Below are 144179 nucleotides of genomic sequence, written 5' to 3' on the forward strand. Positions count from 1 at the left end.
ACTAGACATGCTGCTATCTAGTTATCCAGCAAGTTAAACACTTATTCAAAATAATTCTTCGTGAAGCCGTTTGCTGTTTGAAGCCTTTACTTGAACAAATTTGTGAAACTGTAAACAAAGACAAAGTATGTTTTGTACATAAACTGAGTACTATACATTCGATATTACATAAGATATAAACATATTTACAACAGTAGAATAGACTAATTGTATAACTAACTAACATTTGGACTAGCTTCTGTAACTATCAAATATTAACCTATTATAAACATATTATCATCAAAATACTACTCTGACAATGTTGCTATTATGCTAACAAACAAAGATACTCACAGATATTGCGCTTGGCCTAAAATATGAAATCAGATTACATTGGATTGTGAAACCCTTATGGAATCCTCCATTACTGCCAGGTTCTTCCTGGAATTCTACTTCCTGGGATTCTACTTCCTGGGTTACACAGGAGAAAGGTACGAAGGTCAAATGGCCTCTTACAGGAAGAAAGGAACAAAGGTCAAATGACCTCACACAGGAAGAAAGGAACAAAGGTCAAATGACCTCTGTTTCATACAAACACACTGCTAATACAATAACCACCACCAGAGGGTGCTACTGCATGTAAAAATGTCCAGAATGTCACTGCAATACGATAGCTACCACCAGAGGGTGCTAGCTGCATGTAAAATGTCCACATAATGTCCAGAACACATAGAATTTATTTTTACATTTGTCCCATGCTCTCTCATGTTCAGATCGGAGCATTCTGTCTCTCCCCTTGCACTTTGTGCACAGTAAGTAGAAAACTATAATAACAACAGAAAATGCGGGAAAAACTCAGCAGGTCAGGCAACATCCGTGGAGAGAAATTTGAGTTGACGTTTTGGGTCAAACCCTTCTTCAAAACTGGAAAGAAAAGAAATTAGATCGAAGGCAGGGCTGCAATCAGACAAAAGAAGTGAAGGAAACAAAAGAGCTAGACGAGATGGTAATAGGCTGAGATTAGGTGTAAAGTGTACTGGCAGGGCAGGAGATAGCTGCCAGGTGTGAGAGAGAAACAAAAGGAAAGGGGGGGGGGAAAGGAGTGGAAAAATTACAAGAAAAAATGTGTAATAGGGGCCAGGTTATGATCTGAAATTGTTGAACTCGATATTGAGTCCGGAAGGCTGCAGAGTGCCTAATCGGAAGCTGTTCTGTCTCCTGAGGGCACCCTTCAGGTAAGTATACCTCGGTCAGGTTCAGGATCACTGAGGCCACCGCATAGTGTACCCCCTAATACTAACCCATTCCCTGGTGGTGGTAGGACACCTCTTTACTATGGTCCGTGACGTCGTGGTCACGGACAGGGGCTTTTGGGTGCATGCCACGAGTTCGGTGGCATTGACTGGGATCGGGGAGTGTGGGACCGTGCACGCATGCAGGCTAGAATCCCACCCCATCCCCTCCCCGGCATCTTGCCATTGTCTGGAGAAGATGATGGATATGCCTGTGGGGCAGACTTTCTCTGACACCCACATACTATACCGAGCTGGCAGACCACTAAAATGTGGGAAGCCATTCTGATCCACGAAGGGACATCTATATTTTCAAAAGTATCCCACCAGAGTGGAACTATGATGTCCAAGATCTTGGCCCCTATCTCAACTGCCTTCTGTTCTAGTGTGTAGAAATGTTTTTGTGATATGACCACTGCTTTTAATAAGGCAGTAAGATGTTCGGGTAGAGGGGGAACTTCATAGCTGAAATGTGCGACATAGTTTTGCAGGTTGGTGATGTTTTCAGTTACAGTGAGGTGAACAGTGGAGGGTTCAGGAATGGGGACAATCCGTTCCTGGGCCACTTGAACTTCTGTCTCGGGTTTAAAGCAGAAACTGCTGTCACTCACCAGACACCAGATATGCTGTCCATGCTGGTAGTGGGCCGCTCTTGTGGTGACACAATATGTCCCACCCCCTATGAATGCTACCTGTGGGGGAACATGGCCTTGTGCCATTACCTCCATGGTACAGTGAATAGGTTGTGTGCCAGCAGCTTTAAACCCGCACTGTGGTCTAGAATAGGCATTCAAGTGCTGGGGACACAGTATTATGTGTGCACCCTGGCTCCGGCACCTGGAGAGGTCTGTACCTGTCATAGCGTGCTCCCACTATTTGACATAAGGTGGGTGTAATGATCAATAACATGTCATTCTATAGTGGACACTAGGTGGAGCCGTAGAGCTGTGTAGAGCTGTATATAGCTGTATGTATAAGACTACACTACCCAGCTGTATGTATATTAAGACTACATTATCCATGAGGCAATAGGCTACCCACAAGGCAGCAGCCAAGATGGAAGCCTCTACAAATACTGTGCCTAGTCCACATGTACTCAATAAAGTAACCAGCAAAAGCTAGCTGTGTTCACAATAAGAATGTCTATTTATTAATGAACATAAGATGGTACCAGGATGGTGAAGATCTGCTGAAAATTGTGAAAAGCGACATGGAGAATTTGAAGCCACCAGAGCGTTTGAAACTCACAGGAAACATCGACTACAATTGGCAGACTCTTAGACAACAATTCAAACTCTACATTGCAGCCATTGGATTCGGTACGAAGCCAGATGCAAGGAAGATAGCATTGCTGCTTACGGTTGCAGGCCCACAGGCGATAGAGGTATTTAATACATTTGTATTGAATCCAGAGGAGAACAGAGAAAAATTAGAAGATGTGCTAAAAAAATTTGATGCACATTGCTCTCCCAAAAAGAATGAGATCTATGAAAGATACATGTTCTGTTCAAGGACACAGCAGCAAAATGAGACTTTTGATAGCTTTATAACTGATCTGAAACTGAAAGCACAGACATGTAATTTCTCTGAGCTCAAAGCATCCATGATTCATGACCAGATTGTGTTTGGTATTCATGATAAAAAAAGTCAGGGAACGTCTGTTGAGAGAAACCGAACTAAATTTGGAAAATGCGGTGAAAATATGCCAAGCCAGCGAGCTAGCTCGAAAGCACGCGAAGACTTTCAGTGAAATCAATAATGATGCGATTGTAATGAGTGATAATGCTGCTGTCGGTGCTGTGTCCTATAAGGGGAAGAAACGTGTGCAGAACAGAAATGAAAAGCAATCGGAGGATGACATTTTTAATTGTAAACGCTGTGGTTACAAACACCAGTTAAGACAATGCCCAGCGTTTGGAAAAATGTGCACAAAGTGTAATGGAAAGAATCACTTTGCCAAACAATGCTTTTCAAAAGTAAAAACTAAGAAAGGGCAACGAGTTAATGTAATTGAGGACACTGATTTAAGTGAGACATTTTTTGCAGGAATGGTGTCATGTGACAATATCAAAAAGGATACAAAAAATGTGCAGCCCTCAGAAATGGACAATGCTGAACATAAAGTTAATGCAGTAAAAGAGGACAAATGGATGATCCCACTGCAGGTAAATGGAGCATTAGTTACCTTGAAACTAGACACTGGGGCAAAAGCAAACTTAATCAGTATGAGTGACATTAACAATATGAAAGAAAAGCCCAAAATACAGAAAAAGTCAGTACTACTGAAGGACTATAATGGACAGAAAATAGATAGCTTAGGTGTATGCAGACTTAAAGTGACAGTCAAAGACAAAGTGCATCATCTCATGTTTTCTGTTGTGGCTGAAAGACTTGATTCACTACTGGGTGACAAAGCTTGTGAGGACTTAGAACTGGTCAAGAGAGTCTACCGTATAAACTGTGTCATAAGCAGACCAGATGACTCAGTGGATTCTGTAGTGAATAATTTCCAGGATGTGTTCAAAGGATTTGGAGTTCTACCATTCACTTACAAGATCCAGCTAAAGGAGGATGCTCAGCCAGTGGTACATGCTCCACGAAGAGTTCCAGCACCCCTGCGTGACCGGCTCAAGAATGAACTGGACAGAATGACCACTCTAGGAGTCATCAGGAAAGTCAAAGAGCCAACAGACTGGGTTAACTCCATGGTATGTGTAAAGAAAAAGAACAATGATCTAAGAATATGCATGGATCCAAAGGACTTAAATGCAAACATAAAACGTGAACACTACCAGATTCCCAAGCGAGAAGAAATCACCAGTGAAATGTCAGGTGCCAGATACTTTACAAAGCTCGATGCCTCACAAGGATTTTGGCAACTAAAACTGGATGAAGAGAGCACCAAATACTGTACCTTCAACACACCATTTGGCAGGTATTGTTTCCTCAGAATGCCTTTTGGGATAATATCTGCATCTGAAATCTTTCATAGAGTGATGGAACACATAATTGAAGGTCTGGAAGGAGTTCGGGTCTATGTTGATGACATCATCATCTGGGGCTCCACACTGAAAGAACACAATGAGAGACTGACTAAAGTGCTACAGAGCATACGCTGGAATGGACTGAAGCTCAACAAAGCCAAGTGTCAGTTTGGCGTCCAGGAAGTCACTTTCCTAGGAGATAATCTATCTGGTAAAGGAATAGAGCCAGATATGGAAAAAGTAAACGCCATACTCAAAATGCCCCGACCCACTGACAAAAAAGGAGTGCTACGCATCATGGGGATGATAAACTTCATTGGAAAGTTCATTCCTAACTTGTCAGCCAAGACAGCCTGTCTGCGAGACCTGCTACATAAAACAAATGAGTTCGCATGGACAGAAAGACATGAACAAGAGTGGATAAACCTCAAAACAGTGCTGACAACCACACCTGTACTCACCTTCTTTGACCCAACAAAAAGAATCAAAGTGTCAACGGATGGATCAAAAGATGGCCTAGGTGCGGTCTTGCTACAAGCAGAGGGTGAAGATTGGAAGCCTGTTGCCTATGCCTCTAGGTCTATGACTGATACTGAGTGTCGATACGCCCAGATTGAAAAGGAATGTCTAGGCTTGGTAGTTGGACTAGAAAAGTTTCATGGCTACATATATGGACTTCCCACCTTCACAGTTGAGACAGACCACAGCCCTTTGGTTGCCATCATAAAAAAAAACCTGAATGAGATGTCTCCAAGGATTCAACGACTCATGATGAAGCTGCAAAGATATGATTTTGAACTGATCTACACACCAGGCAAATACATAGTGTTAGCAGATGCACTATCCCGAGCACCCACAATGAGTCATGTGAGCTCTACTGAAGAAGACGTGGATGCTCATGTGAGTATGGTCACTGCTGCGCTGCCCATGTCAGACACAAAATCAAAGCAAATAGCAGAAGAAACAGTAAAAGATACAGTATTACAAACAGTAATGGAGAACATTCATCATGGTTGGCCAAAAGGTTCCTGTCCAAAATATTTTCACATAAGGTCAGAATTGAGTGTCGCAAGTGGACTATTACTAAAACAGAATAGAATAGTCATTCCACAGGCTCTACGTCAAGACATGCTCAAAAGGATTCATGAGGGACACCTCGGAATTGAAAAATGCAAAAGGAGGGCGAGAGACACTGTTTATTGGCCTGGCATAAATAAGGACATTGAGAACATGATAGGCAAATGTGAGACATGTCAGAAACACCAAAACAAACAAGCAAAGGAACCAATGATAGTAGCTGACATACCAACAGCACCATGGCAAAAGGTTGGTATGGACCTTTTTCATTTAAATGGTAAAGACTATCTAATAGTGATTGACTACTATTCTAACTATCCTGAGATGGCGCTGCTCTCAAGCATCACAGCAAGCAGTGTCATAATGCATGTGAAATCCATCTTCGCCAGACATGGAATTCCTAGGATTGCCATTAGCGACAATGGTCCGTGCTTCAACTGTAAGGAGTGGCAACAGTTTGCAGCACATTATGACTTTCAGCACATCACATCCAGTCCTTTGTATGCTCAGTCAAATGGTAAGGCAGAGAAAGGTGTTCAAGTTCTCAAGCAGCTACTGAAGAAAGCGACAGAAAGCAAGTCTGATCCTTATCTCGCCCCGCTGAGCTACCGAGCCTCACCTTTAGACTGTGGTTCTTCACCTGCTGAACTACTAATGGGTCGCAAGTTGCGCACCATGCTACCCTGCTGTGCAAAAGAACAGCAAAGTGAAGAACTGAGACAGAGACTTCAACTGTTAAAGCTGAAACAGAAATCATACTATGACAAGTCATAGAAACATAGAAACATAGAAGATAGGAGCAGGAGTAGGCCATTCGGCCCTTCGAGCCTGCTCCGCCATTCAACGAGATCATGGCTGATCATCCAAACCCTAGCACCCGGTCCCTACACCGACAGCCATCCCACCCAAGCCCTATCCCCGTAACCCCATGTATTTAATCCCCCCTCTAGCTGTGTCCAAAACTCTAAAACCATTGACAAGGGATGATGTTGTCAGGATTGAGGATCCAGATGCATGGAACAGGAAAGCTACAGTTCTTGAGGAAGCAGGACCAAGGTCATACACTGTTAGAACTGAGGAAGGACAGATTCTCAGGAGGAACCGCCGTTCCCTCCTAAAAACACAAGAGACTATTCAAGACCAGATTGATGACAATGCCGCAACTGCATCTTGTCATTCACCGCCAGAACAATCTCATGAAGACACATCAGACTTACCCGTGTTGAGAAGATCCACACGTGAAGTAAAAAAGCCTGATAGACTTAATCTTAAAGTACAATGTAAAGCTTTGAAAATGTGTTGACTGCTTTGAAAATGTTTATGTTTATAGAGCACTAACAAAAGTGTTACTGATATTATCTTTATTGTTTTCTTGAAAGTTGATTGATATTGATTTTGTTAAACCTCAAAGAAAGGGGGATGTAATGATCAATAACATGTCATTCTATAGTGGACACTAGGTGGAGCCGTAGAGCTGTGTAGAGCTGTATATACCTGTATGTATAAGACTACACTACCCAGCTGTATGTATATTAAGACAACATTACCCATGAGGCAATAGGCTATCCACAAGGCAGCAGTCAAGATGGAAGCCTCTACAGATACTGTACCTAGTCCACATGTGCTCAATAAAGTAAGTAGCAAAAGCTAGCTGTGTTCATAATAAGAATGTCTATTTATTAATGAACATAAGAGTGGGGACGCTGCAAAATGGATGTGTGCACTCACTTGAATGATTCCAATGTTCTCCACCCTGTATACCAGTGCGGGTTGGGCCATCCCACCCATTACCGGCATCCTCACTACTTTCCCCATGATAGTGTGATTGGAACGTCCACAGTCCACTGGGACAGGGTAGGCTTCAGAGGCTAGGCGGAGCTGACACGGGCTCAGCGAATTACTAAACAGGTGGAGGGCTGCGAGGTGCTTATTGCTAATCCAGGAGGGGACTAAACCTTGTTTTAAATCCTCCAGGATGCTACGGCCCTCGCCTAGCAACCATGCCCCATATAGTACGCACAGCTCATTCTGTGCAGCCTGATCCAAAGCATTCCTGTCCTCCCGTATGAGTGCATTTACTGTTTTGGCGTGTCTCTCCAGCTCAGCAATGATCTCTTTTAAATGGACCATCATAGCTTGGTCCTCGTCTAGCTCTGAGCCTACCACTGTGTTCTCCTCTGTTAGGATTTTTCTTAATTGGGTCTTTAAACCATTTATCTGTGTTTGTAGTTCTATATCATCCAGGCTATTTATTACCGAGGATCCTGTATTATGGGTTGTGAAAATATAATTCCAGGTTCCCCTCCTTTGTCTCCCCACGCCCATAGTATGCTCGGGGTATTGTCTGTACAGCTTCACTTTGTCTACATTGGCAAAGTTGAATTCATAAAACCTCCTAAACATTTCCTTCAGCAGGGCCTGGTATAGCTGTTCTGTCTCCTGAGGGCACCCTTCAGGTAAGTATACCTCGGTCAGGTTCAGGATCACTGAGGCCACCGCATAGTGTACCCCCTAATACTAACCCATTCCCTGGCCCCTTGGTGGTGGTAGGACACCTCTTTACTATGGTCCGTGACGTCGTGGTCACAGACAGGGGCTTTCGGGTGCGTGCCACGAGTTCGGTGGCATTGACTGGGATCGGGGAGTGTGGGACCGCGCACGCATGCAGGCTAGAATCCCACCCCATCCCCTCCCCGGCATCTTGCCATTGTCTGGAGAAGATGATGGATATGCCTGTGGGGCAGACTTTCTCTGGCCCCCACATACAAATATAGATTCCCTGTTCCGACTCCCACCACTTATCCCAACACACACTCACTTCCCCTCGGGTCCCTGTGATCGTACGGTGGGTGTCGTTCCCCAATCGTTCCCAGTCGACTGTACAGTCCCCTATGTCCCTGCTCAGCTTTCTGAGCAACCACCACCTATCTAGGGGAATCTGTCCTTTACATATAAGACACACACGTTTCCCCTCAGTGACACTGACCCTTGTAGCAACGACCTGTACCCTGGGGCACGGGATGGAGGCCTCCCCGTATGTGAACCCGGTCTGGCTGGAGTATTGTGTAGAGTTAGACCCCAGACGCCCTGGCCACCTTCCCTCATGGAAGTAAATGGGGAACAAAGAAATGGTGGACCAATTAAATGCATATTTTGGTTCTGTCTTCACAAAGGAGGACACAAATAACCTCCCAGGAATGTCGGGGAAAATAGGGTCTGATGAAAGGGAGGAACTGAAAGAAATCAGTATTTGTAGGGAAATGGTGTTAGGGAAATTGATGGGATTGAAGGCCAATAAATCCCCAGGGCCTGATAATCTACATCCTAGGGTACTTAAGGAAGTGGCCCTAGAAATAGTAGATGCATTGCTGATCATCTTCCAACATTCGATGGAATCTGGAACAGTACCCATGGATTGGAGGGTAGCTAATGTTACTCCACTATTCAAAAAAGGTGGTAGAGAGAAAACGGGGAATTACAGACTGGTAAGCCTGATATCGATAGTGGGAAAATGCTAGAGTCCATTATAAAAGATATAATAGCAGAGCACTTGGAAAACAGTGACAGGATCGGACAAAGTCAGCATGGATTTACAAAAGGTAAATCGTGCTTGACTAATGTACTGGAATTTTTTGAGGATGTAGCTAGTAAAATAGATAAGGGAGAACCAGTGGATGTGGTGTATTTGGACTTTCAGAAAGCTTTCGATAAGATCCCACATAAGAGATTAGCATGTAAAACTAAGGCACATGGGAATGGGGGCAAGGTATTGACTTGGATAGAGAACTGGTTGGCAGATAGAAAGCAAAGAGTTGGAATAAACGGGTCTTTTTCTGAGTGGCAGGCAGTGACTAGTGGGGTACCGCAGGGATCGGTCCTTGGACCCCAGCTATTCACAATATATATTAATGATCTAGACAAGGGAACTAGATGTAATATCTCCAAATTTGCAGACGACACAAAGCTGGGTGGGCGTGTGTGCTGTGAGGAGGATGCCGCGAAACTACAGGATGATTTGGACAGGTTGGGTGATTGGGCAGAAGCATGGCAGATGCAATATAACGTGGATAAATGTGAGGTTATCCACTTTGGTGTCAAAAACAGGAAGGCAGATTATTATCTGAATGGCAATAGGTTGGGAGAAGGGGAAGTGTAACGAGACCTGGGTGTCCTTGTGCACCAGTCGCTGAGGGTAAGCATGCAGGTGCAGCAGGCGGTTAAGAAGGCAAATGGTATGTTGGCATTCATAGCGAGAAGGTTTGAGTACAAGAACAAGGATGTCTTGCTGCAGTTGTACAGGGCCTTGGTGAGACCACACCTTGAGTATTGTGTGCAGTTTTGGTCACCTTATCTGAGGAAGGATATTCTTGCCATGGAAGGAGTTCAGCGAAGATTCACCAGACTGATACCTGAGATGGCAGGAATGACGTATGAGGAGAGATTGGATCGATTGGGCTTGTACTCGCTGGAGTTTAGAAGAATGAGAGGGGATCTCATTGAAACTTATAAAATTCTGACAGGACTGGACAGACTAGATGCAGGGAGGATGTTCCCGATGGTCGGGGAATCCAGAACCAGGGGTCACAGACTAAGGATAAGGGGTAGGCCTTTTAGTACAGAAATGAGGTGGAATTTCTTCACCCATAGCGTGGTGAACCTGTGGAATTCTCTACCACAGAAGGCAGTAGAGGCCAATTCATTAAATATATTTAAGCAGGAGTTGGATATATTTCTTAAGGCTAAAGGGATCAAGGAGTATGGGGAGAAAGCAGGGACCGGGTACTGAACTTGGATGATCAGCCATGATCGCATTGAATGGCGGAGCAGGCTAGAGGGGCCGAATAGCCTACGCCTGCTCCTATCTTCTATGTGTCTATGAGCTCCTCCACATCCCGCTCGCCACCCCCAGCAGTAACGACTGGTGCTCTCTCTCTCTCTCTCTCGAGCTCCCATAGATGTGGGAGTGCTCCACGTCACCTCGGTCACCGATGCTCACCCCTACCAGGGCGAGCAGGAGCAGAAACCTCCTCGTGCCGATTTCCTCTCTGTAGGGACACATAAAACAGATAGCCTTGTCCCGAGAAGGTTCTCTGGCTTGATACAGTTATCGAGTTTTGAAAACTTAAACCTTTCATGACTAAATTAAAATAATAATAATCCTAAATCTACCAAGTGTAAAACACACTTAAAAATTTACCAGAAAGCTATATACATCCGCCGCCCGTCTCCGGATGGCCAGGCTAATTCCTGTTTGGTCTCCGTCTTCTGTGGCTTCTGGGCAGCTTGTACGCCTGGGCGTAAGGTGGCCTGTGCCACCAGACCCGGAGAGTCCTCCTTAAAAGACCTGGGAGTTTCCCTGAATCCCAGTTAGTCGGGGGAGTGTGCCCTCCTGTGCTGCAGCACACTATCCACTTCGGTGTGGCTGCTGGCTCCCTGTCCTGTCCTGTGGGTTCCGTGCAGCCTGATGCCGCAGGCTGGGGACCCTTGTCTCTCTCTCTGCCCAACGCTACCTCTCCTGTGAGTCCCTCACCGTTGGAGGCGGCAGGCTGGGGATCCCTATTTTTAGGCTGATCCCTTACCTTGGGCATTCCCTTTTGGGTTGTGGCCCTCCCGGGGCTAGACCGTTTAAACTGGTACACAGGTGACCATGGTGGTTTAGGCTGTGGTTTGCGAGGAGACCTCCTTAAGGCTCTGGCTACTGGGGGCGCATCCCAAATAATTGGTGGGGGGGGCCCTCCAGCAACACAAGCCACTGCCCCCTCCGGTGCGGTCTGTGAGTCTGCCACAGCTGCAGGCTGATGATCTCTATTTTTAAAATGGTTCACCCTTTCTGGCTGTTCCCCTTTCTCGGTTTTAAACAGTTTACACTGGTTAATGTGGAACCACTTTGTGCGGCGGGGCATCTTTATGGCATAGACCATGGGGCTGGCCTTGTCTACAATGCTGTACGGCCCCATGTACAATGGTTCAAAACTCCCTAACCGGGCAAAGTTCTTCACCATGACCTGATCCCCTATCTCCCACTCGTGGTGCCTGCGGGGTTCTAGCAGCAGTCGGTTACTCCGGTGCTGTTTTCCCATGTTGCTAGCAGCCTGCCAGTGAATCTGTTTAAGGTGTCCAATCAGATTCCTGATGAAGCTGTCCCAGTTCACCTCTCTGAGCTGGCCTTCCGTGAGCACCGGGGCTAGCACATGGGTGGGAGTCCGCATAACCCTACCAGTCATCAGTTCGTGTGGGGAATACCCCGTGCTTTTTGACTGGCTGGCTCGGATCCCCATTAGGACCAACGGTAAGATTTCTACCCACTTCTTGGGTGAGTCTCCCGTCTCCTTACGCAGCCTTTCTTTGATAGTGCAGTTTAAATGCTCCATATGACCCAATGACTGTGGGTTGTAGGCGACGTGCCATTTCCCTTCAATGCCGAGTACCATGAGGGTCTCTTGCATGGCCTGCCCGATAAAGTGACTCCCTTGGTCGGACTCCACATACTGTGGCAGTCCCCATCATGAGAACACTTCCCTGACCAGGACCTTAGCTGTACCAATGCGGTAGCTGTTCGGCAGGGAAAAGCTTCCACCCACTTTGAAAACACATCCACCAGGACTAGGCAGTACTTGTAGCCTCCCTGGGCGGTAGGTAGGGGCCTGATGTAATCGATCTGGATTTCCTCTCTGTCCTTTACATGTAAGACACATATGTTTCCCCTCAGTGACGCTGATCCTTGTAGCAACGATCTTTACCCTGGGGCACGGGATGGAGGCCTTGCCGTATGTGAACCCAGTCTGGCTGGAGTATTGGGTTGAGTTAGACCCCAGCCACCTTCCCTCATGGAAGTAAATGGCGAGCTCCTCCACATCCCGCTCGCACCGGGGCTAGCACATGGGTGGGGGTCCGCATAACCCTACCAGTCATGAGCTCGTGTGGGGAATACCCCGTGCTTTTTGACTGGTTGGCTCGGATCCCCATTAGGACTAATGGTAAGACTTCTACCCACTTCTTGGGTGAGTCTCCCGTCTCTTTACGCAGCCTTTCTTTGATAGTGCAGTTTAAACGCTCCACAGGACCCGATGACTGTGGGTTGTAGGCGACGTGCCATTTCTCTTCAATGCCGAGTACCATGAGGGTCTCTTGCATGGCCTGCTCCACAGGACCCGATGACTGCGGGTTGTAGGCGACGTGCCATTTCCCCTTGATGCCGAGTACCATAAGGGTCTCTTGTATGGTCCCTCTACCCTCCTGATGTGTCCCAAAGATACCTTCCTTTTCTGGGGGTCAGGGTTATTGGCAGCACACACCAGACAGTCGGCACAAAACTCGCAGACCTGTTCCCTCAGTCCCGGCCACCATCCTGCCTGTTCCACCCGCTGCCAGGTGGTCTCAGGCCCGGGATGCCCCGCTCCTGGACCCTCATGGGCCAGTTGGAGGAATTCCCTTTGGTGCTACTGAGGCACTACCCACTGCTCCCCCCTGAACAGCATGCCTTCCTTGACGGTGATGGTTGCTGTACCGTACGGGCCCTCTACCTTCTCCCCTTTTGTGAGCGCGTTCAGGACGGCTCTGAGGACGGGATCTCGTACCTGGGCCTGCTTTAGATCCGGGACCAAAGCTACCCCCTGTGTGCCTCCCTTGTCCCGGATTGCAGCTGCTGAACCTGTTTGGTAGGGGTCCCAAAACATTCCTTCCCTGGCCCCCTGCTTGGCCACCTCATTGGTCTTTTGGTTGCCCTCCCGCATGGTATGGAGGGATCCTAAATCTATTGCCAAAGGTTTGGACATTTCCCCAGCCTGCTCGTTCCCTGTGAATCCCATTAGGCTAAATGGGACCTTGTTAGACCTGAGTGAATTGGTCGGGTCTTCCGAATGGACCACCATGCTGGAAGCTCCAGTGTCCACCAAATATCTCCCCTGCACCATCTCCACCCCCATCTTAACACAGGGCCTGCCCCCCTCATCATATTCAAGGGGACACAAGTCGACAGGCTGCGCTGGTTCTAGTCATAGGTCTGGGTTGTATGGGGCAGATGGGGTTAAAGCACCAGTGGCGGTGGCTACCTTCCCTGGGCCAGTTAATAAAACTCGGATCACAGCTGCTATTGAATCAAGAGTGGGGGGAGAGCTCGGTGTCTCTGTTTTTGGGGCAGAAGCTGGGAGTTCTTTCCTATGTTATCCTTCCATTGATTCCTACAGTCCCTTCTCCAATGCCCATTCTTCCTGCACCCGAAGCAGTTACGCTTCGTATCGGAAGGGTTACCCCCTTCCTGGTGCCACTCTTTCTTACTCTGGCTAGGTTTTATTTCATATACTTCTCCTTTTGGTGGGTGCTCTTCTATCCCCCTACCGTTCCGGTAAGCCAGGGTCAGTTGTCTGACCACTGTCTCCTCGGTGACCCGGGGGTCTTTCGGGTCAAACCAAAGCTCAGCCTTAGCTCTGATCCGCGGCAAGCTGTTTGCCACCAGGCTTCGGAGCCAGTGGGCCAGCTCGTTCTGGTTCAGGTGAGCCTGGTTGAGAACTCCATTACAGGCACTCCTGTACACAGGCCACAGCCTGTCTGCGAAAGCCTGTGGGGTCTCCCCTGCTAGCTGTGTTGTCCTCTCCACCCGGGAGAAAGGACTACCATCGTTCATACCCATGGCCTCCAGAACTTCCTCCCAGATGGCAGTGTACCCGCCCTGCCCTTTCTTGCTCTCTGCAGAGAGGGACTGGTACAACTTGCCATCCAGAGAGAACAAGAGCATTTTGGCCATCTCACAGTCATCACACTTGTTAATGCCTGCTGCCTGTTCCACTTCCATGAAGTGGGCCGAGGGGTCTCCCTTTTGGGTGAGTTTATTCAGGTGGGTTATCATAACCCTAAGCTGTTGGGTACCATGGGGAGCCACGAATTGGCTTTCAAGGGGTCCTTGACCCCCACCACCGCCAGGCGGGCCAAACTTCTGCTGCCGAGCCGGGCACATCGGCCCCGGCTCCGACCTTTCCTGCATTGGCTCGCCCACCTCTCCCTGCTGCCAAACCGAGTTAAAACCCGACGCCACAGGTGGTGGTGGTGTGCTCCCTTCCCTGCCCTCTCTACAGATTGCCTGTCCTTCCTGCTGCCCAACCGAGTCATTCCCCGGCGCCACAGGTGGCATCTGAACAGTTTCCCCTTCTACTTCCAGGCCCACCCGGGCCGCACCCGGGCTCACTAGGCATACCATGTGTGGTAAACCACTGTTAACTCTGTACAGGTCCGGGCATGTCTCCGCCCCTGGCTCCACCCCTAAGCCCGGGTATAAAGGTGACTCACCACCCTTCCCCCGGGAGCTCTTAGGATGGATCCACTAGCAGAGGCATGCTCCAGTTCTTAGTCAATAAAAGCCTACTTCGTATAAGTTCAACTCGTAGTCTTTGGTGTTGTTGATAGTGCATCAATTTTATTGACTAAATTTTCGACATGGAGCAAATCTTGAAGCCGGAACGTTTAGACCTGGATCCTCAAGCAGCAGATGCAGCCAATAACTTTGAACACTGGCTGAGCTGTTTCGAAGCCTTCCTGGAGGCCTCCAGCACTACCGTCACTACAGATGACGCGAAACGGCTTGTCTTGAACTCACGGGTGAGCCACCGAGTCTACTCGATCATCCGAGATGCCACAACTTACGCAGCCGCCATCGCGACGCTAAAGGAACAATATGTGAGGCCTGTTAACAAGGTCTACGCCAGACACCTCCTGGCTACCCGAAAACAGCGCCCCGGGGAATCGGGCGCCGAATATTTACTGGCACTGAGAGTCCTCGGCCGGGCCTGTAATTGCAAAGCGGTGACGGCCAAGGAATGCACGGAAGACCTGATCCGAGACGCTTACGTAGCCGGCATCAGGTCCAACTATACTCGGCAGAGGCTGCTGGAACAGAGGGGGCTCGACCTGCAGAAGACGGTGGCCCTCGCTAACTCGTTAGACATGGTCCTCCAGAACATGGACGCCTACCCCCCTGACCGGATGGCCACGTGGATGTCACGGGAGCAGCCATCTTGGGACCCGGTAAGGCCACAAGCCGCCAGCAGCCCAACTACAGCTGCAATGACCAGAGGCCAGAAATGCTACTTCTGCGGCCAGGCCAAGCACCCCAGACAGCAATGCCCAGCAAAGGATGCGACCTGCTCCAAATGCGGCAAGAAAGGCCACTACGTGAGAGTGTGCAGGGCGAAATCGACCCCCAATTCCAGCAGCGCCGCGTGTGAACCGTGCAGGCCGCCATTTTGGACCCCACCAACCACGTGTGAGCCGTGCGGGCCACCATTTTGGGCACCACCAGCCGCGGGGGAGCCGCCATCTTGGACACCATTTCGAGACCAGGCCCCCGGCGCGGGCGAATACTACAGCGACCCACCAACCTCGACGATGGCCTCCATCACCCTGGACCAATCTAGGCCCCATCAACTAGCCAGGTCCATGATGAATGTAAAGGTAAATGGCCATGCCACAAATTGCCTTTTCGACTGCGGAAGCACGGAGAGCTTCATCCACCCCGACACGGTGCGACGCTACTCCCTATCGGTTATGCCAACACGCCACCAGGTCTTTATGGCCTCAAAGTCCCATACGGCGGACGTCAGCGGCTACTGTGTAGCGACTCTGACAGTGAACGGCGTGGAGTACAGAGATTTTAAATTCCTCGTCCTGCCACAGCTCTGCGCTCCCGTACTGCTAGGATTAGACTTCCAGTGCCATCTGGAGAGCGTCACGATGGCATATGGTGGGCCCCTGCCCCCACTTACAGTCTGCAGCTGGCAGAATTTAAACACGGCGCCGCGCAAAGCATGCAGCCTGTCCACCCTGAAGGTCAAACCCCCCCGTTGTTCGCTAACCTCGCCAAAGACTGCAAGCCAATTGCTTCTAAAAGCAGGTGGTACAGTGCCGGGGATAGGAGCTTTATTAAATCAGAAGTAGAAAGACTCCTGAGGGAAGGGATTATCGAGGGCAGCACCAGCCCATGGTGAGCCCAAGTGGTGGTCGTGAAGACCGGCGAAAAACAGCGCCTGGTTATTGATTACAGCCAGACGATCAATCGATACACGCAATTAGACGCATACCCACTTCCCCGCATATCTGACATGGTCAACCAGATAGCACAATACCGGGTATTCTCGACGATTGATCTGAAGTCGGCATACCACCAGCTCCCCATCAGGCCTGAGGACCGCCAGTACACGGCCTTCGAGGCCGACGGTCGCCTCTACCACTTCCTCCGAGTCCCCTTCGGCGTCACCAACGGGGTCTCGGTCTTCCAAAGGGAGATGGACCGGATGGTTGACCAGAACGCGCTGCAGGCCACCTTCCCCTATCTAGACAACGTCACCATCTGTGGCCATGACCGGCATGACCACGACGCCAACCTAGAAAAATTCCTCCGTATGGCCCAATGGCTGAATTTGACATACAACAGAAAAAAATGTATGTTCCGCACCACGCGCCTCGCTATTCTTGGCTGCATGGTGGAAAACGGAGTCATCGGCCCCGACCCCGACCGAATGCGCCCCCTCCTGGAACTACCCCTCCCCACTGCCTAAAAGCCCTGAAGAGATGCCTAGGGTTCTTCTCTTACTACGCCCAGTGGGTGCCCAACTATGCGGACAAAGCCCGGCCCCTCATCAAGTCAACCTCCTTCCCCCTGACGGCAGAGGCCCGTGCGGCCTTCACCCTCATAAAAGAGGACATTGCGAAGGCCACAATGCACGCAGTGGATGAGTCCATCCCTTTCCAAGTGGAGAGCGATGCATCCGACTTCGCCCTAGCCGCAACCCTTAACCAGGCGGGGAGACCCATGGCCTTCTTTTCACGGACCCTCCAGGGCCCCGAAATTCGACACTCCTCAGTCGAGAAGGAGGCCCAGGCGATAGTGGAGGCTGTACGGCACTGGAGGCATTACCTGGCTGGCAAACGTTTCACCCTGCTCACTGACCAACGGTCAGTAGCATTTATGTTTAACAACAGACAAAGGGGGAAAATCAAAAATGATAAGATATTGCGGTGGAGGATCGAGTTATCCACCTACAACTACGATATCTTATACCGGCCCGGGAAACTTAATGAGCCCCCAGATGCCCTATCCCGTGGGACATGTGCCAACGCACAAGTCGATAGGCTACGGACCCTCCACAATGATCTCTGCCACCCGGGGGTCACCAGGTTCTTCCATTTTATTAAAGCTCGCAACCTGCCTTACTCCATCGAGGAGGTCAGGACCATGACCAGGAACTGCCAGGTCTGCGCCGAATGCAAACCGCATTTTTATAGGCCAGACAGGGCACACCTGATTAAAGCCACCCGCCCCTTCGAACGTCTCAGCGTCGATTTCAAGGGCCCCTTCCCTCCTCTGACCGCAACACGTACTTCCTCAATATTATTGACGAGTACTCCCGTTTCCCCTTCACCATCCCCTGCCCGGACATGACCAGCACCACAGTCATCAGGTGCCTCAACGACCTGTTCACCATATTTGGCTTCCCCAATTACATCCACAGCGACAGGGGCTCGTCGTTCATGAGCGACGAGCTGCGCCAGTACCTGCTCGAGAAGGGCATAGCCACGGGCAGGACTACCAGCTACAACCCCCGGGGTAACGGACAGGTAGAGAGGGAGAACGCAACGGTGTGCAAGACCGCTATGCTCGCCCTAAAATCCAAGGGCCTCCCAATCTCCCGCTGGCAAGATGTCCTCCCCGATGCGCTCCACTCCATACGATCACTGCTCTGTACTGCCACAAACGCCACCCCTCACGAGAAGATGTTCGTCTTCCCCAGGAAATCCACCTCGGGGACATCACTACCGCCATGGCTGACGTCTCCGGGACCCGTCCTGCTCAGGAAACATGTGAGGAGCCATAAGACAGAACCCCTGGTCGAAAAGGTTCAACTCCTCCACGCCAATCCACAGTACGCCTACGTGGCATATCCTGACGGGCGGGAGGACACAGTCTCAATTCGAGACCTCGCACCCTCAGGTACCACCCGAAACACCATCGATCACCATCCACTACCTCCACCCACCACCACTACACACGACGCACCACCGGGGTGTCTACTGCGAACTGACGACATGCCGGTGCCATCCCTACCCCGAGAGGACGACACGCCAGTGCTCCGTCCCACGCGAAAAGCGGCCGCGGGCAAAGAACCGCCGCAACCGGCACCACGAAGATCATTACGGCAGACAAGACCCCCGGAGAGACTTTCGTATACGAACTTTTGAAACACTTCACCCCGCCGGACTCTTTTTTAAACGAGGGGTGAATGTGGTAAACCACTGTTAACTGTGTACAGGTCCGGGCATGTCTCCGCCCCTGGCTCCACCCCTAAGCCCGGGTATAAAGCTGACTCACCACCCTTCCCCCGGGAGCTCTTAGGATGGATCCACTAGCAGAGACATGCTCCAGTTCTTAGTCAATAAAAGCCTACTTCGTATAAGTTCAACTCGTAGTCTTTGGTGTTGTTGATAGTGCATCACCATGCCCTTTGCCCTGGACAGAGCAAGCTTTAAACTGTCGATCTGCTTTTGGCAGGGGCCGTGATCTCCCGCTTCAAAGCCCCTAGTGCTTGCTACCTTATTAGCTGCCTGCACGTCTCTTAACCTCTCTTCCTGTTCTTTTATTTGCCTGGTAAGGCAGGTGTTCTCTTCTCATAACACTAACTCATTACCCTTTGCCTCGGTGACTTGACGCCGAAAATATTCATGTCTGTTCCTGTGCTTTTCCGCTATCTGTAATTTCTCCTGACTTTGGGCCTTTAATTCCTGCAATAGTCCTTCCCCTGCTAGAGCCCTTGCTTGAGACAGCTGAGCTGATTCCTGCAGCTCTGCTGTTAGTGCCTTAATGCACTGATCTAAAAGCTGGATCTGTCGCAGGGACCAGACCAACCATACGGCTTTCTCCACAGACTTTTTATGGTCTTTGCTCTCAGTCCATTTGGCTGCAGCGTCCATGGTATGCTCAGCGCGCAACAGACTGGTCACCCATTTCTTGATGATATTCACCTTCTCAAACACATAAGAGGAAATCCTCTCTTCCATCTTCGTTCTGTCCTCAAAAACAGTGTCCACTGCATCACATCCCTTTTGCCGAGGTCCTGCCGCGGTTGCCATTTCTGTAAGGGGTGGTGTGTGGTTCAGCTTCACCTCTGACTTTTGAGCGGTTCGAATCGCTCCCACTCCCTTGGTTCTAGACCTGGGACTTATTTGGGGGTTGTGATGAAAAGTGCAGCAGACAACTGAATTTTGGTGAAAGGAACAAGATCTTTATTTGAGAAAGAGAATATACAACACAATAATCTTAACACACTAAATTGGGGGAACACTTCAGAATATACGAGGGAAAATAACAATAGACAGAATACTACACCCCTCCCAATCCCACTTCACTAGCAAAGTTGGGCTCCAGAGGACCAGGGATAATGCTCATCAAAATGACTTCTTTTGACAGTTGTAGGGGTTCGCAATTTTGGGGTTCTCCAGATGTGTCGGTTGGGGCCTGCCATACCCAGGACGCGGTAGAGGACTTCACCTGCATGGCTGGTCAGTCTTCGCGAGTCCGCTGATGTGTAGGGTGCGTATTGGATCTATCAACTGAGTACCCAATTTCTTTTGGTTAGAAGTAGGGTTTAGAGTCTTTTTGATAAAATCTTACCCAGGGGTAAGTCAGGATAGATTGTAGAGTGGAAAAACTTGCGGATCTTCCGTTTTCTCCCGAGTTGGGTTTTGTTGGTCGCGGTGGCCCAATATTACCCGGTTGCTGGTAATATTTGGTTGTTTGTTTCATAGGGCCCTGGTCTGCCGCGAGGTCTCCGATGGTGTGTTAGTTCTTTGAGAGGGAGCTTCTTCTTGGACTGAACTTGGTGATTTGATTTGACATGAATGATGAAACAAACTTCCTCCAGCACTGCTTTCTTGAACTCTTTTCTTCCACTGTTAGCCCTCTTCCCACCGTTTTGAACTCTTTGAACTCCTTGAACTGGTTGAATTCTTGATTCAAACTGAACTGCTGTTGTAAAAGCAGGCCCTCAATTATACTGTTTGAGGCCTGCTAATCTGCACGCCAAATCAGTTCTGTCTCATTGTTAGTTTTGGCGGGCTTATTAACATTGATGGGTTAAAAATTGTTTAATAGGTTTCGGGATGGTCCCATCGATCTTAATTGGTTTAAGATTGTGTGAAGTGGTTTTGGGTGGTCCCATCGATTCTTAAGTGGTTTTAAGCGATTGTTTAATTGCAGTAACATTTGTCTTTTCCTGTGGGGGCCAAGGTTCTTTTGTTGGTTGGTGGCATGTTCTGCATTATATATACTTTGATGGTTCTGTAATTTTGGGCGGGAACTGCTCTTTCGTTGGTCTATTGTCATTATGTAAAATGACTGAGACGGTCCAGATAGTCCCCAGACAGCTTGGCTAATGCCAATACCCAAAACTGTCCATTTACAGAGGCCAATCCCAATTCCTTTGTTGCAGCCCCCTTTTCTTCCACAGGCTCGAACATGCTTTTAAAATAAAACCCCAAATCCTGGGGTCCTTGATTTTTAAATCTCCCTTTGGCCCAATATTCTTATACCATTCTGACATGGTTTATTAACAGTCCGAAAATCCCTTCTTTAGGGTAATCTTCTTGGTTTTGGGGAATCTGTTGAATTTTGCAAATCTTACAGTTCATTTGCCTCTTATGTAATTAAAATCACTTCTTAGCCCCAAAGTGCACCTTGATTTGGTAGGAACGTATATCCAGTCCCACTATCGAAGAGAGAAGAACCATATGACAGCATATGTTACACCCCAATAGTCAGCATACAGAGTAAGGGTACGATAGCAAAATACTGCAGATGTTGGAAATCCGAAATAACAACAGAAAATGCTGGAAAAACTCAGCAAGTCAGGCAACATCCGTGGAGAGAAATTTGAGTTGACGTTTCGGGTTTGACCCTTCTTCAAAACTGGAGAGAAAAGGAACTAGCGTAACGTAACAGAGTAAGGGTGTTCTGTTACAACCCCTGTGCTCTGTTACAACCCCTGGATTTTTCTGTCATTTACCTCGATATTGGGCAGGAACAGATGCAATCCAGATTGTAGGAAATGCGAAGACCTCTTATAGAGTATTCGGCGATTCTGTGCCCAAGAAAATAACCAGAGCAAAAACCCAAGCACATGACTATAGTATAGGAGGACGTTAATGCGGCACTGCTACTACATTGCTGGTGTAGGACATGCAGCAGCAAAATTCATTATAATGACCTAGATTCCACTTCATGTTATATTTAGGGTCCCTAGAATTCTGTGGAACCTCAACGGCAAATTTCTGTGGCAAACACCAAATTTTGCAGCAAGGGAACGTAGATTCTGCGGCACATTACCAAGTGGTCTACACATATTGAAGACTTAAGTGGAACAGCTGCAATTTATTGCTTTAAAAACTGCACAAGTTTAGAGAACGGTACCGGAGTTATGAATTTACAGGGGGGGGGGTGGAATTGGATAGTGCTGGCCTGGCTGCGTCAACTGGACACGGAACAATCCCTGCGGCAAAATGGGTAGGCCGGTGGCCCACCCGATATTTGGCTTTGGGTGTGTCCCCAGGCAACTCGCCAGTGAAAGATTTAAATTTTGACCGTAGGTCGTGGGAGTGAGGAAATGATCGGGAGGGGGCCAACAACAGTCTCTCTGAGACTGCTGCGGCGCAGGGAGCAGCACTCCTGCTCCTTCTGGCTCCACATTCAGGTAAGTATTTTTTTTTAAAGAACTTACCTTTTTTGTGATGGCCTCCAGTGGTACCTTTAAGGACTACCAGTTAGGCTGCATGTAGACTTGATTATCCTAAAAATGCAGCAGGCCCAGCTCTTTGCAGTCTTTCAGCCAGGCCATAATATTACTAAAATCAGGTTTGAACAGTGCAATTGCAGATGGCACAATAGCAATAAACCATAGAAGACAAGGAATAATTCTGCATCATTCATTTATTTCTATATAAACAGTACACACAATATCTTTTATTCATTAGATAATATGATGGTAAAGCTAAATCACGTAAATCTTTAAACAAGTTATCATACACACATCACAGTAGCAATGACACATTTACTCACCAAACATTATCATTTTTAACTGGTTGCTTTGAATATTACAGCAAACTTGGCTGAAAGTAACCAAAGCAAAAGATTTGACATTTTACGAGTCTGCTCTCTAGTTTTTCTTCCCTCTTAACTCTGGTTCATGCAAACCTGTTCCAGGACCCTATACAAATGCCTATGTGAACTGACCATCAAGAAACCAGCTAGGGGTTATCTCCTCCTGTCGCTTTCTTATCTTCTCCGTCAGGAGGTAACTGGCCTCTGGTCAGCACTCCCCACAGCAGTGTGGCCGAGAGCAAGAACTCAGCAAACTGAGCATCCCGTTAAAATGGCACTGCATATTCTCACTGCAAAGAAAGAAAGGGCTCTGTTGATTCTGCACCGAAGAAGTGCCTGTGACAGCTAGGATTGTCTGATAATCAGAAGAAGGACAATGAAGATTGCAATGTAACTGTCATTCAAAGGGAAATCATAACACGTTTGGGGTGTTTCATGAAACTCCTTGAATAGCCAGCAATAACTTGCTGTGAAATCCCAGTTTGAGAGCCCGTATCCTGGCTGTGAAATCCCAGTTTCAGAGCCCGTATCCTGGCTGTGAAATCCCAGTTTCAGAGCCCGTATCCTGGCTGTGAAATCCCAGTTTCAGAGCCCGTATCCTGGCTGTGAAATCCCAGTTTCAGAGCCCGTATCCTGGCTGTGAAATCCCAGTTTCAGAGCCCGTATCCTGGCTGTGAAATCCCAGTTTGAGAGCCCGTATCCTGGCTGTGAAATCCCAGTTTCAGAGCCCGTATCCTGGCTGTGAAATCCCAGTTTCAGAGCCCGTATCCTGGCTGTGAAATCCCAGTTTGAGAGCCCGTATCCTGGCTGTGAAATCCCAGTTTGAGAGCCCGTATCCTGGCTGTGAAATCCCAGTTTCAGAGCCCGTATCCTGGCTGTGAAATCCCAGTTTCAGAGCCCGCATCCTGGCTGTGAAATCCCAGTTTCAGAGCCCGCATCCTGGCTGTGAAATCCCAGTTTCAGAGCCCGTATCCTGGCTGTGAAATCCCAGTTTCAGAGCCCGTATCCTGGCTGTGAAATCCCAGTTTCAGAGCCCGTATCCTGGCTGCCTGATAACATTGCTCAGCCACACAAATAACCGGAATGCATTTTTCACAGATGTTTAAAAAAATAATTTTAAGCAGACACAATCAGTGACCTGTTAATATATCTCTATTTACAAACCCGGTAAAGCAATATCCAAAGTCAGTACACCAAGTCACTAGCATCAAAACAGAGCATTGTCCTAAAAAATATATTCTTTATATGACAGGGGCAATTTTAAACACTATGTTAGAATTGCATCTACAAAATTAACCTGCAGTTTCAGCTCTAAAAATTGTGAATACAGAATCAGTGCAAATACATTAAAAATAGATCTACAGTATTGGGGAAAAAATAAGCAAATATAAAATGCATATTAACAAGTGCTGTATTATTGAAAAATGAGCTTCCAGTGATCAGCTTATCTTTGAAATAACCAAATTTCCACTCGTAAGTCAAAAGGCAAGTGATCTGGTTCAACATGACAGCCCACAATAAACCCCGGAAATTTCAACACTTTTACCACGTGGCAAAATTTGTTGCAATTTTGCAAAAAAAAGTCCCAAATGCTTAATTGCTTGTCATAATTATAATCAATGTGCTTCACAGTTCAGTACATTCGTTAAGTCTCACACGTCAGAACATGTAATTGATTCTGTGATAATTCTTGTCACCAGTATTAGCATTTAACATCTCCCTGTACAGCTGGAACCAAGTGACATATTCTTTAGTTATGCATTTAAGGGGAGGCTAGATAAGTAAGTACATGAGGGAGAAAGGAATAGGTTATACTGATAGGGTGAGATGAAGTAGGGATGGGAGGAGCTCATGTAGAGCATAAACACCGGCATGGACCCATTGGGCCAAATGGCCTGTTTCTGTGCTGTACATTCTATGTAAAAGCACTGCATCAAGTGTAATAAGAAGTCCATTTTGTATTAAACAGAAAATTGTTTTTTTTTTACAACATGTTCTATGACTGGAACAGGAGGGATAGGGGGGTTCTTATACACAAATTACAAAAAGTTAAGAAGCAGGTACAGCAAGCAATTAGGAAGGCAAATGGTACCTTTATCACAAGGGGTTAAAGTACAAGAGTAAGGAAGTCTTACTGCAATTATATAGGGCTTTGGTGAGACCACACTTGGAGTACTGTGTACAATTCTGATCTCCTTACCTAAGGAAGGGTATACTTGCCTTGGAGGCAGTGCAATGAAGGTTCACTAGATTGATTCCTGGGATGAGAGGGCTGTCCTATGAGGACAGAGTGAGTAGATTGGGCCTATATTCTCTGAAGTTTAGAAGAATGAAAGGTGATCCCATTGAAATGTATAAAATTCTTAGAGGGCTTGACAGTAAGTGCTGAGAAGTTGTTTCCCTTGGCTGGAGAGTCTAGAACCAGGGGGCACAGTCACAGGATAATGGGTCGGCCATTTAGGACTGAGATGAGGAGAAATTTCGTCACTCAGATGGTGGTGAATCTTTGGAATTCTCTGCCCCAGAGGGCTGTGGCTGCTTAGTCGATGACTGAGATTGGTAGATTTTTGGGCACTGGGGGAATCGAAGGATATAGGGTTAGGTCGAAGATCAGTCATGATCGTATTGAATGGCGGAGCAGGCTCAAAGGGCCAGAAGGCCTACTCCTGCTCCGATTTTTTATGTTCTGATCAGCTCAATCGGTTCTGATACATTCTGTGCATAGGCATATGACTAAGTTATGTTCAGCTTTGGAACTTCTCTGCCTAAAGCCAAGGAACACTAATGGTAGCAGCTTATACTCTCTCAAAATTTTGAAGGCTTTACTATGCTGTAGTGTAAAACAGATTGAAAATAAGCAGAGTCTGCAGGAGTGCAAGTGATAAGGGCATTTGCAATCAAAAATAAATTGGTGACTAGCAAAGAATAAACAAGGTTTTCCAGCTGTATGATATCAGGAACACAAAAATTGCAAGGATATATATTTTCTAAAATAATGCACATGTTTAATACAGCTTACTTTCATGACAAAATGAGCAGAGGACATTCAACTCGAATACTTGGAAGTGAAAACAAAAAATATTATGCTGCACCTTAATTCTTGTTTATAATTCTGAGGAATGATGACAGACAAGTGATTGGATAGCACAATTTTTGGAGTTCATTTGTCCACGTAACTCAACAGTAAGATGAAAGTGAACCAAATGCTCACACTCTTGTTTCCATCGTGCAACCCACCATTCAGCGGGAGGTGCATGAGAGTGCCCTGCCCCTCTGACTTCCCTCATGTCCTGTGGGTTGGGCTTTTTGATGATTATCTGCCAAATGATTTTGAACTTGTCATCTACAGAATCACATTATTGGGCTCAGACTATTTATGTATTATTTGTTCTGAAACAGAGTGCCTGAAATATTTTTGCACTAAAATAGATCCTCTCTTTCCTGTATTTCAAATTCTGGTTAGCAAGTTTACACTGTAATATCTCATCTTTCCAAAGCTCGTAAGCTCAAGGTCTAAGAATTGTATTCTGGTTTATAAGAGTAGAAATTATCAACAAAAACATATTTAAGAACTGTTTTGATCCAAAGCTGAATGATGCTTCTGATCATCTAACATTAATTTGTTGACATATTTGTCATGTCATAATACAGTTTATGTGAATCCTGTAAACCTTTCATCAGCTATTTTCAACAGAAGTCTAGCAGGGTCTGTGTTGCCCTCTGTGTGAACTTCTCTACAATTCTGTGTGCAATATGCAAAGCAATGTGCTGATTATTTTTGGGGTTTGCATGAAAAAGATTAATTTTCAAAACCTGCACAACGGATATGGGGAATAGACTCCCATCAATAGACTGCAAAGCCACTTAAAATGAGTTGCATTAATAATCAGGTTTGAATTGGGATTGAAGGCTATAAGGATAAGAATATATATAGGCAATCAATTACTCCATGGAACCTTGTGGTTTCTATGTTGCCCTAAGCATTTGTTTTGTTTCTGGTTTTATTCATCTATTTAGCAACAGTGACTAGATTTCAAGATGTGCCCTTGTCTATGAAGAGCTTTGGGACATTTCTAGGAGATGTGATAGTGTACAATATTAATCTAGGTTTGTTCTTTCTCTCTCCCTTCTGTGGCTCACTCATGTCACCCACCATTTCCCAGCCAAGAGGGTTCCAAGGGGTGTCAGGCTCCAGTTCATGCTGCTCCCCCAGTTTGGAGGAGATGCCCGATGGTGATCTGGATTGATTGCTATTTCAACTATTCTTCACTCTCTATAGGAAAGTGCCTCAGGATGACAATGTGACTATGATGTGGATCTTGCAAGGTGGTGAATTGTGACTGACAACCTGTAACATACCATGTTGTGGCACAGCACACAACTTACAGCAACACACTGCACTACTAGATTACTCATATTCTTCTGAAATCCCTAAAATAACTTGCATTAAAATAAGCTCCTCTCCTCCCTTTTAATTTGTAGACGTGCGTCATCTGTGAAATACAGCTGGTCAGAATTGAATTGTATTGGTTGTAAGTTTGAAATGATATCCTGGACTTCGTTTGGTGTTGAGGGAGAGAAATTTCATAAAGCTTTATTTTCTTGGGAATTCTAACTTTTTGGTTATCTTTATCAAGAGATTCAGCAAAGTCACTGATGGGGCAAAATAGAAATGGTCTGTGGAGAGAAAGAAAGTGTGTACTGGGCTTCAAGGCCTATTCTTATATTCCTCATCCACATAGGTAGGAGATCAGATAATATGGAACAGAACAGCACTTAAACGTGCCCTCTTGGTGTGAAATTTGAATTAAAAAGCGCGGGTAAAAAGCTGATGATCACATGGTAAAAGACGATGGGTTGTCGATATTGAAGTCAGAAGTGCGTCTTGACATGAATGTTTCACTCGTACGTCTTGACCGGCTGTGGCGAAATGTAATGTACCTCTTGCTTAAACACCAGATATCTTGAATAATTTTTGAAAAATAAAATCTGAATTTAACACCGATAAATGCATAGAGAACGGGGTTCAGGCAACAATGTAAAAAGGCCCAGGATTGTGTCACTGTACGCACAATGGTCAGCTGTTTGTGATGCTCACAGTCGGTGGTTTTAAATAAAGCATCGTAAAGTACAATAAAATTGTATGGCACTTGACAAACAACAAATGCTGCTACCACTGCCATTACAACCAGAAATGCCTTATGCCTCTGGAAGTTTCTAACTTGGAGGAGCGTGTTAATTATCAGAGAGTAACAGAAAACCATGATCAGTAGAGGTAAAAAAAAGCCCAGTGTAAGTTGTATTGTCGGAGCAACCAGTTTACCTATGTGTGAATCGTTTATAGGATACCTAATATCACATACCAGTTCTCCAGTTGTCTCGAACGTGTACATTTGACTAAAAATGAATGTTGGCAGGGATACAACAATTCCAGCTAGCCAGATAGCTATACAAATAATTTTACTGTAAACCAGTGCCTTTCCCCTGTAATTGAAGGACTTGGTTGCATGAACAATAGCGATATATCGATCAATACTAATAACAGCCAGCAGCAACATCCCACTGTAGAAGTTGATGCTGTACACCCCCTTGAGAACTTTACACCCGATATCCTGAAAGAGCCATCCTCTTGCTTCGTTTATAGCCCAGAATGGTAGGGTAACTACAAACAGTATATCAGCTATGGCCAAATTCATTAAGTACATGTCAGTCATCGACTTCGCCTTCTTGTAAAAGGAATAGGTTACCACGACCAAACCATTGCCAATGATGCCTGTTGCAGTGATGATTGAATACAAAACTGGAATAAACACTGATGAAAATGTCCTCGTTTCATTCATTGTACACAAGAGTTCCATGTCAGTATAATCAAAAGTACTGTTGTCTGCGTAGTCGTAAATATCCTCGTCAGAATAATAAACATCCATTATTTTTGGTCAGTAAAGTCTGAAAAACAGATAAACATAATTAATGATCAGTAAAGAAATGAACAAGGCGGCTGTTTAAATGACACTATTAGACATCAGGAGGCCATATGAACTCATCAGAGGCCCAGCAGCAGACTCCTTCCCAGTCTTTTCCAACCTTGCAATTCTTTTATGCAACCTCTATATAATCAATTTACAGCTGTGCTATCTTTTATTTTCAGCATACCATGAAGGAGCAGACCTCTGAATCTGGGGCAGGGCAACATTCAGCCTAGACTCTCCTCACTCCCTGCTGCTTGTGCAAGTTTAAATTGGAGTTCCTAAAGTGAAGGAAGGAATTGCAACAACAGGAGAACACCGCCGCCCCCCCCCCCCCACCCCGCAGCCATGACAAGCCATCTCTTGCAGTCATGCAGGCAAGTCATGTTTGAAGACTATGGGGTAGAAATTCCTGTTGGGCAGTAGCACAAAGTGGCGATAGTGAATGGGCAGCCTGTTTTACACTCTGCCCGATTTTCTTTTCCATTGACTTCAATCACTATTGCCCATTTTCCGCTACTGCCCAGGATGAATTTTGACGCCAATTTGTGTAGTGCCAAAGAAGTCAGTTATGTACGTGTCCTTTGTGGTTGCAGCAGCAGAAAGAGCCTTTGGAGTTGTTGTCAGGTTAGCTACAAGTGGAGATAGTTTTGTTGCTCCGTTCCTTAGGGCAATGTTGTGCTTCACCTTCCGATGCAAACCTTCGGTAGCCCCATCAGATCTGGTTGATATTTGTTGCCACATTTTCTCATTGTACACCTTGCACAAGGTGAAACATAGAAACATAGAAGATAGGAGCAGGAGTAGGCCATTCGGCCCCTCGAGCCTGTTCCGCCATTTAATGAGATCATGGCTGATTATCCAAATTCAGTACCCTGTCCCTGCTTTCTCCCCATATCCCTTGATCCCTTTAGCCTTAAGAAATATATCTAACTCCTTGAATATCTTTAATTAGTTGGGCTCAACTGCCTTTTGTGGTAGAGAATTCCACAGGTTCACCACTCTCTGGGTGAAGAAATTCCTCCTCATCTCAGTCCTAAATGGCTTACCCCTTATCCTTAGACTGTGACCCCTGGTTCTGGACTCCCCCACCATCGGGAACATCCTTCCTGCATCTAGTATGTCTAGTCCTGTTAGAATGTTATAAGTTTCAATGAGATCCCCTCTCATTCTTCTAAACTCTCGCGAATATAAGCCTAATCGACCCAATTTCTCCTCATATGTCATTCCTGCCATCCCAGGTATCAGTCTGGTGAATCTTCGCTGCACTCCTTCCATGGCAAGAACATCCTTCCTCAGATAAGCTGTCTGTTCTCCCCTAATAACAGCCGCCATATTCCACCTGACCTAATTTCTTCAAATGAAGCAGATGGGCCAACAGCAGTCTCTTAAATACTTGCTCCTTCCATTAGCTGTACACATGGAGTCTCCTGGTGTAGACCTCATCGTAGAACCAGAAAATTACAAGCAGCCATGCAATGTAACAGGATTACGATTGGCAATCAGGGTGTTGTGGATGGTGGCTATTGTTATTGTTCAATGAGCTCCTGTTATTCATGTACTGCCACTTCCACAGTCCTGAATCCTGGAAACTTTACACTGACATTTTGGGACTGTTAAATTAGTTGTAATCACAAACTCTGGTCTCCACCTTCTGCTCATCCACAATATCATAGCTCACAATTGAATTTCCACCCATTCTGTTTCTGAAATGTTAAAAGGATGTGATAAGGTAGATACAGAGAAACTATTTCCTCTGATGGAGGAATCAAGAACGAGGCCTTTTCACACAAAGGGTGGTAGAAATCTGGAACTCTATCCCCAAAAGGCCTTGGATGCTGGGATAATTGGAGCTTTCAAGGCTGAGATTGATAGATTTTTGTTAGGTAAGTGTATAAGGGATCATGGAGTTAAGGAGGTAAATGGAGTTAAGTGCAGATCAGCCATGATCTAACTGAATGGTGGAGAAAGCTCGAGGGATTGAATGGCCTACTCCTGTCCCTAGGTTCTAGTGAGTATGCATGGGCACCAGCAATGCAATGCGCGTTGCACAAAATTATTTTGGGAACTGTATTGCTTTCAAGAAAATTATTTTTAATGTGGGCACGGACTACAAAATATAATAGCCCAGATTCTGTGTCGAGAATAATGGTGAGGCTAACAGCGCTCACGTTATTATAGAGTAAATTGGGCAGCAACTTCTGGAGTCCGCACATGCGCAGTTAAACATGGAAATTTGAAGTTGCTGTCTGAGTTACCCTACTCCTCTGCAAGCTGCATTGTACTGGTGCATCGCCTTTACTTTTTCTTTCTGTCACTTTTATCTCTCTGTGAGGATTCTTCAATCTGATTGTTCTGCTTGTCCTGCTCACACACGCCATAGATCCCTATAGAGGGCGCCGCGCTGGATCAGATGCCCGATGACAGTAAGTTGCTGCACGAAAGCCCACGAAAAGTCTGTGGGCAGCTGACAGCATAGTGAATGGCGAGTGCCATTCCTTCACCACTGACCGCAAAATCCGGGCCAATATAATGCTCCACACACAGAAAGCAGCAATGGAAAAACAACAAAAATAAGGTACTGTACTAGCAATGCAGTCATTTCTGGACCAGTGATCAGTGAGTACTGCCACTAAAAGCTCTTTCAGCAGTATTAACGGCCATGAGGAGTCTGGCAGGACTTATGAGGATGGAGGCCGGAACTTCAAACGCCTCCTTTGCCAAGGTTCTTCTTTTAAACTTTCATTTTTTGCCCTGGTTTGCATTTTCTGGCAGCCTTCCGGGAGGCCTCCAGTGTTTGTGGCTCAGTAAATCAATGGGTGATCTCCATTGCAACAATTGAAGATGATCTGTGATAAGATCTCTCTTATCTGCATTCATGTCAAAAACAAATTTAAAAAATCGACAAACATCGGGTGGCAGCAAATATTTTTGGAGCACGTACGGCAACTGGTCGGGTGAGTCGCTCCTTTCTTCCCCGTTCCCCTACACTGCGTACAGGAGGCAGAGGTGACCTTTGGTCTCCTTCTGAGATCAGGGGAGAAAAATTGATTCGCGCCCCCTTTGGGGCGCTAACTTTGCCGGGGCGCTACTTTTAGCTACCTGAAGAAATTAGCGCCCCCGCGGCCAAAATACATTGGTAGTGCCCCAAAATGGAAGCAGGGCGCCACTGGAAGTGCCCCGCCTCTTTCTTGGGGCGCTGTGAGTGAATATCACGGCACTGCAGCACGTCGTGCCGCGGTACTGCAGGCCTTCCTCCCCTTCTTAAAGGGGAGGGGCCTAGCGCTGCGTGATCCGGGGCCCAGCTGGGCCACCAGGGATCGGAGTGCCGACAAAAGAGCCCGGCACTTCTCTTGAGCCTGCACTCCGCGGGGGGGGGGGGGGGGGGGCGGGGGCGGTTCAGACAAGGCCGGGGATGGCAGAGGGGGCAGGTGCTGGCAGGTGGCCAGCAACAAAAATGGCCACCCAGCACCTTCCCTTTTAATTAGCGCTGCCCCAGCCACAGGTAGGCCCGTCAGTAAGTCAGGGGGCGCTCGTGAAGCTCGCGGGCGGGGTGCTGCACACACGGCAATGACATCGCCAGCAGCGCTGCACCGCGGGGCGCTAACGATTACTGCTGCTGCTAACGTCCCGCTGAATTTCGCGGGAGGTGTTGGCCTCGCTGCCTAACGGGAGGCGCAAAGCAACCGAATTTATAGGCCTTGGGCTGCAAAGAGCGCGTTGCACTAGAAAATCACCGCCGTGGTGATGATAATGAGCAGGCAGCTCCAAAATGCCGGTACTGCCTGCATTCTCTCGGCTGGCGGCTGTTATCCTTGCCCACCAATGTTACCGGCAGGTTTCCAGCATTCCCCAATTTCTAGGCCAGCATATTATGAAAAGGATATAGAGGCACTGGGAATAAGATTTACAAGAATGATACCAGAACACTGAGGGTATACCCATCAGGAAAGGTTGGCTATGGCTCTTTTCGCTCTAGAAAAGAGAAGGTGGGCTGAGAGGTGACCTGATAGAGATCTTTAAAATTATGAAAGGATTTGATAGGGTAGTCATAGAGAAGATGTTGCCACTCATGGGGAGACCAAAACTAACAGCCATAAATATAAGATAGTCACTATTAAATGCAATCGGGAATTCGGGAGAAACTTCTTTACCTAGAGAATGGTTAGAATGTGCAACTCGCTACCACAAGGATTAGTTGAGGTAAATAGCACAGATGCATTTAAGCAGAAGCGAGATAAGCATATGTGGGAGGAAGGAATAGAAGGTAATGCTGATGGGGTGAGATGAAGAGGGGTGGGAGGAGGCTCGTGCGTAGCATAAACACAAAGGGGGAAAAATTCGGTTGCTTTGCGCCTCCCGTTGGCGCTAATGGGGCGCAAATCAACTAGCACCCGGGCGTGGTGCTGCCAACGCCTCCCGCGAAATTCAGCGGGAGGTAGCGGCGGCACTGACCGTTGGCGCCCCATGGTGCTGCGCCGCTGGCGATGTCATCGGCGTGCGCAGCGCCCCGCTTATGCACTGACCACGATCTTCGGTAGCGCCCCCTAACTTACTGCTGGACGCGATGTCCAACGGGGTCAGGGGGGCCTACCTGCGGCCGGGGCGGCGCTATTTAAAGGCGAGGTGCCAGGCGGCCATTTTTGTTGCTGGCCGCCTGCCAGCACCTGCCTCCGCTCCAGTCTCCGGCCTCCTGACCCAACCCCCCGCAGAGTGCCGGCTGCACTCCAAGAGCCCGGCACCTCTTGAGTGCCGGGCTCTTTTGCTGGCACTCTGATCCCCGGTGGCCCAGCTGGGCCCCAGGTCGTGCTGCGCATGGCCCTTCCCCTTTAAGAAGGGGAGGAAAGCCTACAGTACAGCGGCACATAGCACCGCAATATTCCCTCTCAGTGCCCCAAGAGGGAGGCAGAGCGCTTCCAGTAGCGCCCCGCTTCCCTCTTGGGCGCTACCAGTCAATTTTGGCTGCGGGGGCACTAATCTTTTCGGGGCGCTAAAAGTTAGCGCCCCAAAGGGGGCGCGTCTCAATTTCTCCCCCCTAGATCTATTAGGCCAAATGGCCTGTTTCTGTGCTATACATTCTATGTAAGTCCAAACAACTTACACCATCCATATCAACCTAGAAAACTCACAAAATCTGACAAGCTACTGACTGAAAAGCTGACTGGCCACCTAATGGCCTATCATTCCGGATCCCACCACATCTCACCAGTACCTCATATCATGGGCCTCAGCTGGTGAATCTGCACTGCATCCCCTCCAAGGCCAATATATTCTTCCTGAGGTGCGGTGCCCAGAACTGAACGCAGTATTCAGATGGGGGTCTGGCCAAGGCTCTATACAACAGAAGCAGAACTTCCTTCCCTTTGTAATACAGCCACCTTGAGATAAAGACCAACATTATATTCATCCTTTTGATTGCTTTTTGTACCTGTCTAATAACTTTAAATGATTTGTGTACTTTTGTGATGATTTGTGTTCTATTAAATATATTATGCCAAATCTCTATGCTCCTCTACAGTTCCCAGTTTCTCAGCATTAAGAAAATACTCTGATTTATCTTTCTTGGGTCCGAAGTGGATAACCTCACACTTGTCCGCATTAAAAGGGAAATTAAAGAAGCGTGCAATAAGGGCACAGCAGTCATCATGGGTGACTTTAATCTACATATAGATTGGGCTAACCAAATTAGTAACAATACCGTGGAGGAGGAATTCCTGGAGTGTTTACGGGATGGTTTCCTGGACCAATATGTCGAGGAACCAACCAGAGATCAGGCCATCTTAGACTGGGTATTAGGTAACGAGAAAGGATTAATTAGCAATCTTGTTGTACGAGGCCCCTTGGGTCGGAGCGATCATAATATGATCGAATTCTTCATTAAGATGGAGAATGAAGTAGTTGACTCAGAGACTAGGGTCCTAAATTTAAATAAAGGAAACTACGATGGTCTGAGGCGTGAGTTGGGTAGGATTGATTGGGGAATGTCACTCAAAGGGTTGACGGTGGATAGGCAATGGCAAACATTCAAAGACCGAATGGATGAACTACAGAATTTGTTCATCCCAGTTTGGCACAAAAATAAAACAAAAAAGGTGACTCAACTGTGGCTAACAAGGGAAATTAGGGATAGCATAAGATCCAAGGAGAGGACATTTAAATTGGCCAGAAAAAGCAATAATCCTGAGGATTGGGAGCAGTTTAGGATTCAACAAAGGAGGACAAAGGGATTAAATTAAGAAGGGGAAAATAGAATATGAGAGTAAGCTTTCAGGAAACATAAAAACTGACTGTGAAAGCTTTTATTGATATGTGAAGAGAAAAAGATTGGTGAAGTCAAGCGTAGGTCCCTTGCAGTCAGAATCAGGGGAATTTATAATGGGGAACAAAGAAACGCCAGACCAATTAAATACATATTTTGGTTCTGTCTTCACAAAGGAGGACACAAATAACCTCCCAGAGATGCCGGGGAACATAGGGTTTGATGAAAGGGTGGAACTGAAAGAAATCAGTATTTGTAGGGAAATGGTGTTAGGAAAATTGATGGAACTGAAGGCCGATAAATCCACAGGGCCTGATCATCTACATCCCAGGGTACTTAAGGAAGTGGCCCTAGAAATAGTAGATGCATTGCTGGTCATCTTCCAGAACTCGATAGACTCTGGAACAGTACCCATGGATTGGAGGGTAGCTAATGTTACCCCACTATTCAAAAAAGGTGGTAGAGAAAAAGCGGGGAATTATAGACCGGTAAGCCTGACATCGGTAGTGGGAAAATGCTAGAGTCCATTATAAAAGATGTAATAGCAGAGCACTTGGAAAGCAGTAACAGGATCGGACAAAGTCAACATGGATTTACAAAAGGTAAATCGTGCTTGACTAATCTACTGGAATTTTTTGAGGATGTAACTGGTAAAATAGATAAGGGAGAACCAGTGGATGTGGTGTATTTGGACTTTCAGAAGGCTTTTGATAAGGTCCCGCATAAGAGATTAGCATGCAAAATTAAGGCACATGGGATTGGGGGCAAGGTATTGACTTGGATAGAGAACTGGTTGGCGGACAGAAAGCAGAGTTGGAATAAACGGGTCATTTTCCGAGTGGCAGGCAGTGACTAGTGGGGTACCACAAGGATCGGTCCTAGGACCCCAGCTGTTCACAATATATATTAATGATCTGGACGAGGGAATTGGATGTAATATCTCCAAATTTGCAGACGACACAAAGCTGGGTGGGAGGGTAAGCTGTGAGGAGGATGTCGTGAAACTCCAGTACGATTTGGACAGGTTGGGTGATTGGGCAGAAACATGGCAAATGCACTATAATGTGGATAAATGTGAGGTTATCCACTTTGGTGGCAAAAACAGGAAGGCAGATTATTATTTGAATGGCAATAGATTGGGAGAAGGGGAAGTGCAAAGAGACCCGGGTGTTCGTGTGCACCAGTCGCTGAAGGTAAGCATGCGGGTGCAGCAGGCGGTTAAGAAGGCAAATGGTATGTTGGCCTTCGTAGCAAGAGGGTTCGAGTACAGGAACAAGGATGTCTTGCTGCAGTTGTACAGGGCCTTGGTGAGACCGAACCTTGAGTTATGTGTGCAGTTTTGGTCACCTTATCTGAGGAAGGACGTTCTTGCTATGGAAGGAGTGCAGCGAAGATTCACCAGGCTGATACCTGGGATGGCAGGAATGATGTATGAGGAGAGATTGTGTCGATTGGGCTTATACTCACTGGAGTTTAGAAGATTGAGAGGGGATCTCATCGAAACCTATAAAATTCTGTCAGGCCTGGACAGACTAGATGCAGGAAGGATGTTTCCGATGTCAGGGGCGTCCAGAACCAGGGGTCATAGTCTAAGGATAAGGGGTAAGCCATTTAGGACTGAAATGAGGAGGAATTTCTTCACCCAGAGAGTGGTGAACCTGTGGAATTCTCTGCCACAGAGGGCGGTGGAGGCCAGTTCATTAAATATATTCAAAAAAGGAGTTGGATATATTTCTTAAGGCTAAAGGGATCAAGGGATATGGGGAGAAGGCAGGGACAGGGTACTGAATTTGGATGATCAGCCATGATCTCATTGAATGGCAGAGCAGGCTCGAGGGGCCGAATGGCCCACTCCTGCTCCTATCTTCTATGTTTCTATTTGCCACAGTTTTGCCCACTCAGTTAATCTGTCTATGCCCCTTTGTAACTTCCTGCCCCCATCTGCACTACTTACTGCCCCTCGTAATTTAGTGTCATCTGCAAACTTGGATATACAACTCTCTATTCTTTTATCCAAGTCATTAATAAATATAGAGGTCCCAGAACAGATCCCTGGGGGAGCATTACTTGTCACAGCCTGCCAATCTGAGCACATACCTGTTCTCCTCACTCTCTGTCTCCTACCTCCCAACTAATTTCCAACTGAAGTCAAAAGGTTACTTCCAATTCCGTGTGCTTTGAAGCACTTTAAGTCATCCTGACGTCATGAAAGACGCTATATAAATGCAAGTTATTTCTTTCTTTCATGAATGTACTTCATACCTGTGGTATTGAGTAAAATGATGTCTGTCTTTCTCCAATACAGTGTTGTCTTACATCAGAAAGATACAATTGTTCCAGAGTGGTAGCCTGCAAAGTATAATATTAAATAATCAATCATATAAGAAATATCATAATGTTACATAGTAAACAATGAATTTAGGAACCTTGGCCACTCTATTTCTATTAACTATATTATGCGTTCTATGTTTTTTTTTTGAAATTCAGCGCCAAAATGCAAATAGCCAACCCTCTTAAATGCCAACAAGCAGTGACACAATGTTTTAATTTTCAAATGAAACCTATCTACAACTTCAGGACAATTTTTCAGACAGTAGCACTAAATGCTTTTGCAGACCACAACAACAATTTGTATTTATATTGCATCTTTAGCATAGTAAAAAGTCCCAAGGTGCTTCACAGGAGTGTTATAAAACAAAATTCAAAACCGAGCCTCTTAAGGCGAAATTAGGGTAAATGACCAAAAGTTTGGTCAAAGAGGTAGGTTTTAAGGAGCGCCTTAAAGGAGGAAAGAGAGGTAGGGAGGCGGAGAGGTTTAGGCAGGGAATTTCAGAGCTTAGGGCCTAGGTAACAGAAGGCACGGCCACCAATGTTTGAGTGATTATAATCAGGGATGCTAAAGAGGCCAGAATTAGAGGCGCGCAGATATCTCGGTGGGGGGCGGGGGTGGGGGGGCGGGGCTGAAGGAAATTACAGAGACAGAGAGGGGCAAGGCCATGGAGGGATTTGAAAACAAAGATAAGAATTTTAAAATCACGGCGTTGCTTAACTGGGAGTCAATGTAGGCGAGCGAGTACAGGGGTGATGGGTGAACTGGACTTGGTACGAGTTAGGACTCGGGCAGCTGAGTTTTGGATGACTTCAAGTTTGCGTAGGGTAGAACGTGGGAGGCCAGCCAGGAGTGCGTTGGAATAGTCAAGTCTAGAGGTAACAAAGGCATTGATGAGGGGTTCAGCAGCAGATGAGCTGAAACAGGGACGGAGACGGGCGATGTTACGGAGGTGGGAATAGGCGGTCTTAGTGATGCCGCATATGTGTGGTCGGAAGCTCATTTCAGGGTCAAATATGACACCAAGGTTGCAACCAGTGTGGTTCAGCCTCAGACAGATATTAGGGAGAGGGATGGAGACAGTGGCTAGGGAACGGAGTTTGTGGCGGGGATCGAAAACAATGGCTTCGGTCTTCCCAATATTTAATTGGAGGAAATCTCTGCTCATCCAGTACTGGATGTCGGACAAGCAGTCTGACAATTTAGAGACCGTGGAGGGGTCGAGAGAAGTGGTGGTGAGGTAGAGCTGGGTGTCGTCAGCATACATGTGGAAACTGACGCTGTGTTTTCGGATGATGTCAACGAGGGGCAACATGTAGATGAGAAATAGGAGGCCAAGGATAGATCCTTGGGGGACACCAGAGGTAACATTGTGGGAGCGGGAAGAGAAGCCGTTGCAGGTGATTCGCTGGCTACGATTAGATAGATAAGAATGGAACCAGGCGAGTGCAGTCCCACCCAGCTGGACGACGGTGGAGAGGCATTGGAGGAGGATGGAGTGGTCAACCGTGTCAAATGCTGCAGACAGGTGGAGAAGGAAGAGGAAGAATAGTTTATCTTTGTCACAGTCACATAGGATGTCATTTGTGACTTTGATAAGAGCTGTGGCAGGGGCCATTTGATCAATCTGCTTGTTAACAAATGTGGCCATCTGCACCTCTTAGCTACTCAGGTAGTCTTGGTTCAATGCTAGCAGGCTCACCTCTGGATCAGAGGTTGTGGGTTCAAATCCTGCTCCAGAGAATTGAGCACAAAATCCAAACTGGCACTTCAGTGTAGTACTGAGGGAGTGCTGCACTGTCGGAAGTGCCATCTTTCGGGTGAGACATTAAACTGAGGCCCCATCTGCCCTCTCAAGTGGACGTAAAAGATCCCATGGTATTATTTGAAGAAGAGCAAGAGAATTTGCCTCGGTGTCCTGGTCAACACTTATCCCTCAAGCAACATCACTGAAACAGATTATCTGGTCATTATCTCATTGCTGTTTGTGGGACATTGCTGTGTGCAAATTGTGTTTCCTTACATTACAACAGTGACTACATTTCCAAAGTACTTAATTGATTGTAAAGCGCTTTGGAATTTCATGAAAGGCACTATATAAATGCAAGTTCTTTCTTTCTATGACTGGAATTTTTCTTTGAATTCCAAAATGCCAAGGTAGTAACCTTCAATAATCTGTTGACCATTTATCAGGAGAGGTTTCACAGTTCCTCAATTTCCCTCACTGCACAGTTTGTTTACAAGGTTTGGTTGGAGGAAGCAGCAGCCATCCTCGTGAAACCTAACTGGCTGAGGAAGTTGAAGAAATAACTCCTTAGGATAGTCAATGATTTCTCACACCTACAGAAAGTAAAATATCACTCTAAAAAAGGTAACTGTGTCACAGATTCCTCTTGTCCTTCCATTTAGTGCTCTAAGCATTGATGTAAGTGTAAAGGCGAAGGTTGGGAATTTGAGGAGCAAAGGGCACCTCCACTTACTGTCACACATTGTAGCCCTTCCTCTGCTGCTCTCAGACCAAAGCTGGTGGCTTTGGTGATGTGGAGGAGTGCAAGCCACACTAATATCATTTTCATGTGGCTTTTTGTGATTTAGATAAAACTAAAAATGCTATCGGAGAAATCACACCAGTCAGAAAAAAAAATCAGCTTGTAATTTCTTCGCAGATTGTAAGGTACCAGAAGAGTATGCTGGACGAGATATAACAAGGTTAATTGTCTTTCCAATATAGATAGATAACTTAATTTGTCAGACCGAGTATATTTCCTCTCGCCTCCCACACCTTAGATATACAAATGATATGTGATTTTCAGCTTTAAAGGTAATGGCCTAGAAATTCAGTGAGCTGCACCACCAGTTAGCACCTAAAGAGGGCACTCAGTGGCTTTAGCGCCACTGGCCATGCCTCCCGCGATATTTAGCTGGGGCGCTAATGGCGGCGTTAGCCTGTTGCGCTGCGCCGCCACTGATGACGTCATCGGTGTGCGCAGTGCCCCGCTACCACCCCGATCTCGATATTCGGTAGCGCCCGCCTCTGTAGCGCCATTCGCAAATCGCGCCCAGTTCACAGGGCCTACCTGTGGCGGCAGTGGCGCAAATTAAGGTGGAAGTGCGGGGCGGCCGTTTTTTTCGGCAGCCGCCTGCCAGCACCTCCGTCCCCAGCCTCCTGATCTCCCCCCCGCAGCAGTGCCGGCTGTTTTCCGAGAGCACAGCACTTCTCCTCGGTGCCGGGCTCTTTTGCCGGCACTCGCGATCGCTCATCGCGCTGGTGCAGGCCCCTCCCCCTTAAGAATGGGAGGAAGGCCTGCAGTACTACAGTGCGCCGTGTGGCGCAGCGGCACGTTGCGCTGAGATATTCAGTTTCAGTGCCCTAAGAGAGACGCGGAGCGCCTCGAGCCTCGCCCCGTGTCCCTCTTGGGGCGCTCAAGCTGAATTTCCGGCGGTTGCAACTGCTCCGATCGCTGCGCTAATTCCGGCGCCCAGGCGAGCTTGGCGCCCCGTTTGCGGCTCCACCGAATTTCTCCCCCATTAATGTGTACTGGGCTGCACTCCCCACAGCATGTCAGCATTATCTATGGACAACATAAAAGCTTGAATGTTGATGTGAATTACTTTATTTTAGAACATGCTTTCCTTACATGTGATTCAAGGGTGAGGTGTATGCAACCTCATTACATATTTGGTAACTGGAATCTACCTAATACTTCTAATGTCATAATTTTTTCCCATATGGTATGTTGTTAATTTTCCTTTTTTTTAAATAATACCACATAAAATTTGCACCACTTCCACATCTTGCCCATGTAGGGGGTTTCTCTTGCTTGTTCTGGTCTCCTGCCAGGCTTCTTGCAATAATTACCCGTGAGTGGTTCGACCCACTCGCCCCTACGGTTCTAGACCTTGGACTTAGGTGCAGGGAGCTGTAGTGCAGAAAAAACTCAATAGACCAGGTCGAATAGCACGAAATGGATGCCTTTATTGAACAGTTTGCAGCATTATAAAATACATGTCATATGCACAGATTAAAGCAACTACAAGCATGCACACATCTATAAACTTAACTCTAGAGAAATGGGGAACACACGGCACATCGTGAAAGGGGTAACACATTACAATTACCCTTAACCCCCTCCCCTAAACCTAACTAAGTTTCGATTTGAGGGACTCGGGATCATGCTCACCACTTTAAGAATTGCGAAAAAGGCTTTGCAGCCTTTCGATACAGCTTTCCGTCGTCACGTGGGTTTGGAAGCTTCTGGCGCAGCTTGTTTTCCTCTTGGTTCTCCTGCGATGAGTGCTCGCTGATGTGGTGCTGAAGAACTGGAGTACCGGGCCCTGAGTGTCTTCTTCTCCGGCCTGGGTCGTCGATGATCTCCCGACGGTCTTCCCCGGGGCGGGACGCTAGTTCTGAAATGACTCTTTAAACAGTCAGAATTGTCCTTCTGATTTCTCCAACGGTGGAGCAGAACTGGAGTACCTGGGCCCTGAGTGTCTTCTTCTCCGGCCTGGGTCGTCGATGATCTCCTGACAAAAGTACCCGGGCCTCCCCCATCGTCTTCCCGTCGTGGCTGGGCCTTGCCTGGCCGAACACCGAACACGTTCCGAACCGAAGTGCTGTTTAACCGAAGAGTCTGTCCCGAAGCGGTTTTGAACCGAAGGAGAATTCACTGATGGACTTTACTCAATCCATAGTTATACCTTTTTGGAACATTCTTATCTCCCGCCAAATCATAGTCCTGTCTTTGTAATAATTTTGGCGGGCAGAACTCTCTGCAGGGGTGTTTTGTCTTCATAACAGGAGTCGGTGATAGCTTAACTGGCCTTCCTGGGCCGATAATGTCTTTGCTTTGTCACCGTAACTTGGTTTGTATATTGATCGGTCTGGAGATTGCCCTGGATGGCTGTTAAACGGCTTCTCTTTGTACAGTGTAATGGGTTAAAGCGTTCATTCAATTGTCCGCCCATTTCTTGATGGGTCTCATCCTGCCACCCAAATCTGTCCTGTACTTATAATCTAATCAATATGTATGCTCAGTTCCATGAGTTTCGGCTTCCCGAAACTGGTTTTCGCGGGCTTTTAATGTCCTCAATCCACAAGCCTGTCTGGCTTGTAGTAACAGAAATTCAAAATGGTCCCAGAAGCTGGTCACGAGGTCTGGCGGCCATTTTGTGTGCCCTTTTATCAAAGGTTTTTCTGTATAAGCTTCTTTTGGTCAATAAAGCTGTTTTATTAACCCTACTTTCCTACGTGATTAATCAATGAAAATTTTGCGAATCTTACACTCATTATTGCATCCCGAGGACCAACTCACACTTTCACTTGTTTCATGATGAATGGTAATAGATGCCGGGACCCATTGGGCAGATGTGCAATGGGTGGATAAATGGTTGAAGGATTGTCTAGTGCAAAGGCGGGGGCAGGGGGGGTGGTGGTGTTGGTGGTGGGAGTGGACCACAGGATTTCATTTGTTATGTTTCACACTAGGTGAAGCTTCGCAGTATTAGGGCATCCCTAGCAGCTAGTCTGGTGATGGAAACCCCACCTTCATCCTCCTGCTCCTCATCCGAAGATGAGTGATGAGCCCCTTTGTCCTCATTCACCTGCAAACCTCCCTCCTGTGGACCTCTCTGTTGTGCATGTTCTGATCCCAGCACACCACATCGTTGCTGCCATGGATGGTGATGGCCTTCCTCTTCTGACGTTCTATCAAATACATTCAAGGTACCTCCCATTCTGATCTTGTCAATTTGAAATCCTTCAAGGTTGAAAAAAGCTGTATCCACACAGGCACTCTCTGCCAGACATTTGCCAGAGGGAACTGAGATACCAGCTGTAATAACTGAGCTTTTATTCAGATGGGACAATGAACAGTTTAAATACCCACCTGAACTGCTACTCAAACTCACCTCCGTTTCCCTGTTCAGGTTCCCGAGCCCCAGGAAACCTGTGCTGTTCAAGTAAAATTTGGAGCCAAGTTAAAGACAATTTAAAAATGCCTCATTTACATCTCCTAAGGTTGTTAATTGCACCAATAAGTACCTGCCCGCATCCAATTCAGAAATCCCCAGCTTTGGCGAGTAGATTTCACGCCGGTTCCAAACGTGCCTCCGTTAAACCCGGAAGTTGGAGCCAGGTTGCGCTCCCATTCTAAAAAGCTATCATTTTTACCCCTTACTTGCTCCCAACCCACCCATTCTTGGGGGTTAAAATTCCCCCCAATGTCTCTACAATCTGGCCATTGATCCACTGGCGTCTTAATAGTAACTTAACAACATGAACACGCTCCTGTGCTGCTTACAGAACAAGCATAGCAGCAAGGTGACTTAATTAGTGGCAATATTTATTTAATACTAATGTGAATTAGTGTGCAGATCCCTGTGTGTCCCAAGTGTCTCTCCGCTGCTAATACAATACAGCTGTCCTGATTCAATAACTCCTGTTGCAGGAGTTTTGGCAGATGATGCTGCCCCTACATCCAAGGAGAAAGTGGTGTGTTCCATTGACACTTGAGCTGGACACTTTCTTAAAAAGAAAGAAAACGTGCATTTCTACAGCAGGGTGTCCCAAAGCACTTCACAGCCAATGAAGTACTTTTGAAATAAAAACAGAAAATGCTGGAAATACTCAGCAGGTCAGGCAGCAACGGTGGCGAGAGAAACAGAATTAATGTCTCTTTCTCCAGAGATGCTGTCTGACCTGCTGAGTATTTACAGAATTTTCTGGTTTTATTTCAGGTTTCCAGCACTCGCAGTATTTTGATTAAGTACTTTTGAAGTGTAGTTATTATTGTAATGTAGGAAACACAGCAACCAATTTGCACACAATGAGAAAATGACCATATCATTTTTTTTAATGACATTGATTGAGTGATAAATATTGGCCAGGATACCAGGAAGAGCTCCGCTGCTCTTCTTCGAATAGTGCCATGGGATTTTTTACGTCCACCAGAGAGGGAAGACCAGGGCCTCGGTTTAACATCTCTTCTGAAAGAAGGCACCTCCGACAGTGCAGCACTCCTTCAATACAGCACTAGATTATTTGCTCAAATCTAGTGGGACTTGAACCCATGACCTTCTGACTCAAAGGCGAGAGTGCTACCCACTGAGCTAAGGTAGAGTACCATCTACTGGAGCACAGAATGATGCACCTGTATGAGCTGCTGCAGGCCCTTCTGCAGGGCGCTCCAAAGTCTTGCTCCTGATGAGTCAAAGTCGCAGTCACAGCTTCAGGAGTTTTGTTACCCTGGTTCCCTTAACTATAGTGTTAGCATCCATGTGAGCTTCATAGACTGTGCTATGGACTCTAAGGGAGGCTACTACAGCATATGCCCCTACAGCTAGATTTTGCTGCATTTCAGACCCCAGCCTTCCTTGATCATCTTACATGTCACTCAGGCTGCTCAAGGTGTTGACGGACTCACTCAGAGGATCCAGGCATTGCTGGGCAAAGCGTCTCATGGTACCAACTAAAGCAGACGCACCATGCACACGGTCTAATATCCTGAACTCAAAAGCATCCTCAGATATGTGTGGAAAGAGTTTGGAGCACCTGGACCTCCACTCAGCATCTCTGTACCTCCCTGAAGACACCTGTGTTGACAGCTAATCACCAATAATGGTTAACCCTACTCTACCTCCCTAAACTGGGAAATAGGCGATTCCATGTTGCTAAGTCGTATGGAAGGGGAACGCTCCACCTGCTGTTATTCCTATTGCTCTGGGAGGTGCCAACTGGATTGCTGGACCTTTTACCCATGTAGAGAGTGCATGGAACAACTGAGAGCATGTTAATATTGTAATATATGTGGGTGGAACAAATGAAGGACAAAAACAGAATGAGTTGCTAGTCCATGTGCTTGTTAACTAGGCCAGAGCGAACTGAGCATGCTCATACTAAACCATGTGACAAACCATGCGATAATACATTACACTGCTTTCCTCTTTTAAAAAAATGTACATATTCCCCTCTCAAATACAACATGGCCCCACCTTTCCCAACATTACATGTACCACATAAAAAAAACTCCTGGCTTTTCTCTTTTAAATGAACTACAAATCCTACAAATGAACTACAAATTCAGTTTAATAACAGGTTTGCAGAGCCTTCCTGATCTCCTTAAAGAAGGTTTTGGTGTTGAACCAGTTTTCAGGATGTTTTGTTTTGGTTCCGAACTCAAAGAAGTAGGTACCACCACTCTGTTTCCCCACTTGATACAACCTTGCTCAAGACAATTCAGTACGACTGTTATGGAATGATTTCAATTCTGTGTCCAGACACTGATCAGTCCATCCATTCAAGGTGATTTCATACACTCTTTTCAGTACGGAGACCTTTTGAGTCTCATCTGCAATCTCAGTTGCCTTCAGGGGAAATCTTTGTCAACTGCACCTAGTGTGAAAATCTCACCTTCACTCCCAACATGAGTCCTCATGTGACAACCTGCACAAGGCATCTGCAATTGCGTTTTGCTTTGAAGTGCGATATTCAATCGTGTAGTCATATTGTGACAACAACACTGCCCAACATTGCATTCTCAATGTGGCCATTGTAGGGATGGCAGATTTGGGCCCCAATATTGCTAGGAGCGGTTTGTGATCGGTTATCAGGGTAAACTTTCTGCCAATCAGCAACTGTTGGAATTTCTTGATTCCAAACACTGTGACGAGTGCTTCCTTTTCTCTTTCGCTCTTTGTGAGGTTTTGCGATGCAAACGTGTTTGGTTTCTCTTGGCCATCATCCATTACGTGGCTTTTGACTGCTCCCACACCATAGCTGGAAGCATCATATGCTAACTTAAGCTCACGCTCTGTGCCGTAGTGCACAAGTAGAGCATCACCAGAGAGAGACTTCTCTAACAAGGGTCGTAAGCTTCCTGTTGCGCTTTCGTCCACTTCCACTGGACGTCCTTCTTGAGGAGCTCATGCAATGGAGCTAACATGGTCGCTAACTCAGGTAAGAAACGTGCATAGAACTGGACTATTTCAAGGAAAGATCTTAACTCAGACACGTTCTGTGGCTTTGGAGCATTGATGACAGCATCAACCTTTTCCTTAACTGGTTGCAAGCCATTTGCATCAACTTTCAGAGCAAGGTACACAACCTCGGGCTGCACAAAAGCACATTTGCTCCTTTGCAGTTTTATATTGTGGGCATTCAACCTTTGAAGCACTAATTCTAACACTTCTAGATTTTCTTCCTCGCTGCTTGTTGCAATCAGCACATCATCTTGATTGCGTAAGTAATTTGGAATTCCTTGCAAAATCTTATCCATCGTAGCCTGGAAGATTTTGGGGGAGGACTTTACACCATACGGCAGCTTGGTGTGTGATCACAGCCCCTTGTGTGTGTTGATAGTGAGATACTGTTGACTCTCTTTGTCAACAATCGGCTGAGTATAAGAGTACAACAGGTCAAGCTTGGAGAAAACCTTTGACCCCAAGAGTTCTGCATACAAATCTTGTGATGTTGGTAACAGGTACTGTTCATCGTCAACTGCTTGGTTGATTGTAACTTTGTAGTCACCACACAAGTGTACAGTTTTGTCTGCTTTGGGCACTACCACAATTGGGGTAGCCCATTCGCTTTTGTCAGTTTTTACTAGCACTCCGTTCTCTCTGAGCTTCATTAGCTCTTCCTCCACCTGACTTTTCAACGCATAGGGGACCGGCTGTGCCTTAAAATATTGACAGGCTTTGCATTGGACTTGATGCGGATATGCACGTCATACCCAGTGATGCCCTCATAACTGTCTGTGAACATGCTTTCGTACTTGTTCAGCATTGTGTCGAGTCACTTCTTTGAAGCATCTACACTGAAGATGTTTTTCCAATCTAGTTTTAACTTTCTGAACCAGTCTTTGCCCATGAGAGTTGGCCTGTTGTAGCTTGCTACAGCAATAGGCAGCTTTACTGACTGGCCATTGTGTTGAACTGTACATTCCATTTGTCCACATGTCTCTAGGATTTCTCTGGAGTAGGTTTTTAACTCTGCGGTACTATTTGTAAATGGTATTTGATTAAACTTACTCTCATATGTGTCCTTACTCATGATAGAGCGGTCCGCCGCTGCGTCGATACACATATTGGTCATTGATCAAAAGTTTTGTACAGAGGTCTTTCTCATGACTGCTAGCATTGCTGCTAGTGGCATAAATACCGTAGATGCCTAGTTCTTCAACATCAGGTGTGTTCTCTTCAATATTGTGAATTCCTCCCATTTGTTGTCGCTGCTTTGCATTGACTCTAGAATGGTTCTTACTTCCTGCTTTAGATCTGCAAGCTGTTGAAATATGGCCTTGCTTCTGGCAGTGAAAATATTTCGCATTTCTGTATTGGCAGGACTGTGGTGAGTGATTTCCATTGCAGCGCTAACAATTCACTGAACTGCTCTCACCGACATGCCTTTGACTCAGTCTCACAACTTCAGGTTTGGCGGTGGCTTTGTGACTGTAGTCCTCAGCTGCACTAATCACTTGAGTTGGACAGAGCTCCCGAGCATTCTTAGACGCCATCTCCATAGATAGGGCAATTTTGCATGCTATGTCAAACATTAGGTTCGGAGTGTTCAGTAACATGGACTGTGTGCTCATCCACCAGTCCACACACAAACTTATCTCGCAACGCACGATCCAAAATTGTGCCGAAGTTACAATGCAACGACAGGTTCTTAAGAGCTACAATGGACTCACTGATGGTTTCACTTTGTTTTTAGTTTCTGATACCAAACTTATAGCTCTTTGCTATTTCTAACGGCTTTGGGTCGAAATGGTCCTCGAGTTTCTCTAAAATTTCTTCAAATGACACATCGTTTGTGTTCCCTGGCGCGAGTAGGTTTGTCAAAGTTACGTAGACATCTGGCCCAATCTCCGTTAGAAAAATTGCTTTCCTCCGTTCACGAATTACTTTATTTTGAGCTTGAACATTCTCATCTACATCTTCAGTCTCAATAATGTTATTGACTTTAAAAAACATCTCCGTCCACTCAACGTAAGAATTGAATGACCGAGCTCATGAACCAAACATGCCGAGGTTTCCGATGACTCCCGTAGACGTGGCCATGATTGTCCCGATCCCGTCGAACAGTGACTCTGCACATTACCCATGTACCTGTGAGAATCAACGCCACTGTTGCTGTGTATACATACACGCGAAGGTGAAGCACAGACGATTTTGCATCAGCATTAACAGTAAAACATCGCAAAAATTCAGTTTAGGTGTCACAAATTCACCTTAAACTTGTCCATTCGAAGGTTGAACACTGTGTCTTTCCATGATCCCTAAAAATGGCTTTGGGGTCCCATCCTCATCACCAAAATGTAATATATGTGGGTAGAACAAATGAAGGACAGAGACATGATGAATTGCTAGTCCATGTGCTTGCTTTATTAGGCCAGAGCAAACTGAGCATGCTCATACTAAACCATGTGACAAACCATGTGATAATACATTACAAATATTATTGTGTAGTCATGGCTGTACATGTTGTTTGAGCGTTTTTACTGGCTGGGAGCTGTAACATTTGCCACAGACACTCCATGGATTCCTTGCATGTCCGAATTTACAAAAGCAGCCAAACAGCCTTTTCTTCATATGTAGTGGCCTTCTCTATTAGTAGCCCATCTGCACATTAATTTCAACAATGGCTGGAATTTTAATTTAGAGGCGGGTAGGGAGTGGGGGGGCTGGAAAGCGGTCGGGAAACCCAGGAGAACGGGTTTTCTGCAGGTCCTGCTGAACTTAAAGGCAGGGCCTGATTAGCATTTCAAGGCACTGATTGCCACCCACAGCCTGCCAGATGGAGAGGCCGGTTGGCTGTTGGGCGGGTAGGCCTGCAGCACCAGGCCACAGAGAGGAGGGAGGGAGGGATCGAGCTGGAGGGGGGAGGCCGTGGGAGGTTGGAAGGCTGGGCCGGCGGGGAGGGGGGGGGGAAGGGGCGGAATTGGAGGCCGGAGGGGGGGTTGGGAGCCGGAGGTTGGGTCAGTGGCCAAGGATCAAAGGCCGGAGGGGGGATCGGAGACTGGAGGTTAGTTGGGGGCGGGGGGGGGAGGTTGTCGGAGCCCTCGGTGGGGGAGAGGCCGTGGGGAGATCGGAAGGGTCGGGTGGTTGTCCATTCACGGGAGGATGGCGAGGCAGGGACACTGGATCCAGCAGGTAAGTGGAAAGGTACTTACCTCCTGGGATCCAGCAGTCCTCGCTTCCCTTTAGCTGGCAGGTTCCCCGAGACCAAGGAAACCAGGCCGGCCAGAGATAAATAGGAAATGGTGGATTGCCATAAGGCACAGAGCCTCATTATAATATGTAAATAGCGACCCACCTCCTGGCAGCGGGTTGGCTGTCCGCCCCCATCCTGCCTCCGTTAAACCGGAAGTGGGCGGATTGGAGGCAGGTTGGGGTCGGGATTCAGCTTTTTAACTATTTAACCTCCCACCCGACCCCAACCTACCTGTTTTTTTGGGTTAAAATTCCCCCCAATATGTCAGGATGACAATAGACACTTGCATTACCAGCTGCTTGCCAGAAATGTCTTTGCAATCTCTATCTGTTGACTTACCTAAATACTCTTGTGAAAATCATAGACCACATGTACAGCCCAGGGATCGGAGGAGACACAATGCTCACTGCGTCATGCTATACACGGTGGTACCTGGCCTTGGATGTGTTAATGCCAACTGAGCCAAAAGGAACCTCACTCCTCCCCCGAACCATGTGTAGAGGTTTGATCCGAGACCTGTCTGTGAATCAAGCTCTCTTTATACTCAGCTGAAACATAGTAGCCAAGAATTGTGCGCTTTTCAGTTGGACTAACAGCACTGGGTGTTACGTATATTTAAGTGGCTGTTGACCCCTTAGAAGTGTGAAACCAACGTTACCAGAGATAAGACAACAATGTCCACATTTCTGGTGTTAAAACTGACGACAAAGTGGTAAAAGAAAACGTGGGATCTCACATGGAAGAAAGTTAGTGTTAATAACCATGGGATATTAATGATCAGAACAAGATGTGGAAACACACTTGCGGTTTTGCCCAGTGACTTTGAGAGCAGGGGGTGCAGCACAGAACCCCACATTCCCATTCATAGTGTTACAGTAGTCATCTGGACAGTCCAGTGTTACATAATATGTAAATGATTACCCAGATTATCAGATAAAACACTAACCAGAACAAAGGAAATATGATTTGTGTGAGTGTGGGTGTGCGGATATCTCACACGATCTGAGGCGCGTTCACTGCTGTGAACTCTTACTGCATTTGTTTTAAACGTTGCTATAATATAAAATAATAGGTCTATTTGTGACATCCTGTAAACATGACCACCTGCCAGCCTCAATTTTCAAAAAGTATGAAAATGGTGAACACTCAGTTGTAGATGCTGATTACACCATCAATCATGAATTGAGTCATCGCCATGCACACCTATACTATGGCCCAGTTGATCGTCACAGCTAGCTTAAACTTCAAAAGGGAATGCACGCAGTCCTTTATTTTAGTCTATTTTATGTCTGATTAAAATTGAATGAGGGAAAAATTGGGTTGCTTTGCGCCTCCCGTTAGCTCCCCCTGTACCCAGGCATGGCACCGTTAACGCCTCCCGCGAAATTCAGCGGGAGGTTAGCGGCGGTGGTAGCAAGTAGCGCCCCGTAGTGCTGCGCCTCTGGCGATGACATCATCGCCATGCGCAGCGCCCCACTCGCGCCCCGGTTGCAACCTTGGGTTGCATCCCCTGACCTATTGCCGTACGATATGTCCGACAGGGTCAGTGGGGCGTTTTTGCAGCCGCGGCGGTGCAAGTTAAAGGGCAGGTGTCGGGCGGCCTTTTTTTTGGCCGACTGCCAGCACCTGCCCCCTTCCCCTTTTTACTTCAGGATGGCGGCCGCGATCGCTCAGCCCAGCACTCCTTGAGTGCCGGGCTGTTTTCCCGGCACCCTGCTCCCCAGCAGTCTAGCAGGGCCCCAGTACGCGCAATGCTATGTCCCTCCCCTTTAATCATGGGAGGGAGGCCTGCAATTACACGGCGCTACGTGCCGACGCGAAATTCACTGGTAGCGCCCCAAGATGGAGGGGTAGCCTCCTGCTTGGGGCGCCACTACTGAATTTACAGCACTGGGGCACTAACTTTTTTTGGGCCCAAAGGGGGCGCCACCGAATTTTTCCCCCAATTAATTTTGTTGTAGACAATGATACCTGAAGTGGAACACTTAGAATTTCATGAGCAATGCTATTAACTTGAGTTACATCTCTCTATTTGGATGTAAACAAGCTCATTTATTTTGGGAAAATAAGCCTGGGACTGGAGGACACAAGATCAAAATTTACAAACTTTGAGCAAGGTTAGAGATTAGGAAAAACCTAATTTTTCCCACAGGATAGTGGATGTGTGGAACAAACTCCCATATTCAGGGTCAATCGGCACTTTCAAAAAGGGGCTGGAGCGGTATCTGTGGAGCAGCGGGATTGAGGGTTTAAGGAATATTTGACAATGCCGGGAAATTCCTCAGAGCTGCTCCCGCTCTGCTGGCATTACATCACCGGAATGTAGGTAAACAATGGGCTGGATCTTTTTGGAATAATAACAGTGCATTAATGACGTATGTTGTTAATGCAAAAATTGACCAGCAAATTCAGGGGATTAAGAGAGATGTTGTGAGTTGCGAATCTCCAGAACTTGCTGGTCGATTTACGCCACTCCACCATTTACTTTGCACAAATGGCAGCTCGCCCTTAGCCTCCCCGTTATTTTTTAAGTACTTGCTGGATTTGCACATTAATTGCCCATTAAACTTGCTGCAGAAAGTTAGGGCTGGAACAACATAATAAGTACCTTTTTAATGACGTTGTAGCGATTCGTGTGCATCGCCACTAAATAATCGAGTTCGACTTCGACGAACTATAAATAAGTTGTTTATTTACAGGAACAGATTAAATACAACAGGTAAGGTAGCAGGTAAGATGGCTGACTGTAGGAGCACCGTGGTGTAGGTCTTTCCCCAGCGGGGACGCCACGAGGACTAACTAGAAGTTTCCGAGCTCAACTGCCAGCAGGTTCCAATCTCTGACGTCATGACGTCATCACGCAGAGTACAGGAATGAAGCCCGAGTGCAGTAACAGATACATTTAAAGGTAAGTTAAAGGGAATTATGTATCTCAATGTAAGGGACAACCGGTGGTACCGCCACATAGGCCCCCCCAGAATTCGCTTTAATGAAAGTCCAAGGATGAGATGGTCTGACGAGCTAGTGGTCACAGCGGTCATGCTGTCTCGACTTGGTAGGCGAGGTCTGAAGATGCTGCTCATGAGCGGATCCTTACACACGTTGTGGCGAATAAAATGTATCCGTCAGGTGAAGGACCGTGGAAACGTGTGAAACAGCAGGCCTTGTCAGAGTGACAGGCAGGTCGGGCGGACGTGGGCGATGACTCTGTTGATGTTGGAACAAGTCCTTGTTCTGACGAAATCTGCAGGAACGCCAAACGAGCAATCCAGAAGGACTTGACAGGCGAGGTCGGTGAACTCGCCAACAGGTGAGCGAAACCTTCAGGAGGCTGGAACACGCGGAACGGTGTGTACCATAGTGCTACGACGTTAACACAACAGAGGGTGAAGAGTTATTGCGTTGACCAGTGATCGGTGAGGCCAGCAACTTTCACATGGCTGATCGCGGCCGCAGGATGCCCGTTGGACCCGTCCTCTATGTGTGCAGCTTCAGTAGACGTTTGCGTTTGTTAAAGGGAAAACTGGAGAAAGGGCGGCAACAGTCCAGGTTGTTGTTGCTTTTGGGAGGGGTAAACTCTGCCTGGAGGGCGGCAACACTTGTAGTTGTTGTAGATTTAGGAGAAAACAGCCGTGAGGGCGGCAACGCTTTTCGTTCGCGCAGAAACTTGTAGTAGGTAACACAACCAGCAGGATAACGGGCTGGTGTGTCGTCGGCGGGGAAGGAGTCTTCGTTTTTCACGAGGGATAGGTCCTCGTGGTTCGTGAGGGATGTGTCCTCGTGCGCGAGGATTGCATCCTCGTGTTTCATGTGGGTGAGTCCTCGTGGTATCCCTGCAGGGCGCGCTCCGATTTTGTGGGCCCGAACATGCTGTACCCCGTGCTTGGAGAGATGTATACTTGCTGTTGCTTTGGACGTAGAGGCGGACGATCCGTGTGGCGGTAGGAAAGACGAGTACGGGGACCGTAAGCAAGTGCGTGGTCGGCGCTGCATCGATGTTCTCGTCGAACGGGGCTTCTACCTTTATAAAGCACGAGGGAGACTGTGGCTCCCTGGATTGCGGTAGCGACAGCAAAACGGCTGGTGCTTCCATGGCGCGCTTCTTTTGTGAAAATTGCTCACAAAAAAACGGGGTCCAGTTGAGTTTTGTCCGTGTCAAACGGGATCTGCTTCAGACTGCGCTTACCTTGCGAATACGTTCGCAAAGACAGGGTTGCCTTTGGAGGAATCGGTGTTAGGCAGTTGCTGTTCCGTGGTTGTGCGTCGGTTGTGCGTCAGTCGTCTTGTGGGAAGACGAGGTTCAGGCGCGCGTTGCTACCGTGAAAATCGTTCACGGATACGGGTTCACCAATTGTAGTGTTGGAATTGATGAGCTCCCGTACTCACGTCGTTGGGTCACCAATGTAGCAATTCGTGTGCATCGCCACTAAATAATCGAGTTCGACTTCGACGAACTATAAAAAGGTTGTTTATTTACAGGAACAGGTTAAATACAACAGGTAAGGTAGCAGGTAAGATGGCTGACTGTAGGAGCACCGTGGTGTAGGTCTTTCCCCAGCGGGGACGCCACGAGGACTAACTAGAAGTTTCCGAGCTCAACTGCTAGCAGGTTCCGAGCTCAACTGCCAGCAGGTTCCAAGCTCTGACGTCATGACGTCATCACGCAGAGTACAGGAATGAAGCCTGAGTGCAGTAACAGATACATTTAAAGGTAAGTTAAAGGGAATTATGTACCTCAATGTAAGGGACAACCGGTGGTACCGCCACAACGTGATAATTGTTAATACAATGCCAGTCAACCTCCCTGGCCCAGAAAGGGAACAATGTAAACTATTCAATCTCATTCCTGTATGTAGTAAATTTTTGTTAGAGATTTTTAAAATATTAAATTTACATTTTTTTTTCTTACTTTTCATTTCCGTCTCTTTTTTCTGTCTCTTACTCCAATCTTTCTTTCCCTCTCATTACTTCACTTTCTGTACTTGATTTGACTCCAATTCACCCTCCTTCTCCATTGTTCCTGTTTTTTTCTTAATCATTAAATGTCATTGGTTAAGGGAATGCACTGTTAGTCCTGGTGTTCACTGAAGCCCCAGATGTCCTGTTGCCCTCGCCGCGCCGTTATCAGCTCGCACTTCCAGCGAATTACCGCGCAAAAAATTTAGAGCTGAAGGATGCAGGGATAAAGTCCAACTAACGGAGCATGTCGCAAGATGCCCTGATCCAGCAAATTATGGCCCAGGTTTTCTGCCGCACTTTCAGCGAAGTAACACCGGCAGAGTGGGAGCAACTACAGGAAATTTCCTGGCCAATTTGATTTTTTCCCCCATAGGGGAGATAGGGGAAAGGAACGTAATGTTCCCTAAAATAGGGGATCGACAGATGGCATGGGAAGAAAGAAAGACTTGCACCTTTCACGACCACCGGATGTCTCAAAGCACTTTACTACTTTGAAGTAGAGTCACAGTTATAATGTGGGAAACATGGCAGCCAATTTGCGCACAGCAAGCTCCCACAAACAGCAATGTGATAATGACACCTAAGAGAGCAGACAGGGCCTCGGTTTAACGTCTCATCTGAAGGACGGCATCTCCGACAGTGCAGCACTCCCTCAGCACTGCACTGTAGCTTTATGTGCTCAAGTCCCTGACTGAGACTTGAACCCACATCCGTCTGACTCAAAGGCAAGTGTGCTACCCACTGAGCCACAGCTGACACTGTGGAAGGGAAGTCTACATTGGGGATAATCCTACCTGGACTCTGGATCCACTGGGCTTGTTGGGGCAAAGGGTCATTTCTCATTTTGAGTTTTTAGTCATGTTCTTATTTTTCCAGCTAAAATGATATTGTGCTCCTGTGCTACACTTTGACCCATTGAAACAATGTCCGACTAATGCAGGCATAAGGGCGACTTCATGTGCAGGTGACAACCAAACGCTGCTCAACAGGTCCACAGTTCATGAAGTGAATTCCAAACACATACCACTGATTTCCTATCAAGTTGATTCAGTAACCATCATGCAAACTGAATATCAGTTGATCAAATTGCAAGGGCACTGTACTGAAGTGCACTGCAACATGTTTTGGGTTTGGTCTGCAATCCATGTTCTGCAAGAAGTGGAAGATAGGTGTATAAAACTCGAACCACATCCTGCTTTCCACAACATGACAAAACCTTAAACTCTGCGATTATGGTCAAGTATTTGTTAGAGCTGCTGCCTCAAAAGCGATAGTAACTCTTTCTATGCTGAACTTTAAGGTAGACAACAACTGTGTTAACTCACAGAACACATGGGGATATCAATACAACTCCCTCATAAAGATCTGTTCCAAATGGGGCCCTTTAAAAAGCTGACAAGGGGCTGTATTTTCTTCTGTTTCAGCGAAATGGAAGAAATGCTGGGATAGGTTTGCAGTTTGCGTGAGCCCGGGCGTGATACTGACGCTGCACATCAGCCGCCTGTTTAAAAAAAAACACACCCGATTTTCATTTCTATTGAAATGAATGGAAATGAAAATCAGGCCGTTTTTTTTTAATAACGGGTGGCTAATCCGCAACAGCAGCTTAGTGCCCGGCCAGCAAGTTGAAAACCTACCGTATTAATTTTCCTTTGTTATTTGTAACAAAATCATCAGAAGGCACAATTTAGAAACATGAAGTTGCTGAACGTGCAATAGCACAGATACGCAGAGTGAGAGAGACCTTGACGCGGACGTTGACGAGAAAGCACAGGGTAAGTCACTGAGCACTGCTGAGAAAGGTTGATGAGTGGGTGGGTTAGCTGGTACAGGGCAGGGGCACACGATGCCCCATGTCTGCGCACCCCCCCCCCCCCCCCCAGTTGCCTGTGAATCTAAATTTTAGTGCTTTCACACAAGCTGGTACAACATTGGGTCTGTCTTGAGGAAAGAAGACTGACTTGCATTTATATAGCGCCTTTCACAACCTCAGGACGTCCCAAAGTGCTTTACAGCCAATTAAGTACTTTTGAAGTGTAGTCACTTGGAATGTAGGAAACGCGGCAGACAATATGCGCAATTTCAAGAGTCATTTGCTTTCTTCCTAATAGCAATGGAAGATAATCTGGGTAGTGTGAAGGTGCCCAACACCTAGATTTGCATGGTTATAGAGGAATGGTTGCATTGTTGTCTGCCATTGAGCATGTGGCCATATCAATGACATCTGCAGTGAAGACCTCAGCTACACAGGTCATAGGTACAGTAGGAATATGAATGCTCCCACTGCTTTTAGAGACTTGGGGATCCAACAAAGAATCAGCTTTTTTCTGAATTTTGCTCTACTGTTGATCCATTTTTGAAAGATTAGAGATATTTAGCAGCACAAACAGACAATTAGCCTCTAGAACCTTCTGCCAGCAGTGCAGCACCTTTACCACAGGTGGACTCTCAGTAAAATTGGCCCTACTGAATTAGAAAGGCCATTTTCATCAAGAAATAATTTGCATTTATATAGCACCTTTTACATTCCCAGGGTGTCCTAAAGCGCTGCACAGGCAATTAATTATTTTTGAAGTGTAGTTACTGTTGTTGAGTAAGCAAAAGGAGGAGTAAATTTATACACAGCCAGATCCAACAAGCAGTAAATGAGGCACATGATCAGCTAAGCTGTGCAGCATTTGAGGGATCTCAGAGAATAAGCAACAAAGCAAAATGAATGCCCTCACCAATAAACCCAATGCACAGAATCATCTGATTATTCAAACGATAAACATCTGCCTCTAATTTCATCTCTTCACCTAAGGGGTTAGCTCCTCTGTCGAAATAGTGGAACGAGGAATTATATCTAAACATGTTAAAAGGAGACAACTGAAAAACATCATTGACTTACACAGAACGTTTGATGGAATGTAGGAATCTGCAGTTCCCTCATCTGTTTGCAAATGTCATAAAAGAAATATATTATTCTGATTCTTGTGTCCAATATCTAATGCAGCAGTCGCTTCGTATGTTCATTCTTGAGAACATGCAGTCTGACCAAACTAAATGACGACAGGAACAACTGATGTGCACTTTAAAAAAAAAAAAACCTGTAGGTTTCTCGAAATAACGGAGGTGTAGACGGTAAACACCCATCATTAGAATATTTACATAGTGTGCACTCAGTGTCAGTACAGTAGCAGATGCTTAAACTGTGGGCACATTGGTTTTACCATTCCCTATTGATGTGAATCTTTTTCAGTTTATGTTGATTTTTTTTTAAAGGTTTTAAAGACAGTGGGGTAATTTTGAGTTTGGGTAAGATGGCCAATATTGGATTAGCCGCCCATTCCACATCTCTCCCGATATTGTCTGTTTTATACTATCGCCCAAAGTCACAATTACCACCAGTGAATCCTGCTGGCTGGCTGGCAGAGGAGTTACGCTGTGTGGCACTGTGAGGGGACCCCATCAACTGCACGAGCTGCCACATTGCTGTTGCCAGTAGTGTTTCCATGCCAGTCTCCCCCAAAATAGGAGACTTTCTCTGTTTGCTATTTATAGCAAAATCTTAAATGTGTCCTTAAGAAACACATTCATGACTTTACTACGAACAGCTGACAAATAAAAACTTCGCCAGATTCAATATAAACAGAAATAACAAAAAATTGTTTAAAGTTAATGAAAAATCTTCTAGCTAAACAAAGTACTGGGGTTCAATTCTAGAGGAATAGAGTACAAAACCAGGGAGGCAATGTTAAATTTATATAGAACCATGCTTAGACCACACTTCGAGGACTGTCTGCAGTTCTGATCTCCATACTGAAAAAATAATACTGAAGCATTGGAGAACGTGCACATTGGAGATTTACAAGGCTGTTACCAGAATTGAAAGGATGCAACTATCAGGAAAGATTGAGCAGGCTGGGCTCACTTCCTTGGAAAAGAGAAGACTAAGAGGAGACCTGATGGAGGTCTTTATAATTATGAAGGGGTTCAATAGGGTGAATGTGGAGAAACTGTTTCCACTTGTGAGCAAGTCCAGAACAAGGGGTCATAAATATAAGATAGCCACTAACAGATCAAATGAAGAATTTAGAAGGAATTCCTTTACAGAGAGTGGTGAGAATGTGTAACCCATTGCCACATGAGTGGTTGAAGCAGATAGGGTGGGGTGGGGTGGGGTGGGGTGTGGGTGCTTTATGCATACACAGAGGAATATGGGTGCAGGGTGGGATGAGGTGATTAGAGGCTCATGAGGCTTGGCATAAACTAGTTGGACCAAATGGCCTGTTTCTGTTCTGTACATTCTATATAATTCTATGTAATTAATGGCTACCAATGGTGGAACTTATTGGCCCGGATTTTGCAGTCAGCAGCGAAGGAACAGCGCTCACTGATCACTACGCTGATCACTACGCTTACAGCTGCCCACAAAATTTTTGCGGGCTTTTGAACGGAGACTTGTTGTCTTCGGGCGTCTGATCCAGCATGGCGCGCTCTACAATGATACGCAGAGTGAGAGAGACCTTGATGCAGATGTCACTGATATGGCCACATGTTCAACGGCAGACAACAATGCAACCATTCCTCTATAACCATGCAAATCTAGGTGTTGGGCACCTTCACACTACCCAGATTATCTTCCATTGCTATTGGGAAGAAAGCAAATGACTCTTGAAATTGTGCATATTGTCTGCCGCGTGTCCTACATTCCAGTGACTACACTTCAAAAGTACTTAATTGGCTGTAAAGCACTTTGGGACGTCCTGAGGTTGTGAAAGGCGCTATATAAATGCAAGTCAGTGACATCATTGAGCAGGTCAAGGAACAGCGAGGCTCTTTAACCAATCAGATGAAAGCATACTCACTGAGACACGCAGCATCTAAACCAGGAAGTATAAAGCGGGACGTGTAAATTAGATTTAAATCATGTACAGAAAGTGAAATAAAGAAGATGGGATTAAGAGAGAGATAAGAGAGACAGACAGAAAAAGTAAGAAAAAATTATTTTCTTTTCTTAAAAATCTCCAACACTAATTAACTTCTGAAGGAATGAAACTCCACACTTGTAAAATTAAATTTTCAGGGCCAGAGAGGTTGTTTGGCAGTAATTATTACTTATGCCATTAAAAATTCACTTAATCCTGAATGCACCAGTCCTAACTTTCTCTGGCGTGTTTAGCGGGTGACTAGTGGGTAAGTACCCCAACTGTTTCAATATCATGGCCCAGAAATTCGGGTCGGAGGCTACCTTGCACACCGGCCATTGTGCTGTGGGCCCGCGTGGTATTCCGATCCTGGGCCTGCTCCAACTGCTGGTGCTTGCGTATCCCAGGGGCGCAGTTAGTTCGAAGCATCCCCTGGGATCACGTGGGCCATGGAATGCTTCATTCATAAATTTGACAGGAAGAGCTGTCAAACCTATAAATACTATAAGCCCCAAAACATAACTAAAACTCAAATAAATTTTAAAAAATCACATTTTTAAAATAACTATAAATTATATGAAATAACTATTTTAAACAATAATTATAAATTTTGAAAAAATTAATTACATTTTCTAACGGGGCTAAAAATAAACTTACCCTTCTTTAAAGTATTTAAAAATAATAAACCTGTGGAAAAAATGTTTTAATTTTAATTAATTCACTAACTTACCTTGTTAAAAGCAGACCTTGCGCCTGCTTTTTAAAAGTGTAACTGCTGGAGACTGACCCTCCCGGAGAAACCAGCAAAAAAACGTAAGTTTGATGCGCACAGACTGCCTCTCCGGTGCACGCGTTCCACCTGTCAACCCCTTCTTTCAAGGGAACGGAAGTGCCGGTTTCCCGCACATGCGCAGTGCATGGAGAAAATCGGAAATTTTGTTGGGCCTACGCGTGAGTACCTAACGCGTACTCGTGCGTGGGGACCCGAATTTCTGGGCCCATGTATTTCAATGCCGAGTCTGTCGGTGATATTTTGTTATAGTGCAGCCTGTGGAGGAGCAGTGTAACTCGGACCGCAACTTCTGGATTTCCACCTGCGCATGTATGTATTCCGGAAGTTGCTGTCCAGCTTACTTCATAATAACGGTGAGTGTTAACAGCCTCACCGTCATTCTTAACGCTAAATCCGGCCAGTGTTTCATTCTGCTTTATGGTGCCTGTATGGTTCAGGTACAGAATGTACTCATGTACCATGGTTAAGTGGTAACCAGTAGATCACAATAAGCAAAATTACAGAGAGATGTGGTCACATACCACAAATTGTATACACGTAAAAGACATTAGATTGAAAATGACCACACTCACCAAACGATTCCGCACACTACTGCTCACACAAATAAGGTTTTTTCTGTAGTCCGTTTATTTTAGGGAGCCCTAATTAAATATTTTTCCTTTCTAAAATAAAAAGCAATTCATCCTAAACTTTTTTTTAAAAAACACACTAAATAAACACACAGGCTAAGTTAACATGCACTAATGTAATACACACAGATACACTAAATACATGCATTCTAAATAAATGCAAACACACCTTCGCTCTCCTCCCGCCCCACCCCACCACCCTTGCACACACAGTTTACAGATACACTCTATACACAGTGGACTAATTAGGCAGACATCCAGTAAAGCAAACCACTTTTGGTGACCCAGATTAAATTAAACAAACATAAGGGCAATCAGATATGGTTGGAGATGTTATAGTCACTGAGCAGGCAGAGTCCTGAGAATATAAAATTCTTACAGGGCTTGACAAGGTAGATGCAGGGAGGATGTTTCCCCTGGCTGGGGAGTCTAGAACCAGGGGTCACAGTCTCAGAATAAGGGGTTGGCTATTTAGGACTGAGATGAGGAGAAATTTGTTCACTCAGAGGGTGGTGAATCTGTGGAATTCTCTCCACCAGAGTGCTGTGGAGACTCAGTCATTGAGTATATTCAAGACAGAGATCGATAGATTTTTGAATATTAAGGGAATCAAGGGATATGGGGATAGTGCAGGAAAGTGGAGATGAGGTAGAAGATCAGCCATGATCTTATTGAATGGTGAAGCAGGCTCAAAGGGCCAAATGGCCGGCTCCTGCTCCTAATTCTTATGTTCTTATGTTTTAATGTCCTTCTTCTGTGTTTACTTTCATTTTTAGTGAAATATAGAAGACTTATTTAATACTTAAAATATTGGGATCAAGCTTTGTTTTTAAAAAGTTGAGATTTTTTGTGATAATTTCTTCCTCGTTATTTCTTAATTTCTGCTGAATGTTGGACAGTCTTGTTTTATGGACTTGCACACACAAGGAGCTGAACTGAGACTCCACAAATTCATTTCAGCCGGCAGAGATGGAGGAAGCTTTTAACCAACCACTCTGGGCTGGACTTATGCCCAGGTCTCTGACGTACAAGGAACTTCTGACCCACAGAACCACCCTTTTCTCTAGTGAGCTAGTGTATTAAACTGCCATGGTTGTCTCACTGCCATTGCTGTTTGTGAGAGCCTGCTGTGGGACAAATATGCAAAGTGATGAGTTTTCCCACAATTCACTGTCTGATATTACTGCAGATTTCCACGACACATTCTATACCGCTTGCAATCACTCATCAAAAATTATAAAATCAATAAAATCATGTCCTACTCGTAAAATAATTCCTTTGGGTTCTACATATAAACCCAGGTCCTACTCATGAGAAAAGAAAGGCTTGCATTTATAGAGCGCCTTTCATGACCACCGGATGTACAAAAGCATTTAACAGCCAATGGAATACTCTTTTTTTTCTGAAGTGTAGTCACTGTTGTAATGCAGGAACACAGCAGCCATTTTGAGCACAGCAAGTTCCCACAAACAGCAATGTGATAATGACCGGATAATCTGTTTTTTATGATGCTGATTGAGAGATAAATATTGGCCAGGACACTGGGGATAACTCCCCTGCTCTTCTTCAGAATAGCATCATGGGATCTTTTATATCTACCTAAGAGGGCAGACAGGGCCTCGGTTTAACATCTCATCTGAACGACGGCACCTCCGACAGTGCAGCACTCCCTCAGCACTGCAGTGGAGTGTCAGACTAGAATTTTGTGCTCAAGTCTGCGGAGTGGGACTTGAACCCACAACCTTCTGACTCAGAGGAGAGAGTCCTACCCACTGAGCCATGGCTGATACACAATCTCAATAATACCTGAAGTTCTATACTACAGAATTGATATTTCTTCAGGTTCTATACCATAGAATTGATGTCATGTCAAGTCCTATATCAATAAGGGGCATAGTTGCTTGAGACATTAGAGGAGCAAAGCCTGAGGTGCATTGTGAACACACAGGCTGAACCGACAATTTTGGCTTTTAATGTGTAAAGAATTTAATTATTTTTGCAACTGCTTATCTAAGTTTACACTCACAGAGGGCAATAAAGGAATCACTATTTAAAAAAAAAAAGCTATGTCATGTTCTTTACAGAAAATGAAGTGACAGGAACATAAGGATAGATCATGAAAGCAGGTTCCTCATGCTATCATGAACACGTAGCTTTGGTGCAAGCAGACGGTAAAACACTGTGGCCACAAACCGAGGAGAGGAGAGGAGAGGAGAGGGAAGGAAAGGAAGGAAAGAAAGAAACTTTTTAAAGGACTATTTAAAGTGTAGTCCCTAGTGTAATGTAGGAAATGTGACAGCCAATTTGCATAAAGCAAGCTCCCAGAAACAGCAATGTGATAGTGACCAGACAATCTGTTTTTTTAGATTTTGATTGGGGGATAAATATTGGCCAGGACACCGGGGATAATGCCCCTGCTCTTCTTCAGAATAGTGCCATGTGATCTTTTATGTCCACCTGAGAGAGCAGACTCGGTTTAACGATTCATCCAAAAGACGGCACCTCCGACAGTGCAGCACTCCCTCAGTACTGCACTGGAACCATCAGCCTGGATTATGTGCTCAAGTCTCTGGGAGTGGGACTTGAATCTACAACCTTCTGACTCAGAGATGAACACGGGAAGGAAATCTGTTTGACAGTCAAGAATTATCCAATTGGGTAATGAAGAGTCTATTCACTTTCCGATTGGCTGTGGGAAGGTAGTGCACTGTGAGGATGGACATGTCGGGTGACCAATGGCAAGAGTGTGGGAACGGGGCAGTTGGAGGCAGGCGGTCATGTGATGAACCCTCCAGGAATATGTCCAACCAGACTTGGCAAACCTAGACCTATGTGAATAGACCACTCTGCACGTACCTTGACTTATCAGAGAGGGCATGTCAGAGGAGATCTGTCTTCATCGCCTCCGCTTCCCGAAATAGGCAGCCACAGAGTTGTGCCATCTACTGCAGCCAACATCTGGATCAGGGACAAATCTTTCTGTGCAAGTGAAGGTTAGCACTGCATTAAACTTTCATGCTACTGGATCCTTCCAAGCTATCTCAGAAGACATCTGCCACATCAAGCAGTCTGCACACATGTAGCAAATGTTACTTTTAAAAGTGGCAACACTTTTCCTGTGGAAAGGAGGCATCAGTGGACAGCTTTCATCGAGTGGCAGGGTTCCCTCACATGCATAGCGCCAAAGTCGCGGTCTGAAATGTCAACCGCAGCGGAAACGGACCACAAAGTATAGAAAATAATCGGAAAGGAAAACAACTTTCTTACTTTTAGTATGTCACAAAGGTGTGAATAATAGCAGTTACTGGGGAACGACGTCAAGGCTCTAATATTAATACAAGGGTTCAGGAGATGGTTGGAAACTGCTCAGGTGTCAGTCCCAAGATTAATGAGGTGACTTGAACCTCTCAATTAGGTTATAATACAGCTTTGTAATCAATCCCAGGTTGCCCAATTCTGTATTAAAATGTCTCCAAATCAATTGTGGTTGACAAACTTCTTCTATATAAAATACTGATTCAGTGGAAAAGATTCAGACTTCCCAGAGTCTTTGACTGGGATTAAGATTTTCACTATTCGGCGGTTGGCCTGCATTGTGAATTCAGACACTACCACATCAGGAAACACACATGTAAGGGAGTGACTGAGGGAGACAGCCTCTCGTGATGTTCTGACCGCTGTTTCGCAATGCTGTTGTGTGTGGTCTGCAGAGTCCCAGGCCTTCCCAGAGTACAGGAGATCCACACAACTGCTGAATGTGCATTGGACATAAATGTCAGCTGGAACAGCAGCTGATCTCAGGCTGTGGCAGGCTTTGTATTAACACCTTTTGACTTGGGTGCACTGCCATTAAACTGCAGAATCAAAAAAAACTTATCCACACCTTGTAATCAAATAAATAAATATGTGCAGCACATGTGGATATGCCACGACATTTGTCGATCAAGTCTTCCCCTGCACTGACTAATCACTGGAGTCTCGTAGTTACAAAATTGTGCTGTAGGATTTAAATGTGAAACCAATGTATGCCACTTATCAAAAGGTCAGGCAACTTCAAAGTTAAACATTTGGTGCAAACCTCGAAGTCTTCACCTCCACCTTTGCTGATTGCACTAACCTACTTTAGAATTGTTGCTGTGAGCAAACCAATGTCCCATCTTTGCTTTAATGTATCAAGGTTGTACTCTGAGTCAAAAGTGGCATTTTAATTTCCAGACCTTTGACTTTACATTGGTACACTAAATTCCCATCAACGCTGGTTTAAAACCAATTGTGCTGGTCTATACTCACCTGGAATGTTCTGCATGACCTGTTACTGAGGACACTGTCACTCGTGTTACAACAGGAATCCAAATAGGTATCAGTATGTGTCAGCCGTGGCTCAGTGGGTAGCACTCCTCGCCTCTGAGTCAGAGGTTGTGGGTTCACAGTCCCACTCCAGAGGTTTGAGCACAAAATCTAAGCCGACACTCCAGTGCAGTACTGAGAGAGCGTGTCTTTTGAATGAGAAAAGGTGGACGTAAAACATTAAAAGGTAGACGTAAACGATCCTATGGCACTATTTGAAAGAAGAGCAGGGATGGTCTCCCCAGTGCCCTGGCCAATACTTCTCCCTGAACCAACAGTGCTAAAACAGAATATCTGGTCATTGTCATATTGTGGGAGCTTGCTGTGCGTAAATTGGCTGCTGCGTTTCCTACATTACAACAGTAACTACACTTCAAAAAGTACTTCATCGGCTGTAAAGCACTTTGGGACGTCCGGAGGTCGTGAAAGGTGCTATATAAATGCAAGTCCTTTTTATCTGGGTTGAATACAGAGCAATGTTCCCTGTAAGCTGCACTTTGTTTCTTTCAATGCGCGGTCCCTTTCAATTTCTGTGTGTATTTACAATGTAAAAGCTTGAGTGGCCTGCACAGGACCTTGCAGAGCACCACGTGACCACGTACGAGTGCAGCTTAGAGGGAACATTGGTGCAGAGTTGGAAAATTTCTTTCCTTGAATTGAATTCACTCTGGTGCAGTGTCAGTGGGGCCTGCAGAGGTCTGGGTGATCTTACTCTTTTTTCCTTTTTCAAATGAGAAAGCATGGGATGAGCAAAGGTCATGCACCCCATTAGCTCACAGAACGTGTACAATATGCCTACTGCACCCATCAAATCTCCATAAATTTGGTGTTAAAAAATTTCTTCGGCAAAATAAAAGGTATTGCGAATAAAAGTATTACCAAGATGAATGCAAAAAAAACCACTATTTCCAGCATTAGGGTGACCAAAAACATGAACACGATAAAAAGAGAGATCTGATCATCTACTTACAAAGAGCGCTAGTGTTTAGTGGTAACCCATTTATCAAAGATCTCACTTTCAAAATGAGAGCATCCTAATATTTGAAGATGGAAAGTGCTCTATTAAATGTTTATGTATTAAAATAATTGTAATGCAGTCGAAGGCAGTGTGAAACGCAGAATTTTAGAAAAAGCATTTAACGAGAACAAGTTACAGCTTTTATAAAACATTTACCATCAAAAAGCTGATTCCTAATTTTATGACTCCAGGAGATAAGCTTCTAAATAGCCACAGAAAGACGAGCTCTGCCCAAAATCAAACATGTGGCAAGTTATCAGCTTCCACTGATCCAGATATATCTTCTCTTACCATCCACATGAAGGCGGTTACAGTATTGAAGATATTTATCATACCAGTCATAAATATACAGTATATACAAATATATTGCAAAAATATTTAAGATCATGTTCCTAGCCTTACTCTACTTAATGCAGCCATAAAATATGCATAAACCTGTAGTGTATGTAACCTGTACCACCTTAAGAGGATACCTTAAGGTGATGGACTACTTTTTGATGGCTCCTGTACATTGTAGAACCGGTGGTGACCACACCGGTATATAAACCCTGCGGAGCAAAGTGTATCCCAGTTCAGCCCTGACCCTCAATCACTAAAGACCTGTTTACTTACTTCTGTAGTCTGTGTCCTGTTATTCAGTATAACTGCAATTGAAACCACAGACTCAACAAAACCAACAAATCAAATGGGGACAATATTGAAAATTATCAAGTACTGTAACTCACCAAAAAAAACTTCAATTAGGCTGCTGGGATGAAAGTCAATTCTCCGTGCTGGCTGTAAGTGAGATGAGGCTGGGTACCCTCAATCTAGTTCATAGGAATTCAGGTCCACAGTCCATAACAACAACTTGCATTTATATAGTGCCTTTAACACATTAAAACATCCCAAGACACTTCACAGGAGCGTTATCAGGCAAAATTTGACACTTGAGCCACATAAGGAGATATTAGGACAAGTGGGCAAAGAAGTAGATTTTAAGGAGCGTCTTAAAGGAGGAGAGAGAGACGGAGGTTTAGGGAGGGAATTCCAGAGTTTAGGGCCTTAACAACCGAAAGCATAGCCGACAATGGTGGGGTTAGGGGAGAAAGACAGCGAAGAAAATTGGGGATAGGTAAGAGGCCAGGATTGGAGGAGTGCAGAGTTCTCAGAGAGTTGTAGGGCTGAAGGTGCTGAAAGTGATAGGGAGGGGCGATACCATGGTGGGATTTGAACACAAGGATGAGAATTTTAAATTCGAGGCGTTGCTGGATAATATTTACATTTTAGTACTAAATGCAATCTCACTTAGAAAGGTGACTTAAAAGGTGACAACGGTGGCTGAAACAGATAGGTAGAGGCCTTTTATTGTGATTGAGGCTAAAGCACATCGCTAGGTCACAGCTGAGACAGCTTTACTCTGCACCTACTCATGTGAAGGCTAAATTGGGAGTGTCCGATGCAGATAGCAGTGACAAAAATTGACGGGTATTAATTTCCCTGGAATTGTGCCCTTTACCTTGATCCACACAAAATTTAAAATATATAAATGTTGTCTATTCCCTTTATCATTTTGAACACATTTCTCCTTGACCTTCTTTGGTGACAGAGTTGGTTTGGCCTGCACACATGATCTGGAGACCAATATCTAGAAGCACTCTTGGGCAATGGACAAAGGAGCTGAATTCCAGAGGTGAGGCGAGAGTGACTGCCCTTGACATCAAGGCAGCATTTGACCGAGTGTAGCATCAAGGAGCCATAAAAATTGAAGTCAGTGGGAATCGGGGGAAAAGCTCTCCACTGGCTGGAGTTATACCTAGCACAAAGGAAGATGGTTGTGGTGGTTGAAGGTCAATCATCACAGCCCCAGGACATCGCTGCAGGAGTTCCTCAGGGCAGTGTCCTAGGCCCAATCATCTTCAGCTGCTTCATCAATGACCTTCCCTCCAACATAAGGTCAGAAGTAGGGATGTTCGCTGATGACTGCAGTGTTCAGTGCCATTCGCAACTCCTCAGATGATGAAGCCATGCATGGCCGCATGCAACAAGACCTGGATGACATTCAGGCTTGGGCTGATAAGTAGCAGGTAACATTCGCGCCACACAAGCCAGGCAATGACTATCTCCAACAAGCGAGAGTCGAACCACTGCCCCTTGACATTCAACAGCATTACCATCACCAAATCCCCCACTATCCTGGGGATCACCATTGACCAGAAACTTAACTGGACCAGCCACATAAGTTCTGTGGCAACAAGAGTGGGTCAGAGGCTAGGTATTCTGCGGCAAGTGTCTCACCTCCTGACTTCCCAAAGCCTTTCCACCATCTACAAGGTACAAGTAAAGAGTGTGATGGAATACTCTCCACTTGCCTGGATGAGTACAGCTCCAACAACACTCAAGAAACTTGACACCATCCAGGACAAAGCAGCCCGCTTAATTGGCACCCCATCCACCACCTTAAACATTCACTCCCTTTACCACCGGCGTACCATGGCTACAGTATGTACCATCTACAAGATGCACTGCAGCAACTCGCCAAGGCTTCTTCAGCAGCACCTCCTAAACCCATGACCTCTTCCACCTAGAAGGACAACGGCAGCTGGTACATGCGAACACCACCACCTCCAAGTTCCCCTCCAAGTCACACACCATCCTGACTTGGAAATATATCACCGATCCTTCATCGTTGCTGGGTTAAAATCCTGGAACTCCCTACCTAACAGCACTGAGGGAGTACCTTCACCACACGGACTGCGGCGGTTCACCACCACCTTCTCAAGGGCAGTTAGGGATGGGCAATAAATGCTGGGCTTGCCAGCGACGCCCACACCCCATGAACGAATAAAAACAACAGTTGTGTCTCTGCTTGTTGTTTCTGAACCCCATATTTATTGCCAGTTACACCCAAATTTTTGTGCATTCTCAAATTATTACTTGCTTATCAAATAAATTTACTCGAAATGCCCCCAACAGAAACCCAGCCCCTACAAGTGTGCAGCAGCAAGGAGTGGCTGATGCAGCATTTAATGGGTGACTTGTCAGGTGTTGGTAAATTATGTGCCCAATTTATGCCAGACAGAAAATATTGGAGCCTGAAATTCCTTTTTTGATATAAAAAACAAGAGAATAGCTGTTGTTCCATAATTAATGGCCCACTAAATAAATTATATGAACACTTGGCTTTAAAGCTTGCAACTTATCAGAATGAAACTTTCCTTGTGAGTTATTTTGTACAGAGGAAGTCAGGCATTCTGGTTTTGCTAACAGTTGCTTCCTCCTGCATTTATTTGCACATGAGCTGTTTCCACAGGGTATAAAACCACTTACTGGAATGTGCATAAGTCAACTTTATCTACCATAAGCAATTTTTTTACTGCAGTGGATTGTAGGTTTTAAATACTCATAGATTATGGAAGCATTGTTGCAAATTTAATGTCAAGGTTGTAAATTAACATGCCACATCCTTATTTTTTTGAGGGTGTAACTAGCAGGGTGGATAAGGGGGAACCAGTGAATATAGTATATTTGGATTTTCAAAAGGCATTTGATAAGGTGCCACATAAGAGGTTGTTGTACTAGATTAGGGCTCATGGGATTGGGGATAATATATAAGATTGGATTGAGGATTGGTTAATGGACAGAAAACAGAGAGTAGGAATAAACATGTCATTTTTGGGTTGGCAGGCTGTAATTAGTGGGGTGCCGCAAGAATCAGTGCTTGGTCCTCAGCTATTCACAATCTATATCACTGACTTAGATGAGGGGACCAAATGCAATGTACCCAAGTTTGCTGATGAGACAAAGCTAAGTGGGAAGTAAGTTCTGAGGAGGATGCAAAGAGGCTGCAAAGGGATATAAACAGGTTAATTGAGTGGGCAAGAAGTTGGCAGATGGAGTATAATGTGGGGCAATGTGAAACTATCCACTTTGGTAGAGAGAATAGAAAAGCAGAATTTTTTTTAAAGGAAAGAGACTAGCAAATGTTGACATGCAGAGGGATTTGGGTGTCCTTATACACAAATCACAGAAAGTTAACATGCAGATACAGCAAGCAGTTAGGAAGGCAAATGGTATGTTGGCCTTTATTGCAAGGGGGTTGGAGTGCAAGAGTAAGGAAGTCTTGCTACAATTATATAGGGCTTTGGTGAGAGCATGCCTGGAGTACAGTATATAGCCCTTAGAGGCGGTGCAACAAAGGTTCACTAGATTGATTCCTGGGATGGGGGGATTGTCCTATGAGGAGAGATTGAGTACACTAGGCTTATATTCTCTGGAGTTTAGAAGAATGAGAGGTGATCTCATTGAAACGTATAAAATTCTTAAAGGGCTTGACAGGGTAGATGCTGAGAAGCTGTTTCTCCTGGCTGAAGAGTCTAAAACTAGGGGCACAGTCTCAGGTTAAAGGGTCGGCCATTTTGGACTGAGATGAGAAGAAATTTCTTCACTCAGAGGGTGGTGAATCTTTGGAATTCTCTACCCACAGAGGGCTGTGGATGCTCAGTCGTTGAGTATATTCAAGACAGAGATCGATAGATTTTTGGATACTAAGGCTAGACTGTTTGCAACCTCGACGTCTATTTGACCCCGAGCTGAGCTTCTGACCCCATATCCTCTCCATCACAAATATGGTCCACTTCCATTTCTGTAACATTGCCCGCCTCTGCCCCTCCCTTAACCCATCTGCTGCTGAAACTCTCATCCATCTCATATCCTGTCCCACACCAAGTTGCCCCCACCCATCATCCCTGTCCTTGCTGACCTACATTGGCTCCCAGTTTTCCAACGCCTTCAATTTAAATTTTTTATCCTTGAGTTCTTAATGGTCTCGTCCCTCCCTACCTTTATAACCTCTTCTAGCCCTACAATCCCCTCCCAGAACATTTTGTTCCTCTGACTCTGGCCACTTGTGCATCCCTCCCAACCTTCACCTGACAATTGACGGCTATGCTTTCAGCTGCCTCGGCCCTACACTCTGGAATTCCTCCATAAAACTCACTTTGCTCTTCGCCTTTAAGACCCTCCTTAAAACCCATCTCTGTGATCAAGGACCCTCCTAATATCTCTTTCTTTGGCTCAGTGATATTTTTGTCTGACTACATTCCTGTGAAGTGCCTTGGGATGTTTTTGAGTTTTGATTTCAACACAGTGAGCATGCAAGAAAGAGGAAGAACATATAGGTCAGGATATGTGGATCTCAGAAAGATCAAGAAAGGAATGTTCAGAACAAGAATGGCCAAAGTAACATTGACGAAATGGGAGAGAAAAATCAGCCCTGAAATTGTGAGACTCTGCTCTTATGAAAGCATAGGCTGATGAATTGGGCACAAATGTTAGGATTAAGCTCCAGTGCGGCATCGGCAGCGGCGGGAGGAATCTTGGAGTGGCAGAGCGACTACAAAAGGCCCCAGAGGCTCAGGTAGGCCTCAGTGCGGCATCGGCAGCGGCAGGAGGAATCTCGGAGCGGCACAGCGACTACAAAAGGCCCCAGAGGCTCAGGTAGGCCTCAGTTCGGCAGCGGCGGGAGGAATCTCGGAGCGGCAGAGCGACTACAAAAGGACCCAGAGGCTCAGGTAGGCCTCAGTGTGGCATCGGCAGCGGCGGGAGGAATCTCGGAGCGGCAGAGTGACTACAAAATGCCCCAGAGGCTCAGGTAGGCCTCAGTGCGGCATCGGCAGCGGTGGGAGGAATCTCGGAGCGGCAGAGCGACTACAAAAGGCCCCAGAGGCTCAGGTAGGCCTCAGCGCGGCATCGGCGGGAGGAATCTCGGAGCGGCACAGCGACTACAAAAGGCCCCAGAGGCTCAGGTAGGTGTACCAATCTCCAATCTCAGGGAAGGAGAGAGGTAAAAAGTATTCGAGGTGTGACGTCACCACAAAACAGGTAGTTGATTGGTTGGAGTATTTCTCTTTTAAAACTTTAAGTCTGTGGTTTATAGTTTTTAAGGTCTCTGTAGTGTAGCGGGGACAGTTTGTAAACCAGGGCCCTTAAACATATCATTTAACTGTAGTGAAATTGGTGGGATTCATTTAATTTTAATTAATTAGTTAAAGGGTAAGTCATGGCAGGACAGCCCAGCACCGTAGTGTGCTCCTCCTGCTCTATGTGGGAAATCAGGGACGCTTCCTGCGTCCCTGACGACCATGTGTGCGGGAAGTGTGTCTAGCTGCAGCTACTGACAGACCGTCTTGCGGCACTGGAGCTGCGGATGGATTCATTTTGGAGCATTCGCGATGCTGAGGACATTGTGAATATCACATATAGCGAGTTGGTCACACCGCAGGTAAAGGGTGTACAGGCAGGAAGGGAATGGGTGACCAGCAGGCAGAGTAAGATGCGCAGGCAGGTAGTGCAGGAATCCCCTGCGGCCATCCCCCTCTCCAACAGATATACCACTTTAAATACTGTTGGGGGGGATGACTCATCAGGGGAAGGCAGCAGCAGCCAACTTCCTGGCACCATGGGTGGCTCTGCTGCACAGGCTGGGAGGAAAAAGAGTGGAAGAGCTATAGTGATAGGGGACTCAATTGTAAGGGGAATAGATAGGCGTTTTTGCGGCCGCAATCGAGACTCCAGGATGGTGTGTTGCCTCTCTGGTGCAAGGGTCAAGGATGTCTCGGAGCGGCTGCAGAACATTTTGGAGAGGGGGGGCGAACAGCCAGTTGTCGTGGTGCACATAGGCACCAACGATATAGGTAAAAAAATGGGATGAGGTCCTAAAAGCAGAATATAGGGAGTTAGGAGGTAAATAAAAAAATAGGACCTCAAAGGTAGTAATCTCAGGATTGCTACCAGTGCCACGTGCTAGTCAGAGTAGAAATAGGAGGATATTTCAAATGAATATGTGGCTAGAGGAATGGTGCAAGGGGGAGGGATTCAAATTCCTTGGACGTTGGAACTGGTTCTGGGAGATGTGGGACCAGTACAAACGGGACGGTTTGCACCTGGGCAGGGCCGGGACCGATGTCCTAGGGGGAGTGTTTGCCAGTGCTGTTGGGGAGGGTTTTAACTAAAGTGGCAGGGGGTTGGGAACCTGAGCAGGGAGACATAGAAAGGGGAAACAAGGAAAGAAGCAAAAGACAGGAAGGAGAAAAACAAAATTAGAAGGCAAAGAACTGAACGGTTTAAATCAAACATGGTCACAGTAAATAATAATTCATGTAGGTCAGAAAGCATTAAAAAAACAAGCCTGAAGGCTTTGTGTCTTAATGCAAGGAGCATTCGGAACAAGGTGGATGAATTAGCTGCGCAAATAGAGGTAAATGAATATGATTTGATTGGGATTACAGAAACATGGCTCCAGGATGGCCAAGGCTGAGAACTCAACATCCAGGGGTATTCAATATTTAGGAAGGATAGGCAAAAAAGAAAGGGAGGTGGGGTAGCATTGCTGGTTAAAGAAGGGATTAACAGAATTGAAAGGAAGGATATTAACTCTGATGATGCGGAATCTGTATGGGTAGAACTGAGAAATATCAAGGGGCAGAAAACGTTAGTGGGAGTGGTAATTTAGACCTCCAAACAGTAATACGGAGGTTGGGGATGGCATTAAACGGGAAATTAGAGACGCATGCAATAAGGGCACAGCAGTCATCATGGGTGACTTTAATTTACATATAGATTGGGCTAACCAAATTAGTGTAAATACTGTGGAGGAGGAATTCCTAGAATGCTTACGGGATGGTTTTCTGGAACAATATGTCGAGGAACCAGCCAGAGATCAGGCCATCTTAGACTGGGTATTATGTAATGAGAGAGGATTAATTAGCAATCTTGTTGTACGAGGCCCCTTGGGTCAGAGCGATCATAAGATGATAGAATTCTTTATTAGGATGGAGAATGAAGTAGTTGACTCGGAGACTAGGGTCCTGAATTTAAATAAAGGAAACTACGATGGTATGAGGTGCGAATTGGGTAGGATTGATTGGGGAATGTCACTCAAAGGGTTGACGGTAGATAGGCAATGGGAAACATTCAAAGACCGCATGGATGAACTACAGAAGTTGTTCATCCCAGTTTGGGATAAGAATAAAACAAAAATGGTGACTCAACCGTGGCTAACAAGGGAAATTAGGGATAGCATCAGATCCAAGGAGAGGGCATATAAATTGGCCAGAAAAAGCAGTAACCCTGAGGATCGGGAGCAGTTTAGGATTCAACAAAGGAGGACAAAGGGATTAATTAAGAAGGGGAAAATAGAATATGAAAGTAAGCTTGCAGGGAACATAAAAACTGACTCTAAGAGCTTTTATAGATATGTGAAGAGAAAAAGATTAGTGAAATCAAGTGTAGGTCCCTTGCAGCCAGAAGCAGGGGAAGTTATAATGGGGAACAAAGAAATGGCAGACCAATTAAATGCATATTTTGGTTCTGTCTTCACAAAGGAGGACACAAATAACCTCCCAGAGATGTTGGAGAGCATAGGGTCTGATGAGAGGGAGGAACTGAAAGAAATCAGTATTTGTAGGGAAATGGTGTTGGGGAAATTCATGGGATTGAAGGCCAATAAATCCCCAGGGCCTGATAATCTACATCCTAGGGTACTTAAGGAAGTGGCCCTAGAAATAGTAGATGCATTGCTGATCATCTTCCAAAATTCGCTGGAATCTGGAACTGTACCCATGAATTGGAGGGTAGCTAATGTTACCCCACTATTCAAAAAGGGTGGTAGAGAGAAAGCGGGGAATTACAGACATCGGTAGTGGGGAAAATGCTAGAGTCCATTATAAAGGATGTAATAGCTGAGCACTTGGAAAACAGTGACAGGATCGGACAAAGTCAACATGGATTTACAAAAGGTAAATCGTGCTTGACTAATCTACTGGAATTTTTTGAGGATGTAACTGGGAAAATAGATAAGGGAGATCCAGTAGATGTGGTGTATTTGGACTTTCAAAAGGCTTTCGATAAGGTCCCACATAAGAGATTAGCGTGTAAAGTTAAGGCACATGGGATTGGGGGCAAGGTATTGACTTGGATAGAGAACTGGTTGGCGGACAGAAAGCAGAGAGTAGGAATTAACAGGTCTTTTTCCGAGTGGCAGGCAGTGACTAGTGGGGTACCGCAGGGATTGGTCCTTGGACTCCAGCTATTCACAATATACATTAATGATCTGGATGAGGGAACTAGATGTAATATCTCCAAGTTTGCAGATGACACAAAGCTGGGTGGGCGTGTGTGCTGCGAGGAGGATACCAAGAAACTCCAGGATGATTTGGACAGGTTGGGTGATTGGGCAGAAGCGTGGCAGATGCAATATAACGTGGATAAATGCGAGGTTATCCACTTTGGTGTCAAAAACAGAAAGGCAGACTATTATCTGAATGGCAATAGATTGGGAGAAGGGGAAGTGCAGCGAGACCTGGGTGTCCTTGTGCACCAGTCGCTGAAGGTAAGCATGCAGGTGCAGCAGGCAGTGAAGAAGGCAAATGGTATGTGTGGTAAACCACTGTTATACCTGCCTGTATGAGTGTTTGTATTCCACTGTGTACATGTCCGTACATGCCTCGGCTGACTCCTCCCACGAGTCCAGGTATAAAGGTGACTGCTCCACAGTCCCTCTGTATTCTGGACTTGTCGACCACTCGAGGCACACCTTCATTCTCTTGTTAATAAAAGCCTGTTAGTTACTCGCTTAACCTCAGTCTTTTGAGTAATTGATAGCGCATCAATTTTATTAACAAGATTTTTTATAATGGAGAATATCCTCACACCAGCATGCCTGGACTTAGACCATCGGGAGGCGGACGCATCCATCAAGTTTGCTCACTGGCTTAAGTGCTTTGAAAAATTCCTGATCGCCTCCGCTGCAACGGTCAAATCGGATGAGGACAAACTGGATGTCCTGATCTCCAAAGTGAACCACCGAGCGTACTCGGTCATCCAGGACGCGACCTCGTACACGGCTGCTCTCAAGCTCCTCAAGGACCAGTACACGCGCCCAGTGAATGAGGTGTACGCCAGGCACCTCCTGGGGAGTCGTAAACAACAACCTGGGGAATCGACCGAGGAATACCTTCAGGCACTGTCTGTGCTTGGCCGGGCCTGTGGCTGTAAGGATGTAAAGGCCGCCGTGTACACAGAGGAGCTTATCCGGGACGCTTTTGTGGCGGGCCACAGGTCCAATTACACCAGACAGCGACTGTTGGAGCAGAGTGACCTCGACCTCAACAAGACCTCTGAACTCGCACTATCATTGGACGCAGCCTACCGGGGCATGGATGCCTACTCCTCTGCACCATGGATGCCGTGGGGAACGACAGCCTGGGACACGGTAGGACCGTCTCATAGCGCCGTGCCACCCCAGCCACATCCCAGCAACGGCCCAACTACCGCAGCAGTGTCCCAAGGCCAGAAATGCTACTTCTGTGGCCAGGCCAAACACCCCAGAGCGCGCTGCCCGGCGAAAAATGCGATCTGCTCGGGCTGCGGGAAGAAGGGACACTACGCCAGCATCTGCAGGGCCAAAGCCACCCCGAACCCCAGCAGCGCCGCGTGTGGGCCGTGCGGGCCGCCATCTTGGGCCTCCCCAGCCATGTGCGAACCACCGGAACAGCAGCCATTTTGGACGCCTCCAGCCACATGGAGATCATGGACGCCGCCATCTTGGACGCCAGCCACCATCTTGGCCCCCAACACCGCCTCATCTGATACCCGCAATGACACACCGACCCCTACGCTGGCCTCCATTATGCTGGACCAAGCGAGACCGCACCAACTGACCCGGTCCACAATGGACATTAAGGTAAATGGTCACGAAACAATCTGCCTTTTTGACTCTGGGAGCACGGAGAGCTTCATCCACCCCGACACGGTGCGGTGTTGCTCTCTCCCAGTCCTGCCTGCGCACCAGCGGATTTCTATGGCCTCCGAGTCCCAGTCGGCGGACATTGGCGGCTACTGCGTGGTGACACTCTTAGTAGACGGGACTGTGTACGATAATTTTAAACTTCTGGTCCTGCCCCACCTCTGCGCTGCCGTCCTACTGGGGTTAGATTTTCAGTGCCACCTTAAAAGTGTTACGATGGCGTACGGTGGACCCCTCCCCCCACTCACAGTCCGCAGCCAGCAGCTTCCAAATTGCCCGCCGCGCACCAGGTGCAACCTCTCCACACTCAGAGTCACCCCCCCCCCCCACTGTTTGCTAACCTCACCCCCGACTGTAAGCCCATCGCCACAAAGAGCAGGCGATACAGTGCCGGGGACAGGGTTTTCATTAAAACCGAAGTGGAGCGGCTCTTGAAGGAAGGGATTATTGAGGGCAGCACCAGCCCCTGGCGAGCCCAGGTTGTGGTCGTTAAGACCGGCGAGAAGCAGCGCCTGGTCATCGACTACAGCCAGACAATAAATCGCTACACCCTGCTGGACGCTTACCCACTCCCCCGCATAGCTGATATGGTCAACCCGATCGCGCAGTACCGCGTCTTCTCGACCATTGACCTGAAATCAGCATACCACCAGCTCCCTATCCGCCCTGAGGACCGCCAGTATACTGCCTTTGAGGCAAACGGCCGCCTCTATCACTTCCTTAGGGTTCCCTTTGGCGTCACCAACGGGGTCGCCGTCTTCCAAAGGGAGATGGACCGGATGGTCGATCAAAATGCGTTGCAGGCCACTTTCCCATATCTGGACAATGTGACCATCTGCGGCCATGACTTGCAGGACCATGACGCAGACCTCGAAAAATTCCTCTGCACCGCCCAACTCCTGAACCTGACGTATAACAAGGAGAAGTGCATATTCCGCACAACCCGCCTCGCCATCCTTGGCTGTGTTGTGGAACACGGAGTCATCGGCCCCGACCCCGACCGGATGCGTCCCCTTATGGAACTCCCACTGCCCCACTGCCTCAAGGCCCTGAAGAGATGCCTAGGGTTTTTCTCCTATAACGCCCAGTGGGTCCCCTACTATGCGGACAAGGCCCGTCCGCTGATCAAGTCCACCTCTTTTCCCTTGACGGCAGAGGCCCGCTTAGCCTTCCACCGTATCAAGGAAGACATTGCCAAAGCCACCATGCACGCAGTGGACGAATCCATCCCCTTCCAGGTGGAAAGCGACGCGTCCGACTTTGACCTGGCCGCTACCCTTAATCAGGCGAGGAGACCCGTGGCCTTCTTTTCACGAACCCCCCAGGGCCCGGAGACCAGACACTCCGCCGTTGAGAAGGAGGCCCAGGCTATTGTGGAGGCTGTGCGTCATTGGAGGCACTACCTGGCCGGAAAACGATTTACCCTGCTCACTGACCAGCGTTCAGTTGCTTTTATGTTTAACAACAAGCAGAGGGGCAAAATCAAAAACGACAAGATCTTGAGGTGGAGAATCGAACTTTCCATCTACAATTACGAGATCTTGTACCGGCCCGAGAAGCTCAATGAACCCCCGGATGCTTTATCGCGTGGCACCTGCGCCAGCGCGCAGATCGATAGACTGCAGGCCCTCCACAATGACCTCTGCCACCCGGGGGTCACCAGGTTCTTCCACTTCATCAAGGCCCGCAACCTGCCTTACTCCATTGAGGAGGTCAGGACCATGACCAGGAACTGCCAAGTCTGCGCTGAGTGCAAACCGCACTTTTATAGACCAGACAGGGCTCACCTGATAAAAGCCACTCGCCCCTTCGAGCGCCTGAGCGTTGATTTTAAAGGGCCTCTCCCCTCCTCCGACCGTAATGTGTACTTCCTCAACATTATTGATGAGTACTCCCATTTCCCATTCGCCATCCCCTGCCCGGACATGACCAGTGCCACGGTCATTAAATGTCTAAACGACCTCTTCACCCTGTTCGGTTTCCCCAGCTATATCCATTGCGACCGGGGCTCATAGTTTATGAGCGACGAACTCCGCCAGTACCTGCTCGCTAGGGGTATTGCCACAAGCAGGACCACCAGTTACAACCCCCGGGGGAACGGGCAGGTGGAAAGAGAGAATGCGACAGTTTGGAAGGCCGCCCTGCTAGCCTTAAAGTCTAGGGGCCTTCCGACCTCCCGCTGGCAGGATGTGCTCCCCGATGCGCTCCACTCTATTCGGTCACTGCTCTGCACTGCCACTAATGCCACCCCTCATGAGAAAATGTTTGTCTTCCCAAGGAAGTCCACATCGGGGACATCGCTACCGCCATGGCTGATGTCCCCAGGGCCGGTCCTACTGAGAAGACACGTGAGGACCCATAAAATGGACCCCCTGGTCGAGAGGGTCGACCTCCTCCACGCCAACCCCCAGTACGCTTACATTGCGTACCCGGACGGGCGGGAGGACACAGTCTCCATATGAGACCTCGCACCCTCGGGGGCCCCAGTAACCCACTACCCACTACCACCACCCCCCACGATCCAATATCCAACCCCAGCAGACGGCACGCCTGGGCCCCGCGACCCGCTCGACACCCACGAGGACTACACACCAGTGCCCCAGCCTACGCGGGACTCGACGCCGGAAGCTTCACTACCCCTGCCATCGCCACGTCGATCACAGCGGCAGACAAGACCTCCGGAGAGACTCCAATACACAAACTTTTAATACACTTCACCCCGCCGGACTCATTTTTAAACAAGGGGTGAATGTGGTAAACCACTTTTATACCTGCCTGTATGAGTGTTTGTATTCCACTGTGTACATGTCTGTACATGCCTCGGCTGACTCCTCCCACGAGTCCAGGTATAAAGGTGACTGCTCCACAGTCCCTCTGTATTCTGGACTGGTCGACCACTCGAGGCACACCTTCATTCTCTTGTTAATAAAAGCCTGTTAGTTACTCGCTTAACCTCAGTCTTTTGAGTAATTGATAGCGCATCAGTATGTTGGCCTTCATAGCAAAAGGGTTTGAGTACAGGAGCAAGGATGTCCTGCTGCAGTTGTACAGGGCCTTGGTGAGACCACACCTTGAGTACTGTGTGCAGTTTTGGTCACCTTATCTGAGGAAGGATGTTCTTGCCATGGAAGGAGTTCAGCGAAGATTCACAAGGCTGATCCCTGGGATGGCAGGAATGACGTATGAGGAGAGATTGGGTCGGTTGGGCTTATACTCGCTGGAGTTTAGAAGAATGAGAGGGGATCTCATCGAAACTTATAAAATTCTGACAGGTCTGGACAAACTAGATGCAGGAAGGATGTTCCCAATGGTCGGAGAGTCCAGAACCAGGGGTCATAGTCTAAGGATAAGGGGTAAGCCATTTAGGACAGAGATGAGGAAGAATTTCTTCACCCAGAGAGTGGTGAACCTGTGGAATTCTCTACCACAGAAGGCAGTTGAGGCCAAGTCTTTAAATATATTCAAGAAGGAGTTAGATATATTTCTTAGAGCTAAAGGTATCAAGGGATATGGGGAGAAAGCAGGGACAGGGTACTGAGTTTGGATGATCAGCCATGATCTCATTGAATGGCGGAGCAGGCTCGAGGGGCCGAATGGCCTACTCCTGCTCCTATCTTCTATGTTTCTATGTTTCTATGGCCAAAAAAATCGAATGTCACAAATCAGAGGTGCTAACCTCTGTGCCTAATTCTCTGACCTGAACTCCATTTGTGTGAGATGCCACCTGGGAACAGAGCTTTGCAATTTTGGAGGCCATCATAAATATAATGAAATCACTAAAAATTTCACAAAGACATTCTCATCTCCTCCAACCCTCCCAGGCAAGGGGAGGGGCCCGAGGATGAAGCATTAGAGAGGAGAAACAAGGTGCACAGAGGACTTGGATTGACAAACAGCATTAAAATAACTGGCACTCTTCTCCCATTCAAGCAGGTACTCTTCCCTTCCCACCCTAGTTCATGGTGGTACTCTTTCCCTGGGCCCACCCAGTTAATTCTGGCACTCTCCTCCCTTCCCCATCCCAAAGTGCTGTCCCCAGGTTTTGCTCCCTTACATCCATTTCCCCCTTCCCTATTTTTGCCACTCAATTAGCTCTCCCTTCGTTAACACTGATTTTACCATTCCCTTCCTCTTCATTTCCACTCCTTCACTGCCATCCACTCCCCCACCATATCATTTACCCCCCCACCCTTCTCTTTCCCTTGCCATGCATTCTCTCCCATATACAGGGCATCCACACAAGTGTAGTAGCTAGTGCACCTTGCTCCTCCACTTTGTGCTATTCCAGTGCCAATGCTAGGATGGATTATTGCCTTTGTATACGGTAGACAGGAACTGCCATTCTTGCGAGAGTTCCTGCCGACAGTATACAGGAGGTGGCAATCCAGCCCATTAGTTCTGGGAATGGAGCAGGGCCTGTCCTGTACATTAGCCACTGGACTCAGGAAGAGCAGGACATGGCAGAGGGGAGGAGAGAGGGGGCTCCTTGTACCGATTTGTGTCAGCAAAACGTCAACAGTTGGCCTGTATGCTCCAGCAATCTGCAGGACATTACCCCAGAAGGTGTTGATTTTAGACGTGTTATGTTGTGCGTTTTCTTGGCATGTTGGAGGCTATTGTAATTCTGTCATTCAGGTCAAATATAATTTGTCCTGGAAGGTTGAGATATTTTAAATATGAAAATAAAGGTAATTGTATGGACTTCAATAAGTTAAAATAAATGGATAAACACCTTGCCTGCAATTCCTGTGCCGTATGGGAACTCCAGACATTTTGTGTCTCTTGGATAACCAAGTGTGCAGGATTGCCTCTGGCTGCTGGAGCTCGAGCTCAGGGGCTCTGAGCTTGAGAAGAGGCTGGAGTCACTGCAGGGCAAACGGGAGGCTGAAATTTTCCAGGATCGCACGTTGCAGGAGGTGGTCACCCCGCAACCACAGGAGAGCTCAGTCAGGATAGGAAGAGGCAGGCAGCGCAGTCGAACCGGTTTTCAGTACTGAATACCGATGAGGGCGATGACAGCTCGGGGAGTGCAGTCTAGTGCACAGCCACGGCACCGTGGGGCAAATGACTGCAAAGGAAGGCACAGCAAAGTGTAAAAATTCAGCAGCCATAGGGGATGAGATAGTCAGGGGGATAGACAAGCGTTTCTGAAACCACCGACATAAGTCCTGCATGGTACATTGCCTCCCTGGTGTGAGTGTAGAGGACATCCATGAACAAATGCAGAACATTTTGTGGGGGGGAAGGGGAACAGCTAGAAGTCGTGGTCCATGTTGGAACCAATGACAGAAGAAGGGCAAGGGTTTCAGGAGCTAGGGAGGAAGTCAAAGAGCGTGACCTCAAAGATGGTAATCTCTGGATTACTCCCAGTGCCACGTGTTATCGAGTATAGGAACAGTAAGGTAAGACAGGTTAACGCATGGCTGGAGAGATGATGCAGGGGGTGGGGGCTTCAGGTTCCTGGGGCATTGGGATCAGTTCTGGGGCAGGAGGAACCTGTTCAAGATGAACGGGTTGCACCTCAACAGAGCTGCGACCAATGTCCTCGTGCGGAGTTTAACTAGTGCTGTGGGGGGAGGAGTTAAACTAATTTGGCAAGGGGATGGGCCCCAGGATGAAGCAGAGAAGAGAGACAAGGTGCACAGAGGACTGGGAGCGACAAACAGCAATAGAATAAAGAGTAGTTCAGAAATAGGAGGGATCAGACAGGGGGAAAATGCAAAGCGGACTAAGGCGGGTTTTGAGTGCTTATGCGTAAATGCAAGGAGTGCAGTAAAAAAAGGTCGGTGAGCTGCAGGCACAAGTATCCACATGGGATTATGATATAGTGGCAATAACTGAGGTCTGGCTCAAACAAGGAGAGGAATGGGAATTTAATATTCCTGGCTACAAGGTCTTCAGGAATGGGAAGGAAAAAAAGACAGGGGGTGGCAATATTGGTCAAAGATACTGTTACAGCATTGGAAAGGGATGATGTGCTTGAGGATGCAAAGACAGAATCTATTTGGTTCTAATTAAGGAACATTAGAGGAGCTATTGTGCTGCTGGTTGTATTCTATAAGCCACCAAATAGTGGGAAGGAGATAGAGGAGCAAATTTACAGACAAATTGCAGAAAGATGCAAGAACTTTAAAGTATTGATAATGAGGGATTTCCAAATATAGACTGGGGAAATAACAGTGTAAAGGGCAAAAGAGGGAGAGGAATTCCTGAAATGTGTACAAGGAAACTTTCTTGATCAGTGTGTTTCCAGCCCAACGAGGCAGGAAGCAGTGCTGAATCTGGTTCTGGGGAATGAAGTGGGGCAAGTGGAGCATGTCTCAGTGGGGGAGCATTTGGGAAACAGTGATCACAATATCATTAGGTTTAGAGTATCTATGGGAAAGGACAAGGAAAAATCAAATGTGAAAATGGTCAACTGGAAGTGGGTTAATTTCAGTGAGTTGAAAAGGAATCTGGCCCAGGTGGATTGGAATCAAAGATTGGCAGGTAAAACAGTAAATAAGCAATGGGAGGCATTCAAAGTAGAGATAGTGACTAGACACATTCCCACGAGGGGGAAAGGAAGGGCATTCAAACCTAGAGCTCCCTGGATGACCAAAGATATTGGGCTAGAGTTTCTGCTAGTTTACGCTGGTTTTATCAGCGTAATTTGTCTGAAATCAGCCAAACCAGCGTAAAAGATCGATAACTTTTACATCGAGCATTAATCGTGTTTTGCCGATTCTTAATGTTGGTTTAAAAAAAAAATTGCACTGGCAGTTGGCTCTGCCCACAAACTGGCCCCACCCCCAGATTGAATTAATGACACGTTGAGTTTCCGCCAATTGCGGCCACTTGCGACCATTCGAGGACGCCCTTTAAATTAAGCTTGTTTTTATTTAGGTGTGGAGCACTAGTAGGCATATTTCAAAAGTTTTTAAATATTAAAAAATATTTAATTAACCAAGAAACTGACTAGTGTACACCAATGAAACTAGTAAATGGTTCTGTATAGTTTTTTTAAAGTAATTTTCAGTGATGTTAAAATCAGGTTACTCACAGGTGGTGGACGAGACACTTAATTAAAATGCTTATTTACTGTGATCAACCCATTTTCAGCTGGATCAATAAACCTGCACCAGGTCACCACTCTTAAATACATTGAGGAATATTTCTTAATGCAAGGAAAAAAATAAACAATTGCGCTGGTTCACGTAAGATTTTACAGCCGCGATTTCACCTACCGAGGTGGGTCCGTGGCGGGCAATGTCGGTGGCGGGTCCCGGCCTCGCTGCTGGCTCCATCCCGGCTTCCGACATGACTTTCCCTGATTGGGCTCGTTAAGCCATGCCCTGCGTGTTTCCCGGCCAATTAAAAGGAAGCGGGTCTGATACCGTCATTTGATGACGTGCCATCAACCGGTTTCCTTAAAGCGACCATGCGCAAATTTACTTTGACAATTGTGCCGTCAGTATTCTACAGCATTGAAGTGCTGTAAACACTGACAAGCACCACACAGAGGTGCACGGCTGCACCCAGGCTCTCCCATGACTCCCTCCATATGCTTATGGAGGGAGTCACAGCACGTAGGGGGGTTCTCTTCCCTTCCACTGGGCAGAAGAGACCGCCCCAGGAGACCAATGCAGCCTGGTTGCACATTGCACAGGAGGACACAAGCAGGGATGTCATCAGGAGGACCAGGCTGCAGTGGCACAAACCTTTCAATGATCTCAGTAGATCACGAAATGTTACTGCAAAGCCACACTTAACCTCATCCTGCTGTGCCACTCATCACATCCCCATCACTCTGCCTTCTCTACCCTACTCCTGCACATCCTTACCTTGGATCTCCACCCATCCCTCTCTATCTATGTTATCACTTCCCCATCTCAATAGCCACCCCTCATACTCACCCTCATCCTAGTGCAATCATACCAACTAACAGCACACAAGGGTAGGCACTTGTGTGTTTTAGCCAATGTTCATGTGAAGTTTCTGTTAAAGTGCAGTCAAACATTGAAATCTTTATTTTTAACACTTTGCCTTCTTGGACAGACTTGTGTGCACCTTTGGAAGTGATTTAGTGAGTTGCAGCGAATGGTGAGACATAATGGTAACCCCCCGCAATGGTGATGAGTATGAAAGGAATGGCTTGGGCATTGCAGGGATGCTTTATGTTGCTGGTGTGGGGTGGTGCCAACCTGGCGCATCATGTGGCAGCCAGGATGTGCCGCGTCAAGTGAAGTGAATCTGGCCATGGGGAGGCCATCCCTGGTGTCCCAGGCAGCAATGTGGTCGGGTGCTGATGCCCTGTTTCCTGCGCAGCATCAGGTGATTGGTGAGAAGATTGGTGTGGTTGTTAGTGCTGCTGGTGTGCCTGGTGATGCTGGTGTTGTGGCTGATCGTGGTCAGATTCTAAGGACCAAGGTGAGAGAGTATAAACCGTACCCATGCTGATGGAATAGATGGCAGGTAAAGTTGAGATGACAGAAGCGATCTATCAATGGTGAGAGAGGTTGTTCCAATGAGGTGACACTGGATAGTAAGTTTGCTCCAAACACTTGTAACCTGCATAAAGCTCAATCTGTCTTCCAAATGTAGTAAGCAACAGCTTCTGAGCTTGGAAAGTGAACAGATGTGAGATGGGAGCTTTTATAGCACATTTCAAGCCGTCAAGCAATGAGATGATTCCATGGCCATTCAACTCCCGCCCAGCTTAAGAGATGTGATCCCTGAGCAGTGTGGACCCCGTTGGCAAGCTGGTAAATTCTAAAGGTGAGCTCAAAATTGTTGTAATCCTCTGTTAACAAGGTCATAATGCCCTGAATTGCCCCCTGCCGCTGCGTGTCGGGTCTACTCAGCGCTGACAGACCCAACATTTGGTAAAGGTGCGTGGCAGTGGGTTGACAGCGGGATCCCGATCCGCTGTCAAAAAAAACTACTATTCCACCTGACCCGCCACCCATCCCGCCCGCTGAAAATTCCCCCCATCATTTGTGATTATGCTAATGAGTTTGAGCGGAAACTTGAACCATAGCTTCCGTTCGGAAAACCAGCACAATTTCAAGCGCAATTTGTGCCCAGGATGCCGATTTTGCCCGAGGTGGAAACTCTACCGCATAGAGATTAAGTTTAAACAGAAAAAAGAGGCTTATGATAAATATCAGGTTCATAATACAGTAGAGAACCAAGCTGAAAGTACAGAGGAGAACTGTAAAATAAAATAAGAGTGGCAAAGAGACTGGATGAGAATAGGTTAGCAGGTAACATAAAAGGGAACACAAAAGTCTTCTATAAACATATAATAGTAAAAAGGCAGTCAAAGGAAGGGTGGGGCCGATTAGGGACCAAAAAGGAGATCTTCTTGTGGAGGTGCTAAAGAGTACTTTGCATCTGTCTTCACTAAAGAGGATGCTGCCAATATCATAGCAAAGGAGGAGGTAGTAGAGAAATTGGGTAGAATAAAAAATAAAGAGAAGTTATTTAAAAGGTTGACAGCACACGAAGTAGAAAAGCCACTCGGTCCAGATGGGATGCATCCTAAGTTACTGAAGGAAGCAAGGGTGGAAATTTGGCCGCAATCTTCCAATCCTGCTTCAATATGGGAGTGGTGCCAGAGGATTGGAGGATTGCAAGCATTACACCCCTGTTCAAAAAGAGGAGAGGGGTAAACCTGACAACTACAGGCCAGTCAGCCTAACATCAGTGGTGAAGAAACTTTTAGAGACAATAATCTGGGACAAAATTAATTGGCACTTTAAAATAAATGTGTTAATAAATGAAAGCCAGCACGATTTGTTAAAGGCAAATTATGTTTGACTCACTTGGTTGAGTTCTTTGATGAAGTAACAGAGAGGGTTGACAAGGGTAGTGTGGTTGATGTGTATTTGAACTTTCAAAAGGATAAAGTAATAGACTTTTTAGCAAAATTAAAGCCCATGGCATTAAAGGGACAGTGGCAGCATGGATACAAAATTGGCTACTGGACAGAAAGCAGAGTAGTGGTGAATGGTTGTTTTTCAGACTGTTGGGAAGTATACAGTGGTGTTCCCCAAGGGTCGGTATGAGGACCGTTGCTCTTTTTAATATATATTAATGGCCTGCACTTGGGTATAGACGGCATAATTTCAAAGTTTGCAGATTGTACGAAACTCAGAATGTAGTAAACAGGGAGGAGGACATAGACAGACTGGTGAAATGGACACACACATGGCAGATGAAATTTAATGCGGAGAAATGTGAAGTGATTCATTTTGATAGGAAGAATGTGGAGAGGCAATATAAACTAAAGGGTACAATCTGAAAGGAGGTGCAGGAACAGAGAGATGGGGGGTGTATGTACACAAACATCTGAGGGTGGCAGGACAAGTTGAGAAGGCTGTTCAAAAAGTGTATGGGATCCTCGGCTTTACTAAGAGAGGAATAGAGTACAAAAGCAAGGAAGTTATGCTAAACCTTTATAAAACACTGGTTGGGCCTCAGCAGGAGTATTGTGTTCAATTCTGGGCACCACACTTTAGGAAGGATGTCAAGGCCTTACCGAGAGTGCAGAGGAGATTTACTAGAATTATACCAGAAATGAGGGATTTCAGTTATGTGGAGGGACTGGAGAAGCTGGGATTGTTCTCCTTAGAGCAGAGAAGGTTAAAGGGAGATTTAATAGAGGTGTTCAAAATCATGAATGGTTTTGATAGAGTAGAGTAAATAAGGAGAAAGTGTATCCAGTGGCAGAAGACACAGATTTACGGCAATTGGCAAAAGAACCAGAGGCGACATGAGGGAAAAAAAATTTATGCAGTGAGTTGTTGTGAGCTGGAATACACTGCCTGAAAGGGTGGTGGAAGTAGATTCAATAATAACTTATAAAAGGGAATTGGAGATATACTTTAAAAGGAAGTATCTGCAGGGCTATGGGGAAACAGCAGAGGAGTGGGGCTAATTGGACATCTCTTTCAAAGAGACAGCACAGGCACGATGGGCTGAATGGCCTCCTTCTGTGCTGTATCATGCTATGATTCTATGAACATCATCCATTACAATAATAGATGGAGGAATGTCAAATAAACATGTTGAGCATTCAGTTACTTCTGTCACCAACAGTGATTTCTAGCCTTTTTTGTTCTTTTAAACCTGTCAAAAAGGTTTATTTTCTTCTACTGGAAATATCAAATATTTACACGTTGCAATCATTAATAAAAAGTAGTGCACAAAAATATGGTTTGCAGAAAAAGGCGTGGGGAGCTGAACTTTGTGCTTTCAGATGTACCTGCCTTGTCTGGAGGTGATCATTATAATCTTATTGATTTTTATTTCCTCTTATTTCCCTATGGATATTGGCCACATTAATATAGGTGGCGTGGGTTCTTTATCCCAGTTGTTCCACAGTAACAAAGGGACCTCGAACGTGTGTAAGCAAGCTGAAAAAGAACAAAGTTACAGAACTCACACACAAAGAAGCTAATAGTCCTTATCACACATCACAGCTGTATACCGTGGTACTGTAAATCTGAAATATGGGAATCTCAATATGGTAATCTGTTCAAATTCATCTAAAGTTCATCACCATTTATAACCAAATCCATTACAAACCTTGGCAACTTCCCCAATGCTGTGACAGGAATACTTCATCAAGACAATGCATTCGCACCAGAGAACATTTTTCTTACCTCAAAAAGTGGCTGCAACTAGTCTTGAAGAAAATAAATCTTCCGGTAAGAAAGCATTTTTTAGCAACTCATTTGTTGCACCACTACTTTAGGGATAAATACTAAATAAAAACACCAGTAGCTGTGATTCTCAGAAACCATCAGCTCATCTTTGTCCACTGATCTGCACAACATCAGATTTCTTGGCATTGTGATCTGAAGTGATTTACCAGCATCTGGAAACCAGATAATGGCAAACTCTCTAGTGGAGCTATATATAATGACCTGTGCGCTCCTTCTGTGGCCTCAGCTATTGCAGGTTAGTGTCCACTAGCATGCTTCCAAGCTTCTTTTCAAAGAAAACTCTGTGAGGTCTGCATCTCTTGGATCAGATGAGAGGCGCCATGAGATGGTCCTCCTCTGCTTCCATCATCACCTCATCCTTCCCCCCTCCCTTCTATTTTATCAGTCATTGGTCACTAAGGAAATCCTGAGGTAGGTGCAAAGACAGATGTATCTGACATTTGGGTGAGTAGGAATAAGTGATGCTGGCTGCTGTGAAGTGTTTGGGAGGTCTGGCACAGTAGCCAGCTTGAATTACTCCTGGTCTACACCTGGAGAAAAGAAAGAAGTTATGTTATAATGGTTGAATCACATGTAAATTGAGCTCTGTGAGAATTCGTCATACATTCTTATGTTTCAGTACATGCACCGGTGGCTGAGTGAGTAGATAAAGTGAGAATAGAGAGGATAATAAAAATGGTACTCGTGCTCAGTTTGGTGAAGGAGGGTCCCTTAACTTCTCTATTCCACACCCCCCCCCCCCGCAAACAGTCTCCATACCAAGTAGCCCGAGTGCCATTTCTTCAAACAAACTGCTGGGCTGGTAATTCCATAGTCCTATTCCTGTACGTGTCTGTTCTTTGTGGTTATGTGCTGTCTTGTTATGAAAGGAGAAAGGCAGAGGTAAGAAGTTCATATTGTTGCAAGATTAATTCAGTAATTAATAAGGGTGACAATGCAGGCAACAACAGCGTAGCTACACGACCTGTATCATGCAGCTACATTGGTAAGGATGGGAAGTAGAGCATAGTGTCTTTGGAGAGTTGTGAGTGAAGACAGCATTGAAGCTGTTGAGGGTGTCAAAGTCCCCATGCCAACATGATCATGCATAGTAAACACTGAAATATAAAATGTCAGAGGTCAACAAAAGTACAATATGGCATGCACACTTTGGTGCTCTACTTAAGATGATTTAATAGCACTTGGACTAACCTTAGCAGACCAGCTGCTGAACTTCTTGCATACTTGAAGCCACATCCTTTGAGATATACTGTGTGTGTTGACATGGCTGCCACCTCCTCCCATGCACTTACGACCGCTCTTCTTTTGGAATTGTGGCTTGGGTACATTTGCTTCAGAAGGACCGAGAACTCAATGTTTGCATCTGAGACCCTTGGTGCTGTTAGTGCTCCTTCAGTCTGTACTGTCTTTACTTCATACAATGAAAATTGCACTTCCACAAATCTTTGCTCCTTTAAGGCCCTGCTGCAGACTTTTAAAACATGTATTCCATTCCCCGCCCAACTAAGTTGTGAGCTGCCAGTACATACACCAAGAGTTCATTTGCTTCAAGCTAATCACAGAAATCACAGAAATCACAGAAACCTCACAGTACAGATAGAGGCCATTTCGGCCCATCGAGCCTGCACCGACACATATCCCACCCGATCCCCGTAACCCCTACACCAACACATATCCCACCCTATCCCCGTAACCCTACGTATTTAATCCCCCTAACACTAAGGGTCAATTTTTATCATGGCCAATCAACCTAACCCCGCACATCTTTGGACTGTGGGAGGAAACCGGAGCACCCGGAGAAAACCCACGCAAACACGGGGAGAATGTGCAAACTCCACACAGACAGTCACCCGAGGCCGGATTCGAACCCGGGTCCCTGGCGCTGTGAGGCAACAGTGCTAACCACTATGAGGTGGGTCACAAGAGTCTGACCATGGCCTATTATGTCCGTGTATAATTGAGACACAGACTGCAGGAGTTGATTATAACAAGTCTTTACTGAATGGAGACAACCTGGTTACTGAAACTACAGAAGCCTGCTAGGGCCTTTTATACAGGGGTGGTCACTGCCGGTACTGCAGTCTCAGACCAGTTATTCCCTTAAAGGGACATACACAACAATTCCTCCCCTTTTAGATAAACAGTACATAACATTCATTTAACAACTAAATAACAACTAATTACAATTACGGTTGCTAGATACATTGGTTGAAGTTAAGCAATTATAAGTTCAGTCTTTGAGGAGGCTTCCTGATTCTGTCTGGATAACGCCTCTTTGGGGTATCAGGTTCTTCTGGCAAGGTTGAGTCGGGATCAATGTCGTTGTTTGGTTCATCTGCTTCCAATATCACCGATTCTGCGGCAGATGCAATTGGTACTTCGGTTTCATCGCCAGGTGTATCAGATCGTGGTGTGCAGTTGACGTTTTCCAGTGACTCTAGAATCTGGTCAGCATGGCATCTTACAATGCTCTCTCCAACGTCCACAGTATACATTAGAGGTCCTTGCCGTGTACAGATCGTTCCTGGCTGCCATTTCTCTGTGCGGTAGTCCCGGGCCAAAACTGGTTGACCTATCTTAAAACTCCTGGTCGGCCTTTCATTCATATTCTGAAACTGCCTGTTCTCCACATCTCTTCTGACGTTTGGCTTAACCAAATCCAAGCGGCACCGTAGTCTTCGATTGAAGAACATCATGGCTGGAGTTTGGTTGGTAACCGCATGTGTCGCATTCCGGTAGGCAAACAAGAAGTTATCCACCTTGTGTTGTAGGGGTATATCTTCATTACACATTGCCTTGATAGCCTTCTTGAATGTTTGAACAAACCTCTCGGCCAATCCATTAGTGGCTGGATGATATGGGGCGGATGTGTAATGCTTAACACCATTGTTCTTTAAGAACCTCCGGAACTCTTCAGACACAAACTGTGGTCCATTGTCAGAGCAAATCTGTTCAGGCAGCCCATTCCTGGCGAATATGGTTCGTAAGACTGTGATAGTTTTTTCTGTGCTGGTTGAGGACATTTTTATTACCTCTGGCCACTTTGAATGTGCATCCACTGCAATTAAAAACATCGAGTCCATAAAGGGACCAGCAAAATCAATGTGCACCCTTTGCCATGGAGATGAGGGCCACTCCCATGGATGTAGAGGGGCTTGTGGTGGGGTGTTTTGGACCTTCTGGCATCCTGTACAGCTCTTGGTCATCTCTTCGATTTCTCTATCGATTCCCGGCCACCACACAAACGCTCTGGCTAAGTTCTTCATTTTTACCCCTCCCAGATGACCCTCATGAAGCTCATTGAGCACTCTATCCTTCAATTTGGGTGGAATTACGACTCTGGATCCACACATCAAGGTTCCTCTGCACACTGGCAGCTGTTCTCTTCTCGGCGAGAATGCTGGCAGCAGTGGTTCGCTATGTGCTGGCCATCCCTTCACCGTTAAATCATAGACCCAGGAGAGTGTCGGGTCATTTCGTGTTTCCTTTTCTATGTTTGCATTCGTCACAGGGAGACATTCGACTATAGTCGAGTGGAATAACTCCACTGGATCCATTGCCAGTTCTTCTTCCACCGTCGGCAAGGGTAGGCGCGACAATCCATCAGCATTCCCATGCTGTTTAGTTCCTTTGTACTCGATGTCATATTGGTGTGCCCCTAGGAAAAGGGACCACCTCTGTAGCCGTTGTGCCGTCATTATCGGTACGCCCTTCTGAGGGTTGAAAATGGAGACGAGAGTTGATGATCAGTTAGTAGAGTAAATTTCTGACCGTGCAGGTAGTGATTGAACTTCTTCACCCCCCACACCAGGCTGAGGGCCTCTCTGTCAATCTGGGCGTAGTTACGCTCGGCTGAAGTTAACGAGCGTGACGCAAAAGCTATCGGCCTCTCTGAACCATCAAGGAATTTATGTGACAGTACCGCCCCAATGCCGTAGGGAGACGCATCACACACCAGTCTTATCGGTAGTGATGGGTTGTAGTGAGCCAATACTTCTCTTGAAGTGATTAGGTCCTTACTCTTCTGAAAGGCCCGCTTACATTCATCGCTCCATTTCCATGCTACTCCCGTTCATAGTAGGGCGTTCAGTGGATGCAGAATTGTGGACAAATTCGGCAAAAACTTATGGTAGTAATTCACCAATCCGAGGAATGACCTCAGTTGCGACACATTTTCAGGCGCTGGAGCCTTAACTACCGCTTCAATTTTGTCAGGGGACTTATGCAACCCCTTTTCATCAATCACGTGGTCACAATACGATATCCGTTTCTTAAAAAACCCGCACTTGGGGCGATTGGCTCGTTGCCCATGTTCACGTAGTCTAGTGAGCACCTGCTCTAGGTTGGCAAGGTGTTCACTGTCATCTTCACCTGTCACTAGGATGTCGTCCAAGTAACACTGAGTCCCTGGATTCCCTTGCAGGACTTGTTCCATCGCTCTTTGCCATATCGCCGAAGCTGATGCTACTCCGAATACCAGTTGATTATACTGGTAAAGACCTTTGTGAGTGTTTATCGTGAGATACTTCCTAGAGGATGCTTCAACCTCCATCTGCAAATATGCTTGTGCTAGGTCAATTTTTGTAAAACGCTTCTCTCCAGATAGTGAGTCGAAGATATCTTCTATCCTTGGAAGAGGATATTGTACTGTGTGAAGGACTGGGTTCACTGTCACCTTGAAGTCCCCACAGATGCGAACCTTCCTTGGCTCCTCAGACTTATTGTTTAACGTTTTCTTCATGACAGGAACGATGGGTGTCGCCCACTCGCTCCAGTCTACCTTAGATAACACGCCTGCATTCTCCAGATTCTCCAGCTGTGCCTCGACGGCTGGGCGAATTGCATATGGTACCGGTCTTGCTTTGAAAAACTTGGGAATTGCATTCTCCTCTATTTTTATTGAGGCGGTTACGCCTTTAAGAGTGCCCAGTTCTTGTTGAAATACCTCTTTGGCGTCAGCTAAGATTGTTGACAATCATCCAGGAGTGACATCGTCATCCTTTTTACCAGCCACCGTCAGTGCCTGAATGGAGTGCCAGTCTAAACTTATCTTTCTGATCCATTCACGTCCCAATAACGGTGGTCCACCATCTTGCAGAATGTAGAGATACAATTTCCGTATTTTCTTGCCGTTGTATTCGACAGGCACCCTTATTTTTCCTCTGGGGTATACTTTTTGCCCCGTATACGTCCTCAAGACAATGGATGTCTCTCTCAAGGGTATGTGTGAGAATAGCCGCTCATAGTCTCGTCGATTCATGACAGTTAGAGCTGATCCTGTATCCAATTCCATTTTGACTTGGGACCCTGCTATCGTGAGGGTGACCCAAATGGTTCGGTTATCCTCTTTTGCGATTACGTTGTGAAGTTTGAGACAGCTTATTCTCTTGTTCCCGGATTCACTATCGCTCATCTGGTCTTCGGAACTACTGTCCGTCATCTTTTGTACTTTCCTGTACAGTTCCTTAGTAGCCTTTTTGTTGTCATTGGTCTTCTTCCCAGACCTGCAAACTCGTGCAATGTGTCCCATCTTTCCGCATTGCCTGCATATTTTGTCCTTGGACCAGCAGTCCTTCTGGTCATGGTTTGTTCTGCCGCAGCGATAACATTTTGCAAATCCCCGTGTCATTTCGTGGGTGCCGTATTGCTGTGGCTTTTGTTGTATTTCCGCAGCTCCCCTTGCTGCTGCTTCGTACGATACTGCCACGCTGAAAGCCTTATCTAGCGTCAGCTCTTTCTCTGAGAGTAACCTCTTCTGGGTTCCTTCACTCAGGAGTCCACAGACAAATTTGTCCCGTAAGGTATCTGCCAGTCCTGCTCCAAACTGACAGTGCTTTGATAGCTTGCGTAGTTCCGTAATGTAATCAGCATTGCTCTCATTTTTATGCTGATTTCTCCTGTGGAATTTAAATCTTTCTGCTATCAGCAGCGGTGTAGGATTTAGGTGTTCCTGTAGGATAGCAACAATTTCGTTAAAACTCTTCGCCTTCGGTTTGGCTGGAGTAATCAGGTCCCGCAATAGGCCGTACGTTCTTGCGCCCATTAAATTTAGCAATACCAATGCCTTTTTCTCATCGGCTATTTCGTTTGCCTCGCAATATACCTCGACTCTTTCCACATACATGGTCCAGTCTTCTATTGCATTATCGAAGGCAGTGATATCGCCAGTCTTTGGCATCTTGAAAATCTAAGATGGCGCCTCCCGCGCTTTTCCTTTGTCCCCGCTGAGTTAAGATGGCGCCTCCCGCGCTTTCCCGCCACTGCCAACGCTGTTGCTGGCGATTATATTTATTTTACTATCCTGTAATGGCGACGCCCTATGGTCTTCGCGCCTCCCCGATCGCTGCTGCCAACGCCGCTCTCCGCGGTATTTTTATTTTTCTATCGCACTTCAATATTTGCTCCGTTAATTGAAGAACCGTTCCCGTCGTGGAGCAGACCCTCTGGGACACTTCCCTCCCTCTTCTTGGGTCCGAACGCTGCCCGGCTTCGAAGCACTGGCCGCGCCCTGTGTGCTCCACCCTCTCTCTCTCTCTTTGCTTCCCGACTCGCTGCCCGGCCCTGTTGCAGAGCCACCCGATCGAGCTCTAGCCCGCCGCAGCCTAGGAAGGATCAGTGCACTACCTGCCACCAGCCCGATTAGCTGGGAAACCACAGACTGGAGAACCAAGCCTGGCTCTCGACAGTCTCTCCTGCAACTTTTCAATTCGATGATATGGAGGGCGGTTGCCCATGGTCGACGCCCGTTTCTCGAGTTCCTTTGGATTTTTTTTTTTCTTTCTTCTGGCTTCGACCTTCAACAACGTCGTCTGAGGTGCTGCCGAGTTGCAGGTAAGTTTGTTTCTTACTCGTCGCCAGTATTATGTCCATGTATAATTGAGACACGGACTGCAGGAGTTGATTATAACAAGTCTTTACTGAATGGAGACAACCTGGGAACTGAAACTACAGAAGCCTGCTAGGGCCTTTTATACAGGGGTGGTCACTGCCGGTACTGCAGTCTGAGACCAGTTATTCCCTTAAAGGGACATACAGAACATGGCCCACCTCCAACCAAGTCAGCTGGTATAAAGAACGCTGTGCCCACTTCATTCCAACCCATTCCCAGACCATAAAATGTACCCCATTAACTTTCTCAATGTGGCATCAAATTGCACTCTGAATAACCCCAAAGTTTGTGCCTCTACTGTATCACCTTGATTGGTAGATTATTTCAAACAATCACACAGAGTGTATTTTTTCCTGAAGTCATTCTAAATTTATTTTTCCCTCATTTCTGTTTACCGCCTCTCATCTTATTTTCTTACCATGCTTTGAAGTAGAAATCTAGTCCTAAACCATTTAATATTTCATATACCTGTACTTTAAGAGACCCACCTTCTTTCTTGACTATAAAGCTTTATGTTCTTTAATATTTCCTCATAACCCATCCCCTTGATGTTTTGAATCAGTCCAGTTGCTCTTTCTTTGCCTTTTTAATATATTTATCTTTCTCTGTGGTGACCGCAGGATTCCAAGTGAACCAGACGGTTCGCAACCTTGGCATCCTATTTAACCCGGAGATGACCTTCTGACCCCATATCCACTCCATCATCAAGACAACCCCTGATATCTGCACACCTCTAATTCTGCCCTCTTGAGCATCCCTGATTTTAATCACTCCACCATTGGTGGCCGTGCCTTCAGCTGCCAGGGCCCTAAGCTCTGAAATTCCCTCCCTAAACCTCTCCACCTCTCTTTCCTCCTCAGACCAAGCTTTTGGTGATTCTATCCTAATATCACCTTATGTGGCTCGGTATCAAATGTTGCCCGATTGCGCACCTGTGCAGCGCCTTGGGACGTTTTACTACGTTAAAGGCGCTATATAAATGCAAGTTGTTGTTGTTGGTCTAAAAGCGCATATGCCCTTCAATTCAAACAGAAACAGCGAATTACCAGGCAATGAAATGGTACGATGCACTGACTGCACACATACAATAAATAGAACAGCCAATCTAAATTAGGATGTGAAACGTTACAAAGTTTAAGATGCGCCACACAATTAGGATTTAAGATTAAAACTGCCAGCACGTGTAAATCAGTGAAGAATAACGGGAATTGCTCCTGCTCGGTTGGGGAAAACGTCAAAAACAGAATCACGGATCAAAAGCCACTGAACGCAAATGGAATATAAAAAGTAAGATAAAAGCGATTTGATTCCTGTGAAACTCTCTAAATAAGCAACAAGCGGACGCTGGTGTTGAAGTGGGGCCGGGCAGCGGGCGGGGGTTACAACACTGGTGTAGACTGGCTGGTAGAGGTTTCAAAAGCGTTAGGAGGGCGATTGCTCAACCAAGTTGAAGATCTCCCGCCAATAGAAGCTCGACCCTGCAAACCATGAGCAGGAACACGGTTTAAAGTAACGGAAAGTGTCGCCTCACAACCTGCAGGCGGGATTATCCTAAACGGAAGTTGCAGAAACGGGACTGTTGGAGAAGCGCACCGGGTCTGAGAGTAACCGGGCTGATCGAGCCCCCAACCTCACTCCAACCAGACACCTCGCTTCCCACTTCCATCGCTTGCTCTTTGCAGATACCAGAAGCAGCTTTCGGGACCCAAGTAGCAAACATCTCTTGCTACAAAAATCTCTTGCTACTCTTATGCCTTCTATCCTATCACAGACCTTCCCTTTTGTTCTTCCCTCCCTCTCCCTCCTTTCCCTGCCCCTACACTTGCTTAAAAACCTGTTCCATCTCCAGCTTTTTCCAGTTCTGAGAAAGGGTCATCGACCTGAAACTTTAACTCTGTTTCTCTCTCCACAGATGCTGCCTGACCTGCTGAGTGTTTCCAGCATTTTCTGTTTTTATTTAACATCTCTCGCTGATGGTTTCCCCCCCCCCACCCAAAAAAAGAGCAAGTGTATATTTAAAGACCAGAAAGACGGAACATTTCATCTAATTCTTTATGTCCTCTGAAACTTTAACACAACAACTTAACAGAAAGATTTTTCAACACACACACATAGAATGCTGGAAACTCCCAGCAAGTCGTTCTTGAAGAAACTGTTCAGAGAAAAGCTACAAACTTTGGATTGATACAGGTGTCTGCCCCTCAATAAACTGGTTTCCCAGAGTTCAGACACACCATAAAGTAGCAATGGGTTAATAAACACGTTCCACGATTCAGTTACACAACAGAAATTGGTTAAGATTTAGATTAATTTACAAAACTACACCCCGTTTTATTTATTAAAAATGCTCATGCATTTGGGTTGTTTTTCGTGCTTTTTTAAAATTAAGTAGACGGGACATAATTTTTTAAATCTTAATAGTGCCTTTTACAGGAATTTGGGGCCGGCCTCTCAACAATGTTACCACATCTATTCCCAATTTCCCAATAAACACGCCTCTCGTGATTCATTCAGCAGCTTTTCCTGGATCTCATTTATAATCCAGTGCAAAGCGACCTTGATTGAAAAGTGCAGAGTGAGACCGGAGTTAAAGAGATTTACCTCACATCCGAAGCAACCTTTCCACGCGATAATCTTCGCTGTCGACCTGCTGAGAGCTACATGTACTTAGGTCTAACTTCCAGACACACAACAGGAAACATAACAGATCGGAGTTTCAGCAATGTATGTGGTTACCACATCACGTGTGAGAAACAAAAACAGCGGGTCAGTCAGCTTCGGTGTGGAGAACAGGCAAGTGGAGTTCGGGTCACCAACTCTCCAGCATTATTCTGGAGTCTCCAGGAGTTAAAGACACTGCTGGAGGGTCCCAAAATTGTGCTTTTTGTTTCCTTTTTCTTTGAACACTTTTTGTTTATCAATTATAAAACGTATTGGACATTTTTTTATATATTCGTTCCTGGGATGTGGGTGTTGCTGACAAGGGCATCATTTATGCCCATCCCTAATTGCCCTTGAGAAGGTGGTGGTGAGCCGCCTTCTTGAACCACTCCCAGGATGTTGATGGTGGGGGATTCGGTGATGGTAATGTCAAGGGATGGTAGTTAGACTCTCGCTTGTTGGAGATAGTCATTGCCTGGTACTTGTGTGGCGCGAATGTTATTTGCCACTTATCAGCCCAAGCCTGAATGTTGTCCAGGTCTTGCTGTATTCGGGCATGGACTGCTTCATTTTCTGAGGAGTTGCGAATGGAATTGAACTGGGGGAGGGAGGCTGTTTGGCGGGAGGTTGGGAGGAGGTCATGTGATGAAACCTCCAGGAATACGTCCAACCAGAGTTGGCAACCCTAACGTGGACGTTTCATGCGTGGACCCTTAGTCAGAACTGAAACAGTGATAGGTGAACAATATTTTAAAATAGAACGAGAGGTAAGGGAAAACACATACACACTATAGTAGAAATATAATAAGCTGTAAGTTGCTAATGTGGAAAACAGGAAAGAAAGAACTTGCAGTTGTATACAACTTCAGGACATCCCAAAGTGCTTCACAGACAAGGAAGTACTTTTGAAGTGCAGCCACTGTTGTAAGTAGAAAGTGTTAAAGTTGGGAATTTGGAGAGAGTGGGAATTAGGAGCAGAGGGGGAAGGAGGTGCTGCTTTTTGCCTCCAGTACTTGTACTGCTTTGTGTTACAGGTAAATATTTAATTTAATCTACCAATAACTTAAACTAGATCAAGTAATTAGTTAAAAAACAAAACTATAAGCTAAGTTAAAGACATAAACTCTAATTAATTAAATAAATAAAACAAGGCAGAGCAGGTGGTGTGCCCTAACTGCAGCATGTGGGAGTTTGTGGAGAACATCGCGATCCCGGATGACCATGTCTGCAGTAAGTGTCTGCATCCCGAGGAACTTCAACTCAGAGTTGTGGAGCTGGAGTCTGAGGTGCAGACATTGTGGGGCATTGGGGGTGGGGGGTGGGGAGAGTTAGCTGGACACTTTGATCCAGGAGGCAGTCACACCCCTTAGGTTAGGTAGTGGTACAGGTCTGGTTAGTGGCCTGGGACAGGAGGGTGTGACTGTCACTCAGGCAGGTAAGGGGAACCCAGGTGCAATACTGGAGGAGCCTCAGCCTTTGCCCTTATCCAACAGGTTCTTGCTGCCTGTTTGGATGAGGGCAGAGTCTGCAGGGTGGATGAGCAAGCTAACCATGGCACCTTGGTACAGGAGGCCATTCAAGTGGGGGCAGTGAAAAAGAATGCTGTAATGGTAGGGGACAGTACAGTCGGGAATAGATACCGTTCTCTGCCGGGAGTTCCGAAGGCTGTATTGCCTACCCAGTGCCAGGGTTAAGGATATCTCCTCATGACTGGAGAAGAATTTGGAGTGGGAGGGAGAGGATCCAGTTGTCGTGGTCCACATAGGAACCATAGGTAGAACTAGGAATGAGGTTCTGCTGCAAGAGTTTGAGGAGCTCGGGTCCAAATTAAAACACATTACCTCAATGGTAATAATCACTGGATTGTTACCTGAGCCATGCGCAAATTGGCATAGGGACAAGCAGATTAGAGAGTTAAATGCATGGCTCAAAACGTAGTGTGGGAGGAAGGGGTTTCAATTCATGGGGCAGTACTGGGGAAAGAGGGAGCTGTTCCGTTGGGATGGACTCCACTTAAACCAGGCTGGGACCAGTCTCCTTGCAAATCAAATAACTAGGGGTGTAGGTAGGGCTTTAAACTAAAAAGGGGGGGGGATCAGGTGAGGGGAAATTTTCAAATCTACAGCGAAAAGTCAAGGCTATGGAGCAGTGTAGCGATTTGGGTAAAGATAAGCAGAGTGTGACAGGAAGGGACAGAGAGTTTAATGGTAATAGTGCCTCAGGGAAGAAGGTGAAATCAGAGAATAATGGTAAAAAGTTAAAATTAAAGGCTCTTTATCTGAATGTGTGAAGCATTCATAACAAGATAGATGATTTAGTGGCACAAATAAAGATAAATGGTTTTGATCTAATAGCCATTACAGAGACGTGGTTGCAAGGTGGCCAAGGTTGGGAACTAAATATTCCAGAATACTTGATGTTTTGAAAAGACAAACAGAATGGAAAAGGAGAGGGTAGCCCTGATAAAGGATAACATAAGCACAGTAGTGAGAAAGGATCTTGGCTCGGAAGATCAGGAAGTAGAATCAGTATGGGAGGAGATAAAAAATAACATGGGGCAGAAAACACTGGTGGAAGTAGTTTCAAGGCTCCCTAATGGTAGCTATATTGTTGGACAGTGTGTTAATCAACAAATATTAGGAGCTTGTAACAAAGGTAATGCAATAATTGTGGGGTACTTTGATCTTCATATAGACTAGGCAAATCAAATTGGCAAAGGTAGTCTAGAGGACGAATTCATGGAATGCATTCAGGACAGTTTCTTAGAACAATGGGTTCGATTTTTGCCAGCCATAGGGAGATGGGTTTGAAGGTGGGACTGCCAGGAAAATGGCAGAATTTGGGGGCGGGTGCCCAACCCCACCTCCATGCCATCTTGTCAGGATGTTAACAGGCAATAAATAGGCTCATCACCATTTTGCCCACACATCTGCGGGCTTCCCGAAGGCTCCAAACCCCGCCAGGGTCACCGAGGCGAGTAATGGGTCTGTGGGGGTTGGAGGGGTCCAAAAGTGTGCTGTGGAGGTGAGTGATGGGTGCAGGTGTGGAGAGGTGTGTATCTGAGGTAAGTGCAAAGTGTTAGAAAAAGTGTACTTACCTTTGTTTCTTCCTGTAGGCTTCAATCGGTGGGTATTTGGAGAGTCTCGCACCTCCGCGGTTGAGATGACAAATGGCCGTTGCATTCTCCAATGCAGCAACCATCTAATTTCTACAAAAGAAAGATGTTTGATGAGGTCTTGAATTCAAGAATTCATCAAACTACAAAGAATGTCAGTGTTTGACAGGTTCACAGAGCTGTCAAACGATGACAATTCATCTGTCAAAAATGTTTGCATTGACGTTCTCTGCAACCGGCTTTCCCTTAATTGGCCTGCAAAGCCTGCTGGGCAGGCTTAACAAGGTCAATCAAGGGAAAATAGCATGAGTTGGCCAGAAGTTGACGGAGGCAGGACTGAAACCCAACAAGTGGGAGTCCAGCCTCCAAAAGCTCCCCATTGGCAAAATCCAGCCCAATATGTCATGGAACCAACCAGGGAACAGGCTATTTTAGATCTTTTATTGTGTAATGAAACAGGGATAATTAGTAATCTCATAGTAAAGGATCCTCTAGGGAAGAGTGATCATAATATGTAAAAATTTCACATTGGGTTTGAGAGTGAAATACTTAAATTCAAAACTAGAGTCTTAAACTTAAATAAAGCCAATTACATAGGTATGAGGGGTGAGTTGGCTAAGGTAGATTGGGAAATTAGATTAAGAGGTATGATTTTAGATAGGCAGTGGCAAACATTTAAAGAAATATTCCAAAATTCTCAATGAATATACATTCCACTAAGAAATAAAAATGCCACGGGAAATGTGATCTATCTGTGGCTAACTAAAGAAGTTAAGGATAGTATTCGATTAAAAGAGGCTTATAATGTTGCGAAGAATTGTAGTAAGCCTAATGATTTGGAGAGCTTTAGAAACCAGCAAAGGATGACCAAAAATTGGTAAGAAGGGAAAAAATAGAATATTCGAGAAAACTAGCAAGAAATATAAAAACAGATTGTAAGAGCTTCTACAAGTATTAAAAAGGAAGAGAGTAGCAAAAGTAAGCATTGGTCTATTAGAGGCTGAGACAGGAGAAATTATAATGGGGAAAAGGAAATGGCAGAGACTTTAAACACATTTTGTATCTGTCTTCACAATAGAAGATACAAAAAGCATACCAAAAATAGAGGGGAACCAAGGGGTTAATGAGAGTGAAGAACTTAAAGTAATTAAGATCAGTAGAGAAAAAGTACTTGAGAAACTAATGTGACTAAAAGCTGACAAATCCCCTGGATCAGTCATGCTCAGGAACTTCCAAATGTCCCTTTTATAGTGCACACCTGAATCCATAATTAAATCTGTATTACAATCTTTCCAACAACTTTTAGCTTGGAGATTGAACTGAAAAAGAGGTCAACTTCAATGTTGTTTGTGGCAGTGTCAGCTGTGGCTCAGTGGGTAGCACACGCACCTCTGAGTCAGAAGGTTGTGGGTTCAAGTCCCACTCCAGGGACTTGAGCACATAAATCTAGGCTGACACTCCAGTGCAGCCTGAGGAAGTGTTGCACTGTCGGAGGTGCCGTCTTTCGGATGAGACGTTAAAACGAGATCCCATCTCTTCTCTCAGGTGGATGTAAATGATCCCATGGCACTATTTCGAAGAAGAGCAGGGGAGTTATCCCCAGTGTTTTGGCCAATACTTATCCCTCAACCAACATAACAAAAACAGATTATCTGGTCATTGTCACTGCTGTTTGTGGGAGCTTGCTCTGTGCAAATTGGCTGCTGCGTTTCCCACGTTACAACAAGTGACCCCACTTCAAAAGTACTTCATTGGCTGTAAAGTGCTTTGAGACATTCAGTGGTCGTGAAAGGGACTATATAAATGTAAGCCTTTCTTTCGATAGCAGCATTTGGGTCTCTCTGTATTATGAGAGGATTTTGTTCCTCTTAACTAATTAAGAAACACAGCCTCCAGCTGAATTAAACTGATTTCCTCATTTGTTTGCCTTTATTGGGCACTTTTGCACTGCCATTGTCAGCCTCCTGCATGTGTCTGCTCAGATTGTTCCTTACTATTTTATTTGTATCTGTAGTGTACAACTTCACCAGGCCCCACCTTTGGAACCTCACGAGTGCAGGCAGAAGCCATGCTCTTTTGCCTATGTGCATAGCGATATCCACCAAAACCAACAACAGTGTGTTTCAAGAGGCAAATACAGAGATGTCAGTTTGACTAACCCAAGTGAAATGTACTGTTCTGTCTTGAAAGTGTTTGTCGCCCAGACTAGCCTGAAACTAACACATACCCTGCGTGCAGCCTGAGAGTGCACAGTACAGCAAGGTGCAATTCAACTGCAGATGTTTGTCAGGCTCTGAACTGCACTTTTCATACTAAACGCAAGAGTCTTTCTCCCACAACAACAGACTATGCAACAAAAAAAACTATATAGAATTATGGAGTTTAACTTGCAGTTCAAGGAGTTAGAACTTTTCTTGTTCTACAAAATATATAAATTCAGAGAGCTCAGGGTTTTAAAAAAAAAAAAAATTTAATATTAAAATCTGGCAAACATGCATAATCCCAATCTACAGCGTGAGTTGAGCTCAGTTGGAAGAACTCTCACTTCTGAACCATAAAGGTTAAATATTCAAGTCCTATGCTGGGAGTGCTGTATTGTTGGAGGTGCTGTCTTTTGGATAATAGGTTTAAACAGAGACCCTATCTGCCTCTTCAAGTGAATGTAAGGAACCATACAGCACTATTTCAAGAAGAGCAGGAAATTCTCCAAGCGTCCTGACCTACATCCTCAGGTTCTGAAAGAGGTGGCTGCAGAGATAGTGGATGCATTGGTTGTGATCTTCCAAAATTCCCTAGATTCCAGAACGGTCCCCGCGGATTGGAAGGTAGCAAGTGTAACCACCCGCTATTCAAGAAAGGAGGAAGAGAGAAATCAGGGAACTACAGTCCAGTCAGCCTGACATCAGTTGTCGGGAAAATGGAATCCATTATGCATCGATGCAGGAAGGATGTTCCCGATGGTCGGGGAGTCCAGAACCAGCGGTCACAGTCTAAGGATAAGAGGTAAGTCATTTAGGACAGAAATGAGGAATTTCTTCACCCAGAGAGTGGTGAACCTGTGGAATTCTCTACCACAGAAGGCAGTAGAGGCCAGTTCATTAAATATATTCAAGAAGGAGTTGGATATATTTCTTAAGGCTAAAGGGATCAAGGGATCTGGGGAGAAGGCAGGGACAGGGTACTGAATTTGGATGATCAGCCATGATCGCATTAAATGGTGGAGCAGGCTCGAGGGGCCGAATGGCCTACTCCTGCTCCTATCTTCTATGTTTCTATTATTAAGGAAGTGGTAACAGGGCATTTAGAAAATCATAATATGATTAGGCAGAGTCAACATGGTTTTATAAATGGGAAATTGTGTTTAACAAATTTATTAAAGTTTTTTGAGGATGTAACTAGCAGGGTAGATAAAGGAGGATCATTGGATGTAGTATATTTGGATTTCCAAATGGCATTCGATAAGGTGCCGCATAAAAGGTTGTTACGCAAGATAACGGCTAATGGGTTGGGGGTAATATATTGGCATGGATAGAGGGTTGGTTAACGGACAGTAAACAGAGAGTAGGGATAAACTGATCTTTTTCAGGTTGGCAGGCTGTAACTAGTGGGGTGCCGCAAGGACCAGTGCTGGGGCCTCAGCTATTTACAATTTATATTAATGACTTAGATGAAGGGACCAAGTGTAATGTATCCAAGTTTGCTGACAATACAAAGCTAGGTGGGAAAGTAAGCTGTGAGGTGGCCACAAAGAGCCTGCAAAGGGATATAGACAGGTTAAGTGAGTGGGCAAGAAGGTGGCAGATGGAGTATAATGTGGGGAAATGTGAGGTTACTCACTTTGGTAGGAAGAATAGAAAAACAGAATATTGGGCTAAAAATTAAGTGGAGGTGGAAATTGAGTGGTTGCGCCCCAAGATGGAAGCGGGGCGATACTGGAAGCACCCCGCTTCCCTCTTGGGGTGCTGCAGACCTTCCTCCCCTTCTTAAAGGGGAGGGGCCTTGCGCAGCATGACCCAGGGCCCAGCTGGGCCCCCGGGGATCAGGAGTGCCAGCAAAAGAGCCCGGCACTCAAAAGAAGTGCCGGGCTTTTGGAGCACAGCCGGCACTCCGCAGGGGGGGGGTGGGGGGGGTGCGTTCAGGAGGCCGGGGACGGAAGCACAGGCAGGCGGCCAGCAACAAAAATGGCCGCCCGGCATCTCGCCTGTAAATAGCGCCTCCCTGGCCACAGGTACACCCCACCCCGACCCCATCGGAAATAGCATCAGGCGGTAAGTCAGGGGGCGCAAGTGGAGTGCTGCGCACAGCGATGACATCATCGCCGGCGGCATAGCGCAGCGTTGCGCTACTGGTTAGCGCCACCACTAACCTCCTGCTGAATTTCGTGCGAGGCGTGGGCGGCGCCACACTCGGGCGCTAGTTGCTTTGCGCTCCATTAGCTCCTTAAGCGGGTGCTAACGGGAGGTGCAAAGCAACCCAATTTTTCCCCCAATCTGTTTTAAATGGTGAGAAACTATAAAATGTTGGTGTTCAGAGAGATTTAGGTGTCCTCGTACAGGAAACACAGAGAGTTAGCATACAGGTACAGCAAGCAATTAAGAAGGCAAATGACATGTTGGCCTTTATTGCAAGGGGGTTGGAATACAAGGGGGTTGGCACCTTATCGAATGCCTTTTGGAAATCCAAATATACTACATCCATCGATCCTCCTTCATCTACCCTGCTAGTTACATCCTCAAAAAACTCTAATAAATTTGTTAAACACAATTTCCCATTTATAAAACCATGTTGACTCTGCCTAATCATATTATAATTTTCTAAATGCCCCGTTACCACTTCCTTAATAATGGATTCCATTTTCCCGACAACTGATATCAGGCTGACTGGTCTGTAGTTCCCTGTTTTCTCTCTTCCTCCTTTCTTGAATAGCAAGGTTACATTTGCTACCTTCCAATCTGCGGGGACCTTTCTAGAATCTATGGAATTTTGGAAGATCAATTGCTTGCTGTACCTGCATGCTAACTCTCTGGAGTCGATTTTCCCTCAGGTGCGGGGAATTGTCGGGTTCCCTGAATGTCGGAGTTCCCACACGAATGTAAATGGGCCTGGTAGATTGATTCAATTTTCCCTCAATTGGCCAATTCATTTCCAGCGTGTGGGAACCCTTGCTAATTGATTATTTCCAGTCAGAAAGCCCCACAGTATGATGTCATCATTCATGGTGCTTTTAAAGTCTATAGCAAGCATTGCCTACGAACCACACAGGATGGCAGAGGAGCCTGCGGCAGCTGTGGCCAGTGCCAGACCCCGAGCTGGCAGCAGATTCGACGAGGCTTCACTGCAGGCATTGTTGGATGGGGTGAGGGCCCACAGGGAGGTCCTCTTCCTTCAGTCAGGGAGGAAGAGGCCTCCCACTGAGACCAAGGCTGCATGGATGCAGGTGGCAGCAGATGTCAACTCGCTGGGAGTCACCAGAAGAACCTGGATACAGTGTCGGAAGTGATTCAATGACCTTCACCGTACAGGAAAAGTAAGTATGAAGTTTCCACCACCCTCAAACTGATCCCCATTGCCTTTCCCCACCAGCACTCAACTTTAGCACTCTCTTCCTCCACATCCCACTTCACAGTCACATTCATGCACCCTTACCCATTCCCTCTCTATGCTGACGCTCACATAACTATTCCACCATGCAGCCCTCACAATCCCTCTCACTCTGATGCTTTGAGGACAACTGACAACACACAGGGAGGGCCCTTGGTCTTGGCGCCTCACCCCATCTTTGTCTCCCTCTAAGTATCTATGCTATGCAATCTCTACACTCCTTCATTCTCACTCAAACTCCACTTATCTCCCTCATTGCAGGAAAAGAGAGCTCACAACAACAGAGAGCGAGCCAGGACTGGAGAAGGCCCACCCTCAATAGCCCACCTGACCCCCTGGGAGGAAGGAGTCCTGGAAATTGTCGGGGCTGATGTGGCTGCGGAAGCTGGGGAAGGAGAGACAGGGGCAGGCCCGCAAGCTGGTGACAGAATAGTTTTCCATCTCTCCCATTGACATAGCATGAGTCGCTGTTATGATTCTGAAGTTGCATCATTTGGACTTATGAACATCTGCAAAATCTAACATGCATGTAACCTTGGCATCACATTTCTAACTCTTTCCTTTACTCCCCCACAGGACCATCCAAAGCCCCCGTCCCCACTGCGGAGGAGGAAGAGGCTGAGCAGCCAGACTCCTCAGAGGAAGCTCCAACCTCTGAGGGCGCAGTGTCAGCAGAATTCAGCGCACCCAGCACCAGCGCAGACACTTGCACCTCGGTGGGACCTTCGCGAGATAGAGTAGTGTTGTCACCTGGTGTATCACAGCTCACAAGTGAGTATCAGCAGATGGTGGAGACAGGGACAGCAGTGGAGAGTCCTCGTCGGAGGGCGCAGGACTCTGCCAGCTCAGCTCTGCTGCATGTGGACCCTCTGCCTCTGGGTCCATCCGCAAGAGAAGAGGTGATGGATCTCCATGCACAGATGCAGGAGTCTCTGGCAGGTTTTGTCTCCAGGGTCGCTGCGAGTGTGGAGTGAATGGAGGAGTCCATAGCGAACATGAGCAGAGCCTTTGTGGAGTCATTGGTGCATGAACGCATCACCACGGAAAGGATGGCAACCTCCGTGGAAAGGATGGCTACAATAAAGGAGAGGATGGCTACGGCCATGGAGGAGCTAAGTCGTCAGAGTACTGAAAACATGGTGGCCTAGAAATTCAGTCTGCACACTTTTGGAGCGCTAAAGTCGGGCGTTCGCTAAAGTTAGCGCCCGCCGGAAAGTGTAGGCCACATCGCCGAAATTCAGTAGAGCTGGCCAAGAGTTTGGCCGAGCGCTGAAACTGGCGTTGCAATGCTCTCTTCAGGCGCTAAGCCGGCGATGCGACCTGATAACGCCGAGGCCGGGCGCAGCGCAGGTGCGGTCATGTTTTGATTGACAGCAGACACCCTGACGCCGGCCAGCTCTTAAAGGGGGAAGGGTCGACTTTGACTGCTGCCACGCCCTGCATACTGGAGCCCTGCAGCTAGGCCTCAACACTGCTGGTGGGCCAAAATAGCGCCTGGAGCCATGGAGAGGGCCCGTGAACGAGCGCAGCGCTTCTCAGAGCATGCTCTGAGGGTGCTGATTAATGGTGTCGAAAACAAAAGAGAGATCTTGTGCCCGGACAGTGGCAAGAAGGCTCCCAGGAGCCAGTACAGGAAAGCCTGGAGGAAAATCGCCCGCAGGGTGTCATCCACCTGCGATGTCCCCAGGAGTGCGGACCAATGCCGCAAGAAGTACAACGACCTCACTCGGATGGTGAAGGTGAGTACCCTTTCCAGTGTCCTCCTCATCCTTGCATGTGCACCTCACATTATGGGCAAAGGGACCTCAAAGGACTAATGGGCAGCCCTCCTCCCGCAGCAATGGCACTGGCATGATCATCAATAGCACTTTCTGCACTTAACACACTGGCCAAGCTATTCGACCATGGGAGGCAGTGCACACAGCAACAGGGCACCACACTGGCCAAGCTATTCGACCATGGGAGGCAGTGCACACAGCAACAGGGCACCACACTGTACTTAGAGGCCGTCCTTTCTCTTGCAGGCCAAGCTAGCGCGGAATTTGAGGAGCCAGTCTGTCACCGGTGGAGGCCGTCCCGAGTACCAGGCGCTCAGTGAGCTGGAGCAGAGCGTGGCTCGACTCATGCGTGCCCGGGTGACTGGCCCTGTTGCGATCGGAGATGCGGACCCTGTACTGGGACCCACTGGTAAGGACATGACCGGTTGGACCTCTGTCGTTGCCCTTGCGCTTCAGATATACATCCTTTCGCACTGACCAACAAATGCGCATAATGCCACCACTCAGGCCTCCCTCGCTGACGCCCTGTCCTCACTCTAAAGCTACTCTTGTGCCTTCCTGCTTTCAGCTGGTGAGGAGGAGGTGGTCCCTGAAGCTCAGAGTGCCAGGCCCTTGGAGGAGGAGGACGACGAGGACCAGGAGGAAGGCGGCACATCGGGGGAGCCCTCATCCGCGCCAGGGGATGGCAATGGAGGGGAGACGTCTGGCCTGCAGGAGAGCCAGGGGGAAGTGTTGCAGGGGAGGGCAGATCCTGGGCCCAGTGGGCTCGAGGCACGCGGGAAGGGTCCGGCAGCACGCCGGCCTTCTCCCCAGAGGGGGGAGGTGTTGCAGGGGAGGGCAGATCCTGGGCCCAGTGGGCTCGAGGCACACGGGAAGGGTCCGGCAGCACGCTGGCCTTCTCCCCAGAGGGGGGAGGTGTTGCAGGGGAGGGCAGATCCTGGGCCCAGTGGGCTCGAGGCACGCAGGAAGGGTCGGCCAGCTCGACGGCCTTCTCCCCAGAGGGAGAATCCGCCCTCCAGTCCGGAGACGGTCCTCGCCCAGGAGGTGCGCCTCCTCGATGAGATGTCGGCGGCGTCTGAGCGGCGCCACCAGGAGTTCATGGGGGTTGTGCAACAGATGCCTCAGGCCATTGAGTCCCTGGCTCATAGTGTGGTCGCTTTCAGGGAATCACAGGCCAGGGGGTTCGAACAACTCGCGGCAGCGCACGACAGGGGTGTCCAGCAACTCGCGGCAGCCCAGGACGTGACTCGCGAGATGAGTGGTGCCGTCCAGACACTGGCAGAGCTGATGCGGGCACATACCAGGGCAGTTCGAGCACTCACTTCTGCCACACTCGCTGTGGCGCGGAAGCATCGCCAGGGCACCCGCCGCCCTGCTGCAGCACAGCGGTCTGGCCTCCGCCAGATTGCTGGGCTTGTTGCACTGCCAGCCCGGCCGAGTGCCAGTGTCTCTGGCGAGCAGCGCGCGCCTGCCATCAGCCAGCTTGCCCCCATTGGTGCAGCCGACACTGCCACTCCCCCAGCCAAGGTGCGACGAGCTGCTGCTGAGACTGATGCTGGCCAGCCACAGCTGCAGCAGTCAGCAGCCGGCCCCTCCCGGGCCGGGCCTCGTCTAGGCCGACCCCCAAGGGCATCTGCCGACACGCATTGTGGCCCTCATGAGCCTTCCCCCAGCCTTGCCACACCCGCAGGGCCCAGGTTGAGGCAGAGCAGCAGGTCGGGCAGAGGCCAGAGAAGCCTGTCTAAGGACTCGCCCTCTCGGCACACCCATTAGAGTGTGGTGATAGCGTTTTTTTTTATATTGGGGGGCTTGTGTTCTGGGGGGGCATTATTTTGGTAAGGCCGAGGATCAAGGCATTTTTTGTTTTTATGGGGGTGTTTGTGTTGTGGAGGGGGGGGCTTATTTTTGTAAGGCCGATGATGAAGGCCATTTGGATGGGCAAGTTTTGTTAGTCCTCCCCAGGTTTTGGGAGTGACAGATGTTTTTGACTGTTTTTTGGGGGTCTTGTCTGTTTTTCTGTTTCATGTGGGAAGGGCCCTGAGTTTGTGAAATAAAGCTTTTTATTTATTCAGCATGTCCACGTCTCAGGTTTCAACTGGTTGTTGCGTTAACCGGCTGAGGGCTTGCGGTGCGGCTGCCTTCAGGTGCGTTCATTGCCACAGCCCATTCCCTGACAGGGGGCCTAGAAGTGTCGATCAATAAGCCCCCGGCGGACGGCCCTTGGACCTTGTGGCTCCCTCCTGGGCTGGTACTCCTCCTCCTCCTCCTCCTCCTCATGGTCCTCCTGCTCGTCCTCCTGAGGTGGTGGTGCAATGTCAGGTGGCAGTGCCTGAGTCCTGCGGATAGCCAGGTTGTGCAGCATGCAGCACACGACGACGAACTGGGAGACTCTATCCGGCGAATACTGTAGAGATCCGCCGGAACGATCCAGGCAGCGGAACCGTTGCTTGAGGATGCCTATCGTTTGCTCTATGATGTTCCTTGTGGCTTGATGGCTTTCGTTGTATGCCTCCTCCGCTGGGGTCCTGGGCGCGCGGAGCGGGGTCATGAGCCATGTACACAAAGGGTAGCCCTTGTCCCCAATAAGCCATCCCCTTGGTGGAGGCTGTGCCTCGAACATGTCAGCCACAGTAGTCTGGCACAGGATAAATGCATCGTGGCTGCTTCCTGGGAAGCGGGCATTGACAGCTAGGATGCGCTGCCTGTGGTCACACACCAGCTGTACATTTAGGGAATGGTAGCCCTTCCGGTTGCGGTAATCCTCGGCATTGTCGATAGGTGCCCGCATAGCCACATGCGTGCAGTCAATGGTGCCCTGCACCATGGGGAAGTCGGCGATCCTGGCAAATCCGACTGCACGCTGCTCCTGCCTCTGTCGGGTCATGGGGAAGGAGATGAATTGGTGTCTCCTCGCGAAAAGTGCATCGGTGACCTGCCGGATGCAGCGATGCGCGGCGAACTGGGAGATGTTCGCTATGTCCCCAGCAGCGGCTTGGAAGGAGCCGCTTGCATAAAAGTTCAGAGCCACCGTGACCTTCACTTCCACCGAGAGAGACGTCCTGCACATCAGCTGTGGATGCAGATCTCTGTGAAGCAGCTGGCAGATCTCTGCAACCACCTCCCTTCTGAAGCGCAGCCTCTTAACACAATGCGCCGCAGTCATGGTGAGATAGGACACCTGCTGCCGGTATTGCCTGAGTGGGTAAGGCCTACGTTGCCGACGCCTGATGGCCCCTCTGCGTCTAGGCATGGCTGGCCCTCTCTCACAGCGTCTGCGAGCCCTTCGCACATAATGCTGCAACTGAGGGTTGGACCCCCATACAGCCCCCATAATAAAGTTGAAAACAGTGAAATCAAATGAATCAAATGTCAAAGCACTGGCCAGAAGCCAAAAATACCTCCTATGTTGTCCCAAATCAGTAAGCTCTGTCCCTTGGCCTCTGTCCAGAAATCCAAAGCAGTAAAGTCATTGCAGCAAAATGGCTGGGCTTTATAGGTCAGTGTAAGTGCCCTTTAATTAGCGCTCCCCGAGGCCCACAGGGCCTCTGTTGCTTTCCACTTCACAGTTCTTAGCAGCGCCACGCCCACATTGGGCGGGCGCCACTGAATTTCCGGTTTGGGGCGCACAAACAGTGTTGCACGACGAGATGACGTCATAAGCTGCGCGCACAGCTGAGCGGGCGCAAACACTTTGTGCCGGCGCTAAATGTCAACTGAATTTGGGCGTTGGCGCAGATCGGTCTGCGCCCGGGCGCTAAGTGCCTAGCGCTGGAAATATACCCCTCTTATGGCATTACCGGCTGGCGCAACCAACTGAATTTCTAGGCCGGTGAGTGTTCAGAATAGACTGACATCTCTGGAGGAGCGATGGGCAGCTATTGAGCAGAGAAACCAGACCTTCATGGCAGGCCCTCTGAGTAGGACTGCCATTGTAGAAACGGGTCCCCATGGCCCACCTGATGTGCAGCAAGCTGCTCTCAAGCCACTTGCAGGCACTGAGTGGGACCTGTCCCATGAGAGAGAGGTTGGTGGCACACCTCAAGGAAGTGGGGGCTCCTCTCCAAGCGCTCACACTTCCATGCCACTGCAGAGCCCTTGGTCAGAGCCCCGCCGGAGTCCACACCCAACGGAGATAGAGGTCTCAACCCCTGCTCAGCCGCAGGAGCAGCAGACTACTGGCGAGCCCTCACAGGCTCGCCACCCCAGAGAACGCCCGCCAAAGGTGTCGAGACAGGAGCAGCAGGAAAGTGAGCAAGGGGCCTCCACATCTGCTGAAGCCACAGGGGAACCACTATGTAGGAGCACGCATAAGAGAAAAATAAAGCACTAATAGTCACAAGGGTAGTCACTTGGGTGAAATGTGTTTATTTTAAAAATGCCATCAGTTGGTAATTGTAAATAAAATTTCTGATGGCAACTTCTGCAGTTGTGGCGTGTGTCATTTCGCGATTGGGGCTGGAGGTCCTCTAATGCCAAGAGGGGAAGGAAAAGAAGGCCTCCCATGCTTCTGGTAGGTGCCTCAGTTGAGGAAGCACTGAGTGAGGGTGGCAAGGGGGGCTTCCCAGGAGCTCACACTGGAGAAGTGTGTGAGGCTCCAACCTTCCACAGCTGTGCCTAAGCCTTGAACAAGTTGCCCCAAGCCTGAAACAACAAGGTCCTGCAACCTACAAATGCTGTCTGATTAAATCTCTTCTTTCCTGATTGAACTGCAGCTGAAAGTAAGCAAGCCGACATTGTTCACACCAGGTTTCATCAGCGGTGTTCCCACCAGGTGTGTTTAGCGTGGGAAAAGGCTGAAAATAGCAAGGGCACCTTAAAATGGCATTAAAGAAGCCAATTATTGGTGATTAGGCTCCCGACGGCCAGTCCCGCCAGCTGCGGGCGGGACTGATTCGGGTCTGATTGAAATGCCGGGGTGAAAGTCGGACGGGGCAGGGAATCAGGCAGGGGGGCGGTCATGACCCCCTAGTTTTGCGGGGTTTTTTTCCCCTCCCCCCCCCCCCCCACGCTCCTGAAACCCCACCTGATGGCTCCAGGAAAATCGACCCCTCTGTGTTTCCTGTACGAGGACACCTCAATCTTTCTGAACACCAACATTTAATAGTTTCTTACCATTTAAAACATATTTTCTTTTTCTATTCTTGCTACAATTGTACAGGGCTCTGGCGAGACCACACCTGGAGTACTGTGCACAGTTTTGGTCTCTTTATCTGAGGAAGGATATACTTGCCTTGGAGGCGGTGCAATGAAGGTTCACTAGATTGATCCCTGGGATGAGATGGCTTTCCTATTTGGAGACTTTGAGTAGATTGGGCCTATACTCTCTGGAGTTTAGAAGAATGAGATGTGATCTCATTGAAACATTTAAAATTCTGAGGGGGATTGAAAGGGTAGATGCTGAGAGGTTTTTTCCCCTGGCTGGAGAGTATAGTACTAGGGGTTATAGCCTCAGGATAAGGGATTGGCCATTTAGGACAGAGATGGGGAGGAATTTCTTCACTCAGAGGGTTGTGAAACTTTGGAATTCTTTACACCAAAGGGCTGTGGATGCTGAATCATTGAATATATTCAAGGCTGAGATAGATAGATATTTGGACTCTAGGGGAATCAAGGAATATGGAAGTCGGGCGGGAAAGTGGAGGTAAGGTCAAAAATCAGCCATGATCTTATTGAATGGCGGAGCAGGCTTGAGGGGCCGTGTGACCTACTCCTGCTCCTAGTTCTTATGTTCTTATGCTCTTAACATTCATCCCTTAACCAGCACGACTAAAACGGATTAACTAGTCAATTAGCTCACTTGCTGGTTGTGGGAACTTGTGTGAAAATTAACTGCCTACATAGCAACAAATGTGAGAAGTCACACAACACCAGGTTATAGTCCAACAGCTTTATTTGAAATCACAAGCTTTCGGAGCGCTGCTCCTTCATCCGGTGAAGTGAAGAGATGCATATAGGCACAGCATATATAGTCAGAGAACACTGCCAGATGATTACAGGTAATCTTTCTAACTGCCCTTTATCCCACCTCGGCAGAGAGATAATCACAGCAATCAAAGGTGTGGATGGTGGCCAAACAGGCCAGTCAGGAAAACATTACATCAAAGAACAATGAGGTGGAGTCGCCAGGGGTCAAATGTTGCAGATGCTGGGGTCTGTATGAAAAACAAAAAACAAACAAAGAACAATATTAAAAAAAAAAAAAAAAGATTTTTGCTGGAAATCGCAGCAGGTCCGGCCGCATCTGTGTAGAGAGAACAAGCCAACGATGACTCAAGTCTGGATGACTCTACATCAGGTGGGGTTACATGTAGCGTGACATGAACCCAAGATCCCGGTTGAGGCCGTCCTCATGAGTGCGGAACTTGGCTATCAGTTTCTGCTCGACGATTTTGCGGTGTCGTGTGTCTCGAAGGCCGCCTTGGAGAATGCTTACCCGAAGATCAGAGGCTGAATGTCCTTGACTGCTAAAGTGTTCCCCGACTGGGAGGGAACACTCCTGCCTGGCGATTGTTGTGCGGTGTCCGTTCATCTGTTGTCGCAGTGTCTGCATGGTCTCGCCGATGTACCATGCTCCGGGGCATCCTTTCCTGCAACATATGAGGTAGACAACGTTGGCCGAGTCACATGTACCATGTACCTGGTGGGTGGCGTCCTCACGTGTGATGATGGTATCTGTGTTGATGATCTGGTATGTCTTGCAGAGGTTGCCGTGGCAGGGTTGTGTGGTGTCGTGGTCACTGTACTCCTGAAAGCTGGGTAATTTGCTGCGAACGATGGTCTGTTTGAGGTTAGGTGGCTGTTCGAAGGTGAGTAATGGTTGCGTGGGGATGGCCTTAGCGAGGTGTTCGCCGCCATCGATGACATGTTGAAGGCTGCGAAGAACATGGCGTAGTTTCTCCACTCCGGGGAAGTACTGGACGATGAAGGGTACTCTATTGGTTGTGTCCCGTGTTTGTCTTCTGAGGAGGTCTATGCGATTTTTCGCTGTGGCCCGTCAGAACGGTCGGTTGACGAGTCGTGCATCATATCCCGTTCTTACGAGGGTGTCTTTCAGTGTCTGTATGTGTCCATCGCATTCCTCCTCGTCTGAGCAGATCCTGTGTATTTGCAGGGCTTGTCCATAGAGGATGGCTTCTTTAACATGGTTAGGGTGGAAGCTGGAGAAGTGGAGCATCCTGAGGTTGTCCGTGGGCTTGCGGTAGAGTGAAGTGCTGAGGTGTCTGTCTTTGATGGAGGTTCGTGTGTCCAAGAATGAAACTGATTCTGAGGAGTAGTCCATGGTGAGTTTGATGGTGGGCTGGAACTTGTTGATGTTATCGTGTAGTCTTTTCAGTGATTCTTCGCCGTGGGTCCATAGGAAGAAAATGTCATCGATGTATCTGGTGTATAGCGTTGCTTGGAGGTCCTGTACAGTGAAGAAGTCTCGCTCGAACTTGTGCATGAAGATGTTGGCGTATTGGGGTGCGAATTTGGCCCACGTGGCTGTTCCGTGTGTTTGGGTAAAGAACTGGTTGTCAAAGGTAAAGACATTGTGGTCAAGGATGAAGCGGATGAGTTGTAGGATGGCGTCTGGAGATTGGCTGTTGTTGGTGTTGAGTGCTGAGGCTGTCGCAGCGATGCCGTCATCGTGGGGGATACTGGTGTAGAGTGCCTAGACGTCCATCGTGGCGAGGAGTGTTCCTGGTTCAACTGGTCCGTGGGTGCTGAGTTTCTGTAAGAAGTCTGTAGTGTTGCGACAGAAGCTGGGGGTTCCCTGTACGATGGGTTTCAGGATGCCCTCGACGTATCCAGAGAGGTTCTCACACAGGGTTCTGTTGCCTGATACGATAGTACGTCCGGGTGTGTTGGCTTTGTGTATCTTTGGGAGGCAGTAGAAGTCTCCCACGCGGGAAGTACGTGGGATGAGAGCACGTAGGATGCTTTGAAGGTCTGGATCGAAGGTCTTGATCAGTCTGTTGAGTTGGCGGGTGTGTTCTTTGGTTGGATCTGCGGGTAACTGTCTGTAGTGTTCCTGGTTGTCCAGTTGTCGGTATGCTTCTTTGCAATAGTCCATTCTGTTCTGTATGACGATGGCTCCTCCTTTGTCTTCTGGTTTGATGACGATGTTGCGGTTGGTCTTGAGAGCGTGGATGGCGTTGCGTTGTGCTCGGGTGACATTCTGGACTGTCTTGTGAGTGCGGCTGATGAATCTGGCTTTGATGCATCTCCTGACAGCTTGAGCATACATGTCAAGCTTAGGGCAGCGACCCTCCGGAGGGGTCCAATTTGACTCTTCTTTGATTGCTGCACTGCGGATCCCTGTGTCTGCTGTTCTGGATCATTGATTGTCTCCTTGGGTTCGCTGCGGACATCTTGGGATTTGTGGAAGAATTCCCGGAGCCTCATTCTCCTGATGAATTCCTCTGTGTCTGCCGCGAGACCGATGGGGTCCATTTTGGTGGTGGGGCAGAAATTGAGCCCTCGGCTGAGAACTTCGATTTCGTCTGGTTGAAGGGTGTGGTTGGACAGGTTGACGATGGACTTCCCTGTGGTTTCAACCGTTGTACTGGGGAAGGCTTGGTTGCTGCTGGTGGTGATGCCGAGTTTCTCAAGCTTCCTGTTCTTGGTGTGCATGTAGGCAGCGTAGTTCCGTTGCCTCGTCTGTTTGGCGCAACCTCGAAACCAAAATAGAGTCCATGTTCTCAGCCTGTGCTCAGGACACAGCAGACCAGCTACGAGACACCACCAAACAGATGAGGCAACGGAACTACGCTGCCTACATACACACCAAGAACAGGAAGCTTGAGAAACTCGGCATCACCACCAGCAGCAACCAAGCCTCCCCCGGTTCCATGGTTGAAACCACAGGGAAGTCCATCGTCAACTTGTCCGACCACACCCTTCAACCAGACGAAATCGAAGTTCTCAGCCGAGGGCTCAATTTCTGCCCCACCACCAAAATGGACCCCATCGGTCTCGCGGCAGACACAGAGGAATTCATCAGGAGAATGAGGCTCCGGGAATTCTTCCACAAATCCCAAGATGTCCGCAGCGAACCCAAGGAGACAATCAATGATCCAGAACAGCAGACAGAGGGATCCGCAGTGCAGCAACTGAAGAAGAAAGAGTCAAATTGGACCCCTCCGGAGGGTCGCTGCCCTAAGCTTGACATGTATGCTCAAGCTGTCAGGAGATGCATCAAAGCCAGATTCATCAGCCGCACTCACAAGACAGTCCAGAATGTCACCCGAGCACAATGCAACGCCATCCATGCTCTCAAGACCAACCGCAACATCGTCATCAAACCAGAAGACAAAGGAGGAGCCATCATCATACAGAACAGAATGGACAATTGCAAAGAAGCATACCGACAACTGGACAACCAGGAACACTACAGACAGTTACCCGCAGATCCGACCAAAGAACACACCCGCCAACTCAACAGACTGATCAAGACCTTCGATCCAGAACTTCAAAGCATCCTATGCACTCTCATCCCGCGTGGGAGACTTCTACTGCCTCCCAAAGATACACAAAGCCAACACACCAGGACGTCCTATCGTATCAGGCAACGGAACCCTGTGTGAGAACCTCTCTGGATACATCGAGGGCATCCTGAAACCCATCGTACAGGAAACCCCCAGCTTCTGTCGCAACACTACAGACTCCTTACAGAAACTCAGCACCCACGGACCAGTTGAACCAGGAACACTCCTCGCCACGATGGATGTCTCGGCACTCTACACCAGTATCCCCTACGATGACGGCATCGCTGCGACAGCCTCAGTACTCCACACCAACAACAGCCAATCTTCAGACGCCATCCTACAACTCAATCGCTTCATCCATGACCACAATGTCTTCACCTTCGACAACCAGTTCTTTACCCAAACACATGGAACAGCCAGGGGGACCAAATTCACACCCCAATACGCCAACATCTTCATGCACAAGTTCGAGCAAGACTTCTTCGCTGCACAGGACCTCCAAGCAACGCTATACACCAGATACATCGATGACATTTTCTTCCTATGGACCCACGGCGAAGAATCACTGAAAAGACGACACGATAACACTTGCCTGGATGAGTGCAGCTCCAACAACACTCAAGAAGCTCAACACCATTCAGGATAAAGCAGCCCGCTTGATTGGCACTCCATCCACCACCTTCAACATTCACTCCCTCCACCACCGGCGCACTGTGGCTGCAGTGTGTACCATCTACAAGATGCACTGCAGCAACTCGCCAAAGCTCCTTCAACAGCTTCTTCCAAACCCACGACCTCTACCACTTAGAAGAACAAGGGCAGCAGACGCATGGGAACATCACCACCTACAAGTTCCCCTCCAAGCCACACACCATCCTGACTTGGACCTGTATCGCCGTTCCTTCACTGTCGCTGGGCCAAAATCCTGGAACTCCCTTCCTAACAGCATTGTGGGTGTACCTACACCATATGGACTGCAGCGGTTCAAGAAGGCGGCTCACCACCATCTTCTCAAAGGCAATTAGGGATGGGCACTAAATGCAGGCCAAGCCAGCGACGCCCACATCCCATCAATGAATAAAAAATTTTAAAAAACAGGTTCCATCCCACCATCAAACTCACCATGGACTACTCCTCAGAATCGGTTTCATTCTTGGACACACGAACCTCCATTAAAGACGGACACCTCAGCACTTCACTCTGCCACAAGCCTACGGACAACCTCACGATGCTCCACTTCTCCAGCTTCCACCCTAACCATGTTAAAGAAGCCATCCCCTATGGACAAGCCCTGCAAATACACAGGATCTGCTCAGACGAGGAGGAACGCGATGGACACCTACAGACGCTGAAAGACGCCCTCGTAAGAACGGGATATGACGCTCGACTTGTCGACCGACCGTTCCGACGGGCCACAGCGAAATATCGCATAGACCTCCTCAGAAGACAAACACGGGACACAACCAAAAGACTACCCTTCGTCGTCCAGTACTTCCCTGGAGCGGAGAAACTACGCCATGTTCTTCGCAGCTTTCAACATGTCATCGATGACGACGAACACCTCGCTAAGGCCATCCCCATGCCACCATTACTCACCTTCAAACAGCCGCCTAACCTCAAACAGGCCATCGTTCGCAGCAAATTACCCAGCTTTCAGGAGAATAGTGACCACGACACCGCACAACCCTGCCACGGCAACCTCTGCAAGACATGCCAGATCATCAACACAGATACCATCATCACACGTGAGGACACCACCCACCAGGTACATGGTACATGCTCATCTGACTCGGCCAACGTTGTCTACCTCATACATTGCAGGAAAGGATGCCCCGGAGCATGGTACATCGGCGAGACCATGCAGACACTGCGACAACGGATGAACGGACACCGCACAACAATCGCCAGGCAGGAGTGTTCCCTCCCAGTCGGGGAACACTTCAGCAGTCAAGGACATTCAGCCTCCGATCTTCAGGTAAGCATTCTCCAAGGCGGCCTTCGAGACACATGACACCGCAAAATCGTCGAGCAGAAACTGATAGCCAAGTTCTGCATTCATGAGGACGGCCTCAACCGGGATCTTGGGTTCATGCCACGTTACATGTAACCCCACCTGATGTAGAGTCATCCAGACTCGAGTCGTCATTGGCTTGTTCTCTCTACACAGATGCGGCTGGGCATGCTGTGATTTTTTTTTTGTTTTTCATACAGACCCCAGCATCTGCAACATTTGACCCCTGGTGACCCCACCTCATTGTTCTTTGATGTAATGTTTTCCTGACTGACCTGTTTGGACACCATCCACACCTTTGATTGCTGTGATTATCTCTCTGCCGAGGTGGGATAAAGGGCAGTTAGAAAGATTACCTGTAATCATCTGGCAGTGTTCTCTGACTATATATGCTGTGCCTATATGCATCTCTTCACTTCACCTGATGAAGGAGCAGCGCTCTGAAAGCTTGTGATTTCAAATAAAGCTGTTGGACTATAACCTGCTGTTGTGACTTCTCACATTTGTCCACCCCAGTCCAACACCGGCATCTCCACATCATGGCTACATAGCAACAGTGAGTGAGTACACTTCAAAAATAAGTCATTGGCTGTGAGGCACTTTGGGATGCCCTAACGATGTAAAAGGAGATAAATAACTGTACATGTCAAAAACCTTGTGCCATGAAAATTCAATTCTACTAAACAGCATACCTTAATGATTTATTGGTGTACTTTGCGATTTTGGAACAGCAATAAAAACCTATGGGATTCAAATATATTTGGTGGATTCAAGTGAGGTAAAATGTACAGTGCCGAGTCTGTCGAGATCAATTATGTACAAGTTAAATTTTATTATCATTACCAAAGTAAATATTAAAAGTCTGTGGTTGTTCAGTAACTTTAGCAGTAAAGTGTTGGTATCCACTGCAGGTTCGTACTTGAATCTCAGTTTCAACTCGTGCAGCATTTACATTACAGCAGGGCTGCTAGCGACACCACCTCTTATGTAAGTGAAGCAGCATTAGTGAGTAGTCAGTCCACCTGCGCAGACCAGCAGTATGGTTTTCGCATTACTGCCCCTGACAGACCTGCCTGACACTGAGGAAGGTCGAGAGCCACAGACTGGAAGTTACACTCTTATGATGTTTGGGTAAGTGTGCGAAGTACTAATTCTTCTCAAACAACCAAAGTTTAAATCAATCCACAAGCGTTTATGGGCTGGATTTTCCCATATCAGCCTCCTCCTGAGGTCCCCACCATCAGAGAAGCCAGTGTTCAGCCAATTCGATTCACTCCATGTGTTATCAAGAAATGGCTGAGTGCACTGGATACAGCAAAGGCTATGGGCTCTGGCAACATCCTGGCTATCGTGCTGAAAACTTGTGCCACAGAACTAGCCACGCCTCTAGCCAAGCTGTTCCAGTACAGCTACAACACTGGCATCCATCCGACAATATGGAAAACTGCCCAGGTACGTCCTGTCCACAAAGAGCACGACAAATCCAATCTGGCCAATTACCGCCCCATCAGTCTACTCTCAATCATCAGCAAAGTGATGGAAGGTGCCATCAAGCAGAACTTACTCACCTGCTCACTGATGCCCAGTTTGGGTTCCAACAGGACCGCTCGGCTCCCGACCACATTACAGCCTTGGTTCAAACATGGACAAAAGAGCTGAATTCCAGAGGTGAGGTGAGAGTGACTGCCCTTGACATCAAGGCAGCATTTGACCAAGTGTGGCATCAAGGAGCCCTAGTAAAACTGAAGTCAATGGGAATCGGGGAGAAAACTCTCCACTGGCTGGAGTCATACCTAGCACAAAGGAAGATAGTTGTGGTGGTTGGAGGTCAATCATCACAGCCGCAGGACAGCACTGCAGGAGTTCCTCAAGGCAGTGTCCTTGGCCCAACCATCTTTAGCTGCTTCATCAATGACCTTCCCTCCAACATAAGGTCAGAAGTGGGGATGTGCGCCGATGACTGCACAGTGTTCAGGTCCATTCGCAACGCCTCAGATAATGAAGCAGTCTATGCCCGCATGCAGCAAGATCTGGACAACATTCAGGCTTGGGCTGATAAGTGGCAGGTAACATTCGCACAACACAAGTGCCAGGCAATGACTATCTCCAACAAGTAAGCATCTAACCACCGCCCCTTGACATTCAACGGCATTACTATTGCCGAATCCCCCACCATCAACATCCTCGGGGTCACCATTGACCAGAAACTTAACTGGACCAGCCACATAAATACTGTGGCAACAAGAGCATGTCAGAGGCTGGGTATTCTGTGGCGAGTGTCTCACCTCCTGACTCCCCAAAGCCTTTCCACCATCTACAAGGCACAAGTAAGGAGTGTGATGGAATGCTCTCCACTTGCCTGGATGAGTGCAGCTACAACAACACTCAAGAAGCTCGATACCATCCAGGACAAAGCAGCCCGCTTGATTGGCACCCCATCCACCACCTTAAACATTCACTCCCTCCACCACCGGCGTACCGTGGCTGCAGTGTGTACCATCTACAAGATGCAGTGCAACAACTTGCCAAGGCTTCTTCGGCAGCACCTCCTAAACCCGCGACCTCTACCGCCTAGGACAAGGGCAGCAGGTGCATGGGAACACCATCACTTCCAAGTTCCCCTCCAAGTCACACACCATTGTGACTTGGAAATATATCGCTGTTCCTTCATCGTCACTGGGTCAAAATCCTAGAACTCCCTCCCTAACAGCACTGTGGGAGTACCTTCACCACACGACCTGCAATGGATTAAGAAGGTGGCTCACCACCACCTTCTCAAGGGCAACTAGGGATGGGCAATAAATGCCGACCTTGACAGCGATGCCCACATCCCATAAACGAATACAAAGAAAACTCGGCAGGCCTGTGGTGGGTGATGTTGGTGATGGGTCCCGGCCTCGCTGCCAGCTCCAGCCCTTTGAGTAGAATGATTTTCCCCGGCTTGTTGAGCCCGCCCAGCGAGTTTCCTGGTCAACTGAAGGAAGCGGGTCTGATGACGTCATTTGATGACACCTCATCAGCCGGTTTCCTTAAAGGGACCATGCGCAAATTGATTTTGACGGTTGTTCTGTCAGTGCTGTGCAGCATTGAGATGCTGCAAACACTGACCAGCACTGCACAGAGGTGCACAGCTCCACCCAGGCTCTCCCATGACTCCCCCCATATGCTTATGGAGGGTGTCACAGCAAGCAGGGAGGTCCTCTTCCCTTCCACTGGGCAGAAGAGACCTCCCCAGGAGACCAACGCAGCCTGGTTGCACTTTGCACAGGAGGACACAAGCAGGGATGTCGTCAGGAGGACCAGGCTGCAGTGGTGCAAACTTTTCAATGATCTCAGTAGATCACGAAACATTACTGCAAAACTACACTCAACCTCATCCTGCTGTGCCACTCACCACATCCCCATAACTCTGCCTTCCCTACCCTACTCCTGCACATCCTTACTCACACCAACTTACCTTGCACCTCCACCCATCCCTCTCTATCTACATTATCACTTCCCCATCTTACTAGCCACCCCTCACACTCACCCTCATCCTAGTCCAATGTACCAACTAACAACACACAAGGGTAGGCACTTGGGTGTTTTATGCAATGTTCATGTGAAGTTTCTGTTAATGTGCTGTCAAACATTGAAACCTTTATTTGGAACACTGTGCGTTCTTCGACAGATTTGTGTGCACCTTTGAAAGTGGCTTAGTGAGTTACAGTGAATAGTGAGACATAACAGTACCCCCTGCAATGGCACAATAGCAAAATACTGCGGATGCTGGAAATCTGAAATAAAAACAGAAAATGCTGAAAATACTCAGCAGGTCAGGCAGCATCTGTGGAGAAAGAAACAGAGTTAACGTTTCAGGTCGATGACCCTTCGTCGGAACTCCTGCAATGGTGATGAGTGTGAAAGGAATGGCTTGGGCATTGTAGGAATGCTTTATGATGTTGGCGTGGGATGGTGCCAACCTGGCGCATCATGTGGCAGCCAGGGCGTACAGCATCAAGTGAAGTAAATCTGGCCATGGTGAGGCCATCGCTGGTGTCCCAGGCAGCAATGTGGTCGGGGGCTGATGCCCTCTGTCCTGTGCCGCATCAGTTGATTGCGGAGAAGTTTGGTGGTGTTGTTGGTGCTGCTGGTGTGCCTGGTGTTGCTGGTGTTGGGGCTGATCATGGTGGGATTCTGAGATAGTTTCAAGGGCACCAATGCTGATGGAATAGATGGTAGGTGAACTTGAGATGACAGAAGCAATTTTTTAATGGTGAGAGATGTTGTTCCAATGAGGTGACACTGGATAGAGAGTTTGCTCCAAACACTTGCAACCTGCATAAAGCTCAATCTGTCTTCCAAATGCAGTAAGCAACAGCTTCTGAGCTTGGAAAGTGAACAGCTGTGAGATGGGAGCTTTTATAGCACATTCCAAGCTGTCAAGTAATGAGCTGATTCCATGGCCATTCAACACCCGCCCAGCTTACCTGATGTGATCGCCGAGCATCGTGGACCCTGTGGGCGACCTGGTAAACTCTGAAGGTGAGCTGAAAATAGTTCTTAATGCTCTGTTAACAAGATCATTATGACCTTAATTGCCTCCCCCACTGCTGCGTGTCGGGTCTGTTCAGCCCTGACAGACCCGACATTTGGGAAATGGTGGCAGGTTGACAGTGGGGTCCCGACCCGCTGTCAAAAAATGTTTTTCCCCCACCCAACCTGCCACCGAATGCGCCTGCTGACCCCCCAGAAAATTCCCCCCTAAATGTCTTAATCAGAATATATCTCTCGTATAATCCAATAATTTGCAAGACAAATTTTTGTAAACTTCTTGATGTGACACTTGTATGTGGATTAGTGACGGTTCCTGTCCACCACATGAAGTCCTGCACCCACCAAAAAAAAACATTTAATATTTAATATATTCATAGAAATGTGATTGTTTTTGGACTAACTAAATATAAAATACCAACATTTTTTTGAGGCATGTAGCACTGGGCAAATTAACAGAATTGTTTCTATTTGTAATGGTTCTGTGCAACATAAACAGGATATCAATCACTCTCAATATGTAAGCTCCACGCAACATTTATTTGTTTATGTAAATGAGAATACAATATGAAAAGTATGCTGTAACAATTTTTCTTTTGCGCTGCCCTACATTCTAGTTTGCCTTTGATCTCATCCCTTCCCAGCCCCCATCAGTATCTTTGCATTTCTCTTGACCTCTATAGAGATAGCCCATGGGTTGGGCAGCCGATGATTGAGCAAATGTACAGAACAAAGAGGAAAAATCTGCAAAGAGATGATTCTCCACCCAAGTTCAATTTCTCTATTTGCAGAAGTGAAGTGAAAAGTGGAGACAGAAACTGTGAAGAATAATCAAAGTTAAAAGTTAGACAGAGAAAGAGGAAGGAAAGGATGGAGGTAAAAGATGCACAGGAGATTACATGAAGATGCTTAGAGATAAGCAAAGACAGAAACACAGTCACAGGATACACCTGGCCCACTGTTCCTGCACCTTGTATTATGTTTAACTTATATATAGTCATGAGTCTGCCTTTGGTAAGCAGGCAAACACTGACAGCACTGATATGTCTTAGCTGATGGGGAAAAAAACCAAGATTTCATATCCTAACAACTTTCTCTTATTCATATCTAGACTACACTTCTCATAAGTAGACCGAGCCCCCTGTGAACCAAAAGCTACGTCTTTATTCTTAGACATGTATGGGTCATCAAAACTCCGATTCAATATTAACCCTGTATAATGATAAATGGCTCTCCTGGAGGATACATGGGATGCCCACCACATTCGTTCATCACCTCAGAAGGCAGAAAATAGCACATTATTATACCACTGCATATAGGGTAAGCTATTTGTCCAGATTTATTTACAGATAAAATAATATACAACAGCAGAAAGATCATCAAAATACTCTTCAGCACAATGCTTAATGAGAACATTAGAACCAGCCCACGAGAGGTTAATATGTCCTTTTTTGAGAATGCTATTTCTTGCACTCTCTGACAAGCGACAGTTCCTGTAGATGAAACAGCTGGGCTTCTCTCTCCTTTTCGATGGGTTTTTCAGGATATACAAGGTTCATATGTTTTTGTGGAACCTGGATCATTTTTTTGCCAGAACTGTGATTTTATCTCATGATCTTCTTTTGAAGTACACAAGCAACCAAAATGTAAGCAATTTTTGGCACCTTGGCAGACAAATGTGGTAATTGTAATGTATATACCTTTAAGTGGGGAACTATCTTTTACAGCTCATGCATACTGCAGTACCAGCAGTGACCACACCTGTATATAGCCCTGAGTAGTAATCTGTGCAGATCAGTTCAACTGTGAGCCACGTTGAGTAAACACCTGTTGTACCGTTTCTGCTGCAGTCTGTATCTTATTATACACGGACGTAACATTGGCGACGAGGCAGGTTCGAACCTACCTGCAACTCTGCATCACCTCCCGGGGACTCGTTCCTGGAGGTCAAGGCCAGAGACTCGAGAATTGCGGGGGAGGCTCTCGAGAGCCAGGCTTGGCTTTCCAGTCGAGGTGGTCCAGCGAAACGGGCTGGCAACAGGTAGTGCGCAGATCCTTCCCGGACAGCGGCGGGCTAGAGCCCGACCGAGCGGCACAGCAAAGGGCCGAGCAGCGTCGACGGGGGAGAGAGAGAGAGAGTGCAGAGCGCACAGGGCACAGCCGGTGTTCAGGGGCCGAGCAGCGTCGGAGAGAGGGAGAGAGAGACGCGCAGAAACCCATGAGGCACCGCCATTGCCACGAGGACCGCCGAGAGCGGCGTTGGCAGCAGCGCAGGAGAAGCGCGCGAAACCTACAGGGCGACGCCATTGCCACGAGAACCGCCGGGAGCGGGGGAGGAAGGAAAGCACGGGAGACTCCATTTTAAGCCATTGGGAGACGCCATTTTAAACCACACCCAAAATGCCAAAGAGTGGCAGTATCACTGCATTTGACAATGAAGTCGAAGATTGGACTACATATGTCGAACGAATAGAGGTGCACTGCAAGGCAAATGAGGTGTCCGATGACAAGAAAGCGTCGGTATTGTTAAATTTAATGGGTGCAAAGACGAAATCTAGTAACCCCAACGAAGCCAATGGAAAAGAGTTTTGAAGACATAGTAACAATACTAAAGGAAAATTTAAACCCCACACCGCTGCTGATAGCAGAAAGATTCAAGTTTCACAAATGGAACCAGCATAAGGATGAAAGCAATGCTGATTATTTAACAGAACTGCACAAACTATCGAAACACTGCCAGTTTGGAGCGGGACTGGCAGATTCCTTAAGGGACAAGTTTGTGTGTGGGCTTCAAAGTGAAGGAATCCAGAAACGGCTTTTATCTGAAAAGGACCTTACGCTGGAAAAGGCTTTCAGCATTGAGGTATCATATGAAGCAGCAGCACGGGGCGCTGCAGAGATACAACAGAGACCGCAAGAATATGGCACAAACGAAATGTCATATGGAACAGAGAAGTGCTATTGCTGCGGCAGAACAACACATGACCAGAATGATTGCTGGTTCAAAGACAAAGTGTGCAGACAGTGTGGAAAAGTAGGACACATAGCACGAGTCTGCAGGTCGGGAAAGAAAACCAGCAATAAGAAACCTATCAAAGAAAAGTACAAGAAGGTACATAAGATGACGGAGAATAGTTCAGACGAACAAAAGAGTGACAACGACTCCGAAAGCAGGGAACTGAGTTGTCTGAAACTACATAATGTGATCACAATGGAGGATCACCGAACCATTTGGGTTACTCTCAAGATAGCAGGAGTCCAGGTAAAGATGGAATTGGACACAGGATCAGCATTAACAGTCATAAACCGACGGGACTACGAGCGGCTATTCTCACACATACCCTTGAGAGACACAAAAATTATTTTGAAGACGTACACGGGGCAAAAAGTCTACCCCAAAGGAAAAATAAGGGTGACCGTTATATATAACGGTAAGAAAACACCAAAACTAGACCTGTATGTATTGCAAGATGGAGGACCACCATTACTGGGACGTGAATGGATCCGGAAAACACAACTGGATTGGCATTCCATACAGGCACTGAATGTGGCTGACAAAAAGGATGATGATGTCACACCTGGGCGACTGTCAAAGATCCTAACTAACGTGAAGGAAGTGTTCCAGTAAGATCTTGGAACACTAAAAGGCATGACAGCGACGATTAAAATTGAAGAAAACGCAAGCCCAAATTTTTTTAAGGCCAGACCGGTACCTTATGCGATCCGCCCAGCCATCGAAGCAGAGCTGGAGAGTCTGGAATGTTCAGGTGTACTGTCCAAGGTAGTCTGGAGCGAGTGGGCTACACCCATCGTCCCTGTGATGAAAAAGTCATTGAGCAGCACGCCTGGGGAACCAAGGAAGGTTAGCATCTGTGGGGACTTTAAGGTAACAGTGAACCCGGTCCTTCACACCGTACAATGTCCACTTCCACGGATTGAAGATATTTTCGCCTCGCTATCTGGAGGGAAACGCTTCACTAAGGTTGATCTGGCCCAGGTGTATCTGCAAATGGAGGTAGAAGAAGCATCAAAAAAATACCTCACAATCAACACCCATAAAGGTCTCTACCATTACAACCGGCTGGTATTCGGGGTAGCATCAGCTCGGGCTATTTGGCAGAGGGCAATGGAACAAGTCCTGCAAGGGATCCCAGGGACCCAGTGTTATTTGGACGACATCCTGGTCATGGGCGAAAATGACAGTGATCACCTTACCAACCTGGAGCAGGTGCTCACTAGATTGCAGGAATATGGGCTCCGAGCTAACCGCCCCAAATGCGAGTCTTTTAGAAAACAGATCTCGTATTGTGGCCACGTTATCGATAAAGAGGGGTTACATAAGTCCCCAGAGAAGATTGAGGCAGTAGTCAAGGCTCCAGCACCGGAAAATGTGTCACAACTGAGGTCGTTCCTCGGGCTGGTAAACTACTACCATAAGTTCTTGCCAAATTTGTCTACAATACTACACCCACTGAACACCCTACTGCAAACTGGGGTGCCATGGAAGTGGAGTGACGAATGTAGACGAGCTTTCCAGAAGAGCAAAACACTAATCACATCGAAAGAGGTATTGGCCCATTACAACCCGGCATTACCAATTCGGTTGGCATGTGATGCGTCACCCTACGGCATTGGAGCGGTGCTGTCGCACAAATTCTCGGACGGCTCAGAGAGGCCAATAGCCTTTGCGTCACGATCACTAACCTCAGCCGAGCGTAACTACGCCCAGATTGACAGGGAGGCCCTCAGCCTAGTGTGGGGAGTGAAAAAGTTCAATCACTATCTGCACGGGCAGAAATTCACCTTGCTGACTGATCACCAGCCTCTTGTCTCCATTTTTAATCCGAAGAAGGGCGTTCCGGTGATGACTACGCAACGACTACAAAGATGGTCACTTTTTCTAGGGGCGCACCACTATGAGATTGAATATAAGGGCACGAAACAGCATGGAAATGCTGATGGGCTTTCACGCCTGCCACTGCCTACTGCAGAGGAAGCACCAGCAGTGGATCCTGTCGAAATATTCCATTCGACTATAGTTGAATACCTACCGGTAACTAACGCTTGTATCGAAAAGGAAACCCGAAATGACCCGACACTCTCTCGGGTATATGATTTGACGGTGAAGGGATGGCCAGCACATGGCGACTCACTGTTGCCAGCATTCTCGACAAAGAGAAAACAGCTGTCAGTGTGCCGGGGGACCTTGATGTGTGGATCCCGAGTGGTAATTCCACCCAAGTTAAGGGATAGAATGCTCAATGAGCTTCATGAGGGTCATCTGGGAGGGGTAAAAATGAAAAGCCTAGCCAGGGCTTATGTGTGGTGGCCGGGAATCGATAAACAAATCGAGGACCTGACCAAGAGCTGCTCAGGATGCCAGAAAGTCCAAAATGCACCACCACAGGCCCCTCTACACCCATGGGAGTGGCCCTCATCTCCATGGCAACGGGTGCATATTGATTTTGCTGGTCCATTCATGGACTCAATGTTTTTAATAGCCGTGGATGCGCACTCGAAATGGCCTGAGGTCATCAAAATGTCCTCCACCACCACGGAGAAAACTATTGCAGTCCTACGGACCATTTTTGCCAGGAATGGCTTGCCAGAACAGATTTGCTCCGACAATGGACCACAGTTTGTGTCCGAAGAGTTCCGGAGGTTCTTGAAAAAGAATGGGGTAAGGCATTACACATCCGCCCCGTATCATCCAACCACAAATGGATTGGCTGAGAGGTTCGTACAAACCTTTAAGAAGGCAATAAAGGCTATGTACAATGACAACATTCCGCTGTAGCACAAGGTGGACAATTTCCTGTTCGCCTGCCGGAATGTGACACATGCAGTCACCAACCAGGCCCCAGCCATGATGTTCTTTAACCGAAGGTTAAGATCTCGCCTGGATTTGCTCAGACCAAACGTACGAAGAGATGTTGAGAGTAAGCAATTCCAGCACTTCCATGAGAAGCCAACAAGGAGCTTCAATGTAGGGCAACCAGTCTTGGCCCGCGACTACCGAACAGAAAAATGGCAGCCAGGAACGATATGCACACGGCAGGGCCCACTAATGTACACAGTGGATGTTGGGGAGAGCATCGTGAGACGCCATGCTGACCAGATCCTAGAGTCACAGGAACAAGTCAACCCCATGCCTCGCCCATACGTACCTGGTGATGAACCCGACGTACAGGTCGCATCTACCCCAGAAACAGTAGCATCGGAAGCTGATGAACCAACTGACGACAGGGGGCCAGAATCGCCTCCGCACCAAGAGCAAGACACTTGGGAAAGGCACTATCCAGAAAGGATCAGGAAGCCTCCCCAAAGACTGAATATATAAATAGACTATTTTCAGCTAATGTTGCATGTTAAAAGTGTTAATTGTAATTAGTTTGATATTTAATTGTTAAATGAGTGTTATGGTACTGTTAATCTAAAAGGGGAGGAATTGTAATGTATATACCTTTAAGTGGGGAACTATCTTTTGCAGCTCATGTATACTGCAGTACCGGCAGTGACCACACCTGTATATAGCCCTGAGTAGTAATCTGTACAGATCAGTTCAACTGTGAGCCACGTTGAGTAAACCCCTGTTGTACCGTTTCTGCTGCAGTCTGTATCTTATTATACACGGACGTAACAGTATTGGGTTGTAACTTCTGGCTTCCTTTGTCCCAAACTGGGTTTAACACCTGATTCACTTGACTATAAATTGCAAGTCCATCTTTCAAACTGCATATATTATGGATTATGGAGTGTCCCCCTCAAATTCGGCTGCCCTCAAAAGTTTGTCACTATCCTCCGCCTGCTTCATGACAACATGCAAGCCGTGATCCTGACCAACGGTTCCACCACAGACCCAATTCACGTACGAACCGGGGTCAAGCAAGGCTGTGTCATCGCACCAACATTCTTCTCAATCTTCCTTGCTGCAATGCTCCATCTCACCCTCAGTAAGCTCCCCACTGGACTGGAGCTAATTTACAGAACAAATGGGAAACTGTTCAACCCCCGTCGCCTCCAGTCCAGATCCAAGGTCGTCCCATCCTCTGTCATCGAATTACAGTATGCAGACGATGCTTGCGTCTGCGCTCACTCGGAGGTCGAACTCCAAACCATCGTAAACACCTTCACCGAAGCATACGAGAGCATGGGCCTTACACTAAACATCTGTAAGACAAAGGTCCTCTACCAACCTGCCCCCGCCACACAGTGCTGCCCCCCGATTATCAAAATCCACGACAAGGCCTTGGACAATGTGGACCACTTTCCATACCTCGGGAGCCTACTGTCAACAAGGGCAGACGTCGACGACGAAGTCCAACACCGCCTTCAGTGTGCCAGTGCAGCCTTCGGTCGCCTGAGGAAGAGAGTGTTTGAAGACCAGGACCTCAACCCCAGCACTAAGCTCATGGTCTACTGGGCAGCAGTGATACCTGCCCTGCTGTATGCCTCAGAGACATGGACCATGTACAGCAGGCACCTCAAAGCAGTGGAGAGGTACCACCAACGCTGCCACCGCAAGGTCCTGCAAATCCATTGGCAGGATAGGCGCACCAACGTCAGTGTTCTTGCTCAGGCCAACATCCCCAGCATCGAAGCTCTGACCACGCTCAATCAGCTCCGATGGACAGGTCACATTGTCCACATGCCCGATACGAGACTCCCAAAACAAGCGCTCTACTCGGAGCTCCAGCACGGCAAGAGAGCCCCAGGTGGGCAGAGGAAATGCTTCAAGGACACCCTCAAAGCCTCCTTGAAAAAGTGTAACATCCCCACCGACACCTGGGAATCCCTGGCCCAAGACCGCACAAAGTGGAGGAGAAGCATCCGGGAAGGCGCTGAACACCTCGAGTCTCTTCGCCGGGAGCAAGCAGAAGCTAAGTGCAGGCAGCGCAAGGAGCGCACGTCAACCCAAGCACCCCACCCACCCGCCCCTTCAACCACCGTCTGCCCCACCTGTGACAGAGACTGTAGGTCCCGCATTGGACTAATCAGTCACCTGCGAGCTCATTTTTAATGTGGAAGCAAGTCATCCTCGGTTCCGAGGGACTGCCTAAGAAGAAGATTGGCCCGGAATTTGCAGTCGGAGGCGTACCTCCGGAGTACGCCTACAACCCACTAAAAATGTATGAACTTACCTTCAGGCTTCCAGACTGCGGAAAGTTCGGGTCTCATGCCTCTGTGCATAAGCCTGCATAAAGGCCCACGGTCCCCAGGGATGCTGGCGGGTCGGAAGCATCCCTGGGGTCACATGGGCCAGGTCGTCGAATCAGAAAGGAGGATTCCATTTACGAACTGAATCCCCATATTAGGAATTTCAAAATTTTACACAACTGCAATAAAAATAAATGTTCTCATTTTCAAATTCAATTAAAAGTCCCTTCAATAAAGCAAATGCAATAAAAATGTAATTTTTTGAAAAATAACTATAAACATTTTAATCTGGGCCAAAATTTGCATAAACTAATTTTAAGTGTTTGTGCATCATTTTTCATTTTTAATTTAAGATTTATATTAATGTTTACGCTGGTGAAAGCAGGCCCTGTGCCGCCTTATACCGGGTGTAAGGATTTCGTGGGCATTTGCTAGGCAGGAGTTGTGCAAATAGCCCATGAAATAGAAAGTGGTTTCTCAGTCGGAGCGGATGATCCGTCAAGGCGCACCTTGACAGACCGCAAGCTCCGGGTTTTCGGGCATGCGCAGGGCGTGCGGAAACCCAGAACTTGCAGGGCCCTTTTTAAAGGCTTATGACGGACAGCATATGCCGTCATCGGGACCGCAAATCCCGGGCTATTAACAGTTCAATCCTGCCATCAAAATAACTTGATTTGAATTGATTTCCCAACGTAGGGTATTGTTCTATTACTAGCAGGCTGGAAAACTCCTGCCCCGTTTTGCAACTTAATAAAGAGAGAAGCTCTCATTTCGAATGCTGGCATGTTTTTCAAAAAACATATGCAATAGAAATAGAGAATAGCTGTTTGTCAAATCACTGCGTAATCAAAAAAGCTCCAGAAAGTATATAAGCAAATGTAAGAACATAAGAACATAAGAAATAGGAGCAGGAGTAGGCCAATCGGCCCCTCGAGCCTGCTCCACCATTCAATAAGATCATGGCTGATCTGATCCTAACCGCCAATCTACTATCACAGAACCATCTCCTGAATCTAACAGAATTAGACGCACGAAATAGGAGCAGGATCAGGCTACACGGCCCCTGGGCCCGCTCCGCTACCCACAGGGCCATGACCGATCCGAACATAGACTCATGTCCAAATTCCTGCCTGCTCCCCATAACCCTTTATTCCCTTTACTTCTAGGAAACTGTCTATTTCTGTTTTAAATTTATGTAATGATGTAGCTTCTACAGCTTTTTGGGGCAGCATATTCCATGGACCTACCACCCTCTGAGTGAAGTAGTTCCTCCTCATCTCAGTCTTTGAAAGAGCAGCCCCTTATTCTAAGACTATGCCCCCTAGTTCTAGTTTCACCCATCATCGGGAACATCCTCCCCGCATCCACCCGATCCAACCCCTTCACAATCTTATATGTTTCAATAAGATCGCCTCTCATTCTTCTGAACTCCAATGAGTAGAGTCCCAATCTACTCAACCTCTCCTCATATGTCCATCCCCTCATCCCCGGGATTAACCGAGTGAACCTTCTTTGTACTGACTTGAGAGCAAGTATGTCTTTTCTTAAGTATGGACACCAAAACTGTATGCAGTATTCCAGGTGCGGTCTCACCAATACCTTGTACAACTGAAGCAATACCTCCCTATTTTTATATTCTATCCCCCTAGCAATGAAAGCCAACATTCCATTGGCCTTCTTAATCACTTGCTGCACCTGCATACTAACCTTTTGAGTTTCGTGCACCAGGACCCCCAGATCCCTTTGTACTTCAGTACTTTCCAGTTTCTTGCCATTAAGATAATAACTTGCTCTACGATTTTTCCTGCCAAAGTGCATAACCTCACACTTTCCAGTATTGTATTCCATCTGCCAAATCTCTGCCCACTTACTTAGCCTGTCTATGTCCCCTTGCAGGTTTTTTATGTCCTCCTCACTCACTACTTTCCCTCCCATCTTAGTATCATCTGCAAACTTTGATATGTTACACTCGGTCCCCTCCTCCAAATCGTTAATATAGATTGTGAAGAGTTGGGGACCCAGCACTGACCCCTGTGGAACACCACTAGTTACTGATTGCCAGTCCGAGAATGAACCATTTATCCCAACTCTCTGCTTTCTGTTAGATAGCCAATCCTCTATCCATGCCAGAATATTACCCCCAATCCCATGATTTTTTATCTTAAGCAATAATCTTTTGTGTGGCACCTTGTCAAATGCCTTTTGGAAGTCTAAATACACTACGTCCACTGGTTCCCCTTTATCCACCCTATATGTTACTTCCTCAAAGAACTCCAGCAAACTCTTGAATATATAAATTTTGTAATAGTTCTTTCCAAAAGAAATAAGCAAAAAAGGATATGGCCAGACCAATGGAGTTCATGTGGCCTTGGCAGGTTAGTGCAAAATTTGCAGCAGGGTGCATGAAGTGTTCTCCTTTGAAGCTGTCAGACATTTTAGGGGGAATTTTAACTCCTGGAGCTGCAGTGGGAGGCTTGGCCTGTTTTAAAGGCCAGGCCTCATTAATGTTCCACCAGCTAGCTGCCCGCCTGAAACAGGATTCCAGAGGCAACTCGCCGCCTTTGTATCTACAAAGATCGGACGGCCTGGAGTCTGCCAGGCAAGTCGCAAGAGGGGTTTTGCGTGTCGGGGGTGGGGGGGGGGCGGGGGTGAGGAGCCCAGGACAGCAGTAGTTCAAACTTTCTTTGTGGGGCCTCCGTGGAAGAAGCCCTTTTGAAGCCCCATGTTATGAGAGCCACTATCTGATACTCCAATTTGGTGAGACCAAAAAAGACAGATTGCTGTAGATTGGAGCAGTCAAATTAAGTAATTGGTGCTTGTTACTTGCTGTTTACTGGTTCATGTATACAAGACAATGGTACGGTAACCAATGTTCCCGTTAATTTTTTTTTTGTTGTGTGGCCCATTCAGAATACCACGCATGCGCGGTTTTTCCCCATTGAACAGCCGGCGAGCCAGCTACGCGGCAGGTCCAGAGCAGCTGGGCAGCTTAAAGGGAACATTGATGGTAACGTACCACCGTGTGAGGGGAAAGAATGTTATCCAACGCCTAGGCACAGTTCACTGCATTCTCCCGCTGATGGTGTACCAGCGAGGAGTAATAAAGAAGCTTGGCAAGACAACTTAATAAGATGTTGGCAAATGTTTACACACTTGCCTTAGCAACCTAAAAAGTTTCTGCCTCAACTGTTACCCAGACTTGGCCCACAGGTGAGACTGAGTTGACACGTTTGATCACCTCCATCCATGCTAATCTGGTTCTCCTCTTTATTGCTGGTTGGCCCTCACCTCCGAATAGGCCTGCCCTCCACTGACTGAATGGGGCCAGACATTTTCTTTTAACTGTTCAAATTGAAGTGCAGCTTTAAAAGCAGCCAGCAGCCCTTTAAGAACTGCTGGTACCGGAATTTTTGCCCCGTGGCTCAAAACATGGCAATGGGTCAGCTAGCTTGATAGCAGGCAGCGGTCCTGGTGCAGCACAGGTGGGGTCACATCTTCGACCCTTAATTTGACTCCTAATTAATTCCACTAAATAGAGGAATGTAAAAAATTGACTAGTACAATTGAATCTTTTACTTAATAATTGCTAGATTATACTCCAATGCATTTCATTAAATCCATCCTTCATTACCTTTTGAAGCATATCATTTGCTATATCAAATATCTATTGGCATTGCACTTCACTAGGCGTGCGGCACACCTGCAGATGTTGTGGTTTTACAGACTTGTAACTAGGCCCCACAGTTTCAAGAGGAAGTTCAGTAACATCTTGCTGTATAGTACAGAAAGTTAGAGATATTAGGCAGAGAATAACCTAATTTATGATTTCTGCAGCAACAGAAAAAAAATGTACTGTGCAATCATTTACAATCCAAATATTAACCCCAGGATGAACATGTCACGTTTACTCTGTGAATGCCCTGGTAAGAATATTCTAGAGCTCTTGGTTACCCAGGGGCTAAGAATTTTCACTGATATTTTTGGATGTTTCACAAATGAGAAAATATACAAAATGCAGAACTGGTGAGGACAACTGCAGACACCCATAAGGTGACCATAAGTTATTTACCAACAGGCAGAGACTATTAAATACATACTTTGGTTCTGTCTTCACAAAGGAGGACACAAATAACCTCCCAGAGATGTCGGGGAACATAGGGTCTAATGAGAGGGAGGAACTGAATGAAATCAGTATTTGTAGGGAAATGGTGTTAAGGAAATTGATGGGACTGAAGGCCGATAAATCCCCAGGGCCTGATAATCTACATCCTAGGGTACTTAAGGAAGTGGCCCTAGAAATAATAGATGCATTGCTGGTCATCTTCCAAAATTCTATAGAGTCTGGAACAGTTCCCATGGATTGGAGGGTAGCTAATGTTACCCCACTATTCAAAAAAGGTGGTAGAGAGAAAATGGGGAATTACAGACCGGTAAGCCTGACATCGGTACTGGGGAAAATGCTAGAGTCCATTATAAAAGATGTAATAGCAGAGCACTTGGAAAACGGTGACAGGATCGGACAAAGTCAACATGGATTTACAAAAGGTAAATCGTGCTTGACTAATCTACTGGAATTTTTTGAGGATGTAACTGGTAAAATAGTTAAGGGAGAACCAGTGGATGTGGTGTATTTGGACTTTCAGAAGGCTTTCGATAAGGTCCCGCATGACAGATTAGCGTGTAAAGTTAAGGCACATGGGATTGGGGGCAAGGTACTGACTTGGATAGAGAACTGGTTGGCAGACAGGAAGCAAAGAGTTGGAATAAACGGGTCTTTTTCCAAGTGGCAGGCAGTGACTAGTGTGGTACCGCAGGGATCGGTGCTAGGACCCCAGCTATTCACAATATATATTAATGATCTAGATGAGGGAACTAGATGTAATATCTCCAAGTTTGCAGATGACACAAAGCTGGGTGGGCGTGTGTGCTGTGAGGAGGATGCCGAGAAACTCCAGTATGATTTGGACAGGTTGGGTGATTGGGCAGATGCATGGCAGATGCAGTATAATTTGCATAAATGCGAGGTTATCCACTTTGGTGGCAAAAACAGGAAGGCAGATTATTATCTGAACGGCAATAGGTTGGGAGAAGGGGAAGTGCAACGAGACCTGGGTGTCCTTGTGCACCAGTCGCTGAAGGTAAGCATGCAGCTGCAGCAGGTGGTTAAGAAGGCAAATGGTATGTTGGCCTTCATAGCGAGAGGGTTTGAGTACAGGAACAAGGATGTCTTGCTGCAGTTGTACAGGGCCTTGGTGAGACCACACCTTGGGTATTGTATGCCGTTTTGGTCGCCTTAATCTGAGGAAGGATATTCTTGCCATGGAGGGAGTGCAGCGAAGATTCACCAGACTGATACCTGGGATGGCAGGAATGATGTATGAGGAGAGATTGGGTCGATTGTGTTTATACTCACTGGGGTTTAGAAGAATGAGAGGGGATCTCGTTGAAACTTATAAAATTCTAACTGGACTAGACAGACTAGATGCAGGAAGGATGTTCCCGATGGCAGGGGAGTCCAGCACCAGGGGTCACAGTCTAAGGATGAGGGGTAAGCCATTTAGGACTGAGATGAGGAGGAATTTCTTCACCCAGAGAGTGCTGAACCTGTGGAATTCTCTACCACAGAAGGCAGTTGAGGCCAATTCATTAAATATACTCAAGAAGGAGTTAGATATATTTCTTGAGGCTAAAGGGATCAAGGGATATGGGGAGAAGGCAGGGACAGGGTACTGAGTTTGGATGATCAGCCATGATCTCATAGAATGGCGGAGCAGGCTCGAGGGGCCGAATGGCCTACTCCTGCTCCTATCTTCTATGTTTCTATGTTTCTATCTCCAGAACAATTCTGCATTGCCTATAATCTTTTTTATTCTTAATAATAATCAACTATAGGGTAACCCCAAAAGCAGCTAAGATTGTCCTCTGGTCTTCAAATAGCCATTAGTAGTGGTGGAGTTTGTGAAATTGAATACCATTGCCCACTTAGCAACCTTATCCATCCCTATAAGCAGATTTTGTCAGATTAATTAACACCTTATTCTATTTTGATGTAAATACTAAGGGAGTTTCATTCTGGAATGTGAATTAACAACAGAAAATGCAGGAAACTCTGCAAGATGTTTAGTTTGTTCTTTTATGCAATCTTAGTCAGAATCTCTCCCAGAGTTAGTGATTGAAGCAGAGACCGTGTCGTTATTTAAGAATAGCTTAGATAGGTGGCAAAAGGAAAAGAGAATAAGGAGATATGGGAACAGCGCAAGCACGTGAGATTAGGACTGCTGATCATGTGGAGGATAAACGCCAATACTCACTGGTTGGGCCAATCGACCTGCTCCCAAGTCATTTCTATGTAAATATGGATACAACCCTGTTGGATCCGTGGTTCAGTGGATATGCTGTTATTAAATAATCACACAGATGCTGTACATTAACAATAAACAGGTCTTTACTGGAGGAGGGTAGTCTCAAGACTGGGGGTACAGAGGCATGCGCAAAGCTTATATACAGGTGTGGTCACTGCCGGTACTACAGTATACAGGAGCTGTAAAAGTAGTTCTGACTTAAAGGCACATACACTACAAACCCAAATCATTGGCCGATGAGAGGTTATCCAGAAAGGAATCAATCGCATCTCATTATACTGGGGATTCTTCAGTGCTCTGGCCTGAACATTGATTTTAGCTGTCTCCCTGAATCTTCCAATGGATTCTCCCAGTAGGGGTGGTGTCTGACTCGCCTCTTTGGCTGCAGCTTTTCCTCTGCTTTACTGAGGTGACCGTTGTATTGCACCTCTTCCCAGTATTTGAGAAGCTGCAAATAACCCATAAAAAGGCATTTGCTGCCGCCCTGTAAAAGTAGATAGCACATCTGAACTCTTGACCTCCAGCTTCTGTTTCCCCTCCCCCTCAGTCAGTCCTGTAAAGGGACCCCTCCAGTTGTGGTGAAGTTCCACAACGCTTCTGTCAACATGCATTTCTATTTCAGATGCTGATCCACACTTGTCATTTCTAATACTTCCTGCTTTTATTCCAGATTTCCAGTCTTCATTTTTTAATTTTTTTTTTTAACTGTTTCTTTGGCCTAGAAATTGGGTTTTGGCGCAGCGACGGCTTTAGCGCCGGAAGTTAGTGCCGGAGCTAAGTCGCGCTGGGCGGGCCAAAAATTCACTACTTCTGCGCCCAAACGGCTGCCGGCGCTGCTGAAAGCTGTTAACGCCTGAAAACTGGCGCTATGCGCTGAATTTCGGCGCTATTCCGGCGCTGCGGCGCCCGCTGCGGTGCGGCAGGTTCGGGAAGTGCAGGCCTCCTCCTTCCCTTAAGGAGGAGCTGCCTGCACCCGGCCGCGGCCCGCGATAATCTTTTTAAAAATGAGCCCGGCACCTCGGACAAGTGCCGGGCTTGCTTCTGTTCCGGGGGGGGGGGGAAGTCCGGGGAGGGAGCTGCGGCCAGGCGGGCGGCGGGAAAGCGGCCGGCCGCTGCGGGGCCTTTAATGCGCCGGCGCAACGTTCTGTAAGGCACCTCTGCCAGAACGTTGCTTGCGGCTGCCACGGGCGAGGCGGCCGCAACTCAATTTCCGAGTTCGGGCGGGTTACCATGGCAACCGGGACGCTGCGCACACCGATGACGTCATCGGTGCCGGCGCAGCGCTACCGGCCTAACGCCGATTTAGGGCCCCTGTCAATTTCAAAACTGGCCATAACTTCGCCGCTAGGCCCTCTAGCGCCTCAAAAGCGGCGCTAAGGCCAGTGAATTTCTAGGCCTCTATATCTGCTTATAAGGATCGATGAGCTCATTAAGTGGTTGGTGGTGTTCACATTTGCAAACTCCACCACTATTAACAGTTATTTGAAGACTAGAGGATGACCTCAGCTTCTCTTTACATAGAATTACATAGAATTTACAGCACAGAAACAGGCCATTTGGTCCACAATAGACTCCTCCCTCCCTACTTCATCTCACCCTATCTGCATATCCTTCTATTCCTTTTTCCCTCAAGTACTTATCTAGATCCCCTTAAAGGCATCTATGCTAGTTGCCTCAACTATATGTGGTGCCAAGTGCCACATTGTCACCACTCTCTGGGTAAAGAAGTTTCTCCTGAATTCTTTATTGGAGTTATAAGTGACTACCCTATATTTGTGGCCACTAGTTTTGGTCTCTCCCACAAGTGGAAACATCTTCTCTATGACTACCCTGTCAAACCCCTTCATAATCTTAAAGACCCCTATCTGGTCACCCATCAGCCTTCTCTTTTCTAGAGAAAAGAGCCCCAGCCTGTTAAGCATTTGCTGACAGTTCTATCCTCTCAGTTCTGGTATCATCTTTGTAAATCTTTTTTGCACCTTCTCCAGTGCCTCTATATCCTTTTTGTAATTGATTATTTTAAATAAAAGGACAAATGTATGCGTAAGCTCTTGAAGAAACTGTCAGTCTTGGGGTGTCTGAATTAAATTCAGTGCTCAAGGAAATTTGAATGATGAACCATACAAGTAAGACAAAACCAGGGTTAAATACAAAATAGGATTGCACAGGATGGGATGAAAGTTTTCCCAAGTGATTCATATCACTGTTTAACTTATCACTAAGTGCATTGCAAGCCAGCTGAACTTTATATGAATATATTCGAGACTCGATGGATGGATCAGGGAAGGGTCAAAATATGCAAGGGAATTCAGAGGGAGCTTGAGGGGGTCAGATCAGAGAAACAAAGATGTGCGGGTTAGGTTGATTGGCTATGATAAATTGACCCTTAGTGTTCGGGGGATTAAATGGGGATATGTGTTGGTGTGGGGATTGGGTGGGATATGTGTCGGTGCAGGCTCGATGGGCCGAAATGGCCTCTATCTGCACTGTGGGGTTTCTGTGATTTCTGTGAGTAGGAACTGATGGGCGGACTTGAGTCCAACTTCATCTCCTTCATTTTCCTCTTCATCATCATCATAGTTCACAAGGAGGTAGTTGTGTCTGCTTTTCCTCATCTTCCTCTTCCATAATGATTATCTTCCTCCTACTGTGCCCCCCTCCCCACAATTGTTGTGGGAAAGGAAGGCAGAAGCAAAGAATGGGTGAGAATTACCCTTTGGTATTGAGGAGACAGAGAAGGGGGTGGAAGCTTGTAACTGTATGGTGCTTCACGGGGATGACAAGGCAACAGTGTTGGTGTTCAGTCGCTGGCCTGACATTGGTGATATGCCTCTTCAGCTCCATGGCCTCCTCCTCATAGGGTGTAAGTTATTTAAAGTTAGGGATGCCCCTCTGATGCCCTACCTCCAGTGGGCATTTTGTACCAATTTCTCCTGCAAATAGATTGAGTACATGAGGGGAAGGCTAGAAGTTGAGGAATGTGTGCCAAGTGGCATGGGAGAGCCAAAGTAAGCGATATGGGGAGATCAGCCTGTTAAAGTGGAGGAGCAGATTTCTGGTTGTGCATGTAAGTAATTACTGTTAGGAGAGATGGGTAGCCATATTATTAGTGAAGGGTTAGTACAAGTTCACCAGAGTGCATTGTGAAGGGTTAGTTGTACGAGTGTTACTTTTAAAGGGTGAAGGATGTGCTAGTGCCCAGCGTGGCCAAGGGCAAAAAGTGAGAGTGGCTGGTTTGATACCTTGCCTGCCCTGGTGAGGTGATTGAACTTTTTGCAACACTGATCTGCAGCCCTGGGGGGAGAGAGAGTTGCCTCAATTTATATTTCTGGTAACATGCTGCCACGGACAGTCAGCAATCTGTGACTCCTGACATCAATTTACTTGAGGTCAGAGTGTGAAATTGTGACATCTTCTTCTCTGCCTGTGGGCCGTGCCCTTTCTGCCCTGTTTCGCTATGTGTGCCAGCTGCTCTTATAATAGACACTATTGAAAAAGTGCCAGAAAAAGAATCATGTAACATGCAGTCAAGCGAACTGAAAGCCAAGCACAGGCTCCTTACTTCCCTTCTTGTCCCCCAGTCCGCTGCTACAATGTTCAACCAGAACGGTCCTTTTGAAGGCTGCCCTCTAATTTCCACACAGCCCAGCAGATTACATCCATTCCACACAGTACTTACACCAATGACTCCTCCAATAGATAGGCAAATGAGCTGAGCTAGGAAACTCTTGTTTAAATGCCTCTCTCGACCACTGTCCAGCCAAATCTTTTTTCATTGGCGTAGCAGCAGTCCAACTCCCCGTGTGGAAATGCCAGGCCCATATATTTAATGTAATCAACAACCCTTGAATAGAAGATAGAAATAAATAGTCTAGCAATTGTTAAGATGGTGGATCTGAGGCTACTGCACAGCATATACAACAACGTTGGTGCATTACAACCTTCAAACAGGGTGTTGTGTCCGGGTATAATAAGACACAGACTGCAGGAGAAACGGTACAACAGGTGTTTACTCAACGTGGCTCACAGTGGAACTGATCTGTACAGATTACTACTCAGTGCTATATACAGGTGTGGTCACTGCCGGTACTGCAGTATACATGAGCTGTAAAAGATAGTTCCCCCTCCACTTTTAGATTAACAGTACCATAACACTCATTTAACAATTAAATATCAAACTAATTACAATTAACACTTTTAACATGCAACATTAGCTGAAAATAGTCTCTTTATATATTCAGTCTTTGGGGAGGCTTCCTGATCCTTTCTGGATAGTGCCTTTCCCGAGTGTCTTGCTCTGGGTGCGGAGGCGAATCTGGCCCCCTGTCGTCGTTTGGTTCATCAGCTTCCGATGCTACTGTTTCTGGGGTAGATGCGACCTGTACGTCGGGTTCATCACCAGGTACGTATGGGCGAGGCATGGGGTTGACTTGTTCCTGTGACTCAATTTTAATCGTCGCTGTCATGACTTTTAGTGTTCCGAGTCCTTGCTGGAACACTTCTTTCGCGTCAGTTAGGAGCTTTGACAGTCGTCCAGGTGTGACGTCGTCATCCTTTTTGTCAGCCACTGTCAGTGCCTGTATGGAATGCCAATCCAGTTGTGTTTTCCGGATCCATTCACGTCCCAGTAATGGTGGTCCTCCATCTTGCAATACATACAGGTCTAGTTTTGGTGTTTTCTTACCGTTATATATAACGGTCACCCTTATTTTTCCTTTGGGGTAGACTTTTTGCCCCGTGTACGTCTTCAAAATAATTTTTGTGTCTCTCAAGGGTATGTGTGAGAATAGCCGCTCGTAGTCCCGTCGGTTTATGACTGTTAGGGCTGATCCTGTGTCCAATTCCATCTTTACCTGGACTCCTGCTATCTTGAGAGTGACCCAAATGGTCCGGTGATCCTCCGTTGTGATCACATTATGTCATTTCAGACAACTCAGTTCCCTGCTTTCGGAGGTGTTATCACTCTTTTGTTCGTCTGAACTATTCTCTGTCATCTTATGTACCTTCTTGTATTTTCCTTTGGTAGGTTTCTTATTGCTGGTTTTCTTTCCTGACCTGCAGACTCGTGCTATGTGTCCTACTTTTCCACACTGTCTGCACACTTTGTCTTTGAACCAGCAATCATTCTGGTCGTGTGTTGTTCTGCCGCAGCGATAGCACTTCTCTGTTCCATATGACATTTCGTTTGTGCCATATTCTTGCGGTCTCTGTTGTATCT

The 144179-nt window shown here is 47.0% G+C and overlaps 1 protein-coding gene across 1 annotated transcript; it reads right to left on the minus strand.

Annotated features, from left to right (window-relative positions):
* Positions 1 to 22289: 22289 nt before the first annotated feature.
* On the minus strand, positions 22290 to 97959 carry ccr6a (chemokine (C-C motif) receptor 6a). Its single transcript, XM_085982021.1, has 3 exons — positions 97878 to 97959; positions 36957 to 37043; positions 22290 to 28415 (listed from the first exon to the last, which is right to left on the minus strand). Exon 3 carries the CDS (start codon positions 28394 to 28396, stop codon positions 27305 to 27307), a length of 1092 nt encoding a protein of 363 aa, XP_085838147.1. The 5' UTR covers positions 28397 to 28415; positions 36957 to 37043; positions 97878 to 97959; the 3' UTR covers positions 22290 to 27304.
* Between the last annotated feature and the right edge of the window lie 46220 nt (positions 97960 to 144179).

The sequence above is a fragment of the Somniosus microcephalus genome, chromosome 3, assembly GCF_052327205.1.
Source record: "Somniosus microcephalus isolate GS21.2 chromosome 3, FLI_Smic_1.0, whole genome shotgun sequence".
Classification (NCBI taxonomy): Eukaryota; Metazoa; Chordata; class Chondrichthyes; order Squaliformes; family Somniosidae; genus Somniosus; species Somniosus microcephalus.

Bases quoted from the DNA above. Each gene is read 5' to 3' on its own strand.
- ccr6a (XM_085982021.1), bottom strand. From the start codon at position 28,396: ATGGATGTTTATTATTCTGACGAGGATATTTACGACTACGCAGACAAC.